Below are 144,179 nucleotides of genomic sequence, written 5' to 3'. Positions count from 1 at the left end.
CTCCTTCTCAAACTAAAATAAAAGAGGAGATCTTGGAGTTCATCGAGCAACATTTCTTCCTAGTGCAAGTTATATGCGATGAGGATGTGCAGATTGACTGGGCACAGATTATTTGTGATCATCTTGCCTCGTGGTTGAATTTGGCCAAAGGATTTAAGCAATTATACACGTCCTCTTATCTAATTTATGCCTTTCTTACTCACCACCTATGGCTCGACCTCCCTAACATCTAGAACTATGATGAGTACACTAAACTATATGAGTTATATCCACATCTACAGCTACAAAGAAGTTTCAAGGAGTGTGTATCTATAAATGATGCCTTCATAATGAGGCTATGTTATGAATTGCAAGGAAGCCCATAAAGGAGGTTCTCACCAGAAGAAATCTTGGCTATTAGCCAATTAGGATGCTCTATCATCTAGTTTCCAATTTTTTATTTCTTGTGCATAGGTGCTTACTATGGTTTTCCCAAGAGACTCCCAAGGTATCTAGAAGACAAGGTAGTTCTAGTTGAATTATATCAAAAAATCCTTAAAGTGAAGAACTTGTGTTCTAATGTAAAGAAAATAGTCAGGATTCCCTTCCCTATAATGGTTGGACCTTGCCAATAGTGGCATGTTGTGATGGTTAAGTTGTTGAGTTGTTATCCTTGCCATCAAGGTTCAAATCTAATGGGGATGAGGTCCCCCATTTATGGCCTCACTGGTTCATAGCTCCAGGTCAAAGCATTTACCCTTCTTCTTTCTAAAAAAAACTAATGGTTGGACCATATTGTTGTGCTTCCAAATCCGATGCTCAAAATTTGGTGAAACATTTTGAGAGAAAAATCAAATTGGTGGACTATGAGGTACTTAGAACTCAATATGATCCATTCAACTTTGTAAGGGATTTCTTGAATGTGGGATATGCTTATAGGAATGTTCTAGATATTGAGGACTTATGGGTGGGGTGTCTCAACAAATACCTAATACAAGAGAAGTTTTCGTTGTGACTAACAATTGATGAGATCAAATAATATAATGATTATGTTGACATTTTTGACCTTGCAAATGATGGAGCCTACATGCACCCCACATCATATGAGAAGATCAAAGGAAATCCAATTTTCTATACCCCACCTATAGGTCCTATCATAGACACCATGGAGGTCCTCATGCATGAAATAATCAAAAGAATAGATAAGTGGGTAGAGTGGACCTGAGTAAGGAAGAAGACAACTAGGAGTGCTGGTTCTATAGGTGAAGTATCTTTTGGAGCTGCCCATTCAACTGCAATAGCAACCACCACAATAATACTTCAACATTTGTAGGCCCATTACAATCTATTGGTGAATGTGGAGACTGGCCTCTAGAAAAGAATGTGCCAATCACTCCTACCTATGGAGTTGCCTCTGTTCTAGACACTGAAAAAGTTGGGGAGGAGGGGAACAAGGAAAAAGGGAAAGAACAAGAGAAATAAGTGGCCAAGCCTACTTCCCCTATCCAAGTCATCAATTTTTATGGCAAGACCAAGCCCATGGATGGCAAAGAACAAGACACATCTCAACAAGGGGATACCTTAGCTCTCTTGGTGACTAAGATCATTTCCTTCCATATTGTTTCCCAAAGCAAGAAAACTATCCTAATACCAAGGAAGTTATTTGATCCTACTTCTTTCCAATCAGCTATCAATGTCCTCTCTATAGATTAAAGGCTCAAAGAAACCATTGATAGGAAGAAGAGGAGATCTGAAGAAGTGGCTCCATCAAAGGACTTTATCACACAAACCACCTCTTCTTAGTCATCCAAGAAGGTGAAGAAGCATAAGAAAATTCTTCCATTGGATACTAATTCAACTACTAGCCACATGCTAGTAGAAAATGTTAAGCCACAAAAGGAAGGTAAATTACATGAGCTTTCCAAAGAAGACATCCAAATTAGAATGGTGTATCTTGGTATCCTTGTTCACAACTACATGGTGAACATGTGGAAGTCCACCAATGAGAAAATTGAAGATATATTGGAAGAGCTTAGAGAATAAAAGGAAATCCTGAAGGTATCAAATAGTGAATTGATGGAATAAATTAGGTTTGCACTCAGGAGCACTTTATCAAGCCAATTTTACCCTAATGTAGAGGAGAACAAAAATATATTCCTAAAGCTACAAGAAGAGAGACAATTTAGGTAGGTTGGTCAAGCATGGGTAGACCAGATGAAGGCTCAAGCTCCCCCACATAATTGGAAATTTTGGAAGTCTAGTGTTTGATGCTCACAAGCTAAGTGAGACAACTTCCAATCATCAGACCACCATAGAGAAGGCGACAAAAAAATTGACAGAGTCGTTAGCCCTATCGCAAGAAGTTTATTGACATGAAGACCAACATTTCCATTACCCATGGGATCCTAAGGATGGGAAAGGATTCATTGTTTCACTACAAACAATCCTTGGATTTTGTTATAAAGAGCTCTATGAGGTTTGCAAATGAGCTCAAGGATGTACATGACCTGGTGTAGAAGGTCATTGAGAAATTATTTCAATATTTGAATATATTGCATACAGAGTCCTTTGTGTCTACTAATGGTAAGATTGTGGATATTGAGAGGATGAAGTCAAAGTTCTTGGCATTTGTTAATGAAGTTGTAGATCCACTCAGCGTCCAAATGTCAAAGATCTAGGAACTCTCAATAGCAAACTCAATCATAAAGAGAGAATCAGAGAAGTTCTAGTCAAGGGTAACCATAATTGATGAATTGACTAAGATGCATGACTATTGGACGGTTTGAGATGACAACATCATCATTCCAAATGTTGAGGAACTGGACAAAGTAACTGACACTATGAAATCTTACAGAGCCAAAACAGTTACTCCTAAGAAGGCATAATGCTCGGATGTCCTTCCAAACATCTATCTCTCTCTATCTCTCTCTCTCTCTTCATTCTTTATGTAGTCATTATGGAATTTTTTAAGTCTCTATAATGATAATGATTCAAGCTTGTCTTATTTTTACCTTATTCTATTTAGAGATGCTTTGTGATGTAGTCATCTAGTGTAATCAATCATTTTGAGAAGGCCTATATATGTGACTTTTTGAGAAGTTAATAACATTGAAAATATTACTTTTGGGTGAACTCCTATAGCTTGGGCTACTATGTGTGACTTTGAGTCCAATTTTAAGTTTTTTGTTCATTTCATTTTCATGTAGTATTTGGAACAAACTGACTTTTCTTGAAAATTGAATGAATGCTAATGAACTAGGATTTATTTCCTTCATTCGATAGATTGCATGTCTTACTTTCTTCAGCATAGGTTTTCATCTATCATTTATTCTATACACCATATTCATGTGTTTAGTGTGGTTTATTACATAAAGAGGTTGGAAATTGGGCAGATGGAATGACTGAGAGATAGACAGTCTGGGTATTGTCAAAACATCAATTAACTTTATAATCTAGGAATTACTTACTCTTCCATCATTTATTTTCTCCTATTTTCGTAGGTGGTTATGCATGTTTCTATTCCTTACATTATAGTTAGAATAGATTGCATGTTGTGAGTCAGAACCTATTTTCATTTGCCTAGGTTATTTAAGGTGTTGGGCAATCTGGTATTTGCCTCTTTTGCTCTCTAGTTAAGAGCATCAAAACCAAGAAAACATAATTCATTAAAAATATAGCATTTAAAAGGGAGTTGTACCTTTTAATTTAGTGATCTTTGATAGATTTCTACATTGACCCATTATGTTGTTAACTTCTTTGTCCTCTATAAGCCATTGGGAAATTTAAGATTCAAGGTATAAACAAAAAATATAAGGAAGACAAATTGTTAACTAATAGATCCCTATTGGTGTCTTCTAGACTTTCTTTCACAATAACATAGTCTCAAGGATTTTCTAGGTTTCAGGCTCCCATGGCGTCTGTACACTACTTTTTTAGAAAACCCTATTTTTTAAGGGTTTCTTGGGAAATGACATCAATCTCTTCTTAATTTTCTTGGAAATTCTCCTTATATCTTCTCCTCTAGCCTATAGATCCTTGACTCTTCACACTTCATTGCCCCGATCCAATTCTACTCATAACAATTGAGTAAACGCATTCAAACTCTCCTACAAGCATGTTAGTTCCTAGCAAAATAACTCCATTATTTCCTTGGGATCACTTGAAAATTTTGAAAATGGACTCCTGATAAGTATTTCTACCATATATGAAACTGCTATGTACAAGGCAGTAAAATTAAGAAACTAAAACTAATTCAAAAATAGAAAAATATGGATTCAAAAATACAAACCAACCATGCATAGTTAGTTCACAAGTTCCACACTAACTTATCTAATAGCAACATTCAGCCTTTCAATCCATTAAACTAGAAATGAAGCCCAAAAACCCAAAACTATCATTACAGTCAATGTTGTTCTTGTTTCCAATTTGTACAAAAAAGTTCTCTCTTTATTTTTAGGTTTTTAGATGGGATATTATACTCCTACTCCATCTATCCTAACCCTAAGGTCATGCCTCAGACCTAGTTAAAGCTCCCTCCAACTTTTGAGGAGAAGTTATCATGAGCAACTTTGACAATTTTTGCAAAAATGACCATATGTCATTCCCAACTTGTCAAGTTTGGTTCGAACCCATCCAATTTGACCCAAAACCACATATAGACCACATTTTAACAATTATCCCTCCTTTCTGAGGTATTTTGAAACTTTAACCATAGTTGACCCTATCAGGACCTTGTAGCACAAACTAGGTCTTAGCAATTAAAACATGATCAACACTTTCTCTCAACCTTCTAACACATTCTTCAGCACACCTTGGGACTTTACAACTAGTCCTTGTTTGTTCAATGGTTGGATAAGCCATTTACAATCCAAAATGTCTATTAGGGTGTGCCATTTCCCTAAGGTGCTCCTACACCATATCATCCTCTAGGGCATCGCCCTTGAACCTCTTCAATATCCTCTATAAAAATAACACATGCATATTATTTAATGATATAATAAAATAAAATACTATAAAAACCATTATTGAACTTTTGTCATGATTAAAAACTACATTAATACTTATTGTATATTTCTCAACTAGGTGCATCAATGTATCCTCTGTCTATTGCATTTCAAGAGTCTGAGGTCAAGTTGATGCCAATTATATTAACCTTCTTCCTATATCATGAAGCAACTTTTCCACTATAGCCACGAGATCAGCGGATGACATAGAATCAATGAATTCATCCACCTCATGGTGTGTCTCCTTGTGGACTACTTACTCCTTTCCCTTTTCCTAATCAACACTCTTTTGCGAGAATAATATTATTAGCATTATATTTAAAATCAATCCAAAATAGTAGTGAAGAATAAAACATATTAAAACATATGCATTACCATATTTCTTGTATCTAATTTGTAAAACAATAATGAGTTTTACATCTCAGGAAGAAGAAGTCTCGTGAGAACCATGGTCATTGTGTGTATCCTATGGATGTTGATCCATACTATAGCCATATATTTCAAAAAATAATCATTGAGACATGTTAAAACGCGTGTTACTATTCTAAGTTAGCAAAAAATATATAAAAATTTAAACGTGTGTTGGATTCATTGATTGGTGTTGATTTTAAATGTGCATAGTACATACCACCTCACCCATGATAGTTTTTTTGTTTGTATCTATGTGATTCAAATTTTAGTCAATAAGAAGTTCTTCACCTCCATGTATTGATTTTATCGCACATACAAATATGTGATTTCCCTCATGCACCTCAAATGTGCAAATGGGTTGCTTCTTAGTTGATGCAAGTTGTGTACAATTTATAAAACCTATAATATTATGTGATGATTTTAGGCTTCCATCAATGTATATAGCTACTACTTTACTTTGTTCACTAAGTTTTTTTTGTATATAATTTGTCGTGAGTGGATACCAACACATACTTTTTTTATGTCTAACAATCTACATCCAACTATTGTAATCATATCAAGGTCTAACATACTACATCAATTCAACAACCTTGTTGTAAGAGACCTTTATGTCATCCATGGAAAATATACCTAAACCATATAATGAGGATGGTGCTATGCAATATATACTCTCTCCAACACAAAAATCAGTGTTTATTGGAGGAAGTTCATTGGAGACCCATTGTTTCTGTAGATGTTTGTACTTAAAGGGTACAATGGAGTCACCTTCACTCTCATCATCATAAGAATAGGACCCCCTTGAGCAAGGAAAAATTTCATGCACTTATTGAATTTCTTTCTGATATTTTGACCTCAAATTGATCTCCTTGATTTAGACATACTAAACGTCTCACTTTCTTCTTCCATTCCTACATTCTCCTCACTCAACGAAGACAAATCTAAGAAATACCTATTCACTGGTACCTACACTCCATGAAATAAGAGAGATAGGTGGCAATGAAAGAGATATTTTACAAATGGTAAAAAGCATTAATCTCTATGGGGTGTACAGGCTTATACCTGATGATCCATGAGACTGTGTGGGATGCTCGTAAAAAGTCTTTACGTTTAGACATATGCAAATCAATTTTCTTATGTTAGCTAAAAAAATTATGATACATATACTCAAAATAACATCAAATATTAGCATCACATATGAATTACAAACAATAAAAAAGTACATGACAAGTTAATTAAATTAATCATTGATCCATGAAGAACTAAATATTGAATAGCATAGGCATTGATTGCATAAGTGTACATTTCATTTTTCTATGATAATAAAACCCCTCTCTAATGTTAGCTAATCAACCCTCTCATCATTGATATTATTCTTCATCCATCTCATCATCATGATCATCGTCACCACCACTATCGTGGTCATCGCTGTCATCATCATCCTCATCCTCATCATCATCACCATCATCATCATCACCACCACCACCACCACCATCATCATGAGTAGAAGCATCATCATCATGATAAATAGTAGAATTAGGAGCATCAAGAGCATCATCGACTAACTCTTGATCGTGATCCACTTCTTCCTTTTCCTGGGTATCTTCTTCTTCCATCGCATTATACTTATCATCCTTCCTCTTGGATCATGGCTAAAAAGAAATGACCAACCCAGTTTATGTGGAACCTCTAAGTAAAATACCTTCTCACATTAGCTTGGAAGAACATAGAGTTCATCCCCAACTGGCTCAAACAACCTTGTATTGATCATTAGAAATCCATTTTCATGCTCAATAATAGTTCTATCAGGATCATTTTAATTAAGTCTTAGTTTGTACCATTTGATGAAGAAGAGAACTAATTTGAAGGAATTAAAGTCACAATTAAGTATATCAACCAAAATTATATAGTATTGATTTTGAGATTCTTGAGGATGCAAGTCATTTCTAGATGAAATATTGGTCACCTAGAAGACTACACTTATCCCAAAATCACAAGTTCCCTTTTTGTCATCAAAAATTTTGATGTGAAATTTATAACCATTGCATGGCATATCCTTGTGGTGTTTCACTTGCAATAATGTCAAACATGTATAAATTATTGCATCACGAGATCAAAAACATACAGTTGATTAATTATAAGAACCTGGAGATCTCTTAAGCCACATGCTAAATCTATTTCCTTTTGTGTAACATTTGGATCTCCATTACAATGAGCCTTTTAACCAATAAAGACACAGATTCCCATTTTAATTTATGATCAGAATGTTGACATTGTTTAATCCATACCGTCATCCAATCTGGATTGTTTGCAATAAATAAATGTATTACATCCCACTCTTTAGCAATTGTACAAAACTAAATAGATGACTTACAACATATTAATTTTGAATATTAAGAGTTAATTAAGTACAATAACATCTCATAATTTATCACCTTTCACATTCATTAATCTATCGTTCTCCACCAAATACTCTCCTTTGAATTTTTTAATGGAGTCAAGATCCCAAATGCAATCTATATGGGTCTTTGTTGCAAGATTAGGAAGATGTTGAGTAATGTACACCATCATTTGGTATACCATATATCTTTCAATCATAGAACCCTTAGACATGTTCTTTGTCAAACCAAACCCTTCAATAATTCCAAGTGTCCCTCAACCATCCACATTGACCTAGGCTGTACAGGTCCACACAATTCAATCTTCTCAACTTGGTGTATGAGGTAGTGTTCTTGTGCATTGAAATAATTTGAAGGTAAACACTTTTTCATTTTGCACATTAGTAGATGAATTATTTTCTTCCAATATTTTATATCTTCTTTATGGATTTCTTTAGATGACAACTACCTACAAGGGATTCAAGACACAAAAACATATAAATATGAGACTTTACAATATATTACTTGTTTGATATATTGAACAAATATCACTTCTTACCTCATGTATTTCCAAGATCATATATCATTAGTATGATATTATTGTCAAAATTGTTTGGGAGAGACAGGGGTAGCACATGCTGCAACAATTATCAACTGATCATTTCATTCTTTTTCTAACGTAATACAATGAAAATTTAATGTAGTTTCACAAATATATTGTAAATAAAAAAGATCATGACTTACCTTGATGAAGGTATGCCAATCATGCATTTTCAGCCCTGGCCCAAATTCACTTTTCTTTCATATGAGATTGCTTATATTTGCAGTAAATCCTGTAGGAAATCAAATTTTTCGTATGACTTCATTTATGGCATTACTTTGTTGCTATGTTAATAACCAAGGAAGGACACTTGCATTAATCTAGTCTCCATTTTTATTTTATTCAATGATATTTTCCATTGCATGATTGGAATCATGAATGTGACTACAAATTTTGGTAAGTTTTCTTTTGTTACACCTTTCATCCAATATTTTTCACAGTGTCTTTATTACATGCTTTCCAATATGTATAGTAGCAAAAAAATGCACAATTTGTAGCTACTCATAGTAGGGTAGCCTACTAAATTCTCTAGGATAATATTTTAGTCCCTTTGGAAGGTGGTAAGTGATGCCTTGACGACCTTCATAATTATCAATTACATAATTAGCCAACAAAAGACATTCAAAATATATAATTTTCAAACATAAACCATTAGGTGGTGCAATACTACCTTGAATTCTATTATATTCCAACTGTCATAAGTGAGATGTCATTCTTCTTGGTTTTGATGTAATATATTCTTTCCCATTGAAAATATGTTTTATGCACACTTTGATACTTATGATTTCTATTGAGGAACTACCTATACTCATCAAACACCTGCTTTCTTAAAATTTTGGAATGGAGAGATTTCATCTTTGGACCACACATTGGACATACAAATTTTCCATTTGTTTGAAGACCTATAAGATAATGATACAATTGGATTAAATATGATTATTTTTGGAATTAGTATTATCTTGTACAACTAGATTTCAGCATAACATACCATAGAAATATGTCAACCCTAGGGCATCATGAATTGTCCACACAAGCATTGCATGGAATTGAATTTTTTTTTGTCTAATTGGTCTAGAGATATCATACATAGTGAAACCATTCCATAACACCAACAACTCATTGATAAGAGGCACAATATATACATTCATATCTTTCACTTGGTACTTACCTAGTTGAATGAACAACATTAGATAATTATTATGGTCATTTCACTCCAATACTTATAATTATATCTAGATAACAATAAAATAATAAAATACTTGGAACAATCATTTCCAACATGATGTGCTCCCTCTTTATTGACATCCATGGAGGAAGGTTATTGTTGATAACAAAAATAGGCCACACCAAGTAAACAAATCTCATCTCTCCAGATGGATTGACACCATCAGTTGCCAGAGAAAGCTTGAGATTTCAAGGTTCTTTAAATTATGGTCATTTTTCCTCTATTTCCATAAATGTTTAACCATTCATAGGCATTCAAATAATTTCATCTTAACTTCTATTATGTGCATGCTAATCCATAACTTGTGCCAAGATACTGCACCTAAATAATCATTTAAGACGTGGAATAATGGGGATGTAATGAAGAACCTTGCGAAGCACCTTTTTTGTCACTTGTTAATCTCGATATCTTATCGTATTGCATTTGGGGTATTCTATTGCATTTTTGTATTCTTTATGATAAATAACACGATCTTCAGGACAAACATATATTGCTTGATACTCCATTACAATATGTTTCATAGTGGCACATAATTCTCAATACGAGCAAGAGAGAACATTTGTTGGCAGTAACAAATAGTCACCTATCAATCTATAGAAAAAATATAAGTCATTAGTATAAATAATCTTTATGGTACATATTTCACCTTTGATAGACTATAATGATGTATATCACAAACCTTAGCATACATGAAATTTTTATATTGGATAAACCATTCATAACTTTCAAATTCATCAACAACAATACACCAAAAGAAGAGTTGATTGGGATCCTTCGTAAAGGGTCACACTTGCCTTCTCAAGTAGAGGTATATCATTGATGGCCTCAATTTCATCCTCATCATAATCAGCATCATCAACAATAGCAGAAACACCACTACCAAATGTGTCATGGATCAATGCATTCATACAATCATCTTCAAATGTGTTTTTGGCACATGATTCTCATCTTTGATGAGATCATGATCTTGTCCTTCAATATTAACACCTCCATGTTCCTCCATATTCACACATCCATCTTCCTTTGAGATGTGGTGGTCCATATCACATACTACCCTAGGGATATTAACTTATATAAAAATGATAATAATCAAACCCCTATTCCCTGGTTCATATGTATATTAATTGCGAAAACAATATAACAAACAACTTACCAATGGATGATAATCAAACCTCCATTCAGTGTGACCATTCTCCCTACAATGTCTCTTAGTTGTTTTGATTTTGATTCTTCTTGTCTTTTGAACCATTACAACTCTTGCAAGGACAATAGCATTTGTCATCGCCTTCTCTTTGAAAGTTAGACAACAATCTAGCGATTGTCTCCCTATTTTGATCAAATTCCCTTGTATTATCTGACATGATCCTTCTTTGTTAGAAATAACTTATTCTTGTACCCTTATTGAGTTGGTTGTACTTAGTGTTTATATCTACACATATGGTTTTGAAAGAAAAATTTGGTGCACTTAATGTTTATATATGCAAAAATATTGGACATGTTGTACTTAATGTCTAAATATGCACATATGGTTTTGAAAGAAAAATTTGGTCACCTCGCTCAAATTCACCATTGTTCCTTTTCAACATCCCACCTTTGCATTTCATCCCTATTCATCACATTTCTCACCCAATGATTGACCCATCTCACCCTATAAATATGCTCCATTTATACCTCCATCTACCACATCAACACAACTCCCATTTCATATTGATTACTTATTCGGACTATCTTTATCCCATTTATAAGTTTCGATAGTGGCAAAGAACTATTTATCTTAATTGTTGATGAGAACCAATAGACATTATTGTCTAGCTTAGGGACATAACAAGAAGATATGGGTGCAATAAAGGAAATTTCATAATTTTTGTTTCATCTATGCCTCTTTATTTTGATTTTTTTCAAGGGAAGCCCATAAATGCTGATGGAAAACAACAATGCATTTTCTAAGCTTTTATAATTGTTCAATAAAATTAATGTTTTGCAAGAAAATGATTTTCAAAATTACTATAATTTATCTATTTCTTCCTTGTGAGCATAATCTTCACATAAATGGCAATAATCCAATTAATCTAAGTAGACATTGTCAATCCATAAAGATCATTCTAACCATAACTCAAGTTGAAATACAATTTGTTTTCTAGAAAAATTATTGCCAAGATGACCAATTAAAATAACTTTAATTATTGGGTTCTTTAAAAAAAATTGTTGAAAACATCACATCTTTTAGCACTATTGTCTACAACACCTAAAAGACCCTCAAAATCAATGTAACAAACAACATAATGATTGATAAGTAGGAGATAATTTCTACACTAAGTCAAATTGTGATATTGCTATCAGGATTTCAACTGTGTGATTTTGAGTCAAACTCATTGACCCATGTTTCATGAGTAGTGTTTCAACATGAATCCATCTCTCATGAGAATAAATGGAACACTTAGCACTCATTGGATCTAGGTGATGCTCAAAAGGGTGAATCATTGGGACTTCCCAAGAGGTCACCCATCCCAATACTACTCTAACCTGAGAGTGCTTAACTATGGAGTTTCCTCCATAGATAAACCCAAAGCTTAAGTGCACTTAACAAATTGACTTGTTGTGGAAACTATCTCCTAATTATTGAGAGCTTAAGGGGCTTTCTAATAAATGGTTCATAAGGCACAACACTTGGTCAAGGTTTTTCAAATGGGGTTGCAAGCTTTGGGTTTAACCATGGAGGAAACTCTATAGTTAAGCACACTCAAGCTAGAGTAGTACTGGGATGGGTGACCTCCCAGGAAGTCTCGGTGCTTCACCCTTGTGAGAATCACCTAGATCCTATTAGTTCTAAGTGTTCCATTTTTTCTCATGAGAGATGGATTCATGTTGAATCACTACTCATGAAACATGGGTCAATGAGTTTGACTCAAAATCACATAGTTAAAATCCTAATAGCAATATCACAATTTCACTTGTTGTGGAAATTATCTCCTACTTATCAATTGATGAGCTTAAGGGGGTTTCTAATAAATGGTTCATAAGGCACAACACTTGGCGAAGGTTTTGCAAATGGGGTTGCAAGCTTTGGGTTTAACCATGGAGGAAACTCTCTAGTTAAGTGCACTTAGGCTAGAGTAGTACTAGGATGGGTGACCTCCCGAGAAGTCTCAGTGCTTCACCCCTGTAAGCATCACCTAGATCCAAGGAGTGCTAAGTGTTCCATTTATTCTCATGAGAGATGGGTTCATGTTGAATCACTTCTCATTAAACATGGGTCAATGAGTTTGACTCAAAATCACACAATTGAAATCCTAATAGCAATATCACAACATAATGATTCCTCAATGATGCTAGTACACAGGATATTCAAAAAAAATAGTTTAATTTGAACATCTAAAGATTAACATAGGGAATTGTAGACACTTAAAATTGTCCTAAACACTATATTAATTTATTTAATATCTCCATTGATACTATAATTAATTAATTATTAATTAATTATATTTGTCATGTTCCTCTACTTAATTAAATAAATTTAATTAAATAGGTTCACTTTCCTAAAGTATTTAGATTTAATTTGAATACTTCCCCCTAATGTATTAAATTTATTTAATGCCTAGTGCTCCATAAATCCCCTTTTAAATAAATTTCAATTTATTTATTTCCCTCCACTTTATTAAATTCTATAATCCTATGATTAAATTAAATCCTATTTAATTTAATCCTAATCCCACCTAAAACCTAGTCTACCACCCATCACTCTCATCCTTCTAAGCCTACCAGCTAATTAATCCCACTTTATTATCCTAAATACCCTTCTAAACACCTTTTAGCCCCTAAGTGTTTGCTCACACATATGTGAGCAACTCAAAATCCAAGAAATCCCCCCTTTCATTAATTATTCCAAAAAGCCTCTTACACTCTTACACACTTGTCCCCCTTTCCTTTCTCCAAAGTTTCTCACATGTGTGAGCACATCTTGAGCCATCTTAATCACAAAAAAGATTATGTTGACTTTTGCATGGCTTGTCCCTTTAGCCCATGTGTCTCCCTTGTGGCACCTATGTGGATGTCACATAAATATCACCTCCTCAAGGCCTCTCTTAGGCCTATAAATAGAGCCCTTGCCTCAAGAATTCTTGATCTCCTCCATTTCATTGTTATCATGCTAGTTCATGCTTAGAGTTTTCTAGTGATTTTAGAGATTTTAGTACTAACCCATTTGGTATTTTTTTTACTTCTTGCATTGTTTTGCATATTCATGGTAGAGTTGCACTTTTAGATTTATTTCATGCATCCATCTCCATTCTTTTTTAATTCTCTCAAGAAAGGCTTCTTCTATAATCATACCTTGAAGAATTCTTGATCATTTAGCATAATTTCATACTCATCCTTGCATATCCTTCCCCTTCTTGGGATTTAATAGTTGTGTTTGAGGAGAGCACATCCACATCCCTCCATCTTGAGCACACCAATAAGGCCTATTGTGGGCAGCCTTGTTGAACCTCTTCAAGGTTATGTGGGATCCTTTCATTGGTTGCATTGTTTTTAAAACTCAAGTAGATTAGTTGTATTTGTTAAACTTCTAACTTTGATACTCATAGTGGTCTGACTGTGCAGATCAAACATTCCTCTTCTCTCATAGAATACCATTCTAAGAAGCTATTAATACATTATTCTTGGCTAAAGCATGATTGGTGATCCTTGAAAAATGACCTTTTGTTAGGACTAACAATAACTATTTAGTTATGTTGGTTAAACATTAATCATCTCCTTTGAGCATCGATTTTTAGTAGGTATTGCGGGCCGACCTAGAGAAGGGCGTGCCCCTTTAAGGGACATTCGCTTTGGTTATGGTATATGAGGTGGGTGTAGTTATAGTTATAGGACACACAATTGAACACGAAGTCTTCTCCTTTAAGAAACTCTGCCACAAACAAATACTTATTGTGATAAACATATTTTTCAGAAGGATAATTAATATTATCATTTCATTTCAAAGTCAAATACATAAGAAGATTAGAACATAAAGGTATTATCTTAGATCTGAAACTAAGAATTTGTAGAAACTTTACATTGTATTAGAGCTCTAGTAGTCGAACCTAGGCTCTACAAATTAAATAATCAGACTTGAGATATATATATATATATATATATATATATATATATATATATATAGCATCATTCTTCTATCTTCAAATGGCATACACAATCAGACATGAGGACAAGTTTGACAGGAAAGAACACTTTGATGCTTGGAAAATCAAAATAATGATGATTCTTGAAGAAAATGATGTAAAACAAATTTGTTGATTCAACATCCAGACAACCTACTGTTGAATCTCATAAAACTATCTGGAGTAAAGGAAATAGGAAAGCCATTCAGATTATAATAGATGGAGTGAAAAATGATATAGTACCCATGCTAACAAAACATCAAACATCATTTGATATGATGAAAGCAATACTAAATGCATATGAGGTTAAAAATGCAACTAAAGTTCTCACACTAAAAAGGAAACTACATCATATACAAATAAACAAGGGAGAATCGATGAATTCTTACTTCCTAATGGTTACCAATCTAAGAGATGAACTCGCTAGTATAAGAAACATCATCAATGACACGAAACTAACACTAATAGCTATAGATGAATTACTAGATTCATGGAAAACATTTGCACAAGGAGTAAGTGCCAAAGATAATCTTCTTGACTTCAATAGACTTAAAAAAGATTGTCTTCAAGAAGAATCTAGAAAACTTAAGAAAGGGGGAAAATTGAAAACTAAAAATTAAAAACTTTATGTTCTTAATACAAATTCCTATAAAGGCAAGAAGAAAAAAGGGTAATCAAAAGAATGAAAAACCTAAGAAAGATCTATCCAAAATAAAATGTTTTAGATGTGAAAAGTTTGGACACTACAGATCTAATTGCCCTTAGAATTTTAAACAGCAAGTGAACTGTACAAACGTTACTAGGGAAGAAGATAACTGTGATCCTAAGAATCGTGTATTATATTTGGCACTATCAAATGAAGTCTCAAGTAAGGCATGGGTGATGGATAGTGGATCATCTCAACATATTATAGGATATAAAGAAGCACTAGACTCTATATCAGAAAAGTTCAATGGAAAAGTCACCATCGAAGATAATTCAGCACATTCTATCAAAGGAATTGGAAATTGCACCTTGAAACTAAAGTTAGGTTATTCTCTTCTCAAAGGAGTACTCTATGTACTAGGAATAAAAAGGAATCTAATCTCAATTACAAAACTTGAAGATGATGGTCATAGTTTTGTATTCATGGATGGAAAAGTAATAACCTGGGCTAAGAACTCCTCATTTAAGAAAGCTAAATTGATTGGTCAAAGAAAAGGGTACTTGTATGGATTAAATTCAAAACTTAGTCAACCTATTCAAGCCTTAATTCATGAATCTGCTGACATAAATGAAATATAGCACATAAGGTTAAGACATCTAAATTTCAAAACTTTACCAACTATGGAGAAGATGGTTACTAGTTTACCTAAACTGAATAAAGATCATGTTGAGAAAATGGGTGTTGCACACATTGCGTAATATTTTTTTATATTTTTATATTTTATTTTATAATGTAATGTTCCGCCTAGATGGACATGCAACATGAAAATATTTCCATGGGATATACTTGATGAGTTGTATTGTACCATTGTGATAATATTTCATGTAATTATTTAATATTGGCGAAAAGAATTAAATTTTCAATATTAAATGTGGGGTCAATGGGTTAGGTAGCACATGGTTTATGTAATACCACTTGGTAGTCTTGTGGGACTTGCTACTATATAAACATCCATAAGGGTACTTGTTGGTAGTGAGAAAGTGAGAAGAGGAAAAGGCAAGAGTCAAGCGGGACAAGGCTTGATAGGTTAGCCAAGGGAGCATTTGTGAAGATTGGAAGCATGACATGGGATGTGTGGATTCATACTTGTTCACATGGATTTTTTGGTGGTGGCTATGGCTTTGAAGTCTTCCATGGTTGTATTGTAATGGTATTTTTGTTGAATAATATGTGGTGATGGATGCTTTTGAAAGCTGAGTTTTTTTCCCTCAATGAGGGTTTCCCAGAGTATATCTTGTGTCACATTTTTGTGAGTATGTTGTTTATTCTCTTGCATGTGGATTTTAATTACATATTTATTTCAAATTTGTTATGGTTTATGTGAAAATTGTTATATTTTTTCTTACAAGTTTCCTTACAAATAACTCAAGCATATGCAAAGGATGCGCTCTGGGTAAGAACACCAAAAGTTCATTTCATGATAGCACTAGGAAAACTAACAATGTTTTCGAATTAATCCACTTAGATTTATGTGGACCTATGTATGTTCCTTCTCTTGGAGGATTTTGGTACTATATATTTTTCATAGATGCCTTCTCTAGAAAAACTTGAATTTACTTCTTAAAATGTAAAGAATCGAAAGAAATTTTGAAGAGTTTTAAAGAATTTAAAACCTTAACTGAAAACTTATTAGGACATAAAATTAAAACTCTTAGGACTGATAATGGAGGGGAATATACCTCATATTTGTTTAAAGATTTTTGTAAAGAAATGGGAATTAAGAGGGAGTATATCATTCCTTATAACCCACAACAAAATGGGGTAGAAGAAAGGAAGAATAGAACAATTATAAAAGTTGCAAGAGCTATGATATTTGATCAAAATCTAGAATATTGTCTTTGGGAAAAAGCCTCTTGTATTGTTGTCTATATTCAAAACAAAAGTCCTCACTCCTACCTTAAAGATAAAACACCTAAAGAATTGTTTACTAAAGTTAAACCTAATATAAGTCATCTTAGGATTTTTGGGTGCCTAGTATATATACATGTTCCAAAAGCAAAGAGAACTAAGTTACAACCCTCCCGGAGGAAAGGTAGTTTTGTAGAGTATAGTAAAACATCTAAAGCATATAGGATTTTCATACCTGGTCAAAAAAATATTGAACTTAGTGGAGATGTAATTTTTGAAGAAGTTTTAGCATTCAAAAGAGCCCTAGGTACTGAAGAATCCTCTCCCTTACCTAGTTCTAAAAGACATACTGAATATGAGTCTCAAAGGGAGAACATTGAAGAAATTGAAGATGAAATTGAAAATCTCAATCTTGAAGAAACTCAAAATTCTAAGAAAATACCAATTTGGGCCACTAAGACAATAGAGGAAGCACAAGACTTCGTTGCATCATCCGGAATAGTCAAAGAAAAAAAAAGACCCAAAAGATATTCTACTTATGTAGCAAATATGAATGATTTATCTATATTAGAACCAACCAATGTTTCAGGTGCTATTAAACATATAGCATGGAAGGGTGCCATGACAAAAGAATACCAATCCATTATGAAGAATGATGTTTGGGAAATTGTTCCAAGACTAGAAGGAAAATCTGTTGTTTCTTTCAAGTGGATATTTAAAATAAAGCATGCTACTGATGGTAGCATTGAAAAATATAAAGCCAGATTTGTAGCCAAGAGATTCTCTCAGAAAGAAAGAATTGATTATGAAGAAACCTTTGCTCCTATTGCTAGATACACCTTTGTAAGAGTAGTCCCAGCTATTGCAGCATCAAAGGGATGTAAAAATAGCATTTCTGAATGAAAAGATTATAGAAGAGGTATATTTGGAGCAACCTAAAGGATTTGAAACTCATGATCTTAAATTTTTTCTTTGCAAGTTCAAGAAAGTTCTCTATGGGCTTAAATAGGCTCCAAGAGCTTGGTATGAAAGAATTGATAAGTATTTCACCAGCTTAGGAATCTCCAAAAATGAAGTTGATCCAAATCCATATTATGAAAGGGATAAAGATTATATGGTAATTTTGATATTGTATGTTGATGATTTACTAATAATAGGTGATGATCATCTCATAGATCAATGCAAGAAATATCTAATCAAAGAATTCGAGATGAAAGATTTAGGACTCCTTCATTCCTTCCTAGGACTGGAAGTACGGTAGAATTCTGATCTCATTATACTTAATCAAGGGAAGTATACATTAGATATTTTGAAAAAATCCAGAATGTGGAATTGCAAGTCTATGTCTTCTCCAATGGAGACTAATCTACATAAACTTAAAGAAGTAGCAACAGAATCACCTTCTATAGATTTGAGTCTCTACAGATAGATGATTGGGTCTCCTATGTACTTGGTAAATAAAAGACCCAATATTTTCTATGATGTTAATGCCTTAAGTCATTTTATGTGTGAGCTAAGGCAGATTCACCTAGTTGTAGTCAAACACATTATGAGATACTTACAAGGCACTCTTAACGTTGGGCTCAAATATGAGAAAATTGACTTAGTTTTATAGGGATTCACAGAATCAAATTGGGGAGTGTTAAGGATAGAAAAGGTACTTCAAGATGTTGTTTTAGTTTAGGATCAACAATGATATCATGGATATACAGAAAGATGTCTTCAATAGCACAAAGTTCCACAGAAATCGAATACATTGCAATAGCAATGGCCTCTTGGGAAGCAGTTTAGCTTAGAAAGTTACTTGTGGGATTATTTTTTCAAGCCATGAATCCTACGACTATTCATTGTGATAATTAGAGTTTCATCAAGCTTTTTATGAATCCATTTTTCCATGATAGGTCCAAGCATATTGAAATTCCTTACCATTATGTTAGAGATATGGTAGACAAGAATACTATAAAATTAGAATACATTTGTATTGTAGATCAGATGGAAAATATTCTCACCAAACCTCTCTCTCGAGTGAAGATAGATCACTTCAGGAAAAGACTTGGAATGGTTGAATTATAATTCATTTGTATTCTTTAAATTATTAATAAAATAATTTTATTGTCAGGCTATTGACTATTATGGGCTCTACTGTTTGTATTCATTATTTTAGAGGTGACGATCTCTAAGATAATGAAAAGACATTATGAGAGACGACGATCTCTTAGATAATGTGTTTAATAGTAGAGAGTTACTATTAGATCTAGATGAGTTTAACATCATTTGTGACATAGACATTTCTATGCCTATGAATCACAACTTGGATAAAGGAAGAATTCATTCTTTCGACTTTATTCTGTGTTCTGGTAGATCTTATCTCAAGATCATGTTTTGATATAGGATTTCTAGTACCTATGAGTCACAACCTGGATAAATGAAGAATTTAATCATTCTTTAGATTTTATCATGTGTGTTTTATTCCATGCAATATTATCATCACTAAGATAAGTGATAAGACATATCATAAGATGGTTATATGACATAGTATCATGTGTTTGATGATACCACTTGCTCAGAAGATTCAGATAGATATAGAGTATCAGTCTATGCTTATTCATCATAATTGATGATGCTAGATATGTTATCACTCAGTATGATTATCAAGCTAAGAGGGAGTGTTAAACTTCTAACTTTGATACTCATACTAGTCTAACTGTGCAGGCCGCACATTCCTCCTCTCATAGAATACCATTCTACGAGGCTATTAATACATTACTCTTGGCTAAAGCATGATCGAAGATCCTTGGAAAATGACCTTTTTTTAGCACTAACAATAACTATTTAGTTATGTTTCTTAAACATTAATCATCTCCTTTGAGTACTGATTTTTAGTAGGTATTGTGGGCCGACCTAGACAGGGTCATGTCCCTTTAGGGGACATGCCCTTTGGTTATGGTATATGAGTTGGGTGTAGTTGTAGTTATAGGACACACAATTGAACACCAAGTCTTCTCATTTAAGAAACTCTGCCACAAACGAATACTTGATGTGATAAACATATTTTTCAGAAGGATAATTAATATTATCATTTCATTTCAAGGTCAAATACATAAGAAGATCATAACAGCAAGAACATAAAGGTATTATCTCATATCTGAAACTAAGAATTTGTAGAAACTTTACAATATTTTGGTTTATTTGAATCTTGATATACATGTACAACTAGTGTTTGCTTGTTTACGCATTCTCCCAACAGTGAAGGATTTTCATGTATATAAAAATATAAGAGGGACATGTTCATTCATAGAATTTAACTTGAGAATCAAAATGTCAACAGTCTTCTTAGGCAACCTTGTCTGCTAATTTTGAGAGTATTTGTTGTCATTCCTCAAAAACAACATAAATCATTGGGCATATCCCTTGTTGTGTTTCTACTTCATTGCCAAGATTAAGGTGACTAGGTCGTACCCACCACATTGTAAATATCATGTATGAAGTCAATAGTACTTTAGATATAGACAATCAACAATGCAATAAGACATAGATGCATAGTCTGTGGCAATCAATAGTGCAACATCTTGAATGTTCTCAAACCCTCCCTCATGTTGGAATTGTGTTTTTTACGAAAAATAACCAATTGTAAATGAAAAATTTTAGTGAGTCAAGTAGTTGTGGTGGATAGAAAGGATCTCTAAGCGCACATGCTCTTGCCCCATTTATCTTTTGACCTTGGTAAAGTGTTACAGTAGTATTGTATTCTACATCCCATCATAATCAGTCTTGTGGATTTATTCCTCGTATATAAAAGTCGATTTTAATATATAAATTTTCACAAGGCATGCAATCAAGAAACTAATGTCAAAGGACAGAGGCCTAGTGACATGCAAATTTTGAAAAGAGATAAAGAAGCTTTAATGCTTTGAAATTTCTTTGTTGTAGATAAATTATTATTGTAAGTCCAAAATGTGATTTGACCAAGGATATTTGGGAGATCTAAACAAGTATAAGTCATTAGAATCTAGAACTGTATTACATCTAAGAGTATCTTGTTCAATACAAATTGGAAGGAGGTTTATGTCTAAATATATGTTAGCAATCAATTCCCAACTACTCAAAAATAGTGGAAGAAGATAAGAGAACTTTTGGTTTTGTGAAGCCTACTACCAATCTATGGATTATTACAAGAGAAATGCAAATGCGCAATAATAATGTAAGATTTTCCAATTGTTTAAACTAGGCACAAGTGCATCTACATCCTCATATTTCAATTTAATTAGATTTTTAGGGTTTGAACCTTTGTGGATGACGCTATCGTCTCTTACCACCATCCTCACCATTTTTTCTTAATCAATTCAATTATAACCCTTTAGCAAATTTCCAATTTTATTTCAAATTCTTTATAGTTTTTCCTTTTTAACAATTGATATTAAAGTGTAGTATACAAAGAAATGGACAATCATGTTATGTGAAAATTGAGATATTCCAAATAGGAAAGCACTCAAAGTTTTTTACTTCATCAACATCTAATATATCTAAGACAACCACAAATACTAATTCGATGATTGTATTAAATATATTGTATAAAAAAGTTCTTAGTTTGAATGAGGTAATTTTAACCTTAATAATAATAATTACAATATATGTTTGGGTGTCTAATTTAGGAGCATCATTTCATGCTACCTTACTAAGAGTTTTTGACAAATTTAAAAATTAATAATATCGATGAAAAATATTAGAAATGATAACTAATATAACATTTTTGAAAAAGCATACATTTTACTAAAATTGAAAAATAGAAATAATTGATTGTTACAAGAGTTATATGTGTTTCTCTGGATTCCTAAAGGTGTGAAAAATGAATGTGAGAATTGGGGTGTTGACAATTGTGGAGATTAGCAAACTAGGCATCTTGTATGCAGAAGAAAATTACACTAAAGTGGGAGTTGTTCTACAACAATGAACGGTAATAGAGCCTATCAAGAAGGTTAATCTTTGTTGTTATTACTACAAAGGTTGATTTGGTGAAATCAAACTTAAATCCAGACCATGTCTGGGGGAAGCCACACAGTAAACCTTGTTTTAATGGAAAAGGTTTGAATACTTTGGAAAAATGACTTTGGCATGTGTAATTACTGAAACAACGTTCGGAAGATTAAAGAATTGACAAAAAACAAAGAAGTGCATGTAACACAAAATGGTGATAATAGTAATACTTCTCCATCAAACCCTACTCATTGGAAGTTGTTTGTACGGCACAAACTGTCTTGGGAGACGACTTCATAGATTTTGCATGAAGCATTTGATAATAAAGGAGAAGTTGAAGAGGGTGTCATCATCATTAATAAGCCAAAGGGGATTTTAGCTAACGAATCAAAGATTATAAGATGTCCATAAATGGAACTTGTTATGTATGCTTCAAAAACTTTCAAGAAACTGCATTTCTTAGGTATGAAGTATTATTTTATATTTACAAATTGAGTTCTAATAGATTTTGAGAGTTTCATTAGGAATTGATAATGATAATGTAGACCAAGACTATGTAGTAATACTCACTGATAATCTTTTGTGATATAGGGAGAATTCAGAGCAAGGGCACGAAGACTACAAGGTAATGGCACAAAAATTCGCAATCATAGAGCAAGGGCAACACACGATAACAAAATGCAGAGAAAATACAGGGCAATGGCATAGCAGCACATAGATCTCCACACTCTTTCACTATATACCCTTGCTTGGAGCTCTTTATGCACATCTACAATCGATCAAATGGAAATGATTAATCTTGTGTTTCCTTTTGTTGTTTATAATCATGTTGTTGCAATTACAATGCCAACGTCGGTATTGTGACAGCGTTGGGGACAATTGCAAAAAAAAGTGAAAAACACCCACAAGTTACACTGTCGTCACAATTCGACCCCAAATGTTGTAGCAACTATTGTCACTCGATAAACATAACATTTACTCAAGAAACATAACACTCAGTTCATACTGACTCGTTTGGGAAATACAATGTTTTCCTTCTTCCTTTACCAATTGCTCGAGCAACACTATAGTCACTCGATTAAGCTTGTTTCTCCAATATATTGCAACAATACATGATTGTAAAACAATCAAACCAATAATACATTATCATTGTCTAGTTCATTCAAGAAATCATTGAATACCTTACATATCACTTATGTCTTCATCATACTTTCTTCAAATCTTCTTCATATCTCCATCAATCCAAATGATATGGTACTTTACTAAATCAACATAATGTCTATCCAACTAAGACGTTGACATTAATGACAATATAATAATTGTTATGACTATTTTACATACATACATTCATAGCATAAATGGCTAACAATCTCTCTCTATCAATTACATTATCAATTGGGGCCAAGTTATATTTGAATTAAATATATTAATTAAGTCGATAGGCTTATTGAGGGAGCTTTCCTCTCAAATTTTTATTTAATGTCTAAAATTTTGTAAGACTAGTCAATTTAATGATTAAAATCTATCTTAGGGCATTGAAGGAATCTAGTGAGGCTATTGATAGTTGAATTACATTGTGCAATGTTGCAATTGTTGGCACAAATCCAACACAAGTTGCTTACCACTATAAACCTTATATTTTGTTTTGAATCTCCAATTCACACAGACCCTCTTGAATTCCCCAATCTCATTGAATCGGATAGAAACTAAAGTTCACTTTCACACGTTTAAACATAAAGATCCCAAAGAAAAAGAGCACTATTTTTTCCTAGTAGAATGTCTTAAACATATTTTAGCTAGCAAATCAAAGATTGTAAGATGTCCATAAATAGAACTTGTTATGTATGCTTCAAAAAATTTTAAGAAACTGCATTTCTTAAGTATGAAGTATTATTTTATATTTACAAATTGAGTTCTAATAGATTTTGAGAGTTTCATAAGGAATTGATAATGATAATTTATACCAAGACTACAGTAATACTCACTGATAATCTTTTGTGATATAGGAAGAATGCAGAGCAAGGGCACAAAAATTTGCAATTATAGAGCAAGGGCACGACACAATAAGAAAATGCAGAGAAAATACAGGGCAATGGCACAGCAGCACAAACATAGATCTTCACACTCTTTCGCTCTATACCCTCGTGTGGAGCCCTTCACGCGCAGCTACAATCAATCAAATGGAAATGATTAATGTCGTGTTTCTTTTTTTGGTTATAATCACATTGTTGTCGCAATTACAATGCCAACGTTGGTATTGTGATGGCATCGAGGAGAATTGCAAAAAAAAAAGCATGAAAAACACCCACAAAGTACAACATCGTGGCAATTCAACCCCAAATGTTGTAGCAATTGTTGTCACTCGATAAACATAACATTTACTTGAGCAACATAACACTTAGTTAATACTGACTCGTTCGGGGTACAATATTTTCCTTCTTCCTTTACCAATCGCTCGGGCAACACTATAGTCACTCGATGAATATAATCTCCCTTCATTAACGTAGTCACTCGATTAAGCTTGTGTTCTTCGAATATATAATGCAACAATACATGATTGTAAAACAATCAAACCAATAATACATTATCATTGTCCAGCTCATTCAATAAATCATTGAATACCTTACATATCACTTATGTCTTCATCATATTTTCTTCAAATCTTCTTCATCAATCAAATTATCTCCATCAATCCAAATGATATGGTACTTTACTGAGTCAACATAGTGTCTAGCTAGCTAAGACATTGACATCAATGACAATTTAATAATCGATATGACTATTTTACGTACATACATTCATAGCATCAATAGCTAACAAAATCTCTCTATCAATTACATTATCAATTAGGGCTAAACTACATTTGAATTAGATATATTAATTGAGTCTATAGGCTTATTGAAGGAGCTTTTCTCTCAAATTTTTATTTAATGTCTGAAATTTTGTGAGACTGGTCAATTTAATGATTTTCTGCTAATGATTTTTTAGTGAAGCACAAATACCCTACTTTTTTAATGATGTTAAAACTTCCAAAAATTTCTTTGTTCTCAAATGGAAACTATCAATAATTAGAAATTTCCAATGGTATGATTATCCCCACCATACCTTTTGTACAAACACTTCTTTTTACAACGGGAAGGGAGAATTGACAAAATGCCTATGAACATTGGTAGTGGCATCAACAAGGGATCTTACCTACCCACCACAGTTGTCGAAGAAGAAAAAGGAGCTGAGAAATGTATCATATCCCCAATTTGGCATCTTCTTTGGGTTTCTCAATATCATCTTATCCAGGCCTCTATTCTGCATGTTGTAATAAACTTTGAACAACCACTTCTCCCACCTGCAAAATGTTCACATGGTTTTTGGAGCAAACAACATAACTAAGTTGTCAAATGAATTACAATATGCTCATTGGTGCTTCAAATATAGACACCTTCAATCACAGGGTCAAAGTTACGATGTACAGGAACTAGTTCAAAAAGACCAACGAATGTCGCATTACATGTAAATCATATCATTGAAATGGTTAATCAAGTTTCCATAAGTTTATCTTTTACTTCTTTATAGATTTCATTGTTTTGGATCAAATTTCCATAAGTTTATCTTCTACTTGTTTATAGATTTGATTGTTTTGGATCAAAATGTAAGAGGGATGCCAAGAACCACAAATAACATAATTTTATTTTACTCCAATTTTTTAGTTTCGTAAAATGAGTCCTATCTTTTTTGGTGTATTTTTTTTCTAGGTTTGGATACTGCCATGTTTTGAATAATCTACATCTGAGTTGGGGAATGTATGCAATCAAGGCACGAGCTTATGTCAAAATCACAAACAAAAACAAAAAACCAACTAATTTGTGGGTGTGATTGGCAAGTAAAATCTAGGTTGATCTTTCCATCTTTTCACACTACTATGATGTAGTTTTGCCTTTGTTTTTGTTTTAATAATTATAATATATAAATATCAAAATCTTTGATATGAATATTAAAAAACTAATATAAATTTCCAATAATAAGAGAATAAGCTTATTTTGAGAAATTGAATTCGATCAAATTACACAATTAACATATTTTACTTTTATCAAATTTAATAAAGAAAATCTAGAGATATCAATTTTAAAAATTGAAATGTGAAATTGTAGAAGTAAAGAAAATCTAAATTCAAATTTATGTCCAATTGAATATCTAACATATTTGATAGCATTGAATTCTCTCTAAAAATGAGTATTCATATAAATATATAAAGGTATATCCTTTCTCTTGGTTCACTTTTAAAGAACTCTTCTAAAATCATTGATATCTTGCATAAAAAAAATTAAAATGATATTTTTTAATTAAAATTAAATATTTATAAATAATAATTTTATTATTATTATAAAAAAATTATATAATATTAATTTTTTTAAGATTAAAGCATTGTAGTTCAATTGATATTTGGGTTTAACTATTGAGGAAACTCTGTAGTTAAGCGCATTCAAGTTGGAGTAGTATTGGGATGGGTGACCTCCCAAGAAGTCCCGATGCTTCACCCCTATGAGCATTACCTAGATCCAATGAGTGCTGAGTGTTCCATTTATTTTCATGAGAGATGGATTCATGTTGAATCACTACTCATGAAACATGGGTCAATGAGTTTGACTCAAAATCACACAGTTAAATCCTAATAGCAATATCACAATTTGACTTGCTGTGGAAATTATCTCCTTCTTATCAAATGATATTTTTCTTCTAATTTTCTATCTTGTAATGAAAATTTATAAAATAAGAATCATAACCGTACAACTGCTAGTATAAACTATTTTTACATTGATAATTTCATAAATACAAATAGAATTTATATATTTATATTATTTCAGCGTTATTAAAACTATAACAATCTTGTGCAAAATTAGGACCATCCCTCTAACCTTAAGCATATACATACTTATTCACACGTTATCCATAAACGCATACTCATGTGCATTCACTATATCTACACATTTTACTACAAGCTGGGAAGTAAGACACTTTTTTAATTTGTTATTTCCAATAAAACATGGTAGGGTGATAACACGAGACATATTTTAGCGAATATAAATGCATTTGATGGTTATAGATGATTAAGCGTTAGACACAAATATAATGCAAATCCTCAGCACTAGAATAATAAAATTGGAATAAAAAGAATTTGAAAAAATAGGCAGGAGGATTCAATAAGTTTCCTTGCCGGTTTTGAGAAAATATAGAGATGGTATATAAAGGCAAATAACTAGCGAAAAATAGCATGAATTGACAAGTCGCATTCTTTCTGCTCTGTTAAATATGACAATTGATTAACAAAAATAATTACGTACAAGGCATACATGGAGCTAGACCGTTACAAGTTCATTAATAGCAACCATGACTTTTAAATCGATGATTGCTTCCAGTTTTTTGAGCGTCTTCCAAGTTACTTGGTACAAATAGTGAGGGATTTCAATTGATAATTCAACACCCTATCATGGATTGGCTTTTGAAAGAGCTAAAATATAAAATGGCTATTTTTATTGACTCAGATTTTCTGGATACATTCGGATACAAACTGAATTGATAATTGATATTGAATGTTATATACATTGATGTCTGAGTATCTTTATATAGCCTTATTTTCCCTTACAAAAATTGCTTTCAAGAATAACTTCTAGCAACTATACATTTAACTAATTTATTTATTTAAACTAAACCTAGAAACTAGCTTGATTAATGTAATAATTCTAACATTCCTCCTTATTACATTATCCAATTGTACACAGTGTGAACGTGTATTCATGAAACCTTAGTGTAGAATGCAAATGGATTGCCGAAAAACTAAACTAAACCCAAGATATCATCATCAGAATGTAATCTCTACAAGCATCTCATGTTTCCCTAACTACAACTGGTAAAATAGCTCTCAGACCAGCATCTTAGTGACAGTTCTAAAATGGAAGAATGCTAAAAAATAAATATGCAATGAACTAACAAGTGATAAATGATGCTAAATAACACAAAAAAATACTAAAATGCTATGAAAATGCTACAATAAGAATGCTAGATGATGAATCAAAATGTACCTATAGTGAAATGCCTAAGACTTGAGTCCTTTTGCTCTTGAATTTTTCTTCTATTTATAGGATTTTATAAGGGGTTGGGGTAAGAATTTGGGTTTTACCTTTTCACTTGGTGGGTGGAAGTGAAATTGAAAAGGAGCTCAAAAGTCTTGATTGGGGGCTCCATGTGATTTTCATATCAACAAAAATGTCTCATGAGAGACGAGAGAAGGATCTCAAAAGTCATTATTTGTGGCTAAATAAGGCTTTATTTCAACAAAAATGTCTCATGAGAAACAAGAGAAGGAGCCCAAAAGTCATGATTTGTGGCTAAATAGGACTTTTATTTTCAACAAAAATGTCTCATGAGAGACAAAAGGAGCCCAAAAAGTCATGATTTGTGGCTAAATATGACTTTTATTTTCAACAAAAATGTCTCATGTGAGACAGAAGGAGGAGCCCAAAGTCATGTTTTGTGGCTAAATATGACTTTTATTTTCAACAAAAATGTTTCATGAGAGACAAAAGGAGAAGCCCAAGAAGTCATGATTTATGGTTAAATTTGGATTTCTTTTAATTCTTTATATAAAAGGAGGATTTTCCTTTTGTGAGAATAAATGGATTTATTGATTCAATAAAAGTTTCATTCATTCTCAAAAAATTGTCTTTTCCCTCTTTTTTTTTTGAATTTCATTTTATGATTTTGAATTGCTTCTCTCCTCTTTTGAAGTTGATTTAAGTCTTATTAATTTGATAGATGATTTTCTGTTTAATTTGTGCTGATTGATCATAATTGCGTGATTTAGGTCTTTGTCAATTTTTGGGTGTCTACACCAACAAATCTAACATTCCCGTTATTAGAAACTAACCTAATTAATGTAACAAGTCCAACATTCCCCCCTTATTACATTAATCCGATAAAAGTGAAAGCCTTCACCAATATTATTCCTCTGGAAACTTTGATGAAGCTCACCAATCGTTGAAAGTAGATTTTCTCTTCGCAACTTCATATTGCAAATCCTAATCGTGAAGTTTCCCTTATATCCCAACTTCAGACTGCAAATCTAAAGTTGTCCTCATAATAACATTTTGTCCACCTCCTTACACAACAAGACATAGTTCCTCCAAAATTTCACATCTCCATGAAGTGTGCCTAATGCCTCCTCTGAAATGTTCCCATCCTCCTGAATATCAAAATAATGATAGAATAATGGTGTGTTTCCTACAGGAGAGTTGTATGGATACGTAGGATATATGTATCAAGGAATGATGGCTCAAGAAGTCCGTATGGGAGGCCTAAGCTAGGTCGTACGGCTGGAAGTGAGTGTGTCGTATGATCGAATTGGCTTGGCCGTATGGTTGGAAGTGGACAGCCGTACGGTGGGAAGGGTGTAGGTCGTATGGTTGGAAGTGGATAGTCATACGGTGAAAAGGGATGCAGTACAGTGGGGATAATGAAGAAAAAGCATGGTGGATGGAGGAGTAAGGGAATAGAGAGTCATATGGCAAGCCATACGTTAGATTTCAAGAAGAGTGTGGGTGGAAAGTGAAAGCCATGCGACAACAAAAGTAGCAGAGGGGACAAGAACAAGATGTGGTACAGATGGACTTCTATGCCCTACAGTGAGAACACTCCCATTCATTCACAATCACAAAGAATTTAATGGAATCCAGATACCAAATGATAAAGATCGAATTCAATATATATATGCCGAAAGATGGTGCTCCAATTTGCCAGATCCGAGCAAAGTGTTTATAGACAACAAAATAGGTTGAGTTGAATCCCACCGAAATCAGACAAGCCAAATAGGAAAGGTGTTTCACTTTCGAAATGGCGAACAATAGAGAACCCTAAACAGGAGTTCGCAATACAAAGAAATAATCCAAAATGCATGCCTAAAGACAACCTACATGTCGTTCTTAAATACTCGTCAGGGACAACTTTCTGAGGGTGTACAAAGATAGTCGACGACAACACAACTACGGAAACAAAAATAAAAATGGGTCCGAGATACATTAAATCGATCGTCCTGTTACAATAGCTTGATTTATGATTTATTTTATAATTGGTGCTACACATGTGATGCATTTCCTCCGAAAGTCCACATCTCCTCCGAGTGTGTCTAACGCCTCCTCAAGTGTCATAGAAACAATCACCACTAATATGTCATGGACGCCTTTCCTTCGAAAGTCGACATCTCCTCCGAGTGTCTCTAACACCATTCTTCAAATCTTGCCCCTCCGCAGTCCATAGAAGGACAATCATGCAGCCAAGCCCCCTCTTTTCTTCAAGGACACAAATCTATCAAGTCCCCTCTTATCTTTAGGGGTGAATCTGCCAAGCCCCGACTTTATAGGGACACATAGTTGTTTCCCATGCAATAATCATCTCTGAGCAAGAAGCTAACTCGAGATGATAAAAAATCCTCCAACCTCCATTGCCTCCAGTCTCCTATGTTATTCTATTCTTTATAGCAAAAATCTTGTAGCTTGTTCACCAACCCACATACAATATCTCATAGATCTTTTTCAATCAAAAGCAACGGTATCTTAACTTGCCATCTGTACAATTCAAAACCTTAAAACTTAGCAATAGTAGTCATGTTATCCATTTTCTTGTTGATTGCTTTGAAAGAAAATCAAACAACTTTTTTAAAAAATTACAATAGAAAAGTGAACACTCTTTACAAATTTTCAAATGAAAATGCATCCAAGGATGCAGGAAATGGTTCTCCAAGCATATGAACCAAAGCAATTTGCAAATTATGAAAGGCTAAGCAAAATCTCTATTATAGAAACATCACATACTCTCCAAATTGATGATCTCACAGAATACCAGATAGACACACGGTAGCATTGCTCATGGTCTTATTACAAAAGAGGAATTTAAATCAATTTAACAATGCTTCTCCCTTCACTTTCCCATAGTAATTTGATGTTAACAAATAGTGTTCTTTGGCAATGATTCCATTCCTCAATCCATTTTCTTGAATGCGTTGAGTTCACTGCTGGGCACAACACATTTTTTCATCTCACGGTTAACTCTCCATTGTCTATGTACCAGGCTCTAATACCAAATGAAAGAGCTAAAATATAAAATGACTATTTTTATTGACTCAAATTTTTTGGATACATTCGGATACAAACTAAATTGATACTTAATTGATATTGAATGTTATATACATTGATGTCTGAGTATCTTTATATAGCCTTATTTTCCCTTACAAAAATTGCTTCCAGGAATAACTTCCAACAACTATACATTTAACTTATTTATTTATTTAAACTAAACTTAGAAACTAGCCTGATTAATGTAATAATTCGAGCATTCCCCCTTATTACATTATCTAACAAATCTAGCATTCCCCTTATTAGAAACTAACCTAATTAATGTAATAAGTCCAACATTCCCTCCTTATTACATTAATCCAACAAATGTGAAAGCCTTCACCAATATTATTCCTCTGGAAACTTTGATGAAGCTCACCAATCGTTGAAAGTAGATTTTCTCTCTGCAACTTCAGATTGCAAATCCTAATCCTGAAGTTGCCCTTATATCCCAACTTCAAACTGCAAATCTGAATTTGTCCTCATAATAACATTTTGTCCACCTCCCTTACACAACGAGACATAGTTCCTCCAAAATTTCACATCTCCATGGAGTGTGCTTGATGCCTCCTCTGAAATGTTCCCATCCTCCTGAATATCAAAACAATGATAGAATAATGTTGTGCGTCCTACAAGAGTGTTGTACGAATCCGTAGGATATATGTATCAAGGAATGGTGGCTCAAGAAGTTCGTACAGGAGGCTTGAGCTAGGTCGTACAGCTGGAAGTGAGTGTGTTGTACGATCGAATTGGCTTGGTCGTATGGTTGGAAGTGGACAACCGTACGATGGGAAGCGTGTAGGCCATACAATTGGAAGTGTACAATTGTACGGTGAAAGGGGATGCAATATGGTGGGGATAATGAAAAAGAAGCACGGGGATGGAGGACTGTGGGAATAGAGAGAGTTGTACGACAGGCCGTACGTTAGACTTCAGGAAGAGTGTGGGTGGAAGGAGAAAGCCATGTGGCAACAAAAGTAGCAAAGCGAGCAAGAACAAGATGTGGTACGGATGGACTTCTATGCCCTATGATAAGAACACTCCCATTCATTCACAATCACAAAGAATTTAATGGAATCCAAATACCAAATGATAAAGATTGAATTCAATATATATATGTCGAAAGATGGTGCTCCAATTTGTCAGATCCAAGCGAAGTGTTTATAGGCAACGAAATAGGGTGACAAACCAACTAGGGAAGGTCTTTCACTTCCGAAGTGGCGAACAACAAAGAACCCTAAACAAAAGTTCGCAGTACAAAGAAATAATCCAAAATGCATGCCTAAAGACAACCTACATTTCGTCCTTAAATACCCGTCAAGGGCAACTTTCTGAGGCTGTACAAAGATAGCCGACAACAACACAACTATGGAAACAAAAATAAAAATGGATCCAAAATACATTAAATTGATCAATCCATTACAATAGTTTGATTTATGATTTATTTTATAACTAGTGTTGCACATGTGATGCATTTCCTTCGAAAGTCCACATCTCCTCCGAGTGTGTCTAATGCCTCCTCAAGTGTCATAGAGACAATCACCACTAATATGTCATGGACGCCTTTCCTCCGAAAGTCAACATCTCCTCCGAGTGTCTCTAACACCATTCTTCAAATCCTACCCCTCCACAATCCATAGAAGGACAATCATGCAGCCAAGCCCCATCTTTTCTTCAAGGACACAAATCTATCAAGTCCCCTCTTATCTTCAAGGATGAATCTACCAAGCCCTAGCTTTACAAGGACACAAATAGTTGTTTTCCATGCAATAACCATCTCTGATCGAGAAGCTAGCTCGAGATGATAAAAAATCCTCCAACCTCTATTGCCTCCAATCTCCTTTTTTATTCTATTCTTTATAGCAAAAATCTTGTAGCTTCTTCACCAACCCACATACAATATCCCATAGATCTTTTTCAATCAAAAGCAACGGTATCTTAACTTGCCATGTGTACAGTTCAAAACCTTCAAACTTAGCAATAGTAGTCATTTTATCCATTTTCTTGTTGATTGCTTTGAAAGAAAATCAAACAGCTTAAAAAAATGTACAATAGAAAAGTGAACACTCTTTACAAATTTTCAAATGAAAATGCATCCAAGGCTACAAAAAATGGTTCTCCAAGCATATGAACCAAAGTAATTTGCAAATTATGAAAGGCTAAGCAAAATCTCTATTATAGAAACATCACATACTCTCCAAATTGATGATCTCACGGAATACCAAATAGACACATAGTAGCATTGCTCATGATCTTATTGTGAAAGAGGAAAATAAATAAATTTAATGATGCTTCTCCCTTCACTTTCCCATAGTAATTTGATGTTAACAAAGAGTGTTCTTTGGCAATGATTCCATTCCTCAATCCATTTTCTTGAATGCGCTAAGTTCACTGGTGGGCACAACACATTTTTTCATCTCACAGTTAACTCTCCATTGTTTATGTACCACGCTCTAATACCAAATGAAAGAGCTAAAATATAAAATGACTATTTTTATTGACTCAGATTTTCTAGATACATTCGGATACAAAATGAATTGATATTGAATGTTATATACATTGATGTCTGAGTATCTTTATATAGCCTTATTTTCCCTTACAAAAACTGCTTATAGGAATAACTTCCAGCAACTATACATTTAACTAATTTATTTATTTAAACTAAACTTTGAAACTAGCCTGATTAATGTAATAATTCTAACAGCTTCTTGGCGCAAGAACTTGTTTCAGTATTCTGCACTTATTAATAGTGGAGGTTATTGTTAGGGAGAATTTAATGTAGTTCATTACCATTGATAAACTGTTCCAATTCGAGGCATTTTTGTAGTACAATATTATAAACACTGAATTAGTTTATACCTCCCATATTTAGTCAGTTGATTTGCATCTAAACTGACTTATCTTTAAGCTTAACTCATGGTGAGAATCTACCTTCCCCTAGTGCATTACTTAAATAGTCAAATGTTAGTGTGCAAACAGCATATACCAGCACGTGGCAGCAAGTTGAATTGAGTCTGCTTCATGTGTTTTAAAAATTGAAGTAAAATTTGAAAGCAATGGGTGTTAGATTATAAGTTTAGATTACACGGTTGTTTTGAAGGATCTTATCTCCTACAGTATAAATTGCTAAAATGTCCGCTTAAAACTCCGTAACTTCAAAATATTTCACATGGAAACTATTTGCCACATATAATGTTTGAATGCTGGTTTATGAATAGCCAAACAATGACCGTGGACATATCTCACTAAAAAAGCCCTCATTTAATCCAACATTGGCATATATTCTCATTTATAAAAGGATATAATTAAATAAGACAACCTTAAGAAAAAACTGTAAGAAATTTTGTTTCCATGGTGTTCTGTGTCACTCTCATATATCACCAAGAAGAAAGAAGAGTGCAAGATCGTAGGGATATTCTCCTATAAAGTGCCAACTTGAAATGCTAGTTATGAAATGATTCTTCTAGATTTAAAGATTACATAACAGATTGAAATACTTGAACATGGCAAGATTGCAACACGAATCAAAACTATTGAACATTCAACATATTACATACCCAATAGTAATGTTCAAAAATCAATATGAATCAAATAGAATTTTGAGTTACCAGCAAATAGAATATTTTGGTCATCCCCACATTCCGGATGTGTCCAGGCGGCATGTGGGTTGCAGAATGGCAGATGTGGGAGTGCTCGGGTACTCCAAGTACCGAAATAAGTTAAAAGGAAACAGAGAATTTCTCAATGCTGTTGTTATGATGCTAAGTCCAGTTCCCATTCATAAAAAAATAGGCACTACAGATAATTATGTTTTCCAAAATTACAAGAGTTTCATAAAAATTGCTTTCCCAACTTTATACAGCTAAACCATTTTCAGTTTTAAGAGTCAGCCATCTCCCAGAGTCTGTTACATATCTCAACGCCAGACATCTCTGTCCTATCAAATTCAAACTTCTTTATTTTTTGTTTCTCCCTGTCTACAATATCTGGAAAAAGTTTAAGGAATCATAAAATATGCAGCAATGTATCATGTTTAATTTAAATTAATGGTAAATGAAGTCCTTGAATATATTGCATTGCCATTTTCTATGATTGCCCTGTTCTTACAACCGATTAAAAATAGTGAGATTTAAATTCAAAGTTCTACTCCTTGCTATCATTATGGATACATTATTTATCTCACCTTTTAAAAAGAAACTGCAAGCTTGTAGATGGACAGGTGATTTCAGCTCAATTATAAGTGATATACAAGAGTTGGGATAATATCTCTTTTGCATTAAAAACAACTAAAGGAAAGTGACAAGATAATCAGAGTCGAATTAAAGTGGCAAGTAATTCATACACAAATCGAAATATATACCTAAATAAATAGTTTCAAAGAACTAAGTCAAATAACCACATAAGCCACAAATTCCTCCTAAACATGTGTTTTTGTAGAAGGATACGACCCATGTACTTGTCTCTTGCACTTAAGTCTGGAATGATTCTTGAAATAGACGCATACAAAGAAAGTTCATTCCTGCAATTGTTCACATTGACAGCATATCAGAAACTTGTTGAGCAGGGCCAATGAACCAAAAGAGATGAAATTAATTTTAAACAGAAGCCTGACATAAAACAGCATCCAACATTCACTCCTCAACCAGCATTATTATTTGCAAGGGAGGACAGACTGTCTTTTATTATCCAGAGTTTTTACCACAAATAGAACATGTGCATCCAGACAAGGTAATCCATTACTTAATTGAAGAATGTCAACTTCCTTGTTGTTTCTGTGCAATAAAGGGCTTTTATTATTTTACAATTTGCTTTCGGAAAAGCATCTTACACATATTAACTTGGATTTATTGTGTGGGTGTATATGTGAGTAACCTTGAGAGCCGGTGTTATTTATATTTGACTCTTAAAACCTACCCAAAAATAAATCTTAACAGGAATCTGACATGAACCAAGAGACTATTAAATGCCTCTATGCACAATATTGGATCTGTATTAAGATTGATTCTGCTAGCTAACAAGATGAAAGCTATGTGGTTGTGGGTCAATAAAATTCAAGTGAATTAGATGAATACTTAGATAAAAGAGCTTGAACTGAACCGTACATATTTCTAAGTTACACAGGTCAGTACCGTATATGCTCATGATGAGCATGTATTCATGTCTACAGGTTAACAGGCAATGTATTCCACCTTAATAAAATCCTGTGAATTGAGTTAATACAAGGGCAGCTTAGAAACATGCACGAAGATGCATCTTAAATTGTATAAATTTCAAACATTCTACAGTACATGTTACAAAGATGTTTTTAAGCAATCAAACTTATTGTACACTATTGCTCCCCGTTCCCTCATGTATATTCACTACCCTATCTTTTATAATATGTGAAATTCTGTGAAAGAAGGGTTTCTAAGCAGGAAATTGGAACAAAGAAATATATGCACCATATATTCACAGGCTTAAATTCTGATTATATTTTCTTTCATCTTATCTGTACTGCCAGAGGAGTGAAAGGCATTTTTATGACTTAGACTGCACATGTTAACATTTGATGGCAGAAGTCATTCACAGTTATCGAGGATTGAAAATATGTTTCCATGCACAGTACCAAAATATAGGAAGAAAATGCTCTGTTAAAGTCATCTCTTGCTAGACCGATACTAGAAATTGACTCGTATGAAAGCTTGCATACCATTGTATACATATGTTTCTTCAAGAACAACCTCTCCATTCAATGGCAGTGGCAGCCACCAATTAAATGAGGACTTAAAGAGGGAGGGCAATGAATAATAACACTGAAAAGGCGAGTAAAATTATACTTCAAAATCATCTATCAAGATTGCAGAAAGTGTTTATTGTACTAGAGTCTCTACAAATCCTTGAATGACAGTAAGATAGCAGCAGTATCACAAGAAGTGGACTCAGCAAATTGAAAAACTCAAGAATTTAAGAGATTTTTAAAGATTTAAAACTTGTATCATGCACAGTTTACTAAATAAACCTTATCAACTCAATAATCTCGTCAAATAAAAGCTACTATAAACACATACACAAGACATTCATCACATAATGCAATGTGGCCTTCCTAATTTGTCTGAGAATCACAATTACAGAAAATTAGGGTTAGGGTTTCATTTTACCAAGTAAAATATCTTCTTAAACAATGTGATCCTAGATTTGAATATTGCAACCGTAACCAAGGAAAGCATATACATGTTCATATTTGTACACACAGACACATGTTTTTTCAACTATTAAGGTTAGGGAAGAACACATAATATTTATGTAATATCTATAATATTTAGTGCAACACGGAGAAGTGTCCCCCCACCAAAACCGGGCCGCACCCAAGAAGGGAGACGACATCCCGTGTCTCGGGTGGCGCCACTCAGAGGGCCACCTCCACCGGAGACCGAAGACGTCTCCATGTTCCCTGTGGGTGCAAGGGGCACGAGGGGGGGCATCGGGACGTCTCCTACGACAACAAGATGGGGGACATTAAAAAATACAAAACATAAGGCATTATTTTAATTTATTTTTTGTTCTATTTTTGTTATAATGGGATGTGGGGCCCATTCCTTCCTCCTTTGTTCAAAAGCCTTCTATTCTTTATTTTTATTCACATTTGCATTCCTATATTTGAAGACTGATATATATTATAAATTTAAAATTATATAATTTGACACTCTTTCATTTGCTGATGTTCAATATTCATTGTTTGTCATTTGATCATGAATCATGATATTTCAGTTCAAAACTTCAATGCAATGTTCAATGTTTAACTTTTTTACATCTTTATATCTTTTCATAACTAGCATTTTTAGTACCATATGTATAGTATATACCACCCCTACTCCCCTCGCCACCCCCCTGTCCCCCACCGCTGTCCCTAAATCAAGGCCCCTCTATCCCCCCGTCTTGGAAACTTATCACCCCCTCTCACAGGGCAGTGTAACCATGACAATATTATTCAAACACATTAAGGCTTGGTGAAAGAAACATGATTGGTCCACCCAAAGCAATATCCACACTAAGCCCAAGATCGAATTGGTATCAAAGCCCTCTTGGCTCCAGTGGGCAAGCAACATTGACATTCACAAGCGTGGCCTACTTAGTAGGGTGTTTGTACCTAATTTCCCCATTGATGCCTCATCCCCCTAATGAAAGAAGTCATTGTTGTCGAGTTGGAGAGGAGAATATAAAGGGGGTTTCTTGATTGTTTTATCCAAGGCCAAAAGCGGAATAGTATTAGAGCCCTCTTGGCCCAAGGGGCATTTGACATGGATCTCTAGGGTAGTAATATTCCCGTTCCCCTACGTTTCCTCTATGTAAGTATTTTTCCCGTCAGTAGCTGAAAATGTCGAATGATGGAACAATTGTAGAGGTTGTATGATCCGAGCGAGAAGCTGAACAATTAGAGTAGGATGTGGTGCGGTCAGTCATGTGCAAGGCCAAGTTGGATGACATAAAATAAGAACAAGAGCTCATACGGTGAGATGTTGGAGATCTAGAGGTGGACAAAGGACGTTCGTACAGAAGACTCAAGATGTTGTATGGTGGTCAAGTTGGTGATGTACAGTAAAACATATCTGACCGTACAATGTGTGGCAAGGAGGGGTGAGTATTATACAATATAGAGTGGCAGTGATGTACAGTTCGGGTAGGTCGTACGGTGGGACAAGGTGAAGACCAGTAGAGTCATACAGTGGGGTGAAGATGAGAGCTTACGGTTGGCAGGATGTCGTACAGCCGTACGATGCAAGCAGGAGGTTGTATGGGGAGGTTATGTAATAGAAGGCGGAGGGAATGTGGAGGAATTTGGCACTGGCAATTGAAATGCAAATGATATATATATATATAACACAAATAACTTGCAAAACCCAAAGACCAAATAGATATACACAACTTGTTACTGAATAGTAATGATATTTCCACATATAGATGGTGCTCGATTTGCCAGATCGGACCCAAGTCGTACACAATGGAATACGGTGAGGGTTGAGTCCCACCAAAACCCAAATAGCTAAATAGAGAAGATCTTTCACCTCCAAAAAGGCAAACAATTCAGAACTCCAACAGGAATCCATAGTATAAAGAAATAATCCAAAGACGCATACCAACTAACACCTACATGTTGTGCTTAAATACCCTTCAAAGGAACTCTCGAGGGTTTACAAAGACAGCCAACAACAACACCTACGAAAACACTTAAAATAAAAATGTGTCCAAAATATACTAAATCAATTCGCCCATTAACAAAGCTTTGATTATTTATTATTTTATCATGGGAACATTACAGTCCTCTCATCCCGACATTTGGTTGTCCTCAAGCAAATGCAATGTCAGATGCTAAATAATGTGTTCACCTTCCCAAGTCACGTCATCCAGTGGAAAGTTTTTCCAACGTACCAAGTATTCCCTTAGGGTATGGTTCCAAAAAGTCTTCTCTCGTACATCAATGATCTCGGTCGGTTCTAACATGAGCTTCCCTTCTTCATTGAGTTGCAGAAGATTTGTGGTTACTACGATGTTCTGTCTCACAACTTTCTTCAAGCGAGAGACGTGAAAGACGTTATGGATGCGGCTCCCATCTGGAAGTTCGAGTTCATAGGCAACTTCACCAATATAGCAAGTTACACAATACGGACCATAAAACCGTGGCTTCAATTTTTCTTTTCCTTTTGCCTTCAATGAGGATTGCCTATACTGTTGGGGCCTAAGATAGACCAAGTTTCCCACTTTGAAACTTCTCTCAATTCGATGTCTATCGACATAGATCTTTTGTTGATTCTATGCCCTTTGTAAGTTTTCCTTCAAGAATCTCAAAATGTCTTGCCCTTCCTAAAGTCAGTCCCTCACCCTTGCTACGCGACTGTCACCCAGAACCATGTCAAAAAATGAAAAGGGTTCATACCCATATAACACTTTGAAGGGTGTCATCCCAATAGACGTGATAAGTTGTATTGTAACAATATTCCCCCAGATGCATCCATTTGACCCATGCCTATTGCTATGCAAAACGTAAATCCAGAGGTAGCCTTCCAACCACTTGTTCACAATCTTTGTCTGTCTGTCTGTCTGAGGGTGGTAGCTAGTACTTGGTGACAATTCTATTCCTACCAATCAAAACAATTTTGTCTAGAAAATACAGAGAAACCAACCATCCTTGTCACTGACAATGTTTAAAGGTAACCCGTGCAGACGAAAAACTTCTCTGAAAAATAAGTCAGCAACCTGTGCAGCCTAGAAATTTGAGGAGATGGCAAAGAAGCGTCAAAGATACAATCCTTTCCATTTACCTTAGGAAGTCCGGTAATGAAGTCCATAGAGATACTTTCCCACTTTTGTTCTAGTAACAACAAGGGTTGCAATAGCCTGGCAGGTGAACTGTATTCAGATTTGTTTTGCTAGCAAACTACACATTCCCGTACGTATTATAAAACATCAACTTTAAGTCCACGAAAGCCTCTCCCTAAGTTGTCTATAGATTTTGAGAAACCCCAGGTGCCCGGCCAAAGGTGAGGTATGTATTTCCTTCAAGATTTTTTGTTTCAGTTTGGATTCAACCACTAAGTATATTCAATCCTTATAGTAAATGATGTCATCCACCACCTTGTATCGAACATCCTGAGTGTCACTGTCCATTACCTTACATGCAAATGTGTTTTTGGAATATTCCACCAATAAGTGTACTTTCCAATCAGCTGAAATCTGAGACAGTAAGCAGATGGCGAGTTTTCTTGAAAAAGCATCTACAACCACATTGTTCTTTCCCTTCACATATTCAATGTCGAAATCAAAAGTTTGAATCTTACCCATTTTTGTTGCCCCTCGTTCAAGTACCATTGCTCCAAAACATATCTCAAACTATTATGATCGATACGGACGACAAACTTGGCACCCATCGGATATTGTCGGAACTTTGTAAGTGCATGCACGATGGCCAAAATCTTTGTCATAAATGGAATATAGAGGCTCCACTTGTGTAAGCTTTCGACTCTCATAGGCTATAGGTTGTCTATCTTGCATCAATACCGCGCCAATGCCCTCTCCAAATGTGTCACACTCCAAAATGAATGGTTGAGTGAACTCAGGTAAGGTGAGAACCAGGCAAGTGCTCATTGCTTCTTTTAACTTATCAAAAGTGTGTTGCACTTTTTCATTCCACTTGAAGGAGCCTTTCTTAGTTAGATCTGTTAATGGTGCATAGAGCTAAGAGAATCCTTTTACAAACCTTCGATAATAACTGCACAATCCAAAGAACCCATGCAACTCGGAGAGTGATTTTGGTGGGGATTAACCAAGGATAGCTTGAATCTTCTTCCGGTGGACCTGCACTCCATATTTATTGACAACATGCCCTAGGTACTATATTTCTATCATTCTGAATACACACTTGGATTGCTCGACGAACAAGGACTAAGCCTTCATGATCCCTACAACTTCATCCAAATGTCTCAAGTGTTCTTCCCAAGTTCTGTTGCAAATAAGGATATCATCAAAGAATACCAGCAAGTACTTACGCAATTGTTTGTTGAAGATGTGATTCATGCAAGACTGGAAAGTAGCTAGTGCATTCATTAATCCGAATGGCACGACCAAGAACTCTCATAATGAGTGTCATCTTCTCCACGTCTTCTTCCCGCATGCAGATCTGATGGTATCTAGAACGGAGATCTATTTTAGAAAAACAGATAGCACTTTGTAGGTCATCCAAAAATTCACCGATCCTAGGAATAAGGTACCTATTTTTTATTTTCTTATTCAACACATAGTAGTCCACACACATGTGCATCGTCTCATCCTTCTTTTTTACCAATAGTACTGATGATGCGAAAGGGCTAGCACTGGGACGGATCCATCCTTTCTCGAGCAGCTTCTAAATCATCTTCTCAATCTCATCTTTAAATTTTTGGGATGGCAGTATGTCGCGGTGATAACTGGTTTGGCGCCAACTTCCAACTTGATGGTATGCTCAAACCCACAATGGGAAGGTATGCCAAGAGGAATGTCTATAAAAACTTTACCATGGGTACTCGAGATATTCAAAAGATCATCCCGGTGGGATCTCTGCTGTCCTTTTATAGGTTTTGTTGAAACAAAACAATGTGCAGCCCATGCAATGTCATCATGCCAAAAAATGGCCTCCATCCACTATACTAAAACTTCCTTCAGTCCCTCATTGGCCATCCCACAGAGAACAACCCTCTTTCCATCGATAGCAAAAGTGTAGTCCATCCACTTGAAACTCTATGTGTATTTATCTAGTGTCACCATCCACTATGTGCCTAGAATAACCTCCATATCATACAGGTCCACTATAAAGAATCCTTCGTCACAGTGTGATTAGCCATGGTGATACTTAGTTGGGGAATGAGGTGCGTGCAAGGTAAAAGTGTTCCTCTGACAACCTTGACTTGAAATCTTACGTGCATCTCTATAGGTAGACCTCTTCTTTTCACCAAAGATGAGTTTATGACGTTTAGAGTGGCTCCACTATAGAGCATCACAATGACCCTCTGTCCTTGAAGGGTTCCCCGTACTCGTAATATAGTACATCTCAGACTCCTAGCCAAGGCGATGGTTCCTCCACACCATACCAATGCAGCGATCCTCTCCATCTGCTTCAAATATACTGATAGATTCTTCTAATCATCCTCGTCATCAGACACAACTTCGATGTAGTGTATTTTCCCTTTACTGAGGCATCTATGCCCAACTTCCCACGATTCCTTACAATTGAAACATAATTTCTTCCTTCAGAGCTCGTGTTGGGTAGCTTCGTCCAACAAAGACTTCTTCGGCAGAGGTTTGTTATCTTTGTCCCTTGGAAATACTGGCAATTTAGAGTGGAAGTAACCTCGAGAGGATAATGTCAATGATGATGCCATGCTTCACACCTTTTTTATAGCCTCTGAAAGGGTGGTAGGATTGAAACCTTTCACCAAACCCTTAGTGGTTCTATCAATTTGTCCGTGAAGAGCATTATCTGTCTTCTTTCAGAAATATCCATAACTAAAACAAAGAGTTTATGAAATTTTGTGATATACTGCTCGATCGATCCAATTTGCCTTAGTTGTGCCAACTCTTTGAAATTAAGTTCTGAATCTTTACCATCAAACTGATCTATCAATCTTCCAGTGAATTCTGCATAAGTATTTACTTGGTCATGCCCCAGCATAATAGTGCCATGATGCTACCATTCATCCGCCACTCCCTCCAAGTGGAGTGTTGCAAATTTAATTGCTTCTTCTTCTGGCATTGGATTAAGCTAGAAGTATCGACCTTCATTACCCATGCTTGGGCAAATATGGCTCTGGATCCATCAAATGGTGACAAATTTACTTTACTCAACTTTCTTCTAAGATCATCGTTAAAATATCCTTGGTTTCCACCTCCAGAATATCGCATTCTCAATTTTGCATAATCTTTGTAGGATACATCCTCTTTCATGTTTGCATTCTTCCAATCTTCTTTCAATTGTTCTTGAATTTCCTCAAAGGTTGGTTGCCTTCCTCCATGTCGTACCTCCACCCATGTAGGAAAAACTGGCATGGAAGGTCGAGAGCGTGCCGGATGAGGATTCACCTTTCCCAAAACCGAGTCGAAACTGTGACCATTTTGTTCCCCAGATATCTTATTGTCTACGAGTATTTGGAGAGTTTCTTCCATAAGTCGCTAAGTGTCATTGATTTGTGCTTGATTCCTCAAAAGATCCCTCAATAGTACCATGACTTTTGTAGGAGTGAGTTCTTGATCTACAATTCTGTCAAATAAGTGGGATCTCCTTCTTTTCTAACTATAAACTTTCATTCACTGTCCACAGGCTAGTAGGATTTTTTGCCTCTGATACCACTACAATATTCTTGTTCCCCTATGTTTCCTCTGTGCAAGTATTTTTCTTGTCAATAGCTGAAAATGTCGAATGATGGAACAATTGTAGAGGTCGTACGATCTAAGTGGGAAACTATACGATTAGAGCAGGATGTCGTACTGTAAGTCATGTGCAAGGCCAAGTTGGATGACGTACGGTCAAAACAAGAGGTCATACAGTGAGATGTTGGAGATCTGGAGGGGGATGGAGGTTGTCCATATGGTAGACTCAGGATGTCGTAGGGTGGTCAAGTTGGTGATGTACGGTGGAAACAGGTTTGACTATATGACATGTGGCAAGGAGGGGTGAGTATTGTACAATATAGAGCAGCAGTGATGTATAGCTTGGGTAGGTCATAAGGTGAGACAAGGAGAAGGCCAGTATAGTCGTACGGCGGGGTGAAGATGAGGGCGTACGATTGGCAAGATGTTGTACGGTGGAGGCAAGGGTCCATATGATGCAAGCAGGAGGTTGTATGGGGAGGTTGTGTGATCGAAGGTAGAGGGAATGTGGAGGAATTCGGCAATAGGAATTGAAATGCAAAATATATATATATATAAAACACAAATAACCTGCAAAAACTAAAGACCAAATAGATATACACAACTTGTTATCGAATAGTAATGATAGTTCCACATACAGATGGTACTCCGATTTGCCAGATCCGAGCCAAGTCGTACACAACGGAATAAGGTGAGGGTTGAGTCCCACCGAAACCGAAGTAGCCAAATAGGAAAGATGTTTCACTTCCAAAATAACGAACAATCCAGAACTCCAATAGTAATTCACAGTATAAAGAAATAATCCAAGACACATACCAACTACTACCTACATGTTGTGCTTAAATACCCTTCAGAGGAACTCCCAAGGGTTTACAAAGACAGCCAACAGCAACACTTACGTAAACACTTAAAATTAAAACGGGTCCAAGATATACTAAATCAATTGGCCCATCAACAAAGCTTTGATTATTTATTTATTTTATGATGGGAACATTACAAGGGTGGCATACTTAGATAGCCATCTTATAACTCCCCTCTGACACCACCTACCTTTAATACAAGTCTCAAACAGTTTCATCATCAGACATGCATTTTATATTTCATCATAAAAACATGATGTGTATTAGAGATAACTATTGTTTATGTATGCATTAGCAATATATACAATGTACATACCACAAGCAGTTGTAATATTGATAATTATAGGATGCTGAAAAGAACTGATCTGGAAGAGTAACATTGTTTTGCTTTCAAGCCTGATCTGAATATTAACCACTGTGGTAATACTTTATTGTATTGGTGATATATTTATAGAAGTTTGATCTTTAAGTTTATTTGCTTCCTTGTATTGAAATGCTTTCTTGTTATTCGAACCACTGATGATCTTCAAGAATGTCTGCTCATGGGTCTGCAAATATTCGTACTTAAGGTATATGTAAAATTATCTGACCATAACTGCTCATGAAACCCAAAATAATCTGCTCATAGTCTTCATAAATTTCTGCTCATAAATGTTCCTTAGATCTGTGCTAACTGCTAAGCTCAGCTTAATGTTGCCTGGAATAGATATGATATTCCCTGAAATGCTTCCTTAAATGATCTCCACAGAACCTCTTATTTATACCCCTTATTGCACCCTGTCCGCAAACAGTTGCATTGCCTTAGATAGGTCAGCTGAAGGGCATGAAGAGTACTTTTGTTCTTATTAATTACATTGCCCAAGGGAGGTCAGCCACTTTTGACATAATATTTTTATTTTGAAATTTAATTACCTATTGATCCTAAGAGGCTCACGCCTAAATAAGGGAATTCAAAAAATAACACGGAAGAGGGACTTAGTGCGCCATGCAAAACAACTTCCAGCATTCCCGAAGTCAGCTCTTTATATTTAGAGGGGGTGAAAATGGAAAATAACCTTTTAAAAATGACTCAATGAGCTAAGCTAAAGGAGGTGATTCCCCAAAACAAAGCTTTTACAACACTTTAAGAATTCATCAATAGTACTCACAAAACCTTGAACTCTTTTAGTTCATAGATTTACCACCTTTATGTTACAGACGCAATGTACCACAGACCCTTGATTGTTGACTAGGAGAACAAAATATATATAGTCACTAGGACATAAAATGTAATATTCTGGTCCCAGCCATGGGAAGCATCTACAGGGATTTGAATAAAGGCAAAAAACTTGTAAGGGGTGTACAAATCTGCAAGGAAACACATGATACAGGGAAACCATTTCTGACTTAACTTCTTCTAAGACACACTTGGAAGTGTTCTTGTTTCCCTACCACAAATAATTCCTCTAAGAGCTTGATGAGAGCACAACTACCCTTGGAGTTTATCCTCCCAAGAAACAGCTATGAACAATACAATTCATCTTTTGTTTTAGGAAAAAAAGGAAGAGTAAATGGGTTCCGTCATCCATTATTCCTTGGGATAAGGAAAGACAGAGATCAATGTAACTAAACTGGACTAGACATGACAGAAATCAGCACAGAACAATTTTAGAAATAAAAATCATGGCACAATCTCCATACATTATTAAGAGCAAACATGCTAAGGCAAGAAGTCAAACTAATAAAAAATGGATCTTAGCCAAAGATTCAAAAACTCAAGAGCTATGAAAGCATAGTAATGTGACTCGCGGCGAGTCACGCGAGTCCGCGAGTTATGACCACACTCCCTAGTCGTAATGACCCGTGACTCGCAAGCGGCGAGTCAGCTGGCGTGACTCGCAAGTCACGTGGTGACTCGCCTGACTTAGCTCAGCTTGACCTGGCCGCATCAAGTAGAAATTCGGCCAATTAAAATAATATTTTTTGCAAAGTTTTTAACGTTTTTTTTGGTTCTTCCTCACTCTTATAACCCTAAAAGGGTTCCCATAACACTCTATTGTGAGAAGAAGAAAGAGGGAGAGGTAGAAGAGAAATAGAGTTTCCTTGTTTTGCAACCAGCTGAAAGGAAGAGGAGAAAAGCTTGCATTTGTGACATTGGAGCTTGCATTTAGATCATCAGGGAGTTTATAGGAGCTCTTCTCAACACTTCCCAAAGCATTTGAAAGAGGTAAGAGTTGACTTTTTAGATTTTGGTGATCTTTTTCTCTATTTATGAGTTTTTTGCATGAATTTTTTTTTTTTGTTTATGAGTTTTTTTTTACTTTAGATCTTCATAAAATACAATGCTTAAATGGTAATATTTGGTCTAAAATGTCTTATTGCAACAACCTTTACATTTTTCCTTACTCATAATGGCTCCTGGAGGTAAAAAACCCAAGCTCTCTAAAGGCAATAAAAAAGATGAGTGTTGGAAGTTCACCATAGACTTTCCAGGTAGAACTAGAACTCAAACAAAATGCCTATTTTGCAAAACCATTAATAGTGGGAGGATAAATAGATTGAAATACCATATTGTTGGCATACGTGGTCATGATACTGAGCCTTGTAGACTTGCAACTGTTGAGGCTCAATGTTTTTGTTATGTAGCCTTGGAAAAATATGAACAAGAAAAGGAATTTTAAAAAAACAATTAGAAGAGTTAGCTCAGATTGGTTCTAGTCCCCTTCCATGCTCATCTGGAAATGTTTTCTGAGTCAATAGGTTGTGTTGGAGAAGGTTCTTCCCTCCCCCCCTATCGTCCTAGTGCTTATGCTAATCGTACTTCTTCTATATCTATGCCTTGCACTGCTGGTGGTGCTACTACTACGACTGCTGCCTCTTCTAGTAGTACTGGGCCTACTGGCTTTACCTTTCATCCTAGAGTCAGAAAATCTAAGTTGGACAATTTTTTTGTACCGCATACCACTCTTAGTACACAACCCTCACTTGAGAGCTTGGACTAAAATAGGGAGGTACATGAAGCTGGAATAAGAGCAATTTGCAAGTTTTGATTTTTCCAAAAACATTCCATTTATAGCAGCCAGGTACTTCAACTTCATTTATATTTGATTGTTTTATGTTTTAAGTTTTAAAATTTAAATTCAATTTTATACTTTTAAGTTTTAACTTGATGTTGAAAATTTGAAATATGCTAATTAAAATGTTTTTATAAATGTAACAGGACTCTTTATTGGCAAAGGATGATTGATGCAGTTTCCATCTATGGTGCAGGGCTCAAAGCCCCCACTGAAGATGAGTTGAGTGGCCCCCTCTAACTAGATATGGTTGAGGAGATGACACTTGAGTTGGAGGACCATAAAAAAATTTGGAGCCAAAAGGGGTGTACTATTATGATAGATGGATGGACAGATAGGAGGAATAGGACCCTCCTAAATTTTCTTGTTTCTAACGGAGGTAATTCATCATCATCTACTTCTTGTCACTTGAAGTCTAAAATTTAATGTATCATTGAATAACGAAAAATTTTGTTTTATTGACTATTGATTCTTGAATGATAATTATTTTGTTTAATTTTCACTTTCAGGATCCACCATGTTTTTGAGGTCTATAGATGCTTCTTCACATGTGAAAAATGCAAAATTCTTATGTGAGACTATTGAGGAGGTCATAAGGGAGGTGAGGGAAGACAATGTTGTCCAAGTGGTGACTGATAATGCAGCTAATTATGGTGCTGCAAGTAAAATTTTAACTTCTAACTTTCTAAGTTCTACTTCTAAAAAATTTGTTTTAGTTTTTTATTAAATTTTGGAAATTAAGAGTTTTTTAATACATCAAAAAATTTCATTGTTTACTAACTAATTTAAAATTGCTGCAGGAAAACTTTTGATAGAAAGACACCCAAAAATCTTTTGAACTCCATGTGCGGGCCATTGCATCGACCTCATGTTAGAGGATATTGGCAAGCTTGCATGGGTGAAATCATGTGTTACCAAGGCCAAAAATCTTTGCAAGTTCATCTATAATCATGTCTTGGTTCTCAACACTATGAGGCAATACACGAAGGGAAAGGAGTTGGCTCATCCTGGTATCACAAGATTTGCCTCTAATTTTATCACACTAAAATCCTTGCTGACTGCAAGGTTAGATTTGAGTTGCATGTTTGTTGGTCCAGAATGAAGTTCCTCCTCCTTTGCCACCAGCCCTGCAGGAATAGATACCACAAAATGCATTTATGATGATGAAGATTTTTGGGAGCCATGTTCGAAGATTGTGGAGGTAATTTAAATTTTAAATTTTAAAAGCTTAAGTCTTAAAATTTTATAAATTAATTTATCTCATAAATATTTTTGTTTTATTTTCATTGTGCAACTTTGAAAAGTTTCCTCATTCACTAAATTGTTTTTTTGTTTACTTGTTTTGTAGATCACTGAGCCCCTTGTAGCCCTCCTACGAGTTACTGATAGCGAGAAGCCCTCTATGGGCTACATTTATGAGGGCATAGATAAGGTCAAGGAGGTTATTAAGGCCAAATATGTAGGAGTTGAAGAAAACTATGGCCCTATTTGGAACATAATTGATAGGAGATGGCAAAATCAGCTTCATAAGCCCATCCACACAACAGCCTATTACCTCAATCTGGCATACCGTTTCCGTGACGCTTTCAAGGTAGATGAAGAGGTTCTCAGTGGCCTATACACAGTGATATCAAAGATGTCTCCTAATCCCACAGATATATTGCTTGAGATGGATGTCTATAATAATGCATCAGGGCCCATTTCTTCAAGTCAAATTTGCAAAGAAGGTCGTACAAAATTGCAACCAGGTAAAAATTGCAACTTAATCCTTATACAATCTAGTTTCTAAATTTCTAGCTTTAAACTTTTAAGTTCAAATTTTGAAATGAGACTAATATTTTTTTGTTTTCCTTTTTTCAAAATTCAAATAGATGGTGGCAAATGTTTGGGCCTTCAACCAAAAACCTTCAGCAAATCGCCATCCGCATTTTGAGCCAACCAAGTAGCGCTTCTGGATGTGAGCGCAACTGGAGCATGTTCGAGCACATCCACTCGAAGAGGCGTAACAGGTTGTCTGTGCAAAAAATGAATAGGCTAGTCTTTGTGCATTACAACCTGCGCATTAGGATCAGGTAGATTTTGAATAGTGACACCTCTCCGATTACTCTAGAGGAGGTTGATCTAGAGTCTGAGTGGATCACTGAGGCTATTGATCCTGTATTCGATGATGAGGACCTACAGTGGCTTGACTAGGCAGATAGAGAGGGCCAAGCTAAGGCTGTAGCTATGGCAGCAGAGAACCAGAGAGCTCTAGTTGTTCCTAGTGGCACCTCACAAGCATTGGCAGAGTCAAAGACTACAGTTGATCCTAGAGGCACCTCATAGGCTGATGCTATGGCTACTCAGACATCCAAGACCTACCTTAGACGCCATACTAAGAGGCATTTTATAGATTATACTAAGCCTAAGGTTGAGGTTGAGGTTGGGGATGAGTATGAGGGTGAGGATGACGATGAGGATGACGATGATAATGAGGACTCCGACTAAGAGCCATAGCCATAGTCTTGTTTTAACTTTTTGTTTAACTTAATATATGATCAGAATTTGGAACATTTGATGATGACTATTGATTCATTGAATCTTGATGTGTTGGATTTATCATTTCATAATACTTATACATGTTGATGGGTTGCATGGATTTATCATTTTATATATGATTCTATATTTTACTTTTATAATATTTCCTTCAACTACTATTTAAACTTTAAACTTTAATTACTAGTAATATATTATTTAGCAATTTACCTTTGTAGTATTGTACTTATGGAATCGATGTATGTTTGACTTTTAAAGTTTTAAGTTTTAAGTATGTGCATTATGATCAAATTATCTTCTATTTAATGATGTTATTGTGTCTTTACGCTTTATTCAATAATGGGTGCATGGAATGTTCTTTAAATCCTAAAAAATCTCAAAATTTCAAGATTTTTTCACTTTGCCGAGTCATTTCCGAGTCCGAGCCAAATCACGAGTCAAGTTACCCTTGCCGAGTCCAAGTCACATTACTTTGTATGAAAGTATACTCTGAATTCTCAAAGTTTCAAAAACTTTAAACTCTAAAAGTCTCCCTTATTACACTGCGGGCTGGGGGTTTTAGAGAAAGGACCCCCTTTTGATTTACATATTGGCCACCAATCCTTCATGCATCACATCAGTTACATTGTCTCAATGCTGAAGATCTAGACATTGTTAGTGAACAGATTTGTCCTCTCAAAAATGCCTTAACAAAAGACCCTTAAATGCCCAAAAGAAGATGAAAACACAAAGGCTTTTCGACATCCACCCATAACCATAGAACAAATGTGGTTATAAGACTTGTTAACTTAGATTTAAAAAATAGACAGAAAGCCACAAGACTTTCTTGTTCAACCTTTCAATATCACAAAGGAGAATGAGAGAAAATAATATTTTATTCTACAAGCCATGAATGACAATGCAAGACTGCATCTAAAACATGAAAGGAATTACCATTTGATTCATTCCAATCCAAGAATTACATCTTCAGACCACACGATCTGATAAATATAACCTATCTTTATTATAAACACATAACAGAAAACCATAGGATTAACTTGTTCTTGCAACTGCAATTGAAGTACAGAATATAAAACTAATTCTCCCTATCCTCTGTTACGAACAACACTCACAAAACATGTCCTCCTCCTGTAGCCTTGGGACTCCCCAAAAAGAAGAACCCTGGACATATCGAACTCTTTTCAATATATAGCCTCCTTTGAGAAATCTTATTCGATTTCCTTTATAACTGAATCTTGGAAGAGAACATTATTAATCAAAATAATATTTAACCTTTCTTCATAGCCATGTCTTCTTTTCGAGTATTCTACTTGATAGGAAATAGGCTTGAATTTCTTCTTTTACCGGGCATGGTAAGGAGGACGTCTCTTCTCATCATATGGATTGTGGGCTGCTTTGAGGATGCAAACTACCTACGCATCCAACATCATTTTGGGCTTCAATTTCGGTGGCATAATGTACTCAAGCACTCCATCAAATTGTTATCACCGCAAGCATGAACATTGTGTCCAACCGTGAGTGTATATGTTTCTCTTAGAAGTTCCTTAGCATAATGCCTCATGTATTACAAACTAATTTCAAGCAAGAATAGGGTCCATGGGACCATTGATAGTCAACAAATCACATGTACAGAGGATGTCAACATTGCCATTGGCAATTATTCTCTATCCAACAATGCGGTTTATACTATTACAAAAGTAATTGGTAAACACTTGCTTATTATTAACAAAGACCGAGAGGTCTATATATACAAAAGAATAAAGTGATGTTTCCTTAGGAAACTATCAAAAAGCATAGAAATATTCTATTCTAATAGATAAAGCTAAAAAAATGAAAGCTAACTAAAGCTAACTAGATATTTACAAAAGATTACCATTAACTAATAATAGACAATTATCTAATATTGTAATACCCTCCCTTAATCTATCTAGAACACCACGTTGTCCTCTAAATTTGACAAACTTATAAGGACCAAGAGGCTTGGTGAGAATGTTTGCAGTCTGATCTATGGTAGGAACATACTGCAAATCTATAGTCTCGTCTTCAACTAACTGTTGTATGTAATGACAGTGAACATCCACATGCTTGGTTCTTTCATGAAAGACTGGATTTCATGCTAACTTGATAATGCCTTTGTCATCAACAAACAGAGTAGTCGGTCATGCTAGTGACATCTGCATATCCTCAAGCGTCCGACGAAGCCAAATAGCTTCACATCCTACCTTAACAATCCCTCTGTAGAGGAGAGAGAAATTGTCTATTGCTTCTTACTGGTCCATGTGATTGCACCGGATCCCAAACTAAACACTTATCCAAAAGTTGACTTTTTATCATCAACATAGCCTGTCCAATCTAATTTTGTGAACCCGTTGAGTTTAGGATTAGAACTTCCAAAGTACAAAAGTCCATAATCTAAAGTGCCCTTCACATAACAAAGCACACACTTTGTTGTCATCCAATGATCAGCCTTAGGAGTAGTCATAAAGCGTGAAATATAGCTGATTGCGAAGCTGATATCAAGTCTAGTAGCAGAGAGGCAGATAAGGTTGCCTACTAGTTACTTGTATGTAGTATCATCAACGGAAGGAGAATCAGATTTTACTAAAACTGGAGACGTTTTTCCATAGGTGTAGATGCAGGCTTGCAATCCTGCATACGGAATTTCTCTAACAAAGCCCTAGCATATTTGGACTGAGAGATGAATATACCAAAAGATTATTGCCAAACTTCAACACCTAAGCAATAGTGCATAAGCCCAAGGTGAGTCATATCAAAAGACTGTCATAAATTATGTTTGATTCCCTTAATCAAAGATGTTGAGTTGCCAGTGATGATCAGATCATCCATATAAATAACTAGGATAATGTCACTGTCAATAGTCTTGATGTACAAATTTGAGTCTAAAGAACTCTTGAAGCCTTGATCACTAAGGTGCTTATCAATTTTTATGTACCATGCTCGAGGGCCTGCTTCAAGCCATAGAGGGCTTTTACTAATCTAAGAACCTAATGGTCTTTACCAGCAACCTTGAAACCAAGAAGCTACATCATGTGGACCTCTTCATGGAGATCGTCATTCAAGAAAGCACTCTTGATGTCCATCTAATGAACCTTCCAACCAAATTGTGTTGTCATGGCTAGAACTAATCTGATGGTGGTCATCTTTGCAGTAGGAGCAAAGGTTTTCTCATAATCAATGCCCTGATGCTGAGAAAAGTCCTTCGCCACTAAACAAGCTTTGTACTTGTCCAAAGTACTATCTGATTTGTATTTGATTTTGTAAAACCATTTGCAGCCAATGGGTTTCTTCCCTGGTGGAAGATCAAAAAGGACCCACGTATTGTGTTTAAATTGCATAGCCTATTCCCAGTCTGGAATTCCTTTAGCCTTGGAATATGTTTGAGGTTCAAACACACTGGGAATGTTGGCCATGAGAGCAAACTTAAAAAAATCTATAGTTTTGCTCTTTTTCCGAGCAGTTCTCCCCTCAATGAGCTCATCATCACGAAGATCAACAAGTGTCTTAGCCCACCACTTAGGCCAAATAGGAGAATGACCAACATAAGCATGAGGAGATGCATGATGATCAAGTTCCTCATCAAAAGAATCTGAATCAAACTCAAGTGAGGCATCTACAAAGCGATGTAATCTTGCAGGAGAAGTCAGAGGTGTCTGTACAGGTATCACTGGTATAACAGGAGCTGCAGGAGCTACTGGAGCCCTCCCATCAAGTGGACCTAATGAAAGCCAAACTCCCAAATCATGAGCCTACATAGGTTGGTCTGTTGGATCAAGAACAGGAGAAACGGGCATGAAAGGTCCTCGTTGCTCATCAAAGACTACATTACGACTATAGATGAGACAAGATGCCTCAACATCAATCAGGTGATAGGCTTTGTGAAGACTATTATATCCAGCAAGCATGAGCTTCTAACTCTTGGCATCCAACTTGGTGCATGACGCATCAAGGATCCAAACAAAAGCAAGGGAGCCAAAAACCTTCAGGTGACTAATTCTAGGCTTGCGACTTGACCAAGCCTCTTGTGGAGTTTTACCTTTGACCGCCACTGTGGATGACCAGTTCAACAAATAAACTACAATGTTAACTGCTTCTGCCCAAAATTGCTTTGGAACATGTCTGTGTTCAAGCGTGGATCAAGCCATCTCAGTGATTGTCCTACTCCAATGTTCAACTACACTTTTCTGTTGTGGTGTGTAGGGTGTGGTTAACTGGAGTTTGATGCCCATGTGTATCCAAGAAGCTAGAGAAAACATTAGAACAAGATTCCCCCCCATTGTCTGATCTAAGAGTAATAATAGATTTCCCAGACTTTTTTCAACTAAAGGTTTAAACTTCTAAAATACAGGAAATGCATCTAATTTCTTTTTAAGGAAATACACCCACATTTTTCTACTGAAATCATCAACAAACAATAGAAAATACCTGGACCCAAGCGTTGGTTCCCAAAACCACAGATTGGAAATCCAAGAGCCTACCACTTCTTTGATAGGATTCTGCAATTAGTTCTCGCCAACAAACATGAATCACCTTGATTCCCCTGCACTTCAGGCTTTGCTACACCAAGGCGGGTAAACCTTCACCTCAAACATTGACTGCCTGGTTCAAGGCTTTTTTATAGCAAATTTTTGCTTTGGAGTTCTCTGGTTGGCAAAGTCCTTGAACTCGATCAAAATAGGATTGAATGTTGAATGTTTAAAATGTATAATATTTGTAAATAATGAATTTGATGCTTGTAGAAAGTTATAGATTTTCTGACTTCAATAATAAAAGACCAGTGCCTCTGCTCATTCGGGCAATAGAGTCAACTTGAGTGAATTTTCACGTACAACTTCATAAAGAGCCCAATGGGGATGAGAATGAGTCGTATCAATACTAGTGTTGATTGGTCCAGGTGAGAAAATTATAGACATCACATGGGTGTGCCATAGAACTCCCCGTGCTTCATTGCCCTCTCCGTAGAATAATAGGGGCCACCCACCCATGTTGGACGTATAGAATCCACCTTGCCATGACATGACAAATAAGAGATTGATCATTGACACCTCTATAGGGCGAGATCTTATGCACATATACTGCCACCAATTAAACATTCAAGATGCGACGGATCAAATATTTATGCAATCTTAAATTAGTCCAGATTGAACTTTAACTCCTCTGTTGAGGAGACAAACTGAACACAGATACAGAAACAATTTAATATTTCAAAATATCTGTAATGATCAAATTTAAGATGCTAAATGACCGCGTCCACTTATTTGACATTTAAATTGTATACAAAATTCCAAAAAATAATTACAAAGGACAACTCATCTGCAGTTTAAATCTCCATGTCATTTTAAAATAAACAAAAGACAGTTTTATTTTATTATAAAAATAAAATAATTGAATTTATATTACAAAGTCATTATTTGGCCCTTATTCCTCCATACAAGTAGATATAAAATGTTTCTTGTTGAATATTGAATATGTTCGAATATGTATTCTTGACTTCCTCTTTTTTACAAATGAAATCTCTTACTTATATACATGATATTATGACTTTTTAGAGAGTTACGTCACTTTTTAAATGAACTAAATGTTTGGAAATGATTTATTTATAAACTATGGTAAACACATTATGTGGCATTGTCCATTGAATCGTGGGAGATAGACTTTGGTGATAATACTTTGTCGTCACTTCAATCTTTTAAATGCATATACTCATAGATTCACCAAGGATAGGCAGCTACCAATATTTATCTCAATTTACTTGTCGAGCTTTGTCTCTCTCGTGATCTCGGAGCTGATATTCAACATATAGGAAATCAGCCAGTTGCCAAATTTCTTCTTTGGTTTTTGCTCAATTAATAAACACACACACACACACACACACACACACACAATAGGAAATCTGCCAGTTGCCAAATTTATTCTTTGGTTTTTGCTCAATTAATAAACACACACACACACACACACATATATATATTGTCGAATTGTTATCACACATACACCTCCAGACTTGGCGCCACATAAAATAGAACCTCTTCATCGTTGTTTAATAGTCGTCCTCGATAATCTGCAACTTCTCTTGGTGTTTGCTGAGTTTGATTTATTTCTGGTCCTATATGTGAGAAATACTAATTCATCACATAGATATCTGACGGCATCTCTCATTTATATCGCTTGCTTTCAAGGTGTATAGCATTGGTTTTATTGTATAGCTTGACTTCATTTTTTATTGTGAATTCATAACTTTTATCACTGCATCCTCCATATAACTTGCATGCTTATAATCATTGACTTCATATGGCTTCAGATACGAATTCAGTATTTATGAATTTGGCACTTTGTACTCCTTATCGTTGCCTTAAATACGTATTTCTTTTGTAACAGAACCCACCATGCCTTGGAAATAGTTGGTCCTTCAAGTACCAGATTTCTGTGATAACATAATTCTTTTATATCTCTTTTACTACTTACTGCTAATATGTATCAATCTGAATATACTCTCTCTGTTCTGAAAACATTCTTTTTGCCTAATGGTTTGGAAATTCCTCATGATATGCATGACATCAGGTAACTTTTATGGTGCTGAAGCAGTGGCTAGTTTAATATAGATGTATAGTTTAATAATTTCTTTTAGTAATTTTGTTATATCAGTCAACCAATCCTCTCTGAAAATTTCAGTCATGGACATCTCCAGTTCAAAGGCCAGATGCTTTCATAATTCCAGAATGAACACATGATGACCAGGCTGCATCGAAAAGAGAAAAATCTTTATCTTTATTACAGAATCAGCATGCCCTCATGGAGTAACTCCTTGTTTGTCAAGATGACCACTAGAGGATATGTATGTCATAAAATCCACGAGGTCCATAACTCTGTCAGCATCAGCCTTTTGTTTTAAATGGGATGAAAATATAGGATAAATAAGATAAGGCAAATGCCGAGTCAAAAGATATGGTGACATCTTTTTGATTGATTTATGTGAATTTTAAGGTGTATGAAGTTCTGACTTCGAGATAAAGGAAAATTCATATCAAAAGGTCATAAACTTAAAAAATATAACACTAGTTTTTAGCGTAACAAAATAGAGAGGATGCTCAAATGGGAGTCCTAATTATGCAAAAATTTGGGCACCATCAGTGGCTCTTATTGGGGGCATATGCCACTTGTGAGCATAATGAGATTCCAACTATCTTTGGAGGAGCAGACCAAGCATCCATGCTTAACATTATGCACGGTGAAATTGGGTGGCCCTAGGCCCCCCAAAAAAAATGAACATTTGCTCTTTCCTCTATCAAACACTTGGTTTTGATCACGTAACAGTTTGGATCTTCTAATCATGATATCATATTGTTCCTTAGTAGAATCTAATCCATTAGCAAATGTTAGAAAACAACCATCATTTGACATATGCCTTTCTTTCATCTCCTTAGTTTGTTGTCCATCTTCCAAATCTACATTAGGTGAATCATCTTTATAGACAATACATATTGGCTTTGCTTCATCAACGTGGTCTTTGTTAAATGGAAGATCCTTTGGAAGGTCATCAAGTGCACTATGATCTTTGTTGAATGGAGGTGTAATGTCCCCAATTTTTTAATTTAATAATTTAATTTAATTAATTAATTAACTGGTCCCAAAATTTAAATAATAAAAGGACCTTTAATTAATTACTTTAATTAATTATTATGGGCCCAAGTTAATATTTGTATTTGTGGTTCCGGATTGATTTAATATATCTCGGACCTATTTTAATTTGATGTTTCCATTGGTAAGTGTTATCGTCGGCTATCTTTGTACACCTTCGGAAAGGTTTCCCCGACAGGTATTTAAGCACGGCTTGTAGGTAGTAGTTGGTATGCCTTCTAATTATTTATTTTGTATTGTGAATTCTCGTTGGAAGTGAAAGACCTTCCCTACTTGGCTATTTGCGGTTTCGGTGGGATTCAACCCTCACCCTATTATGTCGCCTGTAATACTTTGCTCGAATTTGGCAAGCCAGAGCATCATCATATTGCGAATATTCATTGTGTTAATTTGATCTACTCTTTTTGTCCGATGTATTTTCGTTTATTATTTATCTGCATTACATCTCACTATTTGTTCACACTATCTATTGGTCTGCAATAACTCTTTGTGCATCACCCTATGGATTCCGACCATCCATTTCCAGTCTCCACCATACACCGTACGGCCTCCCATTCAGGATACACCCTTCACACCATCCAATTTGGCACCCCTACACTGTACGATCTTCCCAAGACCACCGTGCGGCCACCTAGATTGACCGTACGACCTCCTGCCACTCCCCACGACTGTCCTACGTATGACAGATCCACCATACGTGTAACAAATAGATTTTCATAACAAATAACAAAGATGGTTTAAACTAAATACTCCCAACATTCATAAATAAACAATTGAATCCTATTCACATGACATTTAATAGCTATTAACATTTTAACAAAAAATAACTGAATTCATGATCTATTGAAATACAAGATTAATGACTAACAAATCATAACTGTATCAACTGAAATAACTTGATTGACTAATCATAACTGAATTCATGATCAACTGAAATAACTTGAATAACGATTAACTAATCATAACTAAATTCATGATCAACTGAAATATCTTGGATAACGATTAACTAATCGTCATTGTATTCATGATCAACTGAAATAACTTGACTAACGATACAAGTAAAGTAAATGCTTGACATGAAAAGATGGAATGGAACGTACAAGTATCATCGAAAGATCTTTAGCTAGTTGTGCAAGCCTTTACTTTGGTGAGAGGAGAAGCATTGATATAAGCTTAACTTCCCAACCTCAGACCATACTTATCCCCACACACTCTATTAAATTAGAATGGCCCTCCCTACCTCGGGATCGAACTTGGGATGCTCTTTAGTCCAGCCACCTTAGCATCCTAGTGTTTTGAATGTCTGATCAGTTATGAAACGGACATGCTTACATAACTAGCGCCACTGACATCTAGTGATCATTAGATGGCAAACATGCCTATAAATTACCTTGGCCAAGGATTTCTGATGGGCTCAACGACCTGATCACCACCGCTCGACTTGACAACAGGTTTCATTACAGGGATGAGCATGAGCTATTAAGTATATTTCATTTAAGTTATTCATGTCTAATTTCTCTTCTGTTTTCTTGCAGATTTATTCCACCTCTTCACCATACATGGCTAAACAGCTGGTGATTCCCAAATGCTTGAAAGATTATGAGCACTTTTCCATTTTACACCTCTTCACTATTTCATGACTACATTACCGGTAAATCCCAAGTGTTTTGGAAAAGTTATGAGCATTTTACTCTTAATATCTTTTATCAAAATTTGTAACAACTTAAAACTTTATCTTGAGATCAGCAACATTCATTGGATAGTATATTTCGTTCTAGAATTTTATTGTACTTGAATAAACACTTACATAAGGGCTGTATCTAATTTTCTATGAAAGTTTAAGGAAGAGGACTGATAACAAAGGACTTTGAGTATGTAGCAAAACTCATATTTGTATCTTGAAATAAGTCTTAGGAGCCTAACTGGCTGTTATGGAAAGCAGTAAAATAATACTGAAATAACATTACATGACCTGAGGTATATTCTGAATATGTTTGAACCTTGAAATCCGAATTGTAAATCTGCTCTCCTTTAGACGCTGCAGATATATCAATGCAAAAGTACTTGTTCCTCAATGGCCAAGTACATACGGCAAAGCTGATGCTTATAATGGACGTTTTGATTGGAAAGAAAAGAGACTTCAGACACGGGATTGTGTGAAATCGAGTGTTGAAGGTGAGAAAGTAAATAAGGAAGAAAAACACAATAATAATGTAAGGTGTTTGGGAGATTACTGCTTGTGTATCCACTGCAAGGCAATCGGCATAAATAAAAGGTGTTCGTCTTCATTCACATCTTCAATTTTAAAAGAAGAACCATGCCTTCTTGGCTTCCGCTGGTTAAAAGATTATAAGACAATTCGAATTGCCAAATATTAAATTAATTTTTAAAGAAAAGGGAAAAGTAAAAGGTTGGAAGAAAGAGTTGGAAAAATTATAATTTCAACTATTATTATAATTTATATCTACATACGTTCGTGTAAGTATATCAATGGGTGACATCATTTTATTAAGTTATTATAATATAATGGTGCCATTTCATTTTTATATTTACATGTACGTATATAAATATATATTATAATAATATGATGAAAGGTCAATTAAAATCCCTTGAGGTATGTTTTTTTATCTTAATTAGATTATTTTTTGTTTTCCTAGATTATTTTCTTAATAGCTCATGCGGGTTCCATAAATGTATCATGTGTTCAAGTCGTTGCGTCCTTTCCAAAGAAGTTTAAGGTCATACCTATTGATCCTGATGACTAAACTAAACGAGCATCCCATTCCGATGATCTCATGTAGCAATGCTTCCCCTTCATCTTCTCCTACAATCACCCATGAAAACACTTTCGCCCTAATAACAATTCTAAAATAATTTCATATAAATCTTTTGAAAGACCTTACATTATTAATCATAATTTTAAATCAAGAAACTGTTAATCATCTAATAACAATTAATAGTTAAAGAACATCTTCATTAACAGTTAATATAATGTATATAAATAACTATCTATTTCACATGATCATGAAAGAATAATCCGTTAAATCCAACAGTTATGAACAAGTTTAAAATTAGGTCAAAATTTTTGGGATGTAACAGCACGGCCCCTCCAAATATCCCCACCATACAGCCCCTTCCTTCCACCTACCTCCATCCGGCTCGCCTCCAATTGTAGTTGCATAGCCATCACATCTCCCGTACGAGCTCTTCCACACCACTCCTACCACAAACTTCCACCGTACGACCCACTTAGTACACCCTCTGCCACCATACGGATCCAAATTTGTGACCTACGAGCAAAAATTTGCTCCTATTGGATTGTACGGCTATCACATTTCTAGGACGAAACATTACAGGAGGATACCTTGAATCATTTGCTTGATTGGCCTTACAAGTAACTAGATTAAGCTCTTCTACCTAGATATCTTCATGTACACAATCTGTGCCACTTTACACTCCAGATAGTGTTTCTCCTCACAAGAAAGTTTCAAAGATGGTTCATATTTAGGAAATGCTACCTCTCTCATCAAGAATTCCATCAGATGTGACATTTAGAAAATTTTCAGAACTATTCAACACATCCTCCCCATTATGCATGATTGATTCCATCTCACCTTCACATGTTTGATGTACATCCTAATCATAGGATGAACTCAAAGATGTTTCACCTTCTGAATACACTTCATGAGTTTCATCAATTTAAAAATCAGACATACTATCTTTATAATGATGCTGATGGACTTGATTGCTAAGGAAATCCTCTTTAAACAATGGATCCAAGAACATTGAGAATTCAAGCATATCCTCTTTTGAGCTTTTATCTGAAATTTCCTCCTCTTCGTATGTCATATGTTGTTCAACTTCATCTCCACTATCTATTTCTTTGAAATGGTCATCTCCTTTATCCAATACCCCTTGAGAATGAATTAATACATTAACTTGCTCAACATGATGAATTAAGAAAAAATCTGAACCATTTCTTTCAATATGTTTCTGATACTCCATATCTAACAAGGCTGAAATCTCCTCCACGCTAAGAGAATCTTCTTCCTCATTTTCACATTCATTGTCCTCTACAGGCATATAAGTATTCATCATGGGCCGATTCTCCTTCGGAATGTTCAAAATTTTCATCTCCATTCAAATCTAAAACTTTACTTGACTCGTATATTACTTCAGTCTCGCATTCATTTTCCTCTGCAACTAGTTCATTATCCATAAGTTTGAGAAACTTAAGAAACTAATGATCATATAAGACGCCTAATTCTCGCATCCTGTTGAGAAGATTAGATGATGGAGGTCTATATTCCGAAGATATTTCTTGATAAGCATTAAACATCCTCATCAAGAATTGTATTATAAATTCCTTTTCTTGCTTTTCTAAGTTCCAAAATGCATCCAAAGGAGACATGTAACTTGAACTTTCACCCAATATTTGAAAGAGAAGCTCCAAATCAGGATCATTTGGTGAGATTCCCAACTCACGAAACTTTCTTATCAATTCCTTGCGTGGAGGCATGATGTCTGAAGGGACCTCCTGAAAAATATTCACCATCCATATAAATAAATGTATCAACGTCTCGCCTTCACGTCTTTCAAGATTGAAAAAGGCATCAAGTAGGTGTGTGTCTACTTCCTCCATGGTGTAACATAGATCCACTCGCTGATCATAATACATGTTCTCCATAGTACACAATCAAATCACTTCCTTCTGAGTCTTCTCCCTCAGCAGAGTTACCAACTGAAATTTTATTGAATAGAGTCGCCACCTCTTTCGAGAAATGTATTGATTTATGATCTTTCGGGTTCTCACTTCCAACAGAGTGCGCTTCCGAACAAATTGATTGAACTACTTTATGATTCTGGTCTAACAAAATTTGAAATTGTGAAAATATGTGAAGGCACATTCTTCAAGGAAAAAAACAGAAGACCCAAAAAAAAGAGTGACTCAGAAGAGAGCTCAAAAAACCCAAAAGGAATGTCATTTTCTAAACCTGCTAGCTCAAAATTTGAGGCACAAAAATCGAGGTACCCAAGAAAAACGGAGGACAACCCAATTGAGCTCTCAAAAAACCCTCCAAGAATCTGAAATCTAAATATTTTTTCGAGCTTAGAAATTAGGGTTTCGAAAAAAACCCTAATGGGCAGCAATGAAGGCAAAAAAATGGCAAGAAAAAATGTTTGCAAGCAGAAAAATGGCCAATTTCTTCTATAAAAATTGGTTTCCTGCCAAAACGTCACAGATTATGAAGAAATAGACACCAAAAAATGACGTTTTAGTCATTTTTTAAAGAAAAACGACAGAAAACATGTGGTTGTTAAAAACATCTTAAAAATCGCAGGAGTTTGCTTTAGAGCACGACCATGGAAAAACGACAGCCTTTGTTGTGTATAGGTGAGATTTGTTCTTCAAAAACAAAACCAAACAAACGCTAGTTCAAAGCAAATATTCCAGACAAATAATTTCAAAAATAGCTTCTGATAATTTCGAAAAAGTAAATTATTATTTTCGAAGAAATTTAAAAACCCTTACTCTGATACCATATTACAGAAGTAATTGGTAAATACTTGTTTGTTATTAACAGAGACCGAGAGGTCTCTATATACAAAAGAATAAAGCAATGTTTCCTTAGGAAACTATCAAAAAGAATAGAAATATTCTATTCTAACAGATAAACCTAAAAAAGCAAAAGCTAACTAGATATTTACAATAGATTACCATTAACTAATAATAGACAATTATCTATTATTGTAATAATACCTAAGGTGTTTTGATTTTCTCTTTTGACACCATCATTTATTACATGCCCATGAACTCCAGGTCGAGCAACAATCAATCTAATTTATATTCATCACGTGCCCAGGGAGATGAGCTACCTATTTGTTACCGTTACTTCATTACTTGTGGATGAACACTTGGCATAAGTGTTGACTTACAACCTATATCTTTTTGAGCTCACAAAGTATGAATTGCCATGTACACTGAATGACTGTCATCTTCTACAATGATGATGTCGCTCAAGTGCTTGAATCTACATAATTACCTATACAAGGCTTGGGTAGGCCATGTAATCAAGCACCACAGGAGAGGTTTCGATCTTCAACAATTGGATATCCCAAAGTTCATAATTAGGCCTATTATGCATCCATATGCGAAGAACATATATGCAACTATTGTGTGTCAACTCTCAAAGTTGTATGGTCTTTTGAAGTGGGAATTATCACCAAATAATCCCATAGTGTTTTGTTGACTCGCAAGAGTCTATTGCAGATCTGATAATTTACAAAAATCATAGCTATATCTTAGGAATAGTTGGGATCTTAGCATCATTACATCTTTGAGCTTTTGTACTTTGTCGAAGTTGAGCCACCAGTTGGTTCAAACCTTCAAGTTTAGATCTACATTTGAACTAATGATCTAGCTTGAACCGAATCTATGCCTTTTAAGCTAAACCCTAAAAATTGTGCTCTTGTGATAGTGAAACTGAACCAATGCTTTTGCCTCTGACATTTTGGACTCTCATACCGATGCGTTGGATTCCTAACCCGTGAACTTGAAACTTGAATAGTACCATTTTGAACTAGGCCTTACATTGCATATCTAAACTGGTTACTAATGCTCTCAAACCCGAACTTTGAACTCAACTTTGATCTTTGAAGTTGACTTCATGCTTTTGAACCTGAATTTGACCTTAGCACTTTCTGGTTCGAAGTTCAAGTTCAACACAACTTTGGAACACAGCTTCCTTGTGTAGATCAAATCTTACAAAGACACTGTTAGTAATAAAAATAAAAATAAAACAAAACACCAAGCCAATTTAGGGATTCTTTCTGTGGGACCGATTTTCAAAGTTTAAAACTCGTGAGCTGAAAGCATGTTTACAGACATCATTAATTTGCTATATATTCAACATTGGTGTCAACTATGCCTTCTCTATTTGTTATGCAACCAGCATGGGTACTAGTTGTGTCTTTTTTAATTGAATCGCCATCATTCTTGGAAAGTTGCCCCCAATTCACTTTTCATAGCAAATAGTCCATCCTCAACACTTGCTATCCTTTAGAATGTTCTAACGCAGAGACGAATGGAAAATTAGGGCCAAAGGGACACCTAATTGTCCAAAACACCCTGCAAAGTTTTAACACAATGAAAGCAAATAACAGAGAACAACACCAAGGAGAGAAGAAATGTCAATATATTTATTGATTCATCATAATATCAGCAAACATGCCCAGTTGTGAGACATTCTAGGTTAAGGCCAATACAAGATGATAACAAATTACAACTTCAAGATCCACAATCTCTACAAATTCTAACATTGGACTCGCTCCTCTATGACCATTCGCCTTTCTTACCAAACTCTCTAAGCACTGCTTGACCTAAGCTATGACATCTCTACTTATACTTGCCAAAACGACTTACAAAAGATTCTAGATCTTTACAGAAGAGAAGATCGACCTCAAAATGGTCTGCATGCATCTCAATGTGCGATCCTTACATTAATTCATGATTCAAATTAAAGAAACAAGTTGGCTCATACTATGAACTAACCATGGACAAACTCAAACAAAAAACGAACTGAGCATCAACAAACCAACGAGCTTACTTGGCACATGAAGGAACTCGGCAACCATAGAATTCGGCTAGAACATCAACTCGGCCAACACTACAGGAACTCCGCCAAAGCAACTGCAACTCGACAATAACTAACAGAATGCACAAAGATGAGAAGGATAGCAAGGCAACTTAGGATGCTCCTGCATCAAACAACTCGAGTTGAAAGAAATGATTCTCCTAAACCATTGAGATGTCGCATCTCGAGCTGAATCCAACTCAAATCGAGAAATCCATATAGCATCTTCCACTGGTCTATTTGTCTACTTCACCAAATATTCATAATAATTTTTTCCTTTTGTGCTTTTACCAATTCTTTGATCCAATACCGGTTCAACCTCTTCAATCTACTTCTTAGGATGATCATTTGGTACAACTTCATCATCTGACTCGTGATACTTATACATATCAACAACATTGAATATAGGAGATATATCCATGTCATCAAGTAACTCAACTTCATAAGCATTACCATTGTCAAATTTCCTTAAGATTCTACAAAGACCAAATTTCTTCATTTTCAGCTTATTGTATATTCCAACAAGAAAACTTCCTTTCTTCAAATGAACCATCACCTCATTGCAAACTTCAAAAATATGATGTCTTCTAGACTAGTCTGCATTCTCCTTATATTTTTTATTACTTTGTTCCAATCTCAACTTCACTACCTTATGCAAAGATTTCATAAAATCAGCATATACTTCCCTTTAATACTTCTCTTCACCAGCAACATCCTTCAAATCTGATATACCTCTAGGCTACATTCCAGTAACAATATGAAAAGATGTTTTCTCAATACTCTTATTCACAAAATTATTATATGCAAACTCAGCTTGTACTAATACTATATCCCAATTACTTTGCTTATCTCCAACTAAACATCTCCACAAATTAGGCAAGCTTCTATTCACAACCTTTGTCTGTCCATCTGTCCGTGGATGGAATGTAGACCTAAACTTCAACTCAGTATCCATCTTCTTACAAAAAGTCCTCCAGAAATAACCTACAAACTTGCTATCTCTATCAAAGATAATATTTCTTCGTAAGTCATGCAATCTAACAACCTCTTTGAAAAAAAACCTCTACAACATGCATTACATCAAATGTATGAAATGTGTCATCTTAAAAAATCTATCCACAACAACAAATATGGAATCATGCTAATCCAAGAACAAAATCTATATTTATGTCACTCCAAGGCTTCTCAGGAACAGAAATAGGTGTATACAATCCAATATTCTGAATTGCTCCTCTTGTAACTTGACAAATTCCACAACTCCTTACAAACTTCTGAACATCTTTATACATTTGTGGCCAATAATAGTTATCCTTAAGCAAACTCAATGTCTTATCAATTCCAAAATGTCTAGCCAATCCACCACAATGCTTTTCCTTAATCAAATTAACTCTCATAGAACTTCTTGGTATACACAACTAAATTCATTTGAACAACATACCTTCAAAAATGAAATACTCATCATACTTACTCGGTTGATCTGATAGATTCGATGCTCTGTGCTCTCTCCACGCCTCTGAAAAATCAAGGTCAATATCATACATCTCATTCATCTCATCAAAACCAAGAACTTCAACCTTCATCTCGGCCAATAAAGAACATCTTCTGCTCAATGCATCTACAACTCGATTAATGATTCCAATTTTATGCTCTACCACAAATGTGAAACTTTGCAAGTACTCAACTCACTTCATATGTCTTTGAGTCAACTTATGTTGACTTCCAAATACTGTAAACCTTTATGATCAGTATACAACACAAACTCCTTAGGAATCAAATTATGTCTCAAATCTTTAAGGCTTGAACATTAACATAGAACTCTTGATCATACACAGAATACTTCTTTTTAGCATCATTCAATTTCTAACTAAAGAAAGCAACAGGTTTACCTTCTTGGCTCAATACAACTCCAATTGCACTACCACTTGCATCACACTCAACTTGAAACACCTTATTGAAATGAGGTAAAGCCAATCTAGGTAACTAAACAACCTTTTGTTTCTACGTCCCAAAACTCTTGTCAGCTCCATGTGTCTACTTGAAATCCTTTTCATCTCCTCTAATAGTCTCAATCATGGCACTACAAACAAAACTGAAATTCCTTATAAACTTTTGGTAGAAACTAGACAAACCATGAAATGATCTCACCTCACCCACATTCTCAGGTGTAGGCCACTCTAGAATTGCTTTAACCTTCTCAATATCCATTCTCAAACTATCAGCAGAAATTGCAAATCCTAAATGCACAATCTCTTCTTGCATGAATGAACATTTCTTCAAATTAATCAACAAACTTCTCCTCTTTTAACCTTTGCAATACTTGCCTAATATGCTCAAGATGTTCTTCTTTAGTCTTACTGAATATCTAAATATCATCCAAGTACATGATTATAAACTTACCCAAAAAATGTTTTGAGAACTTCATTCATCAACCTCATAAAAGTACTTGGTGGATTGGTCAAACCAAAAGGCATTACCAACCACTCATACAAACCATACTTTGTTTTGAAAGCAGTCTTCCACTCATCACCTTCTCTGATTCTGATCTGATGATAACCACTCTTCAAACAATCATGGTTAAATACTTTGCTCCACTTAAACAATTCATTATGTCATCCATCCTTGGCATAGGAAATGTATATTTCACTCTTATCTTGTTAATAGCTCTAGAATCAGTGCACATTCTCCATTCTCCATTCTTCTTAGGTGCCAACACAAAAGGTATGGCACATGGACTTAAGTTTTCTCTAATCAAACCTTTTTTGCAACAACTCCTACACTTGTCTGTCAAGTTCTTCATTCTCAATAGGTGTCAATCTATATAGTGCTTTATTTGGCAAACTAGCTCCAAGAATCAAATCAATACAATGACATATACTCGTTACTAGCGGTAAACCATCAAATATATCTTTTGCAACAATCTCCTTGTACTCATTCAACAAGTTTTCAATTTTTTTTGTCACTCGGCCAACACAGTGAACTTTGGTTGTCACTTGGCCACTACTGTCTTAAATTGCTCGACCATTTCTGTTTTCTGTCACTCGGCCATTACCATTACAACTACGCCCTCTAGGGATTACAGCAACGCAAACTTGGTTCTTCATATACTCAAATTGTTTCCCATTGATCATGAAAATTCTAATAGTAGTACAATTTACCTCATCTGGAACTTCAATCAAAGGCAACATTGTTTTCTTCACTCTATTCACCCAAAGAGTATATCGGTTCAATCTACCATAATGCACAACATGTCTATCATACTACCGAGGTCTACCCAACAGAATATGACAACAATCCATCAACATAATATCACACAAAACTTCATCAAAGTAGTTTCCAATCTTGAATTTCACAACACATTGTTCACTTACCCACAATTTATGCTTATTCTTGATCCATGAAACATGATAAGGCTTAGGGTGTCTCAACCTCTACAACTGCAACTTTATAACCAGCTCCTCTGATGCCAAATTTGATGAACTGCCACTATCAATGATCACTTTGCAACATTTTTATGTCATCTTACATCCAATCTTGAAAAGACTTCTCCTCAGGACAGGTTCTTCGTCAACTCTTTCACTACACAATGTTATCCTTACCATCAAATTTTCTCTAACCTCAGGTCCACTTGGTGAACCCTCGAGATCCCCTTGAATCACAACATTTTTGTTACCATTTTCATTCTCACCAAAGTACTTACAGTCAAAGCATCTATGCCCTTCTTTGCCACATTTGAAACAATTACCATGAAAACCACCTCTAGGGTAAGATTTACCTCTTCCTCGATAAGAACTAATAACTCCTTGGTAAGAATTACCACCTTTCCACTCAGTCTTGCCTTTCTCATCACTTTTCCATTTAAATATATCTTTAACTTGTGCAAAATTGTCAGGCCTAACACCTTCTCCATAAGATCTACCTCTGACTTTTTGTCTTTGCACATGCTTCTTTTTCAAGATCTCCTCAACTTTCAAGGCATATTGATATGCTTCTTCCACACGATCCAATTTTACAAAACCTATCGCATCTTGAATCCCAAATCTCAAACCATTCAAGTACCTTGCAAGTTTCTCAACCTCATCATCCACACGTCCAAATTTGATGTCCAATCTATAGAATTACTCAATGTGCTCCTTTAAAGTTATGTCCTTTTTTCTTAGGTTTTGCATCTTCCTCAACAAGCTACCTTGGTAATCAGCAGGAACTTCTTCACCTTGTTCACCATTTTTAACCAAAATCTAATCTTTTCTTTTCCTCTTCTCTGTCTATCGGTTTGCAAATGCTCCCACCACAATGAGGCATAGCCTTTCAACCTAGTGACTACAAGCTTCACCTTCCTGTAGAGTGCTTTCAAATTCAAAGAACTTCTCCATATCAAAGATCCAATCCAACACAACGTTGGTATCCAAATTTCCATCATTAGGAACAACTTCCACAACAGGCTTTGCATGTGCCCTAAACAACACTCTCAACAATCTTTCCTCATCTTGATCTTCCTCGGTTTTGGGATTACGGTTTAGTGTCATCGCTTCATCATCAAGATGTGCTCCTCTCCTCTGGGTTGTCTCCACGGCAACTAATCTGGTTGCAATCTGTCTCAACATGTCCAATATGGCATTATCAACGTTTCCTCTACCTCGAACCATCTTGACAATAGTTCCTGCAAGATCGTGACCCTCTGCAAGTTATAGGTCAAATCCCTAAATCTACCAACCTACAACCAAAATCAATCAGGGTTCTACACGATCCAATCTTCATAACGGAAAACATCAAGCTTCGATACCACCTAGTGCAAAGACGAATGGAAAATTAAGGCCAAAGGGACACCTAACCATCCAAACACCCCATAGAGTTAACACAACAGAAGCAAATAACAAAGAACAACAACAAGGAGAGAAGAAACAACAATATCTTTATAGATTCATCATAATATCAACAAAAATGCTTGACTGTGAGGCCTTTCAAGTTACAACCAATACAAGATGATAACAAATTACAACTTCAAGATCCATGATCTCTGCAAATTCTAACATTGAACTTGCTCCTTTATGACCATTCACATTTCTCTCCAAACTCTCTAAGCACCGCTTGACCTAAGCTAAGACATCTCTACTTATACTTGCCAAAATGGCTTACAGAAGATTATAGATCTTTACGTAAGAGAAGGTCGACCTCAAAACGGTCTGCACGCATCCCAATGCACAATCCTTACGTTAAATTCATGATTCAAATTAAATAAACAAGTTGACTCATACTAAGAACCAACCACAAACAAACTCGGCCAAAGAAGGAACCAAGCATCAACAAACCAACGAGCTCACTTGACACATGAAGCAACTCGGCAACCACAGAGGTCAGCCAGAACATGAACTTGGCCAACACTGAAAGAAATCAGCCAAAGCAACTTCAACTAGGTAATGACTGACAAAATGCACAAAGATGAGCAGGATAGCAAGGCAACCCAAGATGCTCTTGCATCACATTCTCACGATGCGCTTTGGGAATATTCTCCATTTGTACCACATGGTACTTTTTCCTCTCGGGATGCAATCATCCTACCACATGCCATGTGGACGGACATTCTTGATAGAGAGATGTCAAGCCATGTCCTTTAGGCTTCCCCAGGTAGATATGTGTCCAAGGTATGGCATGTGGAAGAAGACTTGAGAAAATATGCCCAATTACAAAAGCAAGGCCAACACGAGTTTGCACTAGGGAGAACTTTAGGGAATCAAAGATGCGACGAAGAACCCAACCGCTATGGAGAACATCTATAGATTTGGCAACTTGTAAGGGACCTCAGACTGCTAAGATTGAACTCTAGAATCTCTAGTTTGTGGACCAAGTTTGATCCACTAGGCAATAGTCTTTATCGACTTGTGTATGGTGTCTCGAGTTGGATTTCAAAAGTGAGCTAGATGAAAAGGAAACAAACGTCTAGTTGCTTTACCATGTAACATCATTTCTTCAAGAAACCCTCTTGCAATCAAAAAATTTCCAACATAAAAAAACTTTGAGGAAGTGAAAGAAAGGGCATAACTAGCAAAAGTTGCAGCATAGATGAAATATGCAACAAGGCCCATAGAGAAAGAAGGCTTCTAAGAGGTTGTCACAACATGGCAAGAAAGAGGAAACTGAAACCGGAAACAACCAACAGACTTCAAAAAATGTTGGTAGACAATCAAGGAAAATGTCACTACATAGCAAAGGAAATTAATTAAGGTGAAGCACTCTTGATTTATAAGGAAGAGAAATAACAATAATTTGACAAGTTTTCAATAAAAGATCAAGAATGATGACCACTAGATTACTAATTAGAAACCAAGAAGCCATATTACATGAGTGAAATCATTCATGCATTCAAGCATGTGCACGTCTCTTGATCTTTCCCCTTCTAAGATAGCTTAGGATAAAATTCATCCTCATACTATGATAGGTAGTTGGGCCAATTTCCCAAGGCTAACCGGATTGAACCTTGTTGCGAAATAGGCATCTCTAGTCTTGAAAAGGATATTTCTTTGATTCCACAGAGCATGGATCTATTGCTAGTTATACATCTATAGACCCAATAGAGTTACCTACATAACCTAAGTCTTCGTTATCTTTGCATTTTCTTTTTTGTCTAACTTTTCCTCACTTAACAATATGGACAATGAAGTAGATTGGAATCAAAGTGGTAGCAGGAAATACCCCTTACATTTTTCACTTAGTAAGAGTTCAAAAAACCATCACTGAGTCATAAAGAGTAATTGTGACAAGAGTTAAGAAATAATGCCACTTGCACATTATATGACATGTAATAATTCTTCAAAACTGATATAAGAGTTAGTGCTCTAACAATATCAATGTTGACCTTTCACTGTAGTTGGTGAAATAAATGTCTTTAATTTCTCATAAAAACCAAGAACATATCCTTTATCACCTACACTATTAAGCAACCAAAATGAAAGCATTGAATGTCCACCAAGAGGATGGTGTCTCTGAGAAGCAATCCCAATACGTTCAAGTCATATCGAAATGATCACTTGCCAAAAATAATAGAAGTTCAAGTATGCAAAGCAGCCTCAGTGATTATAAATCATTACACGATTATCTTAATAGATCATTTTGATTACAGTAATTTCCTATGAATTGTTTAGCAACAGTGGATATTGTCATCATGGGTACACCAATGAGGCTTACGACCACTAGGGCTTAGAGTTGTTTTCTAGATAAAGTCACTGAGAAACAACACATGCATCTAATCAACAAAAGCGATGATTTGGTCCTTGTTGATCGAAAATGGATTGTGGGTGAGGATTTCCTAAATAAAGATAACCACTGCTATGTCAATATTAACACAGTGTCTCATTTTGTAGGGTTACTACTTTATTTGGGTGAGGCAAAGGAAGAAATAAACCAACTCACTCATGGGTTATTTGGGAAACGACTATGTAGAGAGTCTAGATGGTGTCTTCAGAGCTGCTCAATACAGGATTTGGTCACCTTCGGCAACAAACTTGAACTTGGAGAAAGACGTAGTGTTGCTTTGGCTGCCATTTTTGTCCAACTATCATACGAAATGTATTGTTGTGCATTTTGGTGTTATGCAAGCCATGGGCTGAATTTTTATAAAGCTTACCAATTGTAACACATCATTTGCACAAAGACAGATGGATAAGTTTAGGGTATGAGTTATTTTCGAGTGAGGGTTGGATTCTTCAAACAATGAGGAGCTCGGAGAGGATGAAATCTTTGCTTTGAACGAGAGAACAAAAGAAAATGAGGATGACCAAAATGACCATCCAAATTTTGACAATACATTTTTAAGATTGTAGCTGCAAAAGAGATCTTTATCTCTGATTTTGCTATATATTGAAATTGAGATAATACCTGTGTATTGTGTTTACAATTGGAGAAGATTTTTGAGATAATAATGTATGAAGAGACATGTGTCATAGGAAGAGTCGTGTGTTTGGAAATTGAAGAGACCTTCAGTTGTGATATGAAGGGTCTTTCAATTCTTTATATATACATGATTGTCTTGTGTGATATGCATTGTATAAAGTGGAAGGCATTGTATGTGAGCATTTTATTATCAATAAAAGAGATTTTTTTCTGGTGTGGTGGGGTTTTTCCCTCTAGTTGGAGGGTTTTCCTAGGATAAAATTGTTGTCTCTTGTACCTAATTTATTCTACTTTTGTTTATTGTTGTTATCATTACTTATGAACTTAACTTTAACATGGTATCAAAGCCAAGTTGGATAACAGCAACAAAAGAGTCTTTTATATTCTTATTGTGATGTTCTCACATCAATGTGATGTCTTATGCTTTTGCCGGTTCAAGATCACAAGTGTATGTTTATTTTTTGTGTCATGTTTATTAATTTGTTTGGATCTATCTCCTCTTCTTCTTGCCAATTGCTCATTTGTCTTCTTGGAAGAGCTTATTCATTTCATTGTAGATTCTATGTCTCTTCTTCAAAAGTTATTCGTCTATGTATAGAAGTTTTGCTGCCTACCAAAAGTAAATCTCATGTATTTCCGTCGACGGATATTTTGAATCTAAATCTCTTGGAGCCCATATGTTATGGCATTATTGTCTTTTTTGTGTTAAAAATTAATTTGTGAAGTATTTGTTTGTTGCATGTGACGTGAATCTTGTCAACAGATATTTTGAATCTAAATCTCTTGGAGCCCCTATGTTATGGCATTATTGTCATTTTGTATTAAAAATTCGAAATTTGCCAAGTATTGGTTTGTTACACATGACATAAATCTCGAGATTTGTGAAACCTTCCTTTCCTTTGGATTTATTTGTCTTGCTTCTTCATATTTTGACTATTGTTGTCATGCTTCTCCATTTTTACCCTTGGTTATTTTTCTTACCTCTGTTACTACTTGGTATTCTGTTCATTATTTTACAGTGTTAAGTTGATATAGTTTTCTTTTATGTTTGATGAATACAAGAAGACATGACTTTGTATCATCAAACATTTTTTTTGTGGAGTTATCCATGTTCGTGAGTTCAAGCTTGTCGCGAGCTTCATCTTCTCGTATCTCTCCATGTAGTTTGATGTCTTCATCTTTGTTGGGCTTTCGTGATCTCCTCATGGGTGCACAACTACCATTCTCTTTTTTGGCTTTGTTACTTCTCTCTTTTGTGATGTGTCATGGCATTTATTGTGATTATGTTTATTTTTCTGTTTCTCCCTCAATTCATAATTAACGATGCTTCTTGCATCTAACAATTCATCGTGATGTATCGCTTGTCTATTGTTATATTAATGTGGAATTTTCTCGTGAGGAAGACTTACTTATGTCATTCTAAGTGTATTTGGGCATCCAACTATGCGTCCAAGACATATGTTAGCTGTTCAATCGCCTTGTGTTTTGAAGTAGCTGATTACCTTCATGTTTTGTAATTGTCGTATGAGGAAGGATAAAAATTTATCAAGTCTATTGAATCAATGTGCTTGTGTGATACTAGTCTAAACAAGGATAAAAACTATCAAGTCTACTGAGCATGCAATGACTTGGCCATTTGACTTGGCTTGTGGAGTCTCTCTATAATTCGCTTTCCTCATTATAGGAGATTGTCAAGAATGTGCATGACATTCTTTGTGGGAGTCCCTCCAAGGCTGCGAGATCTGTTGGCATAAAACTTGGAAGAGCAATAGTAGCCTCCCCAATGCATTCACCAGGTATACAATAAGCATTTACAAGATTTATCAAATGCACGAAACCTTGACTTATAGCATCGAGGATCTTAGAAAGATTGACAAATAAATTTTGGAATTTAATCTCTTTCGCACACAATATTGCAAGGTTTAAGATTTAGATGCCACTAAGCTTAACACTAATGTCCCCAATTGGATACTCCTTATTTTATGATTGGTTTTTCTTTTGGTAAAATGCAATTTATGTTCAAAAGCTTCTTCCCTTGTGATTTAATACAATATATATCTTTTATTTTCTAGAGTCATGGCTTTTGGAAGAAGGTATGATATTGTTTTATTAATTAATAGACTAATGTTGATATTTTGTTAGTTAATTAATCAATCTATTTATTTAATTTTATTCCATATTTCATATTATGATTTCAATTATATATTGTAATATTATTAAAGTATATATGATATTATTTATAAAATATAATATTTATATTTGAAATAACAATAATATTTTTATTTTATTTTTCTCGATAATAAGATTGATTTTATTAAATAAGTAAAGATGTTACATAATTAAAGTGTATCAAAATAAACTTGAGAGTTCTTGGATGAGGTCCATGTGTTGAATCCTCCATCCAAAAAGAAACCCTAACCTTAACCCTCTCTGCAACCTCAATTACAGAGAGCTTCCATTGTCATTGTTATGACAAAGATGCCCCAAAATTACATACATCTAAAATACTATGGGAACCAAAAGAAGAAATGGAGAAGAATTAACACTTCGAGAAACACGCAAGAGAGAAAGAGACATTAAAGAAGATTTCCACATAATCTGCAATAGCAAAAATGTAACCAATTTGGCCTCCATTGATTGGCATCATTCTACATGTTCTTTTGATCATCACCTCGCCATTTAGAATTGTCAAAACGAAGGGGAATCCTTGTTATTTCATTCTTGTTCATTGAAGCATTTTGTTGCATCTTTCCCCATTTGCAGACAAAAATTGGCAATTTCATCTATTGCCCTTAAGAGTGGAAATTCAAAAACAAAACCAACTCGAACATGCTTTTCCCTCCCAAACGCTAGAGAAATTAACAGTTTGTGTGAAAGATAATAAAAAGCAACATAGAGAAACATCAACCCAATAAAAACCAGCTCAAAGCAATCATGGAGAAGGGAAGCAAAACCTTACTTCATCTGAGGGCACACGAGATGAAACCCTGCATCCTTGCTCTTAACATTGCATTTAGTTTGGCTTATGGTTAGTCTTCTTCCCCATTATTTGCTTATTCCCTAGCTCTCTACAATTCAACTAGTTGTTCCTCATTAGTAGCAGTCCACCCTACTTGTGCTTTCATCTAAGTTATGCCCTTGTCAATCTAGTGTTGCATAACTAGTAGCTTGAGTGCATACCATGCCTTTCTTGCCTCTTTGAACCTTGTATGCATCAAGTTCTCATCAAATCTCCACACAGAAATGGAGTGTATTTTGTACCTCGAATTTTTTCAATTCTAGTTTGTTTCACCCAAATTTATTCAAATTCTGGGGATTGAGGCATCTAAAATCTCTTCTATACCTAATAGAGCATCCTCAGGGACCAACTGGAGCATCATGAATTTAACAATGTCCTTACCTTCTCTAAGTTGTAATGCCCATGCTAGAATCATGGAGTAGATGTTTGTGTTGGTGCGATGTCTATTTTGTCTACACTGGTAGAAAATTTCACCAAGCAACCAATCTACAACATCCGTCAGTCTGTGGTGAGTGAACTTGAACATTTTGTCCACCCTAATTATTCTACTAAGGTCATGAAATGGGTTCTGTTGCTTTGGGCATTGTAGGGTGAAAGCTAATTCCATTTTCGTAGTACCAAAAAAATTACCTCTATTAAACCTCTGCAACTAAAGAGACTTGTGAGTTTGATGGTACACACTTCAATGTTTTAAGGTGGTGAATATCCAACGTAGTATTTAAGGGGAATGGCAACCCCTCATCACCCTCATTTGCATGCCACATTTATGAGTTGACGAAGGTGGCTAGATGAGGGAAAAGGAGAATAATTGTTAAATTGGTTTATTCTTCCCATCTAACATCAAAATAATTCTCCATAACAATTTCAAAAAGTTGAGATTTAAAGCACAATTTGACATTGAGCAACTTCTTTATTCCCTAATCTTTAACTTGTGTAATCTTATAATCCTCCATGGAAGATAACTCATCCTTGATTCTGAAGATATAATCTTGAAGGTGTCAAACCTCAAGATCACCTTTGTTAATAATAACAATAATATTATTAGACATGATAATACCATGTACTTAAATAATAATATCATTTATTTACATTATCATTATATCAATTATTTGACTTTTTATATTTTATCATTATTATTAATTCTTTATTTATTTAATTTATATTAATATATTTACATATTAATATTATTATTTAAAATATTTTAATTATATATTATAAATTGAATTTTCTTATATTTTTATTCAATTATTGTTTGTATTTTAAATTGGGGACATCAAAGCAAGAGACAAGACAATACTCTCCTCTCAAATTTTGCTTGTCCTCAAACATGACCATTTATAGGAATTTTTTCCTATAGAACTAGCATATAAGTATACACTATGATGAAAGAAGACACCAAGTATGTATGCAGTAAATACCTTCATGAAACATGAACCATACATGAAGTAGACACGTGAATGCATGAAGACAAGAAGCATACACGATGTAGGCACATGAATGCATGTAGACATGAAGCATACACAATGCAGACACATAATTCATGCATTCTTCATTAAACCTTACATTCTATAAGTTGCAATGAGCTAGGGATTGGAAAATGATTTACAAAATTTACTTCTTCCTTATGTTTTTTATTATGGGACCTACAACCACCAAGTTATCACAAGTACATAAGTGTATATATAAATTATAAAAAATTGAGTCGTGATAAATTACTCCAAGCCAATCCCTACCAAGCCCAACAACAAAACTTTGGCCCCCTTGGCCTCGCTGATAGGTGCTAACATCCACACAAGGTGGCCTACTTAGTAGGATGCTTGTTTTGCTTCCATATTTATTCAAGATGCTTGTTTTGTTTTTCTCTTTTTATTATTCTAGTTGAGAAGAACACTTACGATATAAATAGATCGCTTAGGCACCAAACTCAACGGTTTCCCTCAAAGCTTACAAATCCAAGCCCTTGAGCCTTTCTAGGGACTTGCCTGCAAGGCGCTTGGGGTCATTGATCCCTACCCTATCTTGGGAATAAGTGATTGGCTCGATTTACACTAACCTCTCCCTGAATCAGTGTAACCTGGGTGCACGCACCTGGGTCAAAACCCCAGCGCACCCGATGTGCGTAAGCACCCGATGCGGGTGCATCATGCACCCGAGTACCCCCACCTGGAGTTTTCCCGCTGCCACACCCCCACCGCACCGGTCAAGCACCCGAGGGGGACGCACTGCTTGTGTGCTTCCAGGGTGCGCGGGTGCTTCCTGGGTGCTTCTCAAGTGCTTGCAAGGTGCTTCCTGGGTGCTTCCCAGGTGCTTGTGGGGTGCTTCCTGAGTACTCACTTTGATATGGCTATGATACATTATTATTATTTCACCGTTTCATGCTATTCGGCTCATTGTCAACATGAACATCTTTATGATATATGATATTCATAGAATCATATTTGAAGAATGAATTTTGAATCTTGCAACTTGAACTAAGTTAATTTGTTAATGGTCATTAGTAATAGTTATGAGGTTTCAAGTTTCAAGTTTGAACTTATGGTTTGTGAATCACATTTCAATTTTCTCTATTCATTGTATTCAATTATATTGGGTATGTTAATGTTATATAATATATTGAAGTATCATTTCATAATTAGCATTTTCACTCATATATATTATATATACTATGCAACCTCCTCCCTCCACTCCCCCTCCTCCCCTACCCCCCCCCGCTCCCCCACCGCCGCAACCCTGCCATCCCCAAATTGAGGCTTTTTTTTCCCGAACCCAAAACTCGTCCCGACGTCCCCCCGCACCGCCGTACCCCCGCGCCGGGGTAACACTGCCCTAAATACATCTTCTTTCTCTCTTTTCAAACTTAATACCAATCTTAATGCTCCCTAGTAGGAATAGTTGCTCATACTCATATCCAACCTTATTACCAAATCAGCTCAAGATGATAAGAGTTGCTGTTATCCAAGTTGCCTTGACACCACTATCAATGGATTCCCTCAAAGATTACAGATCCAAGCCTTAAGCCTTTCTTGGCCCGATGTCTGTAAGGCACTTAGGATTGCTAATCCCCACCCTATCAGGGGCAAAGATCTATTGCTTGGAATTTATGCAACCCCATCCTTGGTAAGATTGCAACCTTCCTTGATTAACCAAATAGTAATAGATTATGTATCAATATATATATTAATATAATTCTGATTTAGTTATCAATACCATTTGTAATATCCCTTGATTGGGTTTAGTCCAAATTAACACAGATTAAGGATCTTACTATCCATGATCATTACATTCATGCAAACCTTATTATTATTTAAGAAGGATGTTTTGGATGTAATCAGACTGCTTGGAAACCAAACATCAATAGGCTGTCCCTCAAAGTTTACAGATCGTGCCCTTCAGCCTTTCTTGGGATGATGCCCTCAAGGCACTCATGTTTGTTGATCCCCACCCTATTTTGGGATCAACCTATTGGTTGGAATTTACAAAGTATCCATTAATACATCTCTGATCTCCTTCTCAAAAGGTAAGTTTAACAATAAGTTTAGCATGCACATCTGTGGGTTTTTATATATATTAACTGTGATTAGCAAGAGGTTCAAGACTCTATACATACTTGATATGTATTTATATATTCAAAAATATATAAATTGGTGCTTATTAAGATTGTCTGACCATTCAAGGAATATATTTATTTATATCTTTATTACCATTAACTGGTAGTGCTCAGTATTTCCTTTTTGTGGTCTTGCTGAATCAATAGTTGATTGTTCTGCATTTTCTAACTATTTTTTTTATTTCCTTCTCTAGTATTCATTTTCCCCTTTTTACTATGACATTACTTCATTAATAACTGCTGTATGCAATTGATTGTCTATCTTTATATCTTATGATTATCTTGGTTTCCCATTGGTCCTTATTGACGATGGAATATGAAATCCCAAATGTTCCAAAAAAATATCAAAACAAAATTTATTAGTCTATTGCGCAAGCCTTAAAGGAGTTTATCTCATTCAGCACTCCAGTCCTCCTATGTGTCTGTTTAAGATAGGTCTTAGATGATGTTGCATCCATGATATTTGTTTGTGTCTTAGTCTAGAGCTAAGTGACAAGATAATCCTTGATCGTGGCTTTGACTATGAAGATGCATAGATTTCCAACAAGGGATCTGTACTTGTAGATTTTATGATCGCGATCCATAATTGGCCCATTACTTCCTTAGACTTATGGTTTCAGGAGCATATGGTGCAACACCAAAACAAGGTTGAGGGCAGCATCCCTTGTGGGGGTGAGAGATAGACAAAGAGAGTGCTAATAGGAGCCTTCTGAGAACTGAAATTCAACGAGTGTGAAAATTTATAAGATCTTATAAAACCTAGAATTTGCATATAACGTCTACAGATCAGAAACCACTCTCAAACATCCCACCACTATATACATGAAAATAACATAAAACATAAGTCTTAAATGTTATATTTCATGTATACATTTAGTCAAACATAAAGAAAATGAGACTGACTTGTATTCAAAGATGGGGAGAAACCATAATGGGCATGTCAAAAACAAAAGAAGCATTGAAAGGTAATAAGTTTTATTAAAAAGCTAATTAAAATGTCAAGTAAATGATTTCTAGCTTTCTTTTTCTTTAATCTTTTTTTTTTAACTTTCTTTCCCCCAGTCCTGGTAAAGTCTAGCTAGCCTTGCAGACTCTAAGAGTCTAAGTCTTGAGTCTCTAGGACTTGGACAGACTAACCCGCCTCTAGACTCCTTGAGACTAGCCAAGTCCTAGCAAGTACTAGAACTATGATCAGCAACCATGTATATTGGTAATTTTCATTCTTTCACTATAGATTTCTCCTATCTCAAAATAGTTGCTTTAGTAAGTCAGCATTAGAAACAATAGGACATTGTGCTACAACTCAAGACTAGTGGACAACTCAAGACTAGTTGTTGGTTGTGTTGGTTTCCAAAACCGCAGATTGGAAATCCAAGACCCTGCAACTTCTCCGATAGGATTCCGCAATCACTTCCAGCCAACAAACGAGAATCAACTTGACTCCCCTACACTTCAAGCTCCGCTATACATAGGTGGGTAGACCTTCTCTTCAAACCTAATCACTTGATTCAGAGCTTTTCTAAAGCGAATTTAAGTTTTGAAGAGTTCTTTGGTTGGCAAAGTCCTTGAACTCAATTAAAACGTAACTGAATGTTGAGTGTTTAAAATGGTTGGATGTTTTGTATAATGTTTGTCAATAATGGATTTGATGCTTGTAGGAAGGAAGATATAGATTTTCTGACTTCAACAATAAAATAAACTAATGCCTCTGCTCCTTCAAGCAATAGAGTCAACTTCAGTGAAGATTTTCACGTACAACTTTATAATGTTCTACGTACTTATACTGTCAACAATTAAATAATCAAGATACAACAGATCAAATATATATGCAATCTTAAATTAGTCCAGACTGAATTTTAATTCCTCTGGTAGGGAGTTAAAATGGACGCAGATACAGAAACAATTTGATATTTCACTAAATCTGTGATGATCACATTTAAGATGCTAAATGAACATGTCCACTTATCTGATATTTAAATTGTATGCAGGATTAAAAAATGATTATAAAGGACGAACCATCTGTAGTTTAAATCTCCATGCCTATAATAAATATAAATATAGGATTGTTTATTTTATTATTAAAATAAAATAAATGAATTCATATTACAAAGTCACATTGAGACTCATTATTCCTCCATACATATAGATATATAATACTTTCTCTTCCGAATCTGTGTTTTTGTTAATATGTGTCTTCTCAATTTGGACATCCTTTTATATCTTACGACTTAAAAGGATATGACTTTTCAAAAAAGCTTATATCCCATTAAAAAATAAGAAACACCTCTTTTAATCAATAATCGCACCTATTCCATTTTTAAAAATCAATTGACTTTGTTGACAAATTTAATCGTTTGTAGCAATGTGTCGAGAGTCTTCAAATTAATATTTTCATCGCCAAAATATATCGCATTATCCATTGGGTATGTTCTTCTTTCAATATCGCATTCAAAAATGAATTTCGGGCGTAAGATCTTGAAGTCGTTACTCAATGCGTATGGTGTCTTAGTCTTATAACGTCCATAGCCCTACCATAAGGTATCACAAAGCATTCATTTTGAATCTCATATTGCTATGACCAGAGACTTCTCTTATTTGTTTCGAAGTAGGTGTATAATTAATTGTCGCCTTGTATGCTCTGCAGATCTGTTGTGGTGCCAGTGTCGTATTGGACTGAAGGTTTCTTATGATTTTGAAAAGCTCCAATCTGAGAATATCCTTTCTACAGTAGTGTTTTATCCGGCACACCAAGAGGAGTCTCGATAATAAATGATTGGAAAGCATTCTTTCTAACCTTCAATGCCTGGATGCACATTCAACTATATATTTCTGCCCTTGCCTTCGTAGGCACCATCCATACGGTTCTGTATATTTTATTTGTGCCGGCTTCTTCCAAATACCTGAAATTCAGATCTGCATACACAAATAAGGCTTTTGTTAAGTAATCTAACAGGTGTTCTTAAGCATTAATCTCCTTAGACCTAAGCCACTAAATGTATCGATGTATGTTGAGAGTATTATTTTCCATTTATGATCTGTCTTGAATGATAAGTGCTTGGACGGCTGGATATAGATTCTAATTGCAACTTTACACTTTCTCTTCATTGACGGCTACCACTAATTTACTAACAATTTAATATATAGAGATGCTTTTGGGGAATAGGAAAAGTTAGAATGCAACTTCAGAATAGAAAAGGTCATTGCATTCTTCTGACTATGAGGAGTATTTTTCATCAATGATACTCAAGAGATGATTATACCGCAACTATAAATATCCCATCAAAATCTGATCATTGTACTTCTGCATCAGCAAAAATTATTGATCTATTTAGATACTGTACATATGATCAGTGCTTGATCATTGTTGTCATCTCTATCTTTTATTTAGTATCTATGAGATACTTAGAGTATTGATTGTATTGTGTGAATTAAGAAAACTATGCTTCAACTCTCAAGGATATAGTAATATTTGAATTGTTTTGACAATCCACTCAAGCTTTAAGCTCTTTGTACAGAATCTTTGATTATTGAATAATAGGATCAATTTCGCGTGTGATTGTGCTTTTCCCTAAATTTATTTTCTTCCATATAAGGAGTCTTCCCATCTTTGCTCACTCTTCATAAAAATGGAGACTAAAATTAAGGCTCCATCAGTGGCTCTAATTGGGGACATATGTCTCTTGCGAGCATAATGAGATTCCAGCTATGTCTGGAGGAGTAGACTGAGCATCCATGCTTTATATGATGCACGGTGAAATTGGGTGGCCCCAAGCACCCCAAAAAATGAGCGTTTCTTCTTTCCTTGATCAAACACATAATTTTGATCATGTAACAACTCGCTCCTTCTGATCATTGTATGCTTTCCCTTCATCATTTCAATCTGCTGCTCACATTTCAAACTTCCATTAGGTGCACCATCTTCATGGAGAATATTTATTTTCTCCACTTCATCAATGCATTTTGACTTATGTTTTGCCTTTGAAAGATCATCAAGTACATTGTGGTCTTTGCTGGATGGGGGATTGTTATGCACTTGATAAATCATACCTACATCAAAATGAGTCTCATTACAAGCAATATTCGAAGATGACTCACATTCATAAGATATTACTTCCTTTTCATCAAAAGTTTGTTCAGATAGGAAACTTAGACAATTTTCAAAACTATCCTTCGATGTATCCTCCCCATCATGCCTAATTGATTCCATCTCATTTCACAACTCATGCTCATTGGACGAACTAAAAGGCATCTCACCTTTTGAATGCATACCATGAGTTTCATCAATTTCATTAGGCCTACTATCTTCATCATGGTGTCGATGGACTTGATTGCATACAAGATCTTCTTCAAATAATGGACCAGAGAACATAGAGAAATCAGATATATCTTCATCTACTTCTTCTTCAAACAATAGGTTCAAGAACATAGAATATTCAAGCATGCATTCATGAGAATTTTCATACAGTTCCACAACAGTTCCATCATACAAGGTATCGGCAACTTTTATACTAAACTCATCCTTTTGAGAATCATCATCTGCTTGATTAACATGACTAATATCTTCGTAAGCATTATCTCCTTTATCTAATACCCTTTGAGAATGCACTAATCCATCAACTTGCTCACCATGGTGAATTGAGAAAAAAATTGGATGATTTCTTTCAACATGTTTCTGATACTCCAAATTTAACAAGGCTGAAATTTCTTCCACACTAAGAGAATCATCCTCCTCATTTTTACATTCGTTGTCATCTTTTGTCATACAAATATCATCATAATCGGATTTCTCCTCAAACTGTCCACACATTTCTTCTCCATTCAAATCTGTAATATCATTAGACTCATATGTTACTTCAGTCCTGCATTCATTCTCTTCTGCAACCAATTCATTATCCATAAGCTTGAAAAAGATAAGAAATTGATGATCATATAAGAGACCTAGTTCTCGCATTTTGTTGAGAAGATCAGAGGATGGAGGTTTGCATTCCAAAGGTATTCCTTGATAGGCATTAAACATCCTCATAAACAATTGCACTACAAATTCTTCTTCTTGCTTTTCTAAGTTCAAAAATACATCAAGAGGAGATATATAACTTGAACTTTCATCACCTTCTTCAAATCAGGATCATCTAGCGAGGTTCCCAACTCATGAAAATTTCTTATTAACTCCTTGCATGGAGGCATGATGTCTAAAGGCACTTCTCAAAATATATTCACCATCCTTATAAACAAATGTGTTGCAGATTCACCTTCATATCTTTCCAAGTTAAAAAATGCATCCAAGAGGTGTATGTGTGCTTCATCCAAGGTTTAGCATAGATCTACTTCCTAGTCATAGCATATATTCTCCATAGAACATGATCAAATCATTTCCTTCTTAGTCTTCTCCCTCAACGGAGCTACCAACTGAAATCCTTTTAAATAGAGTGGCCACCTCTTTCAAGGAATGTGTTGATCTTCTGGGTTCTCACTTCCAAAAGAGTACACTTCCAAACAAACTAAATAGAACTACTTTCTTATTCAGGTCTACGAAATCTAAAACTCTAGGTAACTTCACAATTCTTATTGTGAGCAACTCTCCCTAGTTTCCAAAACCGCAAATTGGAATCCTACGAGTCTTGCCAACTCGATGCTGGGGTATCCAACCGATTATGGCCAACTTGACAAAATTGAATGATACAATCCAAGTTCCCTATGCTTCTAGCTCTGCAAGGCCAAGGTAGGTGTACCTAATCCTAAACAAACCACTCAGTCCAAGACACTTATAGCAAATCGATTAGAATGCGAATGTGATGAAAGTTTTCCTAACGGCAAGAATTATAGAAAACTTCAAATTTGCAAATTATGAATTAACAATAGTAAATGAATATATAAATGTGAGAATGTTTTAAATAAAAAACAATTATGGATGATTGCTACAAATGAATAGATTAATTCTTCAAAGGAAAGATATGAAATAATTGCCAACGTATGGATTGTGAATCAAGAGTAATATAAAGACCTGCTTAATTAAATGGGCAAATAGAGTCAATATTATAAGTTGAAACGTACAACTTTGTAAAGTTTAATGTACTTAAACTATAAACAAATTAATAATCTAGACACGACGGATCAAATATACGAATGCAATTTAAACTAGTCTAGAATGCATTTTAACTCCTATAATATGGAGACAAACTAGACATATATACAGAAACAATTAAATATTTCACAATCTCTATGTTTATCAAGTTTAAAATGCAATAACGATCCAATCCCCTTGCCCGAATATTAAAATATTTATAAAGGACAACTTAATAATAATTTAAACTCTAAAACTTCTCTGCAAATAAATAAAATAAATATGCCCAAAATTAAAATTGCAACGAAGACACTCCTTACAAATGATCCATCCAATGCAATAAGATTCTAAAATAGCATAGAAAAATCGTACTCAACAATCCAAATCCACAAGCTTTGTTCAAAAATTCACTCCTTTGCCAATGAAAGAATATAATATATCAAAGTGCATATATCTTGAATATGTAAAAATTGTATCTGAATTGTTCATTTCTTGCATCTATATTTATAAATGTGAAAGGGTGCCAATATGAACTAGCACATCTCTCCACATTTCCTAATCACAACCGCCTTCTGACCTAAACGATAATAATAACTTAATGATTTACAATATGAAATGAAGGCGACTAAGATATATAATAAGTTTTCTAAGATTCTTTGGTGAACCAAATAACAAATCCATACTTTGAGAAAGACCTCCCACGGGGTATCCAAGACATAGGAATTTCCACATTTTACTTTCTTCGTGCATCTCCAGCCTGTGAACCATCTGAACGGGAGACCAACTCATGAATTCTTGGACGCAATGGTGGACTGGGTGGCATGTGTTGTGTGAAGATATTATTGTCCGATCATATCTTTGTCTAAAGTTGACTTATGATATAATTGTTGGGCCATGTTTCTCCTCTCCTACATGCGTCTCTAGACTTGCAAGGAAAACAGAACATCATCAGATATTGAATGGTGAGAAACAATGCTCCAGCAACCATGCAGACATGGAAACTAAAGAGTCCCTTTATTGTTGGGAGGTGCGGGAGGATAGCTAACACATTCCCGTTGACCATGCATCTATGACGATGCCAATAGTTTTGAAGATTTTCATCATTAGCACCCTCTGCTTCAGAATAATCAACTTCAGATTGACTGTCATTTCATATTCTTCTGATGCTTTCCATAACAGTTTTATCTTTGTTTTCACTACTCATCAAATTTTAATGTTATCTGAATATGATCGCATTTTGCCATGAATTCACAATGATTCATCTACAGTTCTCTGAATGAGCCTATTCGTGACGTTTATCTGTCCATGACCAAGTCTAGGTCCGCACAATAGATTCGGCATGCCACCACAAAGACTCAAAGTGCTATACTTCCAATGTGGGTGGAGGAACTATTAGATACTCAAGAAATTGTGAGTTTGTGCGCCTGTGGCATGGTTGTAGTCCTCACGTTTACTCTTCCTTCAAGGTTCATATGCACATGCCTTCATTTGATTCTTGGCATGAGTATGTTCTTCATTGGAACTCCACAAGTGACCTCTGCTATATTCCAGCAACCCGAACGCATCTTCCTATTTGGTCACAGACGTCTTTGATTTCATTATTTTTTATTTGTTTTACCTTTTACAAATAGACTTTGTTGTATATCTCCATTGCAATTCTTCATGTCTCAAATTCAATGGAAATATCCTCTGTTTAAGAATCAAAATCAAGTCACCTTTTAGTTTGTTTGCCTTAGCCTCAAAATGCTCTTAAAAAAATTCTTTTGTTCAAGCGCATCAAAATCACCATGAGTTACTTAAATTCCTCTGTATGTTGGTGTGATGCTTCAAGTCCCTTGTTGATGTCATTTGATATACTTCTAACTTTTTGATATCCTATTTTCCTCACCAATGTGTCTCGATATGAAGCTAAACTGGACTTACATTGCCAATCTCTGTCATATCAGACATGTCCAGTATTTATCACTACTTTTTCTTTTTCCATGTCTTAAGTCACTCTAAACATTAACTTTACATATATTTGTGCATCTCTGTGGGTGTTAAGTTACTGATATATTTGTATTGACTTGTAGGACACTTGTTGAGTTTCTTATTTCATCATTTAAATTATATTCCTCCCTGAATCTTAAGGTACAAATGACTAGGATAAGACAATGAAGTTAATTTGTTCTGATATGATGCATTAAGTACACAATCATATACTCTTTTGACAAGCTCCTTTGGGATCATAGTTTTAACATCGATGACAAAGTTCAAACAATCTCTTGAATGCCCCTAATATGAACCTCTATCATCATTTCTCAAATGGAGGCCTTTAATTTGCAAAAAATTGGGCTCCATTAGTGGCTCTGATTGGTGACATATGCTCCTTGTGGGCATAATGAAATTTCAGCTATCTCTGGAGAAGCAGACAGAGCATCCACGCTTAATTGAATGCAAAGTGGATTTGGGTGGCCCCAGGCCCCCCAAAAGTTAACATTGTTTCTTTCCTCTATCAAACACATAGTTCTGATCTTGTAACCCTTTGGATCTACTGAATATCATATCATATCATTCCTTAGTAAAATCCGATCCACTAGCAGATTTCAAAAGACAACCATCACATGACATGTTCTTTTCCTTCATCTCTCATTCAGGACTAGAATTTACCTTTGCCTTATCAATAGGATCATCTAAGAAGAAACAAATTTCATATCATTTAATCCAAAAACCTAATCTATCGCTTCACTCATTTGATTAGTATACTGATGCAGAAGTATCTCAGGTTTTTTCTATTTAACCCGATAGCCTGATGCAAGAGCATCCCTGGTTGCCCTGTAATCCTACTCATTTGTTCATTCTGGCAGTGTTAACCGAGTTTGCAGTGTTAACTGAGTTTCAGTGTTAGCCGAGTTTGCACTATTAACTAAGTTCCAGTGTTAACCGAGTGTTCCTTCGTGTGCCAAGTGAACCTAATAATTGTTAATACTTGGAAGTGGTTTTCTGATGCTCGGTCATGTCTTGGTTACGACTTTACCCAAGTTGTTTGTGTTCAGTTTCTAGTGTAAGCTGACCTTGACATTTTATTTGGTTGTATGTATTTAATTTTTGTTGTAAGCTGACTTATGGCTTAAATGTGCATTTAATGCAAGGGTTTATTTAATTTGTAACATACTAGGATGACCTATGGCTTAGTTGGGTATAAATAGGAGGTCTTGTGGAGTCTTAAGTAAGAATCATCTAGCTTGGAGAAGAGGATGAAGTAGAGGAGCGAACTTTGAGAAGGGCTAGTAGCTGAGGCTTGGGAAACAAGGAGATTGCTTGGTGAGCTTGCAAGCACAAGTTTAGATTTTCCTTGGAAGTTTCTACCAGAGTGTGGATCTTGACTAGCTAGGCTTTGGACTGGATCTTGGGGATCTTGGAGAACTATTACTTGCTTTGTATTTGGTCGTAACCGGGAAGGCCTTACAACCTGACACATTGCATGAATTAGTTATTTTATGAATAAATAGTTGTGTTTGGTATCGGATCTTATTTCTTGTGTTGTGTTTCCATTGTGTGGTTATTTGCTAGGGGCTAGGACATCTCTTTTGGGGATTCTCCTGCCTTGCACTGCATCATATACGTAGAGGAAGAATCCCCAAAGGAAATACAATGAAAACTTAAAAAACATTTCCCTCAACACATTCTTAATAAATATCATCACATAGTCTTCAGTGATACTTACCTCAATATGCTGCTCACACTTCATACTTGTAGCAAATGCATCATCCTTACATGCCATACTTACTATCTCCATTTCATGAATGCAAACCTTGGCATCTAACCTTTGTTTAGTGTTTGATAAATCATCAAGTACAATGTGCTCTCTACCGAACAAAAGATCCTTATGCTCATGCTTTCGATCAGCCACACAAGCATCTAGATAGAACTTCTCTGCGCAATTTTCTTGATCTCCATACTCCAGATGTTGTTCCTCATCAGAGGAAAGCTTTGAAAATTGCTCATATTCAAAAATTATTTCTCCTCTTCTATCAAAATATGATCAAATATGGCACTTGGAGAATTTTCGGGACAATGCTCGTATGATTGTATTTCTTGCTCATAAAATGAACTAAAAAATGTTCCACCTTCTAAATGTATATCATACACTTCATCAACTCCAAAATTGGTACTACTATCTTCACCATAATGCTGATGGACTTGATTGCGTAGAAAATCCACCTCAAACAATGAATTTGAGAAAGTATCGATCTTGGGCATATCGTCCTGGGAACTTTCATTTGAAACTTCTTCATGTTCATATGTTGTCTCGTATGCACATTCTTCCTCTTCTTCTTGAATGTTCACATTGTCCTCAAGATCCAAGAGTGTATAAGCGCTATGTTCTTCATTCCCTTTTGCTAGTCCATCATAAATGGGATCTAAAATTTCTTTGAAATTGTATCCAAACACATCTTTTTCTATACTTGAACCAAAATGCACATCTTCAACAAATATGTCCTCCTGAGAACTGTATGCCCCTTGCAGTTCATTAGTTTCCTCCTCCATAAAGAAATATGGATTTGACAAGATGAATGAATTTTCTTGTTCAGTGAGTCTTTCATAAGATACATTTATTGTCTCATTAATTTGTTTTTCTTTGTGTATTGGAAGAAAAAACTGACCATCTTTTTCAACATGTTTTTAATATTCCACTTCTTAACAAGGCTGAAATCTCATCCACACTAAGAGAATCCTCTTCCTCATTTCCATATTCTCCATAGTCTAATTCCTTACCAGTCTCATCATGATCGGATTATTCTTCAATGGGATCCAAAATTTCTTCTATAGTTGAATCTGAAACATCACTTAATTAATATGCATCTTCAATCTTCCATTTATTCTCTTCTGCCATCAATTCAATATCCATAAGTTTGAGAAAGATAAGGAATCGTTGATCATATAAGAGACCTATTCCTTGTATTTTGTTGAAAAGATTAGAGGACCGAGGTCTATATGCTGAGGGTATTTCTTAATAGGCATTAAACACCCTCATGAAGAATTGCACTGCGGATTCACCTTTCTAACTTTCTATGTTGAAAAAGGCATCGAGTAGAGACATGTTATGGTCCTCTTCCATGTTGTAGCTTTGGACTTCACACTATTCATAACACATGTCATCTTCCTTGCTTACATCATGAAATTCATTTAGGAACCATTGTTCAAACTCTTTCCAAGACGAGATACATTGTGTGGGTAATGATGCATACGCCTCGCTCGCATTGTACTTCAATGTTTTGACAAATAACTTCATTTCCTGATCTTCTGCATCAACCTTATAGTCTTATATGAATGTATAAAATGCATCCAAATGTCGAATGGCTGATTCACCCCATTCTCCATGGAACTTTGGTACAAGTTGTGAAAGGTTTGGAGGTAACTTGCTGAAGTCCAATGGCCTGATGCCATCTGGAATAAAAGGATGTCTTTCAAATGATCGATATATTTGAAAGACAATCTACCATTTCCTTCTGAGCCTTCTCCCTTAGCAAAGTCACTAATGATCTGGGTACTCCTTTTTCTTAGTACCAATCAAAATTTTACCGAAACACAATAGAGTCGCCACCTCCAAATGGAGGAAATAAATCGTCTTCAAGAATCTGAGTTCTTACCAATAGAGTACACCTCATTGAAGATCAAACCTATAGCAAATGCTTGAAGAAAAGATATGCAATGCTTCTACAACATCAAATCTTCTCATAGCAAATTAAAATTTACGAAACAAAATCACAAAAGCTTGAAATCAAATGCACTTTCAATATATGTAAAAAATTATTAAGATTTCAAATATACTGAGATACTTTGACAAATAAATAAACTTTAACTCTTACTGGTCTGAAAATAGAAACTCTTAGATTTTGTTTTGCAACTAATCCCCAATAGAGCCGCCAATTTGTTGGTTCCCAAAACCACGAATTGGAAATCTAAGAGCCTATCACTTCTCCAATAGAATTCCGCAATCAATTCTAGCGAACGAACAAGAATCACCTTGATTCCCTTGCACTTCAGGCTCTGCTACACCTAAGCAAGTTGATCTTTTCTTCAAACCTGTTCACTTGGTTCAGAGCTTTTCTAAAGCGAATTTAAGCTTTGAAGAGTTCTTCAGTTAGCAAAGTCCTTAAACTCAATTAAAATGAAACTGAATGCTGAGTGTTTAAAATGTTTGGATGTTTTGTATAATATTTGTAATAATGGATTTGACGCTTGTAGAAAGGAAGATATAGATTTTCTGACTTGAATAATTAAAAAACTAGTGCCTCTGCTCCTTCGGGCAATAGAGTCAACTTCAGTGAAGATTTTCATGTACAAATTTATAATGTTCTACGCACTTATACTGTCAACAATTAAATAATCAAGACAACAAATCAAATATATATTGAATCTTAAATTAGTCCAAATTGAATTTTAACTCCTCTGGTAAGGAGTTTAAATGGACGCAAATGCAAAAACAATTTGATATTTCACTAAATCTATGATGATCACATTTAAGATGCTAAATGAACGTGTCCACTTATTTGATATTTAAATTGTATGTAGGATTAAAAAATGATTATAAAGGACAAACCATCTGTAATTTAAATCTCCATGCCTATAATAAAAATAAACAAAAGGCTGTCTATTTTATTATTATAATAAAATAAATAAATTCATATTACAAAGTCATATCGAGACTCATTATTCCTCCATACATATAAATATAAAATACTTTCTCTTCCGAATATGTGTTTTTTTTAATATGTGCCTTCTCAATTTGGACAACCTTTTATGTCTTACAACTTATAAGGATATGACTTTTCAAAAAAGCTTATATCCCATTAAAAAATAAGAAACACCTCTTTTAATCAATAATCGCACCTATTCATTTTTTAAAATCAAATGGCTTCGTTAACAAATTCAATCATTTTTAACAATGTGTGGACAGTCTTCCAATTAATATTTTCATCACCAAAATAAATTGCACCCTACCAATACCTCAACATGGGGCTGGAACGCTTATTCTCCATTGGGTTTGTGATTTCTTTCTTTCAATATTGCATTCAAATATGATTTTCGAGCGTAAGATTTGAAGTTGTTACTCTATGCCTATGGTGGCTTAGTCTTATAACAACGTCCATAACCCTGCCATAAGGTATCACAAAGCGTTCATTCTGAGTCTCATATTGCGATGACCAAAGACTCCTCTTATTTGTTTCAAATTGGGTGTTTATTATTAATCATCACCTTGTATGCTCTGCAGGTCTGTTGTGGTGCTAGTGTTGTATTGGAAAGAAGGTTTCTTATGATTTTGAAAAGCTCCAATCTAAGAATATCCTTTCTACGGTAGTGTTTCATCGGGCACACCAAGAGGAGCCTCGATAATGAATGATTGGAGAGCATTCTTTCTAGCCTTCGATGCCTGGATGCACATTCAACTATATATTTCTGCCCTTGCCTTCATAGGCACCATCCATATGGTTCTGTATATTTTATTTGTGCCGGCTTCTTCCAAATACCTGAAATTCAGATCTGCATACACAAATAAGGCTTTTGTTAAGTAATCTAACAGGTGTTCTTAAGCATTAATCTCCTTAGACCTAAGCCACTAAATGTATCGATGTATGTTGAGAGTATTATTTTCCATTTATGATCTGTCTTGAATGATAAGTGCTTGGACGGCTGGATATAGATTCTAATTGCAACTTTACACTTTCTCTTCATTGACGGCTACCACTAATTTACTGACAATTTAATATATAGAGATGCTTTTGGGGAATAGGAAAAGTTAGAATGCAACTTCAGAATAGAAAAGGTCACTGCATTCTTCTGACTGTGAGAAGTATTTTTCATCAATGATACTCAAGAGATGATTATACCGCAACTATAAATATCCCATCAAAATCTGATCATTGTACTTCTGCATCAGCAAAAATTATTGATCTGTTTAGATACTGTACATATGATCAGTGCTTGATCATTTTTGTCATCTCTATCTTTTATTTAGTATCTATGAGATACTTAGAGTATTGATTGTATTGTGTGAATTAAGAAAACTATGCTTCAACTCTCAAGGATATAGTAATATTTGAATTGTTTTGACAATCCACTCAAGCTTTAAGCTCTTTGTACAGAATCTTTGATTATTGAATAATAGGATCAATTTCGCGTGTGATTGTGCTTTTCCCTAAATTTATTTTCTTCCATATAAGGAGTCTTCCCATCTTTGCTCACTCTTCATAAAAATGGAGACTAAAATTAAGGCTCCATCAAGTTGATTTACCAACAAAAAACCTTCTATAAACTTGCACCTAATGCCACATACAAGCTGCATTTGGAAACATGCTTCTTGGTGACTAATCACATGCAGTCAATAAATGTGTCTAGAGCTTTACAAAGCAGAAGGGGAAGATATATTATCAAGTTAAATGCTTGTAACTAGACTAGAAATGGAAAATCTATCACATTGTAACTTTTGGTCTTAACTTTATGGACTCAACCATGGTGTCTCGGCCCATCATTTTGGTTGCTTTTCTCTAGAATTTTTCAAAATTGCAGTCAAGGCCAGTATGGCTTGCCAAATGTTGGAATGAGTAATTTCCCCCTCAAATGAATTGTAAAAGCGTAATAGAGAGGATTCTAGAAATTCTTGGATGGACAAATAAGGTCAGGTAAAGTTCTGGAAGTCAGAGATAACTCAAGAAAAGTCTATTTGTGTTTTGTCGGCTAATTTAGATGCTTCCAGAAACAATCTAAGACCTCTATAAATAGAGGCATCATGTAATGTAATTGATATGGACAAAATGGTTAATGAAATATATTAGTGCCGCAGCACATTGAGTATTTTTCAGTTTTAGTTTATTTTGTCCATCCAACTTCCACAAGGTGTATTCCTTGGTTTCTACAATTTGTATCAAAGTTGTTATAGGTTTCTACAAGTGGTATCAGAGCTAGGGCAAGAAAATCCTGTCACCATTTGTGACAGATGGATTAGAGTAAAGTTAATTGGGAGCATCCTGTCATTATTTTTTGACAGAAGCAGCTAATCATTGGATAGTTGAAGAAGGAAAGAATTTGTTTGTCACCATTTGTGACAGCAAAGAGAATTTTGTTTTCCAGAGCAAGATTATTTGGAGAACCCTATAACCATTTGTGACAAATGAAGCTATCAAGGGGTAGCTGAAAGAAGACATGATTTTGATCAAGGTTATCAATGAATCCTGTCACCCGCATTTGTGACAAATGAAGCAAGATATTTTTGGAAATTAAAGGCTGCAGCCGTGGAAGACACTATTCATCAAGAAATTAACGGATATGAAGCATTTTGGCATCAAGCAAAAGAAAGGATTTGGATTCATATGCAACAACATTTGAGGTTGAAATTAGGGGGGAGTATTGGGATAAGTAATTTCCCCCTCAAATGAATTGTAAAAGCATAATAGAGAGGATTCTAGAAATTCTTGGATGGACAAATAGGGTTAGGTAAAGTTTCAAGAAGTCATAGATAATTCTAGAAAAGTCTATTTGTGTTTTGTCGGCTAATTTAAATGTTTCCAAAAATGATCTAAGACCTCTATAAATAGAGGCATCATGTAATGTAATTGATATGGACAAAATAGTTAATGAAATATATTAGTGCCGCAGCACATTGAGTATTTTTCAGTTTTAGTTTATTTTGTCCATCCACCTTCCACAAGGTGTATTCCTAGGTTTCTACAATTTGTATCAGAGTTGTTCTAGGTTTCTACACTAAAAATATGACAGATATACAAGTGCAAGATACCTTATTGACAACTATCAACATACAATTTAGTATCTTCTTGACAACTCTCACAAATGGAACAATATAAGTTTCAGAATGATTTTTTGCTCAAGAGCTAGATGCTAAATAGGCTTCATAAACAGCTAGGACACTGTTGATTACTGGCATAACTATCTATAGAAATATCCATATAGAATATTCTGAAACATATCATTCTTGAAATGCCTATTCCACCTAAATCACAAATCAGTCAAATATAGTCACTTTGAGAATGATAACTATAGAAGCTTTTTACATATTTTTTCCTAAATATAGGTAGTTTATTTTACCATAGAATTATTTTAAATATTATGGCTACTATATCAATTTATTTACTTAAGAGTCATTTTATTCTAATTAAATTATTTTATTTGCTACAAAGACATACGGAAACATGAATTTTAGTATTGATATCTTTATAAATGTTGGCTCTAAACTAATTTAGTTAATCTTTACCCGTCACCATAGATTACAATAGCATAATAGACATAAAGTAAATATTGAAAAATGAATTTACTATGTCTTATTTTTCAAGCATTTGCATTTCAATGATTTCATCTATAGCCTACCTCTCCCTTTTACCTTAAAATCGTATCATCTATTGAAGCCAAAAGACGTGATATTTGATTTTAATTAAATTTATTCTTAGTATTTATCTGTTTACTCTAACCTTTAATATATTAAACTCAGTTCCCAATTCTCATGTGTTTCAACATTCATACGGATAATGTATTTGCTTAGTTACCGAATTCGTGCCCTAGAGGCCAGATCCGGATTCGGGTCCGATCCGGATCCAGATTCGTGCCTGGATTCGTGCAGATCCGGGCAGGATCCTTGTTTTACACAGTGGATTTGTCCGGATTCGTGGGCCATGAATCCTAACGAATCCACTGTGTAAAACAAGGATCCTGCCCGAATCTGCATGAATCCAGACACGAATCCTCGAGGATCGACAAGTTTAAGTGAGTCTAAATTATTTAATATGACTTTTTTAAATATATTTTTTGGCTTTCTAGTGCTAAAATGACCTTTTTATGCATTATATATACTAATAAATGAGAGAAATATATATATATATATATATATATATATATATATATATATATATATATATATATATATATATATATATATATATCTGTTACTAATTGGGGCTTGGGCAAGATCAGTAATATATATATATATATATATATATATATATATATATATATATATATATATATATATATATATATATATATATATATATATATATATATTCACGAATCCTAATTGGGAAAAAAAAAAATCACGAATCCACGGATCCGATTCACGTGCCCGAATCGGATTCGTATCCCGAATCGGTAACTAAGTGTATTTGTGTGCAAGAATCCACAAACAAAGCTCTAATTCCACTCATGAATAATGACCAACAAAAATTAAACATTTAGCATACTACTAAGTAAAAGAATTGAAAAAACTAACTAAAAGTTACCAATTAAAAACCTTCCCTGGTAATCAAAGACACGATTGCTAATCTCTAAGTTTGTAGTTGCTACATAAATTTTCCTTTTTGAAACATCTTCCAAGTATTATAAGTTGCAATCTAGATTATTTATATTCTACCTTTTGACTTCTCAGTTATTTGACCTTCCCATATAGCTTTGCAAATGCTCCAATGGGTGTTTTCATGGTTAGACCTTCCTAATGGGTGTTTCCAAGGCCTAATCAAAACTTTTGGGAATAAATCAGGATAGATCTTGAAGGTTTCTGATTGCTAACTTGGAAGATAGAAGATGATAAGCAAAACCCCCTAGTTTATTTTGTTGATCCCCCCACCCTTCATTTGCACGTATAGAGACAGTGTTATCCAGGCATACAAAATTGAGTCAAACAATGGCACTTTATAAAGTAGTATGCTTTTGAGACCAATGGATTCATTGCAAAAGATAAACCACTTTTGCAACAAATGGCACTTGAATTTGAGTTATGGAGCATTATAGAGAGGTTTCAGAACTTTACCCACTATACCTACTTTTAATGGACACTAAAACTTTTAACTGTGACTTAGAATGGACAGTTAACAATAAATGTCATTGCTTACATATTCTAGCACAAGAAAAGACTATCAATGAAGGAGTTTAAATTCCTGTTGGAAGACAAATTCAGACTACACCTGCAGCATACTGTCATCCTCTGAAATCCTGTTGAACAGAAGTAAAAATTGCCTACTGTATGGGTGATAAGGTGTGAGAGTGGTATGGAGATCATTGTTGTGATTTGAAGCCACCTCATCAAAGAAAATCAATGCAAATAGATTGCAATCTGATTTGAATACAGACTTTGCTTAGTGTTGAAGAACACACGGCAGCTGAAGTCTCATGGGAGATGGCATGAAAATCTGTCAGCCCTCATGCAAGAGTGAAGGCTGCAAATTGACGGATTGAACTTCTTTGGTGCCCTTTCAAATTGTCGCAAGTTGTGACAGCTTATCTGTTGCTCCACTTGACACGCCTGATTGGATATTGTGAAGGTTGCATACAGGTTTGTGGCTATGAATGAAGAATGAAGAAGTTGCAATGCACAGAAAGTAACAACAAAATGATACCGTGCATGAAACGAATTGGCTTCAGAATTAAGACAAGAAAATCGGTGCAATTTTGGAGCTGCGTGAAGGTGAAGATAGTTCAGGTTAGGCAAAGATGAAGTCCAAACATTCTTCCTCTCAGCCAAATATGCATGCACTCACAAAAACCACCAAACATATTCTGGACAGGCTTGTTTGCAGGTCGCCTTCATTCTGTGCTGTCACACCTTCCAACAATTTGTATCCTGCAGATAAAAAGTAGATGGTGCAGGTCACAGCTTCTCTGTTGATTCCCCAACCTAGTGCCTTCTCAAATGCCTCTTGCAAAGGATAGCTCAGCAACTCAAATACTCAGTGAATGACTATTTAAGAAATTCTAGGTTAAGCAGAGTTCGGTTCCAGTTTTTGCAATAATGGCTCTGATACCATTTTAGAATAGCCAAGATATGAAAGTAAACTAAATGCACACAGTAGCCAAATTGAGTTGCCAGGAGATATAATTTTTATGTACAATAAAAAAGGCTATAAATGTAAGAAGAGACAGAGTCAAACCATGAGTTGACTCAAGGGGTGGCAGAACACTTCCACCAAGTGTCAAAAGAAATTTAACATGTATGATGGAGAGCTGTGTCAAACTCTCGAAGTTGACTGCTCAGCTCACATATGTAGGCTTAAATGGAACATGCATTTGACCCATGTGCAAATAGAATTATAGTAAAACACATACTCTACGAGAAAATACATTTGCAGTGCAGGAAAATATGCAAAGGGAAAAATCATAAAACAACTAAAAACCACTTCTAGCATTTCATAATAATAAATAGAGTTTAAAAACATTATAAACTAGACTTGAGAACATATATCAAGGGTTTACTATTTACAGAAGACCCTGCTTTGAAGTCTACAAGAGGATGATATTACATCATCGTGGCTAGGCTAATGATTTGTAGTTCACACACCCAAATACCTTGGTCCTTTACACATAGTCCTCATTGATTCAAACAACTAAGCTTAACCCACTCTCTATCATTGGCCAAGAAAACAACGAGTACCAGTTTGCCCAACTGCTCTAGCAGAGTACCCTTCACAATATGTTGAAGGAAGGAAGTCATCACCCTTTCTTGTGATGAACATCTCTATGGCCACCAACCCCAAGGCCATGCATACCATAATAATATTGGTGCCCCTCAATTTTTTGAATAATGTTTTGGCATATTTGATCGCCACTGTTGCTAGTTGCATGCCAAGTGAAGTAAAATTTCTTTGCCAATCCCTCACAATGGCCATTTTATTTTTCAAGAATCATTTCTGTCCACGAGTCTAAAAAACTCCATATACAGCATTAGCTTAATTCACCACAATGTACATTGAGTTGTGGCTTATTAAAAATTTGACATGTAAAAGGGTGTCAATTTTAATTTAAGGGGTTTTAGTTTTTAATGTAAACAGTAACAACACAAGACTCCATAATACCACTTCAAAATGCCTCTTTTGTGTAAATAATTTTATAACTAATGTCCACGTATGACTAAAAGCAAACTCGTAGCCATCTTCACTTCAACATATTTTCACTAGCTATTGGCAAAAGCCAAGTCTCACGGCCGCATAGGTTCAATCACATTTGATGGCATATGACATTGAAAATTATATAATTATTATGTTCATTATAGAATTGATGTTATAGGTATTTACAGCATTTGTCTCAATTTTTAATATGCTTGTATCATAATCATTATGTTAAAAATTATGTATCAAAAAATTAAGGAAAAAGAACCAAAAGGAGCAAGATTACATAAAAAGATTAGCAGGATCCTGCTTCGAGCAATGTACCAGACAACTTTCTAGAATAAAATCTCTATGAATCTTTGCAAAAGCATCATATTACCTAGGCAAGATCTGCTAATTTAGGCAAGAAAGCTGATAATACAGACATTACTGGCCTCATCATAAGTCTAGAATCATTGATGAGATCCATTAAACTGAAGCATAATGATAAATGACTCCTCGAGAATTAACTCCCCTGAAATGTCATTCTTGAGAAATCAAGCTGGTTATAGAGAAAATCAGTGCACCTGAGTAAATCTCCAGCAGTTCCATAGTTCATAACTTTTAAAGTCTCTATCCAAATTAAAAACCTATTAATCCTCTTAATGTTTCTCAAATACTAAGAATTCTGGGAACTGTCGTCCTCTAAATCATGACAAATAACTTACAGGGGCAGTATGTCATTTCGGGTACAAGATGAGAAGAACATAGCAAACCAATACAAGCATTCAAATATTTCATCATCATCATCATTGTAATATTCATATGTTAAAAAGTGAAACAAGTAACTGGCTTACTGTGCTCTTATTTCTCCTTTTTTAGCTTTGTTTACTGCTTCCTTGTGGCTTTCTATGCAAGATCGTTCCAATTCCAACCTATCCATCTCATCTTCAATAACTGTGTAACATTACTTGTGTTAGAACTAACTGTGCTATGATCAAACGCCTTCAGACAGGTTATTGGTACCTTAGATTTACATAACTTATCTGAGCTCTTGCATAAATTCATGTTCGTAGTGCTTCTCTTTTTCCAATTCAGTACGTAAGTCACGCAATTCTTCATCTGCCACTCCCTCCTCCTCTGCTGCTTCCACTTTTCTCTCATGCACAAGTACTTTGGCCTGAATCTCTGGAGTCATGATTTTAATTGAATTTGCAAATAAAATAGATAAAAAGAATACGTGAGTACAATTGGAAGCCTGTATGTAAAGAACCTGGAAACAAGGAAGTGCTGCCAAGATATTCCTAATAACAGAAATAACACGAGATCAGAAATTCAAGGGAAAAGAAACTAAATATCAGATTGAATCTTACATAAAGCACTACCCACCTAAATTGAAACTCGCAAAAAAACATTTTCCCACGTGAATTAGAAGCAATTCCAAACCCTAGGAAAATTTAGGCTAAATGTATAAATCTTAACACCGAATCCACCAGCGAAAAGTTCCGATGACAACTAAACTTATTTCAGACAATTACATGTACGGGAAAAATGTTAAAGTATGCACTCAAAAACAAATAATCAAATACAATAATGACAGTGAAATACCTTTAAAGATTTTTTGGACATCTGAATAATCCTTCTCGACAACAGATTTGATCCCGCCTATTTCCTGCAGTACTTCATCTAACGCAGAAAGATCTCTAGAAGTGTCAAGAACTTGACAGATATCACCAGCGAGCGATAGTATACCATCTATATCTAGACTCTTCACAGCGTCAGGTTTAAACGAGCCCATGGAGTGCATTTTTAAGAAAGCAGCCATTTCAAGTCAAATTACTTTGTCACAGCTGCAGGATACATGTTCGAGACATATAAACAACATATATATAGCACTAACTTCTGAAAATTGTGCATTCCCCATCAAATAAACAAAATCTCAAAATATTCATGTAATTGTGATCCAACAAAATAATCACATACCCCATCGCAGATTGCATTATAAGCTCTCTTATCATAAACGCAACGGTAAGAGTTTGTTTCACGTTGTAATGGGCAAAACCCCGTTTCCGTCATTTCTCACTTCGCCATCAGGTTTCTGCCCGTTCTGAAGGTCTATGGTTCTTTAAACTCTGGCTTCAATTTGTTTTCCCTTTTTCTTGAGCTGCTGAACTATTTTCGCGCGTTATCATTTCGAAAAGTGTAGCTCGCATTTAAAACTGAGACCCACATTCGGATACTCCTATTCAGAATTTTTTTTTTTTTTTTAATGAATAGTCCCTTTCTTGTATTAGAATAACTAGCACTTGCATCCTAAGGTGCAATGTGTACGCCGATAGTAGCATATCTTATCCACTTTCTTAAATGTGACAAGAAAAGAGATATTTTTTTCCTTGTAAATTATTGTTTGACTGGAGCGTATCTAGATTTGGGTTTTGTGAAAAACATGCATCCCCAGCCAACAATTGTGTGCTCAATTTTTTTCTCTTCTCTCTTGCAAAATAAAAATAAAAATAAAAAATGTAGCAACACTATTACAATCTCATCTCTCAACTTGAGGCTTTGTCCTTATGCTAATAAGTTTTACAACTTTCAATCTTTCACTTCCTTGATGTTTTCCTTCATCCTCATCATAAATATTAAAGTGTGATCTAAAAGATTAATATATAGAACTAGACACAATCTATATGTAGTAGATCAAATATGAAAAAGATCTACAAAGAGGTAATAGAGATTAAGAGAACAAGAGGAAGAAGTTATTGAGCGAAAATAATTATTTTAATCCTTTAGACATTTTTATTTTCACAAAATCAACAAGTTATTTTGAGATAGATTCTAAACATCAAAGATGAAAGAATTCAATCAAAATAAAATAAGGTGGTGATATTATGAATTTTGAAAACCATTAGTTGCCATGAATTATTTAATAATGAGGTACAAACAGAGCTTATGAATCAAACTTAATCTACAATTGAATTTCGCATATAGTTGCAAGTGTGTTTCCACAATCTATAGTAATATTTTTTTACTTCTAGATTATTATTGCGTATATATTTTTCAACCTAAATTGTTTGTGTATATCTTTTTCAACATAGATTGTCCACCCAAAATATAACCTTTAAATGATTTTATAAAATACAAAAACATTAAAAACATATATAGATAGTTCTAACAATTAAAAGTGTTGCAAGAGGTTCTTATCGAATGATCAGGAATCAAATTAGTGAGGATGAGATACATTACAATTGCCTCATTATATAAAGATCTTTACAAAGTGCGTCATTATATAAAGATCTTTACAAAGTTGAAGAAATTCATTGTACAAGATTTGAGTAGAACATTAATATGCACGTACTTTAATTTGCCAAAAACTTTCTTTCTCCAGGCAACAACAATTATAATGTTTAAACAAGGAGAATCTAGATTTTCCCAAGATGTTTTAAGAAGGCATATATAGAGAAATTATAATCATGGTCTTCATCATGAATTTTGACTATTTAACACTCTTAACTTAGGAATCAAACTTTAGTATATGATAGTTAAGTCGTCCCAACATATATAAGCAGATACAAAACCTTATGTATTTAGCTACAGTTAGATGTCCCTTTCCTTGGCTCTGATTTCCTCTATCTAAAATGTTATTATTTGCATGTGTTTTGCAATTAGAAGAGAATCTGGATACTGAAACACTTCTTTTTTAAGGCCTTCAAAGTCTTGATGTAGAAAATTTAATCAAGTCCTTTCTTAATATCTTTCCCGCTGCAGTTTTTAGAATCCCACTCACAAAAGCCACCCTTTGAACCTTCTTGTAAGGAGCCAGCTGATATTAGACATACCAGTACCACTAATTATTTCATAATACTTAGAAGAGATTGAAGGAAATCCTTAAATTCCAACCCAACAATGAGAGATCAAAACACAACTTGAATTTTAAAAAAAAGAAGCAAAATACCTGTTTCGCAACAAATTTGACAACAGTAGATTCAGAGAGTGTGCAACCCTATTTTCTAATAATGTACAACATTGGAACTTACCTTGCTTCCTTGTCCAAAAACTTGCATCAAAATATAACAATTTCAAATTTTTGTCCTACAACATTGGAACTCATGATTGCCAATGTGGTGCTCAAATTTTTTTTGAACTCTCTGAATAGACTTTGAATCAGGTATCGACTTTTAAGTCTGTTTTTAATTTTCAAGAGAATGCAAAACCAATTCCTACTTACGGTATCACTGCGACATTAGCAATCTCAAGATGAGAAAAAAGAAGTGCTTCTAATTCTGTTGGAGCAACCTATAAAATCACAATGCACACCAATATCAAATCATCATTATGACTGTATTAAAATGGACTTCCGTTTTTTACTGTGTCCAAAAGAGTGCATAGCAAGTGAGATGCTAACAATTCAATCCTGTTGAAGCAAATGTAGCTTTTTAACTACCTGATAACCTTTGTATTTAATGAGAGTTCTTTGAATCTATCCACTAGAAAGAGATAGCCTTCATTGTCAATGTTGCAGAGGTCGCCTGTATGTAGCCACCCATTTTCATCCAAAGCTGAAGTAGTAGCTTCTGGATTGCTAAAGTAGCCTGCAATTGAATGACACGGGTTAACCAGCCATTTAAGACCTCCTTTACACTGGCACATTACTTACCATTATAGTAACTTAACTAGCAGCCTATAATTATTGCTCTTTAAGTTCTAAATTTTTGGGTAAGATTCTGCTATTGCATTATTTTATAGAATCCCATGTTTTTGCTACATATTGGGTGGGGACATGGGCCATTTTATTGCAATGAGGAGAACTAAAAACTAGGTCACACTCTTTTCCTATGATTGTTTGACATTTGAAAAATGCATTTCATTTTTATTAAATCACAAACTTGCCCACATGTTCACTGCAGTTTTGGGGAGCCTTGATTAATCAGTTTAGGGTCCCTTTTCTGATTGAACTCATGAATGAACATCTTTAACAGGAGGTTGTTTTTTTCTAAGCATGTGCTTGAACACTCACATCTTCGCTTTAGAGAGGCTACAAGCCAATCCATGAAGGTAAGTGCTTGGTAATAAAAGTAAATATTATGTTTGCAAAGGAAAGTAGTCATGTTTGGAGGTAAGCTAATTTACACACACCCTAATGCATTATTATCCTAGTGCCCACTGAAAAAGAGATCAGGAAAGACATAAAAGGGCTATGACACCTAGCATCTTGATTATTGTTTCAAGGCAGTTCACAACTCTACAAAAGAACACTCAGCATATCACACCTTATCCGCTATGAGGATGAAAAATAAATCCACAGGGAAGGAAGAAAATTTTCCACACCTTTCATGATTGTTGGGCCCCGAAGCCACAACTCCCCCCCTTTGATTTGGAGGAAGAGCAATGCCAAAATCAGGATCCACAATCTTTGTCTGTTGTTCCATAGTGTCTACTCTCCTCTTGGCTGTATGTTGATGCTCATGTTGCAGTTGTTTCCGTCAGCCCATAACCCTAGGAGAAAATGTTCCCACCAATCAGAAAATAAAAGCAGTGCTCAAAGTTTTAAGGCTTCTGAAAACCAAAACAAAAACAAAACATGGATGGTTATAAACACTCATCAAATTCTAAGAGAATCTCTTCTTCTACCAAAGCTGAGGTTAAGGAAAAACCCTAAAAAAGAGGGTTAACTTACATGCATTAATGTAACAAAGGGAAATCTAGAAATGAACTCTTCAATTAACTCTTTGCTGAGGGGCGCCACAACACACATCACAAAATGCAGAGACTTCAAATCATACTTCTTAGCAATCTCTATTTTAGTGAGAACCAGCAATTTTGGGGGCACAAGAGACAAATAGGTCACTTTTTACTTGTCAATGGCCCCAAGCATTTCCCCCAACTCAAACTTAGATAGAACAACAATAGTGGATCCAGTGGCCAGCAGCCCACATGCAAAAGTTGCAATGCCATAGATGTGAAACATGGGGACAATACACAAAAAGCAATTGTCAAAAGTGGTAGACAATTTAAATCTGTTAATCAAAACAGAGACCATGGAAATGAGATTTCTGTGGGTGGAGATGACACCATTGCTGAGGCAAGTGGTGCCAGAGGAGTAAAGCAAGGTGGCAGTGTCATCCTGCTTTATTCTCACATTTAGGGCTTTTGCATGATCTATTTCCATAAGATGCCCCAAATACATTGTGCTAGAGGAGTCACCATTGTTGGTTGTTTCCTGACTCAAGCCTAGCATCTTGGAGATGAGGACTAATGGTAGGTTGGCATCAACCAATTTATTTACCAGTAGTGGTGTAACAAAGGCCATGACAACAAATGAGTCTCTGATTTGTTACCCTTTTCATTACATGTTGGTTCTCACAGCCACCTCTTCTCTCGTCATTATCATTGAATTCCCCTCTGTTATCGAGCTGCTTCCTCCCCTAAAAACTTGTGGCCATCCCTCTTTTTTTTGTTTATTGCGCTCCACGTATTGGGGTCGTTCTCCCAACTGGCTCCACACCCAACCATCGTTGGTCCATGCATGTTGCACACACATGCTTATTTAAAACTACTTGCCCACTAAAATTCCAACATTACCAATGCTATTGAATGCTTTCTAAAACTAACATACCCGGACCCAAACTAACACCAACTAACTAAAAATGATAAGCCACATTACAAAGTAAAATTACCATCTAAACTATGTAAATCACCTATCGCCCACGGCTTGGCCACACATCAAATTAATATATTTCAGGTGAACATCTGATAGTTTTCAGATGTTAGACAATTTTCAGATTATTGTGTGCCACAATAAAAAAGCCTATCGGCTTAAATATAATATTTTCACTAAGCTATAGCATTGAAAAAAGAGGGGTAAAAAAATTTATTTTGATACTCCTACTCATAATTATTTTCACTAAATTATAGCATTAGAAAATTAGAAAAAGCGGGGTAAAATTTTATTAAGACATAAAGGATTACAAGAAGGATACCTCAACAAAGAGCTCTGAGCAACAAGTTCATCAGATTCTTACATCAACGCAAAGGGAAGTTACCCCCTATCCATAATATTCTAGCCCCCTATTCAATTTTTTAATTTGTTTGAGTAATTAGAACAATTTATTATTCAAATATTTTTTGAATTATAAAGTTTTCATATTTATTAAATTAAAAAAATTCAACACAATATATTTGTTGACAATTTGATTGGTTGTTTTTGTACCAAGTGCAAATTTTGCATATGTTGATCCAATCAAAACAATTTATTATTCAATTACTTTTGGAACTATGAAGTTTTAATATATATTGTATTTAAAATAATTCACAAAAATATATTTATTGACAATTTGATTGATTGTGTTTGTGGGCTTGCAATTTTTTGTATAAAATACAACAAATTATTATAAAGACTTAATACTTTTTACTGTTGCATGTAAAAATAAACAATAAATTAAAATTAAAAAAATATCACATTTAGCTTCTCTCTTCTTTGTTGTTTACATCTGAACTGACATAATATTTGACCTTATATTTCATCGTTGTTGTAAATTATAGAATTTGTCCCAATTATCTTAGAGTAATTGGCTCTCATAACACTAAATCAATTGGAGAGCTCGGCTTGGTGCTATTTATAATATTGTTCGTCACTTACAAAATCTACTAACACCTATGCTGATAAAAGATTTACAAGTACATGAAAGAAACAACTCAAACTAGCAATCAAACCTTAGAGTGCAATAGGTACGCCATAGTTATTTGTAAAATGCATTTTTTTCTCTTTACTGTCATTAATAGACAATTACATTTTAAATCAATGAAGCAATCTAAACTTTTTATTGTAATTAATAGATGATTGCCTTCTAAGCCAATGGACATAACTTATTATTATTATTATTATTATAAAGGTAGCACTCTAAAGGAAGGGAGCAATTTGAATATAGACACATTTATTTGCTAGAAGATGTTAGAGTTTTTTTTTCTAAGGATATTTACAAAGATTGACTTGTGTATGTAAAAGTGGACCTAAATGAGTATTACATGGTTGCACAATGTATTCATAGATAATATTGTTTGGAGTATTATTATTGAAAACAGATTTATTTTTCTTTTGTGAGAAATAATTATTGGATAATAGGTAGATGACATATTGTATATGGAAAAATAATGATTAGCTTTTGTTGTTTGGGTCACCATGTTAGTTACTTTACCTATTTTATATAGTAAAACTTGTGTTTCTTAATTGTTGGCCTACTCTTTTTATTCCCCGTAATTGTTAATCCACTCTTTTTCCCCTCTTTGTTTCATCTCACACTTATCATTTATAGTTTTTATATGGAGGATGGTAACATCTTATACACATTTTTTATGGAAATGAGACAATATTTTAGGGTTCACTACCTGCATTTATCAAACTCATCCAAATATTATGATTAGTTTGAATTGTAAGGCTAACTCATCTAATTTAATATTCAAAAGTAATATATTTTTATTAATTAAAATTAAAATTTTATTAAATTAATTATTATATTTAGTTATTAGGCAAATACTACCCAGTATGTGGCCCTTGTTGTATTTGTCATAGGCAATATACTATTGCATTCACTTTTCAAAACGAGTGCAACAACTATATCATTTTGCATCAATTGTTTATCTTGGATATGATTGGCTCAATTTGTTTTGCATTATAGGAGTCTTATTTTTCGGAGACTCCATTTTGTTCGACCAAATTCTACTAGTTAATAATACGGATAATTCTACAACATTCTTTTTTAGAGAAAATAATTATTGTTACACATAATTATATCATTGTAAATTAAATGTTAAATATTTATATGTTGAATTTCCTTCAAGTAATGTAAATGGTTTTAATCAATTCTCATTACAAACAACTATTTACTATTATCTATGAATATGAAATATTTTATTACCTAGATTTCTAAAAGGCTTACAATTTACCATTCTATAAGACTTACAATTAATCATCTTTAATCTTTGTTTTATTTAAGATTATTTTTTAATATCTTTTTTTTGGATCGGTAAGAGGTTGAAGCCAAGATTAATTAATATGTATTATTATTAATTATTATTTTATTAAGCACGGGTAGATTTGAACCCAAGACCTCTTCGATAAGAGGCTTACAATTTACCGTTGTGTTGTAGGCTCTTGCCTTTTTTTAATATCTATTTAAATATAAATACATGAAGTATTTTTTAATTTATTTTAACTAAATTCATTTAAAAAAAATTGTATTCAACAATCTACTAATCAAAAACTCTAATCAATATGTAAAATATTGTTATAACTTTTAATATAACATAATTTAAATATTAATTAAATGATATTAAGTGTTATCATTTAATTAACAAATTCTCTTTTATAATTATTAATTGTTTATTTTTACTAATCTACTATGACAAATACAAAGCCATTATTTGGCACTTATTTGTATATAAGCATTTCAATAGTTGTAATGCATATCGTAAGTGTTAATCGAAATTGGAAGTGCATTCATTGATGCTTTAAAAAATGTCAATAGATCATGCATGCAAGCATAAGAAGAAAATGGGAAATGGGCAATCCTTATAAACCTAATTTAGCCCCCTTTTGAAAGAAAATTACAGGTTTGAATGATATTGATGTTTTATGTGTTTTTTCATACAATCATAATTTAGAGTAATATTATTTTTATTAAATAATTTAAATATATAAGAAATGTTAAATATTTATTCTATAGTTTCAATTATTGATTATTTTCATTATTTAATTTAGATTATAACATAATCTAATACAATGTGTTTTTTTTTAATAATAATAAATTGAAATCAAATTCAAAGACGCTTTTTAATTTATATAAAATATTATAGATGATTACAAGAATAACAAGAGTTGTGATACAGCTAGAGTCCCACCTATATAATAGTTTTGTGAATTTTATGAATGATAATAATAGATATTCAATAATAATATAATTTTTTTGAATAATTATATTAAATGTTATATATATATATATATATATATATAAGATTTTTTTTTTTCAATTGTTAGTTATTATGGATTAGAGGATGTATCATGGAAAGAGATCTAAAATATTGATTAAAAAAAGCTACCACACAATTTAATCTAAAAACAACTCTCATAATCATACAAGAATACTAAATAAAACTTAGATCTTAAAATTATAATAGATAAATAATTTAATCTAAAAACAACTCTCATAGTCATACAAGAATACTAAAATAAAGCTTACCTCTTACAGTTATATTAGATAAATAATTTGATTGCTTTCTTCATCAATTAATTTTTTTACACAATCTTATTAAAAAAACATTAATAATAATAATTTTTTTTTTTTTTTATGTTAAACGACTGAAGCCTAGATTAATGTTGGAATTAATTTTTATTATATGTTAAGCGAAGGTAGATTCAAACCCAAGACCTCCCACATGAGAGGCTCGCAAGTTACCATTGCATTGTAGGCTTTTGCCTATTAATAATTAAATTATACTTTGCAAAAACCTAAATCATTATATAGGGTAGCTAGAACCTAAATCATTATATAGGGTAGCCATTGTATACCATTCCTACCAACCTGCACTTAGTATGTCATGGAAACAAGGGAGATTGCAATGTAATGAGAGACCTATTCAATCTCTATTAAAAATAAAAATAACAAGGGTTGCTTGAGGAGCTCAAGTCCTTGCCTACTATGGGGGAGTAGGAAGGGAGTGTGAAAGAAGGGAAAAGAATATGCAATAAAAGTCAGTCTAATTTTTTTTTGTTTTTATTTTTTATAAAGCATGATGTCTGATCTTTTTAATAGAAATCAATACTAACTATCTCAACTATTTTATTGTTCTAGAAGAAATTGCAATTTATCTCTAACAAAAATCTTCAAAATGTAGCCCAATATTAGTCTCAGCATCTATGACATTCTATCTTGCAAAGCTTTCTATCTTGAAAAACTTTCAAATGTTGCTTGTTTCTCAATGTAAGGAACTTCAAGTTATTTTTGAATACAAATCCATTCCAATTTGATGATAATTTAGCAAATGGGAATTAAGAAACTTATGGGAAAAGAAACCATAATAATACTAGATAAATAGAGGCATTTGACTATACAAAAGCACCAATATTTTCAACAATGACATATAAACTTCTTGGCTTTCAGATATAACAAAATCCACCTCTAAATTTGCACACCACTATCAAAGACCATTTTTGTTTGCACATGGAAAACTTTAATCTTTCCCTTGAGAATACATTTCTTTAAGACACCCTATTCTGAACAATCGGTGTGTTTGTTTCAAGAGTGCATTGTTGACTTAGTATGTTGGAGAATTCCCTATCCTTGTGTTTCCCCCTGCTTTCAATCGCCATCAATCTAAAAAAATCTTTGTCTTCACCTACTTCCACAAGTGTTTATTTGATTGACTCATCTATTGCCAACCCATGGATCAATTTCCATAGTTGGGTGGTCTTTTGGACAACATCCTCAATATTGTTTTGTAAAATGGTAAATGCTCTATAGTTTGGAGAAAATTTTGCCTTGTGCTTATTAATTTCCTTTGCCATTACAAACTTGTCTAAGTCTGGCATTACTTTTGCTAGAGTAGTCTCCATGATGTTCCTTTTAGTTAAGAGACTATATTTCCACCTTTTATAAAATCTATCATATAGAATTTTGGGTAAAGAGTTAATAATATCAATTGGAGTGGTCTTAAAAGTTTTCATCATGCCATACACAAATTCTTCTACTTTATTCATTTCTATCTTCCCAAGTTTGTCAAATTCAACATGTGTGAACCCTAAACATTGTTTTTTATATTTTCACACAAGTTGTCCAAATCAAAAGAGGGACTATGATTTACCACTTTGAATTGGATGTTGTCATCAAACTCAGTCCTCTTCTCATCTGATTCAGCTAAAGCTATATATTTCCTTCTTTGCCTCTACTCAGGTTCATCTTCCTTAGTAGTTGTACTAGCTCTTGCCTTTAGGCTTCTGAACTTCCTAAGTCTTCTTAGCAGTAACTCTTCTGCTAGCCTTAGTGATAGGAATTGTAGGATTTTGTTGTGAAGGTTTCACAACTTTCTTGGGTTTGCTTGCTATTGGTTTCTTTACTTTTCTCTTCTGCTTTTTTGTAGAAATAAGTGCTTCATTAACTTCTTCTCCCTCCACACCTTCATCAAATTCTACTTCTTCGTCTCCTTGGTCCTCACCTTGACCTTGTGTGAGAGCAAGTGGTGCTTGGGCAGGTGTATCTCGTTCATAATCTTCATTATCCTCTTCTTCATCTCCTTCAACCTCTTCACCAAATTGTTCCTTGAGCTTTTTTACAATCTTGTTCTTTTTCCTCATCACAAAAGTTGTCTTCAAGTCCATTGTGATTTTTGACTTGGCTACATCATAATTTCCAAATGCAATAGCCTTCTTATCTACTTCCTCTACTAGTAAAGCAGTGATGGTTGTAGACGTCTCATCCACATTAATTTCATAAGGCAATGACTTAAGCCATTTTAACCCTTGGAACAAGAGCATGAACATAAGTGAAATCAACATCAACTAGAAAACAAATATCATTGAAATGTTTCTCTACTAGTGACACTAGTATTTCTAGTCTTTATTTCATTGACTTCTCGAAGTCTTCAAAATAGATTGTCATTACAGTCTCAAAATTATCACCAAGTTGCTCTATATATTCTCCAATCTGCACTGCAATAGACCTATTGGTCTTCCAAGCAACTTTAACAAATGAGGGAAAAGTGTTTTTCACATTAAAAAATATACAAACAAGTATCAAACCAAATTTGCATTGTACACTTTTTGTCTTTCTTGTGGCTCCCAAGTTTTTTGATAATTGTTCGAGTTAAAACTCGACAATGTCATAAGAGTGGTCCTTCTTTACTATCTTATAGCCTAAATCCATAACTATACATGGTACACTATTTAATATGCTAGATTGAAAGAACTTATGTACAATGACCCTTATTGCAAATGCAATTATGGGATCTATGATTGTGTTTATGGTCATCTCTCTCTTGTTCCATGCTGCCCTTGTATTCTTTTCAATTGCCTCTTTTGCATCACTCCTCATAATCTTTGTTCTGTCTAGGGTAGGATACCTTGTTACTCTTTGAATAATCCTCTTTGTGATCTTGATAGGGCCATCTTCTAACCATACAGAGTTGTCATGTATTCTGCTTAGAACTATCTTAATCCACTCTGTCTTGAATACATTAGAAAAATCTAGGGCACAGGTTAATCCTTTTCTATCTATAATTTTATTTTCCTCTTTCAGTACTCCATTTTCACATAATTTTCTATGCAAGTCTCTAATTCACATGTCTCCTATTCTTCCTACCTTACATCTTGTATCATTAAAACTTGTGGTGGTATGATAGATAATGCACTAGATAGGTCTTCTTTCTATGCAATATCAGGAATTTCCTGGAAATGTGGTTGTTTGATCTCATTACTAATATTGATCAAAAATTTAAAACTTCCCTTCCTTTATTAACCATAGTAGCAAAAGAGCTAGATGCTATAACAATTATCTAGGGTTTGCATAAATTCAAATATTGTAGCTTGGCACATGATAGATACCTTGAAATATCTGATGTTTGGTGGCAATTAGCAGTTGAATTTAGTATGCAAATACTTGAATCAATTTCTCCAATTCTCCTTAAGTTCTTCATACTCTCTTTAATCTTGAATGATCACAAATGAGTCAAAAAATGACCATATAGCCCTTGAAACTTTACAATAATTACTCAGTGCTTACACAATTGTAATCTTGGCTCCAATAGTAATTTTGAATCACTCGGCTTCCACGTAGTTCCTACCATGCTTGACCAACACTATCACCTTCGATAGCTCAGCAACAACAGAACTTTCACTCGACAACAATAGTAAAACTTTTCATGCTTGGTAGTAATAGGAAAACTTATAGATTTCTTCTATGTTCTAACCAATACTTTGCATCTTACTTCATGCATATGTGATCTTTTCAAAACTAAATCCTTGGAACTAATGTATAAATGAACTTTGAAATATCAGTCCCACTTATACCTCTTGATTGCCTAGTTGGGGGTGGTGTGATCACCCAATCCATTGGATGAAGTGATCCCATCTGAACTTGATGTGTTGCAATCTTCCTTTTTCTTCCATGTCTTGTTCATCTTCACTTTGACTTCTTCAACATCAACCTTTCCTTTTCCTTTATTAAATTCACTGCTAGGTTCTTTTGACCTTGTTGGACAATTTCTGCTAATGTGACCAGTCTTCAAATAGCTAAAATATGTAGTTTAACTCAACCATCTACTATAGTCACTTATGAAATGTGTTCTTATGCAATTCTCGGCAACATGTCCATACTCTTGACAATAGTGACAACTATACCTTGTATTGAAATCCCAATTGTAGGATTTGTTAGTATCGTTTACCTTAGCTTGCTTGTTTGATGACCAATTAGGCTTGGATCTACACTCATATTCTTTATGTCCATACTTCTTACAATTGTAGTAGTAACCTTCAAATCTTTGTGTGCTTGAATATGTCTTGGTATTGCATTCATGTGCTTGATGTCCTTGATTGTTGCTTTTATGACAATTACCCATGAATTTCTTCTCAGGGTTCTAATTTGCATTGTTGCTCATGCAAACATTTGTTGTATGACCTATCTTACCAAATTACGACAAGTAGGTTTCTAGTTCTTACATTTGATGCTTCTTTATTCACCACTTTTAGATGATTGTCCTTATTTAGTGTTGGTGTAACCAATCCAATAGTATTACTGTTGGATCTAGGAGATCTCATTAATTGCTTAAAATTATTGATGGATTTACTAGGTTTGTTGAAACTTTTAGCAATTTGTTTTCTCGTTTCAAATAATTTCTCAGTTGTTCATTATGCAACTTTAGGGTTGTGATATCAATATTATTTCCATTCAATTCGTGACTGGAAATCATCATTCGATTCATTGTTTCTAGTTGCATGTGAGCAATCCTATTCACCTCTGATGTCTTCTCTTCTAGTCTATTGGTTAGTATCCTTTTGTCATCTTCAATCATGACTTTGTCTTCCTCATCTTTCTTTTTCTGCTTGGTCACCTCACATAGCAATGTTGATTGGACTTCTTGTTCTATCTTAGGATTTCTGACCTTTTCAGTCAAGGCACCATTCTTTTCCATCATATCTACAACTGTTGCATCAAATTCACTTGTGTTTACATCTGCAAACAATTCAATAGTGTCTTCCTCTTCATAATGTGTGTCATTCTCTCCAATGGCTATCTCTTTCCTTCTCTTTAATGAGCATTTTAAATCATCTCTTTCTTCATTCAACTAATGTAGGGCAAGCTAGATTTCAATCTTCTTATTCTCAATAGTCTTTCCCAACTTATAGACTTCCATCTTCAAGATCTTTCCTCAAAGTTGGAAAGCTTTCCTTTCCATAAAATAAAGCTCTGATACCAATTATTGGAAACAAAATAAGGAAAGTAAACTCCAAGGGGGGTTGTGAATCAGTCCTTCAAAAAATTTAACCATAAAATCATTCACCACACATCCATCTCACAATTTGCATGTAAACTAAATTAGGTATCTAAACATATTTGTCCATAGCATGAAGGCAAATAACATTCAACACATATATGTCACATTATATTTGGTTACCCAGAAACCCTCCAATGAGAAGATAAAACTAGGGTGGGGATGACACTCCCAAATCTTCGCTACTACAGTTGTAAAGTTTATCTAATGAAGGTTACAATGTTTGATCATAAACTATGATCTTCCCTGTGAAAGGTTTGCCTTGTTCAAGGCTTGCAAGATTGGTAGATCATACCTTGTTAATGGATTTAAACACCCTATTAGAAGTGTGCTTGATTAAAGGACTTAAACATATAATGAAGTAAGTACCCTATTAAAGGATTTACAATAGCCTATTAAAACTACTTTGTTAAGAGACTTAACTGATTCATCTATTAGAATGTCTCTGCAATGATCCTGTAGTTAGCATTCTATTGTTAAATAACAGATCACCTCTTTGCATGTATCCTTGATCATCTTTGATCATATGTGTCACTTCTATCTTCTAACTTCTTTCCTATGTTCTCCTCTAACTAATTCAAGAATTTATAACTTGATTCACAACTCCTTAGCCACCATCAATGCTCTATCTTTGCATGCAAACTTCTCACTTCGCACATACAATGTTTTAGAATTTTTCTTCCTTAAGAAGACCTAGGTGACTTAGGGTTAAGTCTGAATCAAAAAATGTGACTCATTCATTTTATCACTTAATCCATCCCTTTAACTAATTGGTTGCATGTACTACATAGGGATCCTCAATATAGATTCATCATTATCATCTAGAATCGCAAATTAATCCTTAAGTAAGCTAAAAAATGGTTTACATAAAAGTTTGTTCAATTACAAACAACTATTTCCAAAGCTATTTTACCTAGCGCTTGAAGTCTCTGATGCTCAACATTTATTGTATCTTCAATGTTGTAACTTAGCCTCTAAATGACTTGGCATTCATTGATCACTCAACATCTGAATAACTCGGCATCAATTGTTTGCTTGGTACTTACTAGTTACTTGGCATATACTATATATCTCTCTTAGTATATGCTATTTGACAGCTCATGCTCGACATATATTACTTGTTTGACATGAACTAGGTTCTATCCTATAAATGACTTAAGTGTATTGTCACTCATATGTCAAAACCAATATGAGATTAACAATGTCTCCTTCATGCAATGATTCTAATTTCACACATATTTCATGACCAATTGTTATTTCCACAACATTTTTGTATTCATTTTTTGATATCAAATGCTTCAACAACTCTCACGTAATTTGCAAATATTGTCTTCTCATTAGCACTAGCTTAAGTTATATCAGTACGAGGTTTGCAATCCTTTTTTGTAATTTTCCAATACTCCATCCCCACATAGATCAAACAAGTTATCATTATTTCTTTACATAGACCATAGTTGGTTATGTCAAACTTCAAATTATCCTTCTTAAAGGGTATCATCACAAATTTCCTAAAGAAATCAAGCTTCCAAAAGAGGACCAAGTTGTAATACAAATTGTTAGGAATGGTGATTTTCATTTCATGAAAACATAGACCTATTAATGCCAAATATAACCACTGGACTTATAGAAGACACAAGAGGTTGTTAAGCATGAGAAACTTGTGAGAACATTTGACAAGTGCGTAAATAAATGGCTAATGTGTATGTACTAGATGTCTCACAAAGTGAGTATACATGTCTCAATTAGATGAAGCTAGACAAGGGACTAAATATCTTTAAGTAGATACTTAAGTAATGTGAAAGCGAGTACCTCTAAGCACACTATGAGCATACTACTTTGACAAAGTCACTATTTATGCTAACATTTAAAATATTTGTGGAGCTTGAAGCTCTACTTGAATATGGAATTTAGATTTCGTCCTCGTATTTATCAATTTCATAGTATTTGTTCTTTAATTGAAAATAATAATAAAATATCAAAACTTGATGTAATTATAAATTAAACTAAATTATTCAAGAAAAATAATAATAAAGAACATAAATAATCTAAGGGACACAAAAAAATTAATTTAAGAAAATCCTTTTAGATTAAAAAATAAAGTCTCAAAAATAATTATCAATATCTTAACTTGCAAATGAGTAAGACAACAAACTAAATGTAACCTAAAAATAATATATCCTTTTCATAAACATTTTAAATGTTGACAACCAACACCAAAATCAAAACTTTAAAACCCTATAAATACATTCAATATATTCTAAACTATTATGATAAACTCATATTTTTGTAAGTTTAGCACATACAAAAATTCCAATGGCTTCAAGAAAAACATATGAATAAAAAAGAAACATTAATTCATATAACAGAGAAATTTCTTTAGTTTTTATGTATGAGTGTAACTCCTATCATTTAGGTAGTTAACTAGTCAAGCTATATGTTTTATTTGGAAGATTTATCTCTTAAAAGTTACTCTTAATCAGTTCTTGAGGTCTATAGAGTTAAATATACATCTTTGATTCTATTAAGTAGTTCATTTGATGAGTTATATTGATGAGGGCACAACCCAAGACAAAATGTACACAACTAGAGAAAAGGAATATTATTATTAGAAGTGATATGCTATTACATTCAGTATAATGAAACTAGACTCAATAACGTGCCCTGGGGGCTTACAATGTTGTTTGATTTAGGGGAAAAACCCTCCTCACGGTACCCTCTCCCAAACTCCACCAAAATTGTGTTTACAATGCCATAAATGACCTTAACTAACCCAAATTAGGTTTAGGGTTAGGAATACATTTTAGAATATGCCATTTGGCATCCACCGCCAAAACAGAAGGTTCTAGAAAACATGTTAGAAGTCGGTGAAAAATTAGAAGAATCTAAAAATGGTAGTCCAACTTCTAGGAGGCATAATTTTTTTATTTGGGACTCTGATTGACGAACCGTTTACATTTTCGAAAAGCTCTCCAAGTGCTTTATAGCACTATGGACCAGCTTTGCTCATCCCCCATTTCTGCTCTCGTGTGAGGCCATTTAATGCCTCAAATTTGACTTTGAAGTGCTCTCAGAAGGTCTCTAAGCAACTTAAAACTACAATAAATTTCAAACAGTAAAGTCTTTTGACCTAAAAAATTATTCTGGAGTGCTTTAAATTACAATTATAATCATCCCTCCAACTTACACCCTCTAAATCATCATAATTATGGTCCAATTATAAAATAACCTATTTTTCTACATTGACACATATCCCAAGGTGCTAAAAAACACTAACCCAGAAAATCGACAGAGGAACTATGAGAGTTGGAATCTCTATTTGATCCAAATGGATATCTAGAAATAAGAACACATTAAACATAAACTAAAACTGATCATATTTTTGGGTGATACGGGATTGCCCTTACACCACTGGATGCTCCTACATCATATATTATTCAATACTAATATATATTGTACATTAAATCTTAATATTCTTTTTATTTGTGAGGCCTATGTCAAGAGATCAATATTTTAATATGTGCAATATTAAAAATTCACAAACGATTCCTAAGGCTTTGTCAAGTGGCGCAATAACTAACTTGCATATGCTATAAACATAAGGTTTCCAATAAAAGATAGTTTTAAGAGTAAGAATGTTATAGCCTAACTAACTTAAGAGTAAGAATGTTATAGCCTAACTTTACCAAATAAACTTTTTTGATGGTTTAGTGAGAAAATTAATAGATAACCATCTTAAAATTACCCATTGCAACCTTGAAAAATTGAGATTATACTTCACATGAACATAAAACTTTTTTTTTTCCCAATCTAGTGACACTCTAACTATTATAATTGATTAATGTTATCCAATCCTTAAAGCTCATATCTGAGCACAAGCTATATAATCAACCTAGTTGTTCATAAGATTGTATGAAATATATTTATTTGTTATCAGTAGAAGGGAAATAAATTTTTGTCTCTTTCATATCTACCCAACTACTTCTCTTAAGAGAGAGAACATAGCCACTAGTAGACGTGTGTTGTCTAAGTGACCTACCTAGTCTTCATCCTAAGGATATGTATTTTTAATACCTTGTTTCATCACATGTATCTTGATAGTAAATAGAGAAACATACAATTTAAAATAGAGTCTTACACATTATTGTAAACCAAGTCTACTTTCCCTCACTTGGGGTTACCCAAACCTATCCAGGCCTCCCAAATGTCTAATCTAGTACAAATCATCGCATGCATTAGGTTCCTAAAAAATGTAACACATGTAATCATACATGCGTTTTATGTTTTCATCTATTTCAATGTATTATTTCATGGGTAATTATATCCAAAAATTTAAAAAATAACATTGATTATTTTATTGTTATGCATCTAAGACCGTTGTTAAATAGTTAAATAAATTATAACTTATCTTCTTCTTTACATGTTCTCTTTTAATGTTTGTATTTAAGTTGGATTTTGTAGCTACTGGGTCTTTTATATAAAATATCATATAAGGTTAAATATAAATCAACATATACATAAACAATAACAAGGTGATCATCAACTTTCTTATGGTAAACATAATTTCATCTTTCTATGACCAAACTGAATTTTAAACATATAAGAGTCAAATTTTTTGTATTACATCATATGAGATTGTTTTGAACTATACATGGGCATCTTCAATTGACATTTTTTTTTGCATTCACTTAACAATTAAATTCTGAGGGCAAAGCATATTAATATCTTCTAGATCCTCATGGGAAAAATCTTTTTTTACATTCAATGTATCTACCTTTAAAAACAGAAACAAAAATAGAATGTAGGAATCTAATTCAACCAATCTCAACAAAAATCATGATTTTTTTAACAAAATTACATTCCTTTGACCTAGGGACACAAGTTATACGGTAATGAATAAATTTAAAACTTATTTATAGAAGGTCTTTGTAAATCTCCTAAAAAACTCCTTACTTAGTTGTAAGTGTCAAATCCTCTAAGAAGGTGAAAGTGTAAAAGCACAAACCCATGTCACCTTTTATAAAGAAACGAGATATCAGAATGTGATACTTCAACATTAATGACAAAAACAATTGTATTTGTGTTTAGAATTTGAAGATGATGTAAGCTGATGAAATGTGTAGAATTGGATAAATTTCATGCCTATAATTTTTATAAAAAAATTTAGTAAGAATTTATTCATTTTTTAAAATTTTGAAGTCCTTTTTTAATTATAAAAAATATAGGGTGTGGTTCCCGCCAAACAAGTATATGCAAATCATCTTTTTTTGTTCTGATTTGAAAATATCTTATAGATGACATGTATAGCTAGGGGGAAAAAATAATGATTTTTATTGCATATTTTCTTTTTATAAGTACTCAAGTTTGACCTTTTAAAAATCTAATAGTTTTTCCCCTCGTGAAAACTTCCCTATCAAATCTAGACCTTCTTGAAAGAAAATTACATATTCGTGAAGATTACTCTCTCCTCTCGAGCCAAATATAATTTTTACTTTTTTTTTATATGATTTACTATTTTTTTTTCATTTTTTGAGTGAGTATTTTCTGAAATGTTGAAATATCGACTTATAATATTTTGAAATCATAATGTAATTATAACTAATCAAAATACTTAGAAATTTATATAAGGATGATATTGAGTCTAAGATCTATAAAAGGGTATTTTTAATTTTTGAAAAAAATTGAGTTTTGATAGAGAAATGAGATTTGAGAAAAATAGATTTTGGTATCCTAAATGGTGACACAAATTTTTGCTTTTACTAGAAACCTAATAATTTCTTAAGTCTTTAACAAGACAGACTCCTCATAGAGTAGATCATATATTATGATCAAACATTGGAACCTTAACTAGATAAGTTTATTATTGCAGTAGTGAAGATTTGTGGGTATCAACCCCACCCTAGTTTTACCTTTACCTCAAAGTGTTTCTAGGTAACAAATATTGTGTTATGTGTTATTACTTTCATGCATGTGATTGAATTGATTTACATGTTACAACAAGTTTACATTTATTGTATTTCATGCATAAGTTATTATTGGATGTGGATGAATTTGTGAAATGGTATAAATTATTATAGATTTTAATTCACCCCCTAGTTTACTCCTCCATAAGTCAACAATTGGTATCAGAGCTTTGGTGATCAACAATTGGTATCAGAGCTCTTGGAGATTAGATCTTGGAAGATGGAGGCTTTCAAACAAGACAAGACTATTGACAATCAGGTGATCAACATCCAACTCGCATTGCAGAAACTGGAGCAGGCAAGACAAGATCTGAAGGATTCCCTAAAAAGGAAGCAAATTGCCATCCAGATAAAGCAATTCTATTATGAAGAAGTTAAAACTGGAGGACTATTTGACCCAATAAATCCTAATGAAAAAACATCTATTAAACCACTTGAAAGGAACAAACTCCTCAATGAAGATATAAGGTCACTGAAAAGAGAACATGACATCCAATCAATGATACTATTGGAAGTGACTTAACAAAGAATTAAAGTTGAAGAAGATAGAACAATAGCAGAATGTGACAAGAGGGTAATGGCTACTAGACTAGAAGAAAGGATATCAAATGTTCAGAAGATCACAAATACACAAATGGATCTAATGAATCAACTAATGACTACAAATTAGATACTGAATCACAAGGATGTGGATATTTCCAACCTAAAATAGCACAATGAGATACTAAAGAATAAACTGAAGAATGAGAAGGAATCTATGGATAAATTCAATAAACCAAAGAAAGCAATGAAATATTTTGAAGAACTTATGAATTCATCAAGTTTTTCTAATGGGTCAGGACATTCATGCACTAAGAAAGGAGAATTATGTAGGAATGTAGAAATAAGAAATGCAATGCCAAAAGACAAGCCAACTTGCTATCACTATGTAAACATTGGTCATACTACAAATATCTATTGAAGTAAACATGGTATGAAAAATTCCAAGCCTAAGTTTATTGGTTACTATTTTTACTGAAAGAAACAAGGACATCAAAACATTAATGTATGTCAAATTTGAGAAATGCACCTACTAGACCTAGATTTGAAGGATATTGCTATAACTGTCTGAACTATGGGCATACAAAATTTGAATGTAGATCGGTGACAAAACCCTACTAGAAAAATCAAAGAAAGAAGAATTATGCACCTAGCAATGCATGTTCCAAATGTCATAAGTTTGGATATTAAAGCAATAATTGTAGGACTTAAGTATATTTAGACAATCAAATAGACAACAAAGGAAAAGGCAAAGTAGACATTGAGAAAGTGAGGAATGAAATGAACTAGAAATTGAAATAGAAAATAGAAGATGTAAATAGTAGATTTAATGGAACTTAGGTCACCCAATCCAATGGAGAAGTTGATCGTGACATCTCTAACTAAGAAAAAGAGGTATATATGGAAATAAATACCTAAATGATACATCATACAATAGTTCCTTACATAAATGTGTGCCAAAATTTCATATATATATATATATATATATATATATATATATATATATATATATATATATATATATATATATATATATATATATATATATATATATATATATATATATATATATATGATGCAAGAGAATAAAGTTTGTGAAAGGTTGTCAGGTATTAGTATATTGTCTATGTTGACTGAGCATTACAACATAGACCGAGCATTCTAATAAAGACCAAAGGCTATGGAAGAGATTGAGTTGTTATGCTTTCTAGATTCCATTCAATAAAAGACACAAAATTAATGGAAAACTTAATTGATCAAAATATAAGGTATATAATATATTTCATACTTTACATCCATAATTTTGAAGAACTTTGAGTGATTAATTGATCAAGCGATAAAGCAAATTTTAGTAACTAATGGAGATTTCAAGGAATGAATTGAATAGAAAGGTTGAATGAGAGCATGATCAAGTGTCACATATCCATAGAAGTAATTTTTTGTTAAAGGAGTGTCAAATATCAAACCCTAGTTATGATCATGGCAGCTTCATTGACCACTAGAATGAGCCAAAAGGTTAGTAAATTTCTATTGGTGATGAGGGATGTCTATTCTCTATTTAAATTTTGTGCTATTCTAGAAATTGTTGTTAAAGGAGACTCAATGGGTGTGTTATCCTTGATACTACCTAAAGTTATCATGATTCTTGATGTCAGAAGTTGTTACATGTGCAAAATTGGAAAAGTAGGAGACTATGAGATTAGGGAAGCTAATGACAAGTTGTGTGACAAAGGAACCTTGAAGAATGAGTTTAAAATTGTTAAAAGGAAAGGGTTAACTTGAGCCCTATAATTTCCAAGAATTTCCATAATGGAATAGATCGAAGTTATTTTAAGCAGAGTTAATGACATGAAGTACTAGCTATAGAATGGACCAATAAAAATCACGAAGATGATGATGCATAGGGTTACTAGCTATCCAACCCTAGATGGGAAGAAAACCATGTGATGCTTGAGCTGAGGAGAAGTTGACAGGAGTCAAGTGGAATAGACTTGGCCTATTCATTACAAGCATTTTTAATCCACTTATATAATTTTTAGTGAGATCCATTGCTCATAAAGTATATCAATATAGTAGACTAAATTGTGTGTCGAGTATGGTTGTGAACCAAGCATGGAAGATTGTGACAAAAGATCATTAGTATGATTTTTTTGAGCTACAAATGATAAAAATAGTAAAAAACCTATCATCCATAAGAAAGGCAAAGAATTTAATGTGTAAGTTTGGTTCCCTAATTGTTTGTATATTCTTTTATATTTAGAAGTGTTTTCTTGGTATAGGAGATGTTGTATGGGAACAAGACAAACCAATTACAAGGAAAATCAATGAGTCTATTACTTAATTGGGATACAATTTTGATATTGCAATGAATATATATTTTGATGAATTCAAGCTGAGAATAAAAGGAGAATGAGAATTCCATAGGAATTGGTCACAAAATTTATTTTCTTGTTGATATGGACAAAACATTTGTGCAAGCAGTAAAGCCAAGGAAGGCATGGCTACAACTTTTTTGATATGAAATAGAGAGTAATTACTGGGTAATTATATATAAGTCAAGTAAAGTATGGTCACAGAGTAATCTTCTATATGGACCAAGCTCATTTAGCAATCGAGTAAGACATCAGCAACATTCCAAGTATATAACTACTGAGTGATATAGTATGTGTCAAGAATAGTATATTTCAAGCATCTGAAAGTTAATAAAGGTTGAGCACCATTAACAATAGAGGCCAAGAAATGCATATTTTATATAAAAGTCAAGAATGGAACAAAATTTTAGGAAAAATAATTATCAAGCTAACTTGGAAGGTTATTTAAGTTTTGAAGAGGTTGTTATAGAACAATTAATACTTGTTGAGGTTGTTACAAAACATTTACATGGTGTAGATCACAAATCCCCATGTGTATGTTCAACGATCAAGATGAAGAGGCAAAATATGGAACCATCTAGAAGATTCTTCAAGGAATCTTTATATAGCGATGATCTTAACCTAAATTAGAAGTGATCACGTGTGTGTGATGATTAGAGAGGGGAAGATCAAAAGTCATTCAAGAATTCTATTATCATATAATATAATAAGTGCCCTATTCATAATTAGTGAAAGTGGAAGGGAAAGATAAGAGTTATCAGATCAAAGGAGAGCATTAGTTAGTAAGGAGAAGACTTGAAATTAGTCTACAGAGAAAACCACGAGTTAGGTACTAAGCTAGTGACATAGTGTAAGGTAGAAGAATCCCCAAAGGAGATATCCTAGCCCCTAGCTATACAACCATATAGCAAAAACACAACAACAAGAAGCAATAATGCAAGATTTGATACCAAATTACAATAATTGTTCATAAAATATAACTGATTACATGCAATATGCCCAGCTACAAGGCCTTTCAAGTTAGGGCCAAATACAAATAGCAATTACAAAATTATTTCTACAAGATCCAACTTACAAAACCAATCCTAGCTAGCCTAGATCTGTAACATAACAACAGTCTGGAAGAAACCACCAAGGAAATCTAAACTTGTGCTCGCAAGCCCACCAAGAAACCTCCTTGTTTTTTAGTCATAGCCCTAGATCTTCTCCAAGATCCAAGTGTAAACTACCTCACATTTATCACTTTGTCCACACACTCACAAATTCATCACAATCATGTTGTAAACTACCTCACATTCAGCCCTCTGTCCACAGACTCAGGAAAACTCACCCTTCAGCTACTCCCACATTCACTCCTCCTTCAAATGAAAAAAAGACTCCAAAAGACCCCCTAATTATACCCAAATAATCCACAAGTCAGCCTAGAACATAAATCAAATGCCCATACATAAATTAAATGCCACAAGTCGGCCTCCAACAAAAATTAAATGCCCAAAATTGATATTCGAGTAAAATTGTGATATCTCCTAACTCTGATTGAATTATAACTCATGATTTGAATCATTGGTATTAATTTAGGTCCTCTAAATCACCTTAAATTAAAAAAGGCTAACTCCCTAAGGAAAAGTGTGCATCCATCCTGAAAGTCACACATAGTAGGCTGTCGCGCGAAACTACTAGAAATTGATACTCCAGGAGAATTGTCATATCTTCCAACCTATAATGAATTAGGAATTTTTCCCTTAACCAAAGATAGTAATTTAGGTCCTCTTAAATTCCTAAAGTGATCAGCCTCTCATTAATTATTCAAGATTATTTACACACCCTGCAACAAGCACCCATAAACTAGAAAAACTCAGTTTTAGCAGCAAGGTTCAAACAGCTCAAACTTCAACTTAGTCCATCCAATATCTATGCAATCATGAGGAAAGTTCCCAAATGTGTCTTCAACAAATCCCTAACCATGAAAACATAACTCTACCAAAATCCAAGCTTGATGCTCCTCAAAACTTAACCAAAATCCCTCCAAACATGCAGGATTGTAGGAAAGCCTAGGATTCTCCTGCATTAGACACCCTAGGTTCAAAAAGATGTTCTAGTAACTAGAAGAAAATCTTATGGGATTCAACACATAAATCCAAAACTAGTTCTTCACATACATGTTCTCTAATTCTTCAACTTACACATTCTTTCCCTTATTTTTCTTCTTCTTCTTCACATCCACTATAGGTGTTCCATAGGTTTGCATTCCAAGTTGATCTCCAACCTTCTTAGAATCTACCAACTCAACTTGACTGCCAATACTCAAGTTCCTCCTATTGAGCTCTTCATTCTGCAAAAGAATTAGGGAAAACTTCCTACCACCTTTCTCAACAATAAACACATTAGTAACACAATCATGCACATCCCTGCAATCCTACTACCAAGGTCTACCAAGTAACACATGACAACTATTCTTATCCATAATATAACACAACACTTCACCCTTATACTGCCTAATCTAGAAATCAACAAGGCATTGCTCCCTCACTTCCAAAGCATGCTCACCTTGTAACCAACCAATCTTATAAGGATAAGGATGTCTTATTCTCTTCAAACCAAGTTTTTGACCATCTCTTTAGCAACAATGATATCAATGCTACCACCATCCACAATCACCTTACTGATTTTGCCACCAGACTTACAAAAAGTCCTAAAAAAACTAGTTCTCTAACAAGAATCCAATGTCCTCTCACCAACTAGTACTTGTTGAGCAAGCAAACTCTCTCCTTGCTCAGGCTAACTATCCTGGATTGCAACCTCATTCACAAAAGCAATTATCCTCCCAATCGAACACTCAAAAGATCTATGCCCTTCTTGACCACACTTGAAACAATTACCTTTGAACCAACATCCACCTGTCCTTCTTTTTTGTTCAAAAAGTTTTGGTTCACCTACTATGTTTAGTTTAGCTTGTGCTAAACTATCCTACTTCTCCTTCCCTTGGGTCCTACCTTGATTCTTCCTCTTTAGCTTCTCCTCTTCTCTCAAGGCATACTAATAAGCATCCTCAACTAAAGGAATATTCAACGTACCAACCTCATCCTAAATATTGAATCTCAAGCCATTAATATACTGAGCTAAATTCTCTTTTGACAATTCTTTATGCCCAAACCAAATAGTCAACTTGTAGAACTCCTTTATATAATCTTTCACAATCATATCCTTCTACTTTGAATTCTGCAACCTTTTAAAAAACTCAAGTTCATAATTAGTAGGAATGAACTTAGCCTTCAACTTAGTCACCATCAATTTCCATCTAGTGATTTTCATTTCACCTTCATCTTCTCTATCTCTTTGTAGTTCTTTCCACCAAAGAGAAGCATGTCCCTTCAGCTTAGTTTGTGCCAACCTTACTTTGAGTGGATCCTCAATTTCCTCAAGCTCAAAGTAGTCTTCCAATTCAAAAATCTAATCAATTAGGTCTTTAGGATTTAAAGCACCCAAAAAATTAGAAACCTCCATCTTATGCTTCAGCTTCAACTAAGATCCAAGTTGAGCAACCCTATTCCCATAGGTCTCTCCATACCATTAGTTCTTGCCTCACCACTTGATTTAGCAAATTCAAAGTCTTTAGTAGCTTCCTCATAACCATCTTCAGTACCCACATGTCTAGGTACACCACCTAAAGCACTTACAATTTTAGCAATCATGTCACTCTTCATCAATGCAATCTCAAATCTGAATTCTGCTCTCATCTTCTCTAAGATCCATTCTTCTATAGCATCACTAAGATCATTAATCACCATAGGGTCCAATCTTCTTGGATGCATCTTCCAAAATTTTAGAAAACCCTAGCAATAAATTCACCAATAGATCAAGATCAACTCAGATCTACTTCTTCAACCCAAATCCTAGTGCAAACTGCCTTAGCTTTGGCAATATATCTACACACTTAGGAACAACCTTTTCTTTGATACCACCTAATGCAACGCAAGGTGGGAGAATCCCTAAAGGAGATGTCCTAGCCCCTAGCTATACAACCACATAGTGAAAACACAACAACAAGAAACAATAATGCAAGATCTGATACCAAATTACAATAATTGTTCATAAAATATAATTGATTACATGCAATATGCCTAGCTGTAAAGCCTTTAGAGTTAGGGCCAAATACAAATATTAATTACAAAATTAGTTCTACAAGATCCCTCAAGATCCAACTTACAAAACCAATCCTAGCTAGCCCAAATCTGTAACATAATAGCAATCTGGAAGAAACCACCAAGGAAATCTAAACTTTTCGTTTCAAGCCCACCAAAAAACCTCCTTGGTTTCTAGCCATAGCCCTAGCTCTTCTCCAAGATCCAAGTGTAAACTATCTCACATTTGGTTCTTTGTGCACACACTCACAACTTTATCACAATCCTATTGTAAACTGCCTCACATTCGGTGCTCTGTCCATAGACTCAAGAAAACTCACCCTTTAGCTAATCCCACATTCAATCCTCCTTTGAATGAAAAAATTACTCCACAAGACCCCCTACTTTACAAATAAGCCACAATTTATCATAGAACATAAATCAAATTCCCATACATAAATTAAATGCCACAAGTTGGCCTCCAACAAAAATTAAATGCCCAAAATTGATATTTGAGTAAAATCATGATATCTTCTAGCTCTGATTGAATTAAAAATCATGCTTTGAACCATAGGTATTACTTCAAGTCCTCTAAAACTACTTAAATGTGAAAATTTTTATTCCCCAAGTAAAATTTTTCATTCATCCTAAAAGTCACACACAACAGACTATCGCATGAAACTGCCAGAAATCGATACTCCAGGAGAATTATCATATCTCCCAACCTATGATGGATTAGGACTTGGGCCCTTAATCAAAGATAATAATATATTACCTCTTTAATATTTTAATTATGTGGCCTCTCATTCATTATTCAAAATTAGTTACACACCCTTCAACAGGCACCCAAAAACTAGAAAAACATAGTTTCAGTAGCAAGGTTCAAATAGTTCAAACTTCAACTCAATCCATCCAATCTCTATGCAATCATCAGGAAAGGTTCCCCAATGTGTCTTCAACACATTCCTAACCGTGAAAACATAACTCCACCAAAATCCAAGCTTGATTCTCCTCAAAACTTAACCAAAATCCCTCCAAACATGCAAGATTGCAGGAAAGCCTAGGATGCTCCTGCGTTAGTTAGTTTTAACAAACTTGAATTAGGGTGAATCTCTTAGCAGAGTGGTCTTAACAGACCTTTCTAAATCTCCTAATAGTTTCCTTAATTCTAAGTGTCAAATCTATGAAAATATATAAATTGTTATAGATTCTAATTCAACACCCCCCCCCCCCCCAATATCTAGTTTACTCCTCCATAAATGAACAAACATTTTCCCTTCACTATATTGATTATTGTTTGTTATCTTCATGTATATCATTATCAACTCATAGTTCTCCCCGGTATTGGAAGTCTTCAATTATAGTAACCCTTCTATATTTGCACCCAGTCACTTCCTATCTCATCATTGATAATTTTGACACCAATTATACATGTAGTCATCATGGTTATCCACTGTCATAGTTGATCAATATAAAAATAATGATAAGATATCTCAAAAGTAATGAATCTTATCATTGAAAAAATTAAGAATATATCCTTCAAAATAGTGAATGTCCTTATCAAGAAACCCAAATATTTCTTAAAACTTGTGTATGTTATGTTAGAGACAATAGTCCACCAAGATAACTAGGGGAGGGGGGTGAATCAGTTATCCAACAATTAAAGCACTTCATCTTCTTTAAACAAACTTAACAATTCAACCAAATTAAATAGAAACCATACAAAGATGCACATAAACAATTACACCAAATATGTTGACTAGGGAAACCCTTGATCAAAGGGAAAAATCCCAATGAGAATGATGCTCGCAAGATGATGTACTAATATAAATATTCCTTGTTAGAGGATAGACCCTATTAGGAGTCTAGTACAAAATTTAGTACAATGAGTCCCTATTAGGAGACTTTGAATCCCTAATAATAGATTCCAACCTTATTAGGAGTTGTGTCAACCCTATTAGGAGTTGTAGTATAATGTATGCAAGAAGAGCCCACTATCCAAACATGCAATTTCAACTACAAGAAGAGCTCACTACTCAAACAAATAGTTTACTATTATTTTCTTATTTCCTTGTTCTTTCATCTATCCTATCAACCAAACCAAACACTTTTAGACCTTGTAGACTAGGTCATGAACCTCATATCCAAATACCAAACCTCGAATCACTCAGCAAAACCTTGGTAATGAAGTTTCCTTCACTTCTGCATTGCTTTTCTCAAATTCACATTTTTGCACTCCCTGCTACTTTTCAAATATTCACACTTCACATATATCCATGCCATGATAAAGGAAAATCCTTCCTTTATAACAAGCCCATTAAACAATTCCTTAAGTCATCCTTCTCAATTAATTATTATAGGACCACATTAAGAACATGTTATGACGAGCAAGCTTAGCCATGTCATCCTCAACATGTATGCTCTATGTCCTCAACCTCAAACTTCTTCTAGACTTAAATCCTTTCTGCTTCTAACATTAATAGCATATGCCAAATACTCAGTCATATCTACCATAACCTAGGTGGTTATCATGCTCAACTAGTCATTTGTATCAACATGATCTTTCTGTTGTTCTTCTGTTAGATACCATAGAAGACGTCAAACATGCTATGTTGACATCAATGAAAAAATCAGTCATGAATGTAACATATCATCATCAAACCAATCTTCTAACAATCTCTCCAATCTTCTAACATATAACTCTTGAAGATAGTGAATGCTTACAAAACTTCAAATAAATATTATTAAACATTTAATACATTTTAAAGAAAAATGAATGCATTTGACAAGGAAAATCAACACATCTTTTCCTTGTAGATACATTTGATAGATCAATGGAGAATACTTTTTTAAAAGCACTGAATTAGAATCGAAAAATAGTCATTGAATATAAAGCATATGTGTACCTAAGCTAAACAACATAACTAGGCCTAAGATAGTAGGGCCTCATCATCACTTCATTCAATGAGCTACCATAGAATAGTAGGGGCTCTAGGAGGAGATAGGTGGGGTTCTGCACATACACCAACTATGTTGAATTGAAGCCACACCATTCTTTGATGGGACTGGCACTAGACTATACAGCCAAATTCCATGATTCTATAGAATGTGAATTTTCTACAAAGCTCATGTGCCTCACCACTATTCCTTAGACTCTCTAGCATACCTCAACAGGATGGTGGGCAATGCACTGGTCAGCCATTACTCACTGGTCACAATCCCTTAGCAACTATAAAGGTAGGGCCTTTAGATTATTCTCATCAAAGAGTGAATAGATCTTTTAACTAAAATATTGTTCATGTTTCTAATAATAGTAGAAGACTCTTGAAACAACATGTGAAAATCTACATTCTATAATTGTTTCTCCACTTGGTGAACTCCTCTTTTCTATAATGAACATGTTATTTTTTGATGACTATGTATTTTCCTTGCTTGAGAGTATTATTCCTCCATTGAGATTGTTGGTCTCTAAGAGAAACATGATTTTCTCCCATCCAAACTATAAATCTTGATGTATCAATCCATTATTTTATTATCTCTATTGTTCTATTAGAGAGGTTAGCCTCTTCTCATTCATAAAATTGTTGTTCCTCTTTAAGAAAAATATTTTCCTCCTTTATGAAAATCCGAAGATCTTGTGATTTCTTGTGAATCTTCAAGGAAAAAATGTCATTATATTTCCCATTTGTGAACTTCCTTGATGCCTCTAGTTTTAGACAATAATCCCACTAACTTGCTTTAAGACAAAAGTAAAGAGAAAATATGAAATGGTGAAGGGCATTGAAGGTAGATATACACATGAAGAAAGGCATCTAAGATGAGAATGCATATCCAGTATCTAATGATTTCTTCAATAGCTTATAATAAACAAATACAAGTGCATTCTATTATATTCCATAAAAGTGGAAATGGATATAGTTAATTTCCTATAGTTAAAACCTTAAAGGAAAGTAATTGTTGTTTACAAATCTAACAAATTTTAGTAACATTATAGAAAATAAAATAAATATTATAGAATCACGAACCTAGAAGAATGAGAAAGAATAGAAAATACAAATATACAAGGGGAAAAACTTTCCAGGTATAAAACCCTACACTCCAAAACATTAAACAAACATTTTTAGGCTCTAAACCTTCATATGGAAATTTGCATCTTGTTCCATCCTAAAGAATATATAGTAGCATGACCCTATGAAAGGAGATCCTATTCTCTCTCACACATACTATAAATCAATAAAGGAACAAACATATATAGAGATCAACACAAGAGGTTGGTGACCATGGTTTCCAAAACCATCTTCAATGCATAAAGGTAAGTTGTATCAGAAGGCAAGGAACTTTTTGATTTCATGAAATGTTTCTCATAGAAACTTCCAAGTCAACAACACCTATCTCATTCGTAATGGTCATCTTGTCAAATATAATGCAAGTGAAAAATAACAATTTTCATGACTAGGAATAGGCACCTTCCCTACCTCACACTACTTTCCAATAGTGAACTCCACCATAAATTCAAATTACTAAAATAAAACTCCAATGCCCAACAAATATTACCAACCAAGACTCTTTAGTACATATGGGAAATTACCAAATTAATTTCCACACCAAATGGAAATATATGACAATATCTTCCCATAAATTAGCATCTTCCAAGTGGGTGCAAACTTGCTAGAAAATAAAGAATTTATGAATAAATGTAGGATGTCATCTCACTGAGAGGTCCCACAATGCAAATGGCAACTTCAAAAATAACATAAGATAAATCAATCGATGAACTAATTCAACATGTTAAGACTCTAAGGTTGAGATACCTTAATCCCAACATTCTCCCACTTGTCAAAGACCTATCAAGATTATACAACATCAGCATCTAAGGAGTCAAACCAATAAATCCATGTCATCACAATCATCAATTAAATCACACAAGTCTTAACACATGTTATCAAGATACAACTTAGATTATGTACTTGATTGTGAGATAATATTTGACACAAAAATATTATCTCACAATTAATTGACATGGTGACAATTAATTGTGAAAGCATTAACTTTGCAACATTAACTTCTCTCACAGACTTTCATTTGGAAGGTTATTATTATTCTTTTATTATGAAAATATGGTGAAACTTATATTACTTATATTATCATAAGTAATATAAGTTTCACCATATTATTGAAGCTATGTCTAAGAGACTAAGGACTTTAATATTTAAATATAAGGGATTTGGCCTACAATCATCAATATTATTGTATAATATTGATGATTGTAGGCCAAATAATATAGGTACTATGCTTACCACACAAGAAGGTGAAAAATAATACCGATGATAACTATTGTAACCATTGTATATGCTTAATAATAGTGACGATAACTATTGTAACTATTGAAAAATAATATGCTTAATAGTAACTATTGGATATAGTTACTATGCTTTATATTATTGTGAAATAATATAAACTATGTCTATATTATTTCACAATCGTCAATTAAATCACACAAGTCTTAACACATGTTATCAATATACATCTACTTATGTGTGTTAAATATAAGTAGCATATCACTTATACTTAACCGATCTGACTGCTCCCATTACACAAATGTCGCAGAGACCCATCACATTCTAAAGGTACTGTGATGTAATTTCTCATTCTATTTTGGTCACAGAGCTAATAATCATCAAGGTAATCACCATGTCTAGCTACAAAGAGAAATTTATTGCCCAAATAAAAAAGTTTAGCTTTGCCCCTAATGAGATACCAAGTCCACATATCAAAAAGGGAGACTCCCAAGCTAAAGGGAATCTCAAGATACCTTATAATCTCATTGTGCTTAATTTATTTCCATTCTAGGATCTACATCGATGAGTTTAAAGAGTAATGATAACAAGTCAAGTTATCATTACTCTTTACCTAAAGTTATTAATCCAATGATAGATTGGGCTATTTGTGCTTAGAGTAAGATTTGATAACAAAATTGCTTAAGACAGTTTTGTTATCAAGATACAACGACACACCTATCCAAACAACACACATAAGATAACAATGATAAAAAAAGGACACATAATATTTTTACTACTCCACTATGCTCATGATCTATAAAATTTAGCATTAACAACATAAACTTCAAATCCCAAAAATATTGTGATGTAATCCACCAAAAAACAAGACAAAACATTGATCAGAATAACAACCAAACTTATTTCTCTAATCACATTTATAAACCCATGAGACTAAAAAAATCATCTAAATTAGATGCTAATCCATCCAATAACCCATACCTAAAAGGTATCCAATATCAAAAAACTTATGCCACCATCATAACTAACTTATAAATTGCAACCTCAAGCTCTATGTGTAATTCAATCGATGAGGATTAAACACATAAAAGAACTCCCGTTGCATGGGTAATCTTGAATATGATATATCAAAGGCATACTGAGTCTACCAATAACAAAACATAGGAAGTGTAACAAATGTAGTATCAAGGACCTCCACAAAGATATGAAATTCCTATAAAAAAATGTTTTAATAAATAAAACTCTCAACCACTCTTTGTAATTTTCCTAGATGTTCTCCACATCCAACAAAGGAAAGAAATAAAGGAACCAAAATGTCATCACTAAAAAAATAATAAAGTATAAGTGATAACACATGACCATAAAGAGTGATCACCATTGCTCCACCTAAGATATAAGAAAAAAAATCTCAAGGGAATCTGAATATCCAAGAAGACAACCAAGATCAAAGAGAGAACATATAAATATTAAGCTTGTAGAATATCCTCAAACACCTCTAAATAATAGTTGTGCCAAGTATGATCTTCCTTACAACCCCAAGAGAAAAGAAACAACTGTATCCAAAATTGTTCAACCTTAAGGGATCAAACATAACATAATATCATAAGATCTACATCATAGAGGTAAGCCTCTCAAAGAAGATCAAACTACTCCAATCCTAATTCATTAAATCATCCCACTACCATCTCCTAATATCATCATAAATGAATATTTGCCTCAATAAGATAAATATGATATCCATCTATCATAGTGAATCTTCCAAATCCATCTAATTATATTTTAAGACCCATAAAAGTATAATCAAACTATTGGATACAATTGATTAACTACGTGTTGTCTTTGATGTTACCAAAATGTCATAATCATTATCAATCAGTATATGTCAAGATCACTTAAGTAGTGAATATAGTTCTCAATGTCTACCAAGCATTCCTATGTTTGCCTAGTTTAGAAGGTAGTGTCTACCAAGTTCACTCGGGTGTCAAATGTAAAATTACAGAAACAGAGTGTTAATTGACCTCAATCAGCTAACGAAGAAAAGTTGGATGGAACCAATGTCAACCAAGCTCACTCAGTTGGTAAATAATTTTTGTAAGATTTTAGTTTTAACCGAGCTTCTATTGGTTAACAAATAAAATCATTTTAGAGTTAGTTTCTACCGAGTAGGGTCAGCTAGCAAAAAATTTTATTACTTTGTTGTATTGAGGTTAATTGATCTATCTATTGATTCCAATCGACTAAGGTGATGAATATTGATTATTGTAAGTTGTATTTGAGCCAACTTGACAAAAATAAAGGTATCAGTATAAGGTCAAGTTGTGATTTCAATTAGTGGAAGAAAGTGTGCAAGTAAGTGCAAGGGAATGTGAAAATTATGGTGATGTGATTGAAGATCTATCAGAAAGCAGAAGAAGTGAATTTGAAGGATAAGCAGAATATCCTTGTGGTGCAACAAAGCCGTATTCAATCAGGAAGGATCAAGTTTAAGCTAGAATAGAGATCTAAAATTAGCAATCAAGTTGCATTCAAATTAGGTCATTTCATTTTTATTCTCTAACCATTGTAGTAGTGATCTAAATCTCTTAACAGTGTTGGCTTAACAACTATTTGCAAATCCTCTAACAAGGTGGCAATTCCATTGAATTGTTCTCAAGACCTCCAACTAGGCCACTCCTAATAGGGTGATTAAATCCTTTAATAAGGTCACACCTAACAGTGTGTTTTGTAACCTTTAACAAGGTTGGCTCCTAACAAGGCTTACTTCAGAAGAGTGAAAATTAGTAACTAATTCCTATTGGTGGTTTTTCCCAAATTGGGTTTCGGCATTAAATCTTGGTGTCAAATGTGTTCATGTTATTTTCTTTATAACTAAGTTAAAATGATAATCTCAGATAAATGGTTTATGAGTTAATCTTTTATCGAGCTAGTCCAGTTACTACTGAGTTACAACACTTTGTGTGTTTACCAAGCTTTAGTAGTATTTAGTCATTTGTTTGCACTTTGTATAGACATCAAAAGGGATCTAGGATTTATTTTTGTAGTAATTGATTCACTCCTCCCCTCTTAGTTACTCCTCTTTTATTTCCAACAATTTGTATTAGAGTTTTTGGTGCTTGCAGAGAAGGTTTCAAGGACCTAAGCTAAAGATTAGGATGTCTTACAAAAGAGAGATTCCCAAGCTGAATAGAGACAACTTTGCAGCATGGAAAGGACTGATGAGATTGATTTGGCTACCATAAGCAATTCAGGTTGCAAGTATCTTGATTCTAGATATAAGACTCCCACTGGAACATTATCAGTTGAAGATATTGCTGAAAAGAAGAATCATAATATCATGATGATTGATATTGCATCTGCTCTCAGTTATGCTAAATTTGATGAGGTAAAAGATTGCAAAAATGCTTATGATATGTGGAAAAAACTAAAAGATATTTATGGATGAGATGACAATGTGAGAAGAGCCAAAGCAAAAAGCCTTAGAGGACAATTTGATCAAATGAGAATGAGAGAAGATGAAAATATTGAAAAATATGTGGAAAGAATCAAGGCCAGTGTTAGTGTAATCAAAGCATCTGGAGAAGACATCAAGGAGGAAACTATAGTAAGTAAAGTGCTCAGAACCCTTCTTCCTATTTATCCAATTAGATTATTTGTTATTCAAGAAATGAGATGTGATCCAACTAATAAGATAGAGTTGGATGCTCTAGTTGGAAGATTAATAGCTTTTGAGTTAGACAATTATGATAACTATGTTCCTACTTCAAAGAATATTGAATCTGCATTTAAAGCTAGACTCTCACTCAAAGGAAAGAGTAAAAAGTCAAAATCTAGTCAATCACAAAGTGAAGAAGATGGATCATTAGAAGAAAGCTTAAATAGTGATCTTGAAGTTGTTGAAGCCCTACTTGCAAGAAAGTATTCCAAAGGAAGAGGGAAGTATAAAGGTAAAGTTCCTCTTATCTACTTTTCTTGTGAAGAAATTGGTCACATTGTTGCTAGGTGTCCAAACAAGGAAATGACAGATGAAAAGAAAAGCATCAAGTGTAAAGACAAGAAGGACTCCAAGAACTACAATAAATTCAAGGAGAAAGGTAAGAAATCTTGCTTCATAGCTAAAGATTCTAATAACAGTGAAGATGAAATGGTTTATATTGATGTGAAAGATGAATCTGATGATGAAGGACATAAGATGGCACTTATCTCTCATGTTAGCAAAAATTATATATGGATTATTGACAGTGGCTACTTACATCATATAACTAGTGAAAAAACAAAATTTGAGGATATGGAATATTATGATGGAGGTAGTGTAAGATTTGGAAAAAATGAACCTTGTAATATAAGAGGAAAAGGATGTATCTTGTTAACAAAAGAACTTGGGTGTAATAACGCTTATTGGGTTGAAGGACTAAAGCATAATCTACTAAGTGTAGCACAACTAAATAACATTGGATTCAAGGTAGAATTCATGAACGAACAGGCCAAACTACTGGATGGGAAAGGAAATTTGGTTGGTTCTGGAAAGCAAAGAAAAAGGTAATCTATTTTATCTTGATCTTAGTGATTGCTCATGATTTATTGCTTAAGTAGAAAAAAGTTAGTTATGGCACAAAACACTATGTCATGTGAACTTTGATAATATGGTCAAGATAATAAAATATAAAAAAGTAAGAGGTATTCCTAGTTTGAAGAAGCCTGACATGGGTCTATGCAAGAATTGCCAAATTGGTAAGATGGGAAAAACAAGCTTCAAAAGAAAAGACTATCAATTAGAAGAAGTCTTGGAAATTGTTCATACAAACTTATGTGGACCTATTGGAATAGAAAGCTATAGTGGAATAAAAATTATTCTCTTTATTAATGACTACTCTAGGATGATGAAAGTAATGTACCTAAAAGAAAAATTAGAAGCTTTTAAAAAATTCAAATGGTATCTGGCAAGAGTAGAAAAAGAAACTGGAAAGAAGTTGAAATGCCTAAGATTAGACAGAGGTGGTAAATTCATTTTCCATGAATTCAACAATTTTTGCATTGAAAGAGGAATCAAAAGAAAATTATTTTCTCCTGATACACCACAGTAGAATGGTATACTAGAAAGAAGAAATAGATCTATCATGGACTATGCAAGAACCCTGATGATTGAAAAGAACATTGCTCTCAAATACTAGAAGGAAGCTATCAACACTGTAGTTCATACCTTGAATAGAGTTTAGTTGAAGAAAGATTTAAACAAAACACCTTATCAATTATGGTATGGCTACAAACCTAATGTAAGTTACTTGAAGGTACTTGGCAGAAAATGTTACATATTGAAAGAATATAGAAAAGGAAATCTTAATGTAAAAGGTGATGAAGGAATATTTCTAGGATACTCCTATAGAAGTAAAGCATATAGATGTTTGAATTTATCCACTCACAAAATCATAGAGAGTGCACATGTCAGAATTGATGAATATGTAGAAAAGAGTGAAGAAGAAAGCAGCAAGGAACCTGAAGACTACAGAAGATTTGTTTACTATGAACCTGATACTCTTCCTAATCTATCTGAAAGAAAAGATGCTTCAACTCTTGAGTCCCTAGAAGCTCCAATAGCTACCAAGTTACAGACAATGCAACCCAAGTTGCAAGGACCTGAATCACAATCAAAGCCTACCAAGCTAGTTCAAACTGAGCCTGATGGACCTGAGTCATAGATAGAAGGACCCAAGCTTGAAACTAAAATTCAAAAAGAGGATGATGGAACTCATTCAAAGACCAAGAAGCCTGTATTAGCAAGATATGTTAGAAGACATCATGCACCTGATCATATCATTAGAGATAAATCTAATGGAACAATGACAAGAAGCAAATTAAAAGGTACATGTTTACTTGTTGAATTTGAACCTAGAAGTGTTAAAGATGCTCTAGAAAATGAAAGTTGGATTGAAGCAATGAATGAAGAGATAGAACAAATAGAGAAGAACAGAACTTGGACTCTTGTTCCTAGACCCAAGGATAAAAATTGAATTGGTACAAAATGGGTATTTAGAAATAAGTTGAATGAAGATGGAAAAGTATCAAGAAACAAAACAAGACTAGTATGGAAAGGCTAATCTCAAGAAGAAGGTATTGACTATGCTGAAATTTTTGCTCTTGTAGCAAGACGTGAAGGTGTTATAACTTTACTAGCATATGTAGAACATAGAGGATTTAAGGTATATCAAATGGATGTTAAATTTGCATTCTTGAATGGAATTCTTGATGAGGAAGTTTACATTGAGCAACCAAAAGGTTTTGTAGATCCTAGAAAAGGAGACATGGTTTTCAAACTACACAAAGCTTTATATGGTCTTAAGCAAGCTCTTAGAGCTTGGTATGAAAGACTTCATAATTACTTGGTATAAATTGGTTTTCAAAGGACTAATGATAACAGTAATTTGTATATCAATGAAGGACCAAATAAGAAGATTATGCTAGCTGAAATATTTGTTGATGATACTTTATTTGCAGGAAATGATGATCTATGCAAAGCATTCTCAGAATAAATGATCAAAGAATTTGAGATGTCCATGTTTGGTGAAATAAAAGTCTTTATTGGATTGCAAATATAGCAGAACAAGAATGGTATCTACATCACTCAATCTAACTATATCAAGGAGATACTGAAGAAATTTGGAAAGGAAGTTTCAAAACCAGTTGAAAATGTCTACTAGACATAAGCTTTCCAAAAGTGATAATTCCAAAGAAGTGGATAAGACTACTTATAGATAAATGATTGGAAAGTTGCAATATGTAGTTCATACAAGACCTAATATTGCTCTAGTAGTTGGAATAGTGGCAAGATTCTCAACAAATCTCAAAGAAAATCACATGATGGAAATCAAAAGAATCATGAGGTATCTGAAAGGTACTCAAGACTATGGTTTATGGTACAAACTTGGAGGCAATTTGGACTTTAAAGTATTTATTGATGCTAATTGGGCAGGAAGTCTTGATGATAGAAAAAGTACTAGTGGTGGAGCATTCTTTCTTGGTAAAAGACTAGTATCTTGGACAAGCAAGAAGTAGAATTGTACTTCTCAATCCACAACAAAGGCAAAATATGTGGTAGCAGCAATAAATTGTTCTAACATTGTTTGGTTCAAACAAATGTTGGAAGGAATGAAGGTGGAAATCAAAGATCTAGTTGTTATATATTGTGATAACACAAGTGCAATCAACATATCAAAGAATCTAGTAATGCATTCCAAAACAAAGCATATTGCTATAAAATATCACTTCTTAAAAGAATTAGTGCAAGATAAAGAAGTCAGATTGGAATATGTGAATACAAAGGAATAGATTGTAGACATATTCACCAAGCCATTACCTAAGGATGCATTTCTGTATCTAAGAGATAAGCTAGGGGTCATTCCCTTATCTAAAATTCACTGAATGAAATTTAGTGAATACATTAACCAGAACCTAATGAAGATCAATCAGTTGGTGCAAAATTGGCAAGGGCATATTGCAGATGAATTAGTACTTAAGGTACATTGGAATTTATAGAGTTATTGTCTTTGGCATGTGTTGTCAAAGAGGGAGAAGTTTACTATCATATCTCTAAGAAATCTTTGGAACTAGTATAAAGTCAGAAACTAGAGAGGGAGAAGTTCTCTAAAAGATGAAGTATGCTAAAAGAGGGAGAATGTTTTGAATGAACTTGGTAACAGTTGTTGCAGATAGAATTTATTGAAAGGAAAAGCTCATACTAAGAGGCAGAGTTCTCAAATGCAAAATTTTATTCTGTTATGACATGTTGTGTTGCCACCAATGCCAAAGAGGGAGATTTTTGGATACAATTGATTAATTGTGTGTCGTCTTTGATGTTACACAAATGTCATAATCATTATCAGTCAGTATATGTTGAGTTCACTCGGGCAATTAAGATAGTTCTTAGTGTCTACCAAGTGTTCCTATGTTTGCCTAGTTTAAAAGGTAGTGTCTACCAAGTTCACTTAGGCGTTGAAGGTAAAATTGCAAAAAGAGAGTGTTAATTGAGCTCACTTGGCTAAGGAAGGAAAATTGGATGGAACTAGTGCTAAATGAGCTCACTTAGTTGCTAAAGAATTTTCATAAGATTGTAGTGTTAACCAAGCTTCTGTTGGTTAACAAAGGAAATCATTTCAAAGTTAGTTTCTATTGAGTAGGGTCAGCTAGCAAAGGATTTTATTACTTTGTTGTATTGAGATTAATTGATCTATCTATTGATTCTAGCCGACTAAGCTGATGAATATTAATTATTGTAGGTTGTATTTGAGCTGAATTGACCAAGTGAAAGGTATAAGTATAAGGTCAAGTTGTGATTTCAATTAGTGGAAGAAAGTGTGCAAGTAAGTGCAAGGGAATGTTTATGGTGATATGATTGAAGATCTATTAGCAAGCAGAAGAAGTGAATTTGAAGGATAAGCAAAATATCCTTGTGGTGCAACAAAGCCATATTCGATTAGGAAGGATCAAGTTTAAGCCAGAACAAAGATCTAAAATCAGCAATCAAGTTACATTCAAATCAAGTCATTTCATTGTTACTCTCTAACCATTGTAGTAGTGATCTAAATCTCTTAACAGAGTTGGCTTAACAGCTATTTGCAAATCCTCTAACAAGGTGGCAATTCCATTGAATTGTTCTCAAGACCTCTAACCAAGCCACTTCTAACAGGGTGATTAAATCCTTTAATAGGGTCACACCTAATAGTGTGTTTTGTAACCTTTAATAGGGTTGGCTCCTAATAGGGCTCACTTCAAAAGAGTGAAAATCAATAACTAGTTGCTATTGGTGGTTTTTCCCAAATTGGGTTTCTATGTTAAATCCTAGTGTCAAATGTGTTCATGCTATTTTCTTTACAACTAATTTTAAATGATAATCATAGATAAATGGTTTTTGAGTTAATCTTTTATCGAGCTAATCTAGTTACTACCAAATTACAACACTCTGTGTGTTTATCAAACTTCAATAGCATTCAATTATTTGTTTGCATTTTTTACTAACATCAAAAGGGATCTGGGATTTATTTTTGTAGTAACTGATTCACCCCTCCCCTCTTAGTTACTCCTCTTATATTCCCAACACAAAAAATACCTACAAGATTAACCATATTTAAGGAAACAATAGGCAATACCTCTCAAGTGATAAACCACTTTGTTATATCCCAATTTTTGACCTAGCTCAAAATATAGTCATTGAGGTTTGCATGAAATCAGTTGCCAATTTAATTTGATATAATCTGGCGAAATGGTAAGATAGTTGGTCGTTATGATTTCAAGTGTAGATGACATGTTAGTTGATCATTAATTACGAATTCATGGAATTAAGATGAAAGGTTAACTATTATGATTATATAATTTATAGTTTAATTATAGAGAAATTCCTTGTAGGGAGCATGTTGAAGGGATGGAAGCATTGTTAGAAAATAATTAGGCAAGGCATCACCATCACAGGGCAGACAAGTAGAGGGCCTAGCGATTTGAAACAAGACACATCTATGGAACTGCATGAGTTATTTAATTAAAATAATTTAATTAAAATAATTGAGTTAAAATATAAAACATATCTTAAAGGATTTTAATTTATCTTTCGTTATATTGTTTTTAATAATTATTTATAAACGTACATTTAAATATAAAATAATTTAGCACCATTATAATTTAATAATTAAATTAAGTGATGTTGCTTGTTCATATTAGATTTTAATAATTAGAATAAATTTTGAAAACCTTTCATCTTCTTTCTTTCTTTCTTTCTTTTCCTCCTTTCTTTTTATTCTTTAAATCGATTTGAAAGCTTTTGAATATAATCTAATAACTGAAGGAAGTCGAAAAGTCTGGCTCATTTTATATTATGGATTCCTTGGTCGATTATTGGCATCCATTCTTTC

The 144,179-nt window shown here is 34.2% G+C and overlaps 1 protein-coding gene and 1 pseudogene across 1 annotated transcript; both read right to left on the bottom strand.

Annotated features, from left to right (window-relative positions):
• Nucleotides 1-35,019: 35,019 nt before the first annotated feature.
• Nucleotides 35,020-102,677, bottom strand: LOC149551677 (kinetochore protein SPC24 homolog). The gene is made up of 6 exons (XM_089787200.1): nucleotides 102,446-102,677; nucleotides 102,071-102,312; nucleotides 101,509-101,650; nucleotides 101,320-101,421; nucleotides 35,882-35,955; nucleotides 35,020-35,422 (listed from the first exon to the last, which is right to left on the bottom strand). Exons 2-6 carry the CDS (start codon nucleotides 102,285-102,287, stop codon nucleotides 35,316-35,318), a joined length of 642 nt encoding a protein of 213 aa, XP_089643326.1. The 5' UTR covers nucleotides 102,288-102,312; nucleotides 102,446-102,677; the 3' UTR covers nucleotides 35,020-35,315.
• A 1,491-nt stretch (nucleotides 102,678-104,168) lies between these two features.
• Nucleotides 104,169-106,769, bottom strand: LOC149551676 (beta-phenylalanine coenzyme A ligase-like; annotated as a pseudogene).
• Nucleotides 106,770-144,179: the final 37,410 nt, after the last annotated feature.

This window comes from Cupressus sempervirens, chromosome 6 (assembly GCF_028749045.1).
Source record: "Cupressus sempervirens isolate cs-2001-9-10 chromosome 6, ASM2874904v1, whole genome shotgun sequence".
Lineage (NCBI taxonomy): Eukaryota > Viridiplantae > Streptophyta > Pinopsida > Cupressales > Cupressaceae > Cupressus > Cupressus sempervirens.
This window is presented reverse-complemented; position numbering and strand designations above follow the sequence as displayed.

What these genes read in the sequence shown, in the direction of transcription:
- LOC149551677 (XM_089787200.1), bottom strand. Translation starts at nt 102,287, where the DNA reads ATGGCTGCTTTCTTAAAAATGCACTCCATGGGCTCGTTTAAACCTGAC. An exon ending in TGTCCAAAAAATCTTTAAAG is followed by an intron (nt 101,651 to 102,070) that starts GTATTTCACTGT and finishes TCATGACTCCAG; the next exon opens with AGATTCAGGCCAAAGTACTT. An exon ending in AAGAGACAAGTACATGGGTC is followed by an intron (nt 35,423 to 35,881) that starts GTATCCTTCTAC and finishes AACTTTTTCCAG; the next exon opens with ATATTGTAGACAGGGAGAAA.